The sequence below is a fragment of the Halichoerus grypus genome, chromosome 6 (assembly GCF_964656455.1).
Source record: "Halichoerus grypus chromosome 6, mHalGry1.hap1.1, whole genome shotgun sequence".
NCBI classification, from domain to species: Eukaryota; Metazoa; Chordata; class Mammalia; order Carnivora; family Phocidae; genus Halichoerus; species Halichoerus grypus.
Window position 1 is genome coordinate 128,490,396 of NC_135717.1, and position 132,002 is coordinate 128,622,397.

General features: G+C 42.2%; 1 protein-coding gene across 3 annotated transcripts; it reads left to right on the forward strand.

Moving 5' to 3' along the window:
• The first annotated feature begins 3,585 nt into the window (after positions 1–3,585).
• Positions 3,586–83,003, forward strand: TBC1D30 (TBC1 domain family member 30). 3 transcript variants are annotated; one of them, XM_036094119.2, is made up of 13 exons: positions 3,586–4,144; positions 8,739–8,903; positions 46,953–47,014; positions 47,519–47,584; positions 49,194–49,319; positions 51,594–51,779; positions 56,456–56,624; positions 58,695–58,863; positions 62,828–62,933; positions 71,485–71,597; positions 73,094–73,233; positions 76,019–76,225; positions 79,384–83,003. In XM_036094119.2, exons 1-13 carry the CDS (start codon positions 3,607–3,609, stop codon positions 80,166–80,168), a joined length of 2,832 nt encoding a protein of 943 aa, XP_035950012.1. In that variant the 5' UTR covers positions 3,586–3,606; the 3' UTR covers positions 80,169–83,003. The 3 variants fall into 3 exon arrangements, with proteins under 3 accessions (XP_035950012.1, XP_035950018.1, XP_077932352.1); XM_036094125.2 differs by lacking the exons at positions 3,586–4,144; positions 8,739–8,903 and adding an exon at positions 42,891–43,276; XM_078076226.1 differs by lacking the exons at positions 3,586–4,144; positions 8,739–8,903 and adding an exon at positions 43,542–43,693.
• Positions 83,004–132,002: the final 48,999 nt, after the last annotated feature.

Genomic DNA, 132,002 nt, shown 5'->3' on the forward strand with positions numbered 1-132,002 from the left:
AATCCCAGGACCCTGGGATCATGACCAGATCGGAAGGCAGACACTTAACGACTGAGCCACCCAGGCGCCCCAAGGTAGTTTTTTTTTTTTTCAAAGATTTTATTTGAGAGAGAGAGAGAGAGAGCACAAGAGGGGGCAGGGTCAGAGGGAGAAGCAGACTCCCCACTGAGCAGGGAGCCCGATCTGGGACTCTATCCCGGGACTCTGGGATCATGACCTGAGCAGAAGGCAGACGCTTAACCGACTGAGCCACCCAGATGCCCAAGGTAGGTTTTTTTTTTTTTTTTTTTTTTTTAACAAGCATTAATTCACTTTATTTTTTGTTAGGTAGTTTTAAATGATGGGTATCAGAAAGTTATTGACAAGACCCTGATACCTGTTTGGAAATAATTTAAATGTTCACAGACTGTAGCTTGTGCACTAGATTCACATAAATTGCATTCTGTAGATTTTAGTAAATTGTACTCAACTTAGAGACAGATGCTTCTTAGCTCCTTGTAAATATAATGCAGCACTAGACCTTGTATTTGGTATAAAATAATTAGTATAATTATTTAAATATTAAAACTAAGGTTCTAAACAAGTTGAAATACTGATTATTATCAGTAGCATAATTAACCATAGTAAATTTAATTTTAGCTATTACCTTTAGTCACGATCAGTTTGAAATCATATTCTTTGAGACCAGTAGTTCTCTCTTATAGCCAATTAATTGGCTTCAGAGCTTCAGGGAACTCACCTGGGGCCTTCCAGTCACCAAGCAGCAGTAATGTAAGGTCCAAAAATGGGCTGCTCTTTGCTAACAGCACTTCTAAGATTCTTTTTAATGAGAATCTCTTTTCATAGGAAAGCAGGTAGTTCGTTGGTCTTTTGTCTAGCTTGATGGGTGTACATCAGTGAACAAAATAGACAAAAATTCCTGCCTTACCGAGCTTACCTTTTACTGGCAGAAGGTAGACAATAAATCAGTAGATGATATAGTATATTGGAAGGTGGAGTATATTATGGAAAAAAGAGAACAAGGAGGGGGAATAAGGGAGGGTAGGGAGCCACAGTTTCAAATAGGGTGGTTAGACCCACTGAGAAGATGATAGAGCAGAGACTTGGCCCTGGTGAGGTAAGAGTCATGTGCATACCTAGGGGATGATCATTCCAACAAGTGCAAGGATCTTGAATCTGTTTTCCTTGTTATCTTTTATTTTGCCAATTTCCTCTCCTCGTGTGATTTGGTACTGATGGGAAATGAGAAATAATATTTGAAGTTCTGATTAATTTAGAAATGTTGACTGCCAATGACCTATTGTGTTTACTGGTCTCTTTCACCATCCTCTTCAGCTCACTTTGAATTTCGTCACCCATAGGTCCTGGTAGAGATACCCAACATGAGGTGCTGAAGACTAGTAATCACATCTCTTACTGGATGGAGTTAGAGAAAGGGCTGGGAAGTCAAATAAGAAAAGAGATCCAGGGGCGCCTGGGTAGCTCAGTCGTTAAGTGTTTGCCTTCGGCTCAGGTCATGGTCCCAGGGTCCTGGGATTGAGCCCCGCATCGGGCTCCCTGCTGGGCGGGAAGCCTGCTTCTCCCTCTCCCACTCCCCCTGCTTGTGTTCCCTCTCTCGCTGTGTCTCTCTGTCAAATGAGTAAATAAAATCTTAAAAAAAAAATCCAATTTCAGTGTTTCCCTTTATGAAAGTCCTGCTTGTTGGAAACTTTGGCATATGAAAGAAGGCTCCCAGGATTCTCTTCAATGTTGGAAACAATAATTAAAAGAAAAAAAAAAGCTCAAAAGACAAAACAAAATAATTTCATTTTTTTCTATTTCATACATTTTAAAATTAAATGGACGTAGTAGTAGTTAATATAGTTATAAAACCTAAAATAATAGTTCTGGAATAATTTCAAATTCTGGATACCTAAGGAAAAAGTTATTAACATTTTGCTTTTCTTATATTAACTCCAATTTCAAAAAGGGTCCTATTGCTCTCTCTCTTTTTACAAGTATTGTGGTGGTAGTGCCAAGAGACATCAGGTTTTTACCTGTAGGGTCAGGCTCTATTATGAAAGTGCCTTGAAAAGTAAAAAGTGTGCTAAACAAACATAGAGCACCACTGTTGTTCACTAGGGGCATTGTGGCTCCTTTTAGAAATATGGCAAATATTTAATAGTGGTAGGAGATAGACAAATATGTATTCATCCATTATGGAATATGTATTTATCCATAATGAAAACCAGACACTTTAAGCTTTAAGAGAAGTTCACTTTATTTTTTGTGATGGGCAGTAATTCAGCCTCTCTGTGCCTGAGCTCCCTCATCCGAAAAGTGAGGATAAAATAGCACTTACCTTTGTAATTATGTATGGCGAGGGATGTTAACTAGACTTACCCTGGTGATCATTTGGAAATATACTCAAATATTGAAGTGTTATGTTGTACACCTGAAATTAACTTTAAAAAAAAAAAAGATTTTTTATTTGTCAGAGAGAGAGAGAGAGGGAGAGTGAGCACAAGCAGAGGGAGGGGCAGGCAGAGGGAGAAGCAGGCTCCCCACTGAGGAATGCGCCCGATACTGGACTCGATCCCAGGACCCTGGGATCATGTCCTGAGCCAAGGCAGACCCTTAACCGACTGAGCCACCCAGGCTCCCCTGAAACTCGCTTAATGTTATGTCAATTATACCTCAATACAAAAAAAAAGTATTTTTTTTTTTTTTACCTGCTTTATAGGGTTAAGAAATAGGATAATTTGTGCAAAGAACGAAGAACAGTTTCTGGCACACAAGGGCTCAAAAACTGAAAATTGTTATTAAATTCACAAAAATACATACAGTGGAGGAGCATCTCAGGGTTCTTCCATTGAGATCTAATGTAAAGATACATCTCTCAGGATATCACGTAAACTTTTGATTTTACTGTCAGAATCAGCCATGCCAATTTATTGGGTTGGTCATCTCATGGACATTTATTAAAACCCTCATTCTCTGTTAGGTCTCATGCCTGGGAATTAGTTGATCTTAATCTAGCACTTTATTTTTCACTGAAGGATAAAACTTCACAGCGTTATTAAATCTCAAGTACATGCCAAGTCTTTGGAAAGGTTACTGTCAGAAACTAAGAGCGCCTTGAAAGGCGCCCAGATCAGGTAGGAAGGTGGGAAGGGCTGGGCACTGCGCCCGGACTATGAAGGGAGCTCCCGGCCTCGGCCTATTGAGTGGCATTTAGAACTCTCCCCGGCATGATTTCTAGCTGGTGGCTGAATAGGATGCAGGAGTTTCTGCCCTCTTTTTGAGTTAAATCACGTGCTTAAAAGTGAAGGTGGCAGCGGCCAGAGCGCCCTCCCCCCTCCGGCTGAAGGCTTCATCCTGATGTATTCTGGCCACATCCTCCTCCTTGACGCGGATCAGATAGCGCTCCCAGGAGAAGTGGGGCCTCACCTGCTGCAGGTGTCCCAAGGTAGTCCGGAGGCGTGGCCGCACCCCCACCCCGCCCCTCCGCTCCTCCCGGCCGGGAGCTGCGGGGCCGCGGTGCGGGTGCCGGCAGCCGGGAGGTCAGCGTCTCGGGGATCTGGGGCCGGCTGGCGAGGCGCCCGGCCAAGGGCACCCCCGGCGCCGATGAGGCCGCGCCTCCTCCCGGAACTGACCCGCGCGGCAGGGCGGGAGGAGCGGCAGGAGCGGGGCTATCGCCCGCCGCGGGCCATGGAGGGCCTTCTCGCAGGCGAGATGGGGCGCCCGGAGCCCGGGGCAGGGCCGGACGACGCGGCGGAGGAAGCGGTTCCCGGAGTGCCCCGAGCCCCGTGCCTGCGAGGGGCGCCCCCGGCGGAGCGGCCTCGGGGCTCCCAGGACTCCTGGGAGGCGGAGGAGGACCCGGAGTCCGGCGAGCCGCGCGACGGCCGGACGAGCCGCACGGCGTCCCTGGTGAGCGGGCTGCTCACCGAGCTGTACAGCTGCGCGGAGGAGGAGGAGGCGGCGGGCGGGGGCCGCGGGCCCGGGGGTCGCCAACGGCGCCGCGACAGCCTCGACAGCTCCACGGAGGCTTCCGGCTCCGACGTGTTCCTGGGCGGCCGCGGCAGCGCCGGCGACTCGCGCGTGCTGCAGGAGCTGCAGGAGCGGCCGAGCCAGCGGCACCAGATGCAGTACCTGCGGCAGAAAGGTGAGCGCCGCGTCCGGGGGACTCGGGGGCTGCGGGAACCCGACCCCGCCGCGTCCGCCCGCGCTCCAGCGCTCACCGGGGCGCCCCTGGCCGAGCCGCCGAGCGCTCAGGTAGTACGTTTGGGGCGTCTCCTCCGACCCGCCGCTAGTGCCCACAGTGTCCCCAGTTCATGACTAAACTTAGTTCTTATTGCCCCCCCACCCCGCCCTCATTCCCTCTCGAGTTGTCCGGTGGAACCTCAGTGGGTGGGGGTGGTAGCGGCAGGTCTCCACTCCTCACCCCTACTTGTGTTTGCGGAGGCCCAAAGGGAGAGGCAGTCCACCTTCTGACTTCACCAAAACAGCTGTTAGGGCAGGTTTGGAGTTTCTGATACGTGTATCAGAAGTTACCTAGGGGGCGCCGGGAGAAGAGAGGCGACTCGTGCGGCGGCTGATTTTTTTTTTTTCCTTTCCCTAATCCGCCCTCCCCTGGCTACAGTACTAGGATAGTGTTTCACTAGTGAGGCAGAATAAGCCGATAATGCAGTTTCTAAGCAGAGCGGATGAATTCCATTTCTGCCGGCCTGTCTGGTTTCGGGAAGCTCACTAGGTGGATGTTCCCCCCGTCGGTGGAGGATTAGTGGAGGGCCCTACTGTGTTGGCACTATCACAGGATTTGACTGCTGGTACCTTGAGTTGGAAAGGTCGATCTGAAAATGGCCTTGCTTTTGGTGGGCAGAGGCTAATTTGGTATTTCTTTTGTTATCAGACTCTGATGCTCACGTCCTAATTGAGATTTCCACCCCGCCCAACGGTTCCTAATAGTTTGCCTTTCAGGCACTAACACGGTTATTACAGTTGCCCTTTTTATAGGTATATCAAGACTTCAATTTACAAAATGAAGTGGGATGTGGAAAACAGATGCTAGGTTCTTGAATTAATGTCCTTGTGCTAAATTACCAGGAGAGGGAGGAAGGAGAGGATACTATAGAATGGTCTCTCGACTCCTAATTGTAATCAGTCTAGCTGGTGCCAGCGAGGGGGAAAAACACACACACCAGAGAAGGAATAAATCTGTCTGCTTTCTCAAATCTATGTAAACAGCTTTCAACTTCCTATTTTGGCTTCCTAGCAAAGGTTTTTTTTTTTTTTTTTTTCCCTCCCAGCTGATTGTTACAAATGGCTTCCACCTTCCTCCCCCTGCCTGGGACTTTGCCTGGAATAGTGCCATTTCATTTTATACAGTTATTTGGTTGTTCTCAGAGTGTCTGTTTATGCCAAGAGTTCCCTAGGGCAATAGTTCTTTCAGAATCCAACAAAGTCAATTTTGAGGAATTATGATTTGGCTTTCTGTTTTTACAAGGCTGTTCACTTTTCATTCCTGAGCAAATTCTGGGGATTGGTAATTTCCTTTTGGAAGAGGAAATTTGGCAAGCTAAATTGTAAAGAAGAGGTAACAGTACAGCTTTGCACGTGGATTTCAAACCAGTGACCGCTCTGTTAATTCATAAGACCTCTAGGAGTCTGTTTTTTCCAAGTCTCAGTCTTCTTGTTATGGTTAGTTGCCTGCTAACCTTTTCTTTCCTTCAAATGAACCCTATTAGAATGAACAAAAGTGCCATATTCTAATAGTCTTACACACAGACACCCCTTTATTGATGAAGATCATTAGAATACTAAGAATAAAGAAACAGGTTGGAAGCACCTGAAAACAGCTGCCTGCATAAATAATTTTATAGTTTATTAGATTACTTGATTTTTTTTCAGGGTCAAAAAATGTCCCTGCTAACATAATGCTTAGTAAGAATTTCATATAATGCAGATAACTGGTGTGTTAATTCACTCTTCCCTCTATTAGGAATTTTGCTGTAGCACCTATTTAAAGATATTTAGCATGTGTAGGTCCTTCACTTACGTGCGGTGTGAAAATGATTTCTCAGGAAATCTTGGCTCTCTTCTCAGCATTTTCATAAAGGAGGTGGACTTTGAGGTCAGAATGCTGGAGCTGAGAGCCTGCCACTCTTCATTCCTAGCTGTGTGACCTTGGATGAGCTTTTTAACCTTTCTGTGTCTCATTTTCCTCACTTACAGATGGGGATAATAATAACATCTAACCTGAGAGAGGGCTGTGGTGATAATTATATAAGTTAATGTCTGTAAAATGCTCAACAAATGTTAGATAGTATTTTTATTATTATCGTATACACCAGAATGCCTTAGAGAGGAGGTTCTCCACTCCTTGTCAGTTGATGGTCTCACTTTTGCTCATTTATTTAACACTCTTTTAACAGCAAAAGTGGCTGATGTGGTGGGGCATACAAAGATAAAGCAGATATTGCTGTAGAAGACATTTCTAAACTCACCTCTGAAGATTTTCCCCATATTGCACAATACATATAATTCAGAGAATCACAGAGCTGTAGGTACCTTAACAGTCACTAAAAATGACTCTTTGTTGGAAGAAATCTATAATGTAAATGCAAGATGTTGATATTCCTACCCTTTTTCTTTCTGGAAGGAAAAATTTTAAACATTCAAAGAAAGGCTCTTTGCTCTATGGAAGGAATCTAGGAATGAAGAGCCCTCTGATCTCCTCTTGCAACTTGTTTCCATATGTAATTGTCCTTAAAGCACAAATATTATCATTTAATGTAAATGTGCTCTTACTTCCCACTATATACCACCATGTTTAAACTCAAGGTAAGAGAAATAACTGGCCTTTGTTCTCTTCCTCATAATAATCCCTTATTCTTATTTTAGTGTTCTTTATATTGATGTTTATAAAGACTATTCACATTTGTTTCTCAGAATAATCTTGTATGCTAAGCAGAATTTGAGACTCAGTACTACCTTGCCTAAAATCACAAAGATAGTTGCTTGATCCAAAGGGAGTTCTTTTTAAGGTCAAATGCATTTTCCATGATGTGGTCAAATACGACTGCTGTTAAAGGACCCCCCTTGCCCTTCTGTTATACAGACCCCTGAAGTTCATTTTCTTTGATCTCTGGAAATTTTTTTTTTTTTTTACTTTTGAACACTTCTTTTGTTCTCTTCTGGTCCCTGCTAGTTTCTCCAAATCCCCTTAAAAATGAATGGATCCAGAGGCTCCTGGGTGGCTCAGCCGTTAAGCATCTGCCTTTGGCTCAGGTCGTGATCCCAGGGTCCTGGGATCGGGCTCCATGTCGGGCTCCATGTCGGGCTCCATGTCGGGCTCCTTGCTCAGCAGGAAGCCTGCTTCTCCCTCTCCCACTCCCCCTGCTTGTGTTCCCTCTCTCGCTGTGTCTCTCTCTGTCAAATAAGTAAATAAAAAAAATCTTCAAAAAAAAAAAATGAATGGATTCAAATCCCACACAGGACATTTAATGAGGGCCTAGCCAATGCCAGGTTGAGTGGAAGCTTCTTGCCTGACTGGCAGGTCACACTGTAGTGACTAGTGATAATATCAAGTGACAAACAGGGGTATTGGATTGCTCAGTTGGTTAAGTGTCTGCCTTTGGCTCAGGTCGTGATCCCAGGGTCCTGGGATGGAGCCCCGTGTTGAGCTCCCTGCTGAACAGGGAGCCTGCTTCTCCCTCCCCCCTGCCCCTACCCCTACTTGTGCTCTGTCTCTCTCTCTATCAAATAAATAATAAGTTCTTTAAAAAAAAAGTGTGACAAACAGAACTCCCAAACTGTAATGATTATTCATATAAAGATTGTCGATAGTTTTGATTCCCAAATCTTTTTTCACTTGTGGAAAAACAGCTGTTGGGAATATTAATTTTATGAATGTAGAATTATCCTTAATTTATCCGTTTAAAGGAAATGTATTTTCTATCATATTTGAAAAATTGCTGTGTTTCTAAAATGAAATATTGTACCTAATAGTCAAGCTATTGGAAGACTGTATATTTAAAACAAAACCAATATTGCTATATTCATCTACATTAGAAAATGTGGTTCTACTATTTACTTTTAACTGATCATGTACAAACATGTGAGTGCTTTTAAAAACATTTGTTATCAGCTATTAGGTTTATCATTGATGTGACAGACTCAAAAGGATTCTTTTCTTATAAGCTTACCATCTGAGCACTTTAATGATACAAAATATACATGCCAATTTTCAGCAATGGAAGGTAAATTTGTAACCAGAGCTAAATATGACAAGAGTCTTTGCTTACATGTTGCAAATAGCTTCAGGGATGAAATTTATCTTACAGTATTTGTTTCAGTGACAGGGCAGGAAATGGGTGAGTGACTTATTTGATCAGAATATCTCAGCTGGGTGCGCCTGTGTGGCTGAGTGGGTTGTGTCTGCTTTTGGCTCAGGTCATGATCTTGGGGGTCATGGGATCGAGACTCCCTCCTAGGGGAGTGGGGGGAGTTTGCTTCTTCCTCTCCTTCTGCCCCTCCCCCCCGCCCCTGCTCCTGCTTTCTCTCTCTCTCAAATAAATAAATAAAATCTTAAAAAAAATAAAAAGAATATCTCAGCTGAATACATACACGTAATCCTGGGTGAGAACCCAGAATTACCTGGTTTAAATGGATGTTCTAGATGTTTATCCTATGGTTAGTATTACATTGGAATTTGTATTCCTCTCTGGGTATTTATTTTAATTTTTCTTTACTGATAGACACGAATGAACTGAAGACAATCCTTCGAGAGTTGAAGTACAGAATTGGCATTCAGTCGGCAAAGTTACTTCGGCAGCTGAAGCAAAAAGACAGGCTTCTGCACAAAGTACAGAGAAACTGCGATATCGTGACTGCATGCTTGCAGGCTGTGTCCCAGAAGCGAAGTAAGTGCGGGAGTGCGGCTTAGCCCTTTTGCCGCATGCGTCTGGAATGTTAGTGGAGCTGAGCCAGTAGTCATGTTTTTGACTATATTGCAAAGTTTTAAATGGAAGCTTATAGGATTGGAACTAAGAACTATGAACAACTCAGTTTCGTAGTTATTCGGTTGCAATGTATAGTACCAGTCTGATGTTACAAACTTAGTTTTCTTATTCTGGATTTGAAGTAGCACTTCATTTTGACAGTGGTTATTTTTACCTGATGCTAAATAATGACTAAAATCCTTATTTTTAGAATTACATCAAAGAGACACAACCTAAAAGACATATCTTTGTTCTCTTATGCTGCGTCACTCTAATAAGTGCATTAAAAATTGACTTAAAAGGACACTTTTGTAACAGGATCTTACAACTTGCTTTGAAATCTAAGAAGGACAAAATATTTTAACAAATTAAATCTGTCTCATGGGTCATCCATTCATAGCTAAGAGCTGCATGGTTTGTTAATTGAGTTAAAAGTGTTAAATCCCTGACCCACGTTAAATTCTAGATACAAAAGCTTGTGAATTAATTTTTAAATTCTCCATGCAGTAGTTTTATGTTTTATTCTGCTAACATGTCCTTATTTTTGTTTTGTATTCTTTATTAACATGCAGCATGGCCGAACAGTATGTTCAGGTATGGCAAATAGAGGCACCAAGGATGTTTTGATAAAATGCCTGTGACAGCTTTTTAGGTGCATGTGAAAGTTAGTTGCCTTACTTTGTTTCTTTACCCTGTCACATTTTATATATAAAGTGATACCTTTTACAGTTTTGTTTTTTTTTTAATTCCAAGTTAAGATGTGTTTGCTTTCATAAAGCAATTTTCAGGGCTTCATTAGTTTCAGATAATAAAAGGAATGGCTTAAATTCCATTCTTCTGTTTGTTATTAAAAGTAAATACCATGTTTTCTTCCTCCTGTTTTATTATACCACTTTTTGTTATCCCCAAATTATTACTCTTGCTGTTTACTAAAGAAGGTTTCAAACTAATGTATATTAAACAGAATGTTGCTTAATTATCGTAATGATATAACGGTCCATACAGAAAGCAGGGGTGTCATTGAATAGACTGGTTTTGAATAGGGTTTTCTCTCGAGCCAGGTACTTGTCTGAAATAGCTAGAGAAGGAGGATACAGATGTAGATACACGTACACATCTATGTATATTTATATATGTCTATCTACAAAAAGTTAGCATGTGTTGTATTTGATATTTTTCCATAGATTCTGATGGATTCCCAAGTGTCTAGTAAAAATGCTGTTATTTTCCCCTTTTATTTTGAAATAACTTGATTTTTCTTTTTTTCAACTGTATTTTCATCTATCCATTATTATCGTTTGTACCAGAAGCACAGAGTGTACCAAAAGCACGAAGTGGTAAATGCATGGAGTTTGGATGTGTGGGGAAGTCTAAGGGGGGATGGAACCAGTGTAAGGGGACAGAGAGGGACGTCTGACTGGCACAGGATCAGGGGTTGATAATTACCAGGGACTCTGATAATCGTTTAGAGTTTGAATTTACTTGACTGATAAAAGGACTGGCATTTGTGTCTTTTTAGAAAAATGTGTTCACAAGCACCTAACTCAATTTGTGAATTTGTGAATGCAGTCTTCCTGTATATTTTAGAGCTTGTCTCTTTAAATCTAGCCACGATTTTGTATTTCAGAGAGTATGGGCTTAATGCCTCTTAACCTCGGGAGTTCAATTATCACCTTGGTAATAAGGCTTAACTAAATGGAACAGAATGTTTTTTGTTGAATTAAGAAAGGACAGTGGATCAGATTTATCATTCTCATCATATGATATTATATTAGGATGGAGACATTGTTCAAAATTTGACTGAATAGTTATTTCTCCAGAGTTTAGATGTTTTGTGACTAAATGTCTGATTCCTGTAGTTGCACATTTTGCCTCTTTCCTCAAAGTCAACTAACAGATACATTTGATTAGAATTCTAAAGAATTTAGATTTCACTATTTTATACTGAATAACTGAGCTTTCATTTTAGTAGTGATTGGCAGTGATGCATTTAAGAACAACATGCGTGTGGATTTGTTTTTAATACGCAAAAGTCCAGATAACCCCCATTACCCCCTCTATATATGGATCCAGTGCTTATAATTCTTTCCATAAGTGATGTTCCCCCTTCCATTATGTGTTATAATATAAAACTATTTTAATCTTTAATTAAAATGGGTCATTTCTTGTTGATACACCAAAGGGGATATAGTGATTTCATAAGTAAGTGTGGATTATGAACCAAAATGACTAGATTGTTTTTATTTTGAACACGTATGATGTAACTGCCTGGATTTTATAGTTTCCTATACCAAGCCTTATGGTAGAATCCCTTTATTTTAAAACAGGGATGGGGTTAAGAAGAGCAGGATCACTATTTGCCTTCTAGAAATGCAGATTTTCTCCCTATATTTAACTAAGGATAACCATGGTATAACCAAGTTAATATTAATAATAAAATTAATGATAAGAATGGTAGCAGTGGTCACTGTTCGTTAGGTACGTGGAGTTGTGCAGGAAAATTCCACCTCCCGGCTTCAAGACAATGAGAAGAATAAGATGAATATTTGGCCAGGGGTTTGATTCTGATGTTAAGATTTCTAAGTGATTTGCTTATCTTATGATTTAACTATTTTTTCCTGAAGACAGAAGGGAGGCCCTTTTAATTATCAGCATTTCCTAATTTTACAATTTTCTGCATTGGTGTAGTAAGTACTTAAGTTATTTATGCTGGTGGAGTTTGTGAAATGGTAGTATAAGTCGAGTGATAAAATTTAGCTGTCAATGGAAAACTGTGGTAAGAGAAAAGGATGGAAAAAATGTGAACATTCATGGAAGTATTGTCTTTATTTTAGCCTTGCCAGTAAGTACAGGAATTTTAAACAGCTTACAGCCTCATTTGATTGATGTGTCTACTCTGGCATCTTGAAAATAATGTAATTAAATCTTGCTATCTATCATAAATGCCTGGCAGACACTGACACTTGTCAAAGAGTCAATGGTCCTTGTTCTTCTTTTCCTATGTTTGTCTTCTCTAAAACAGTACCTTGTTCTCTGCTGCAAGAGAAGGAATTTGTGTGGCTCTGAGTTTGGTGGCGTTGACATTCAACATTTTCCGCTAAGAAACAATTCTCTGTGTTTTTAAAACAAATTATAAAAGTAAATGCATTAAAAAAAAAAAAAGTAAATGCACTCAACCAGCCATTCCACTCCTAGAGAATTGAACGTATGAATGTTCATAGCAGCATTATTCGTAATAGCCCCAAAGTGAAAACAACTCGCATGTCTATCAATGGATGAATGGATTAACAAAAGTGGTATATCCATATAATGGAATAGTATTCAGTCATAAACAGGAATGAAGTACTGATCCATGTTACAACATGGATGACCCTTGAACACATTATACTAAGTGGAAGAAGCAAGACACAAAAGTCCATGTATTGTATGCTTCTATTTGGAATGTCCAGAAGAGGTAAATCCATGGAAATAGAAAGTCGATTAGTGGTTGTCAGGGGCTGGGATAAGGAGAATGAGGACTGATTGCTAATGCTATGGGTTTTTTACTGGGGTGATGAAAATGTTCTGTAATTAGGTAGTGGTGATGGTTATACAATTTTGTGAATATACTAGAAATTGCTACATTATACAGTTTAAAAGGGTGAATTTTATGGTGTGTAAATTATATCTCAATAAAAAGTGTTAAAAAAATAATATACTCCTTATGGGAACTTTGGAAAATACAAAATTATAAAAAGAAGAGGCAAAATCATTTTCTAAAGACAATCTTTTTATAGTTCTAAATATTTATTCAAGTGTTTTTTTAAAGATTTATTTATTTTATTTTGAGAGAGAAAGAGAGGGAGCACGAGCAGGGGGAAGGGTAGAGGGAGAAGGAGACAAGCAGACTTCCCGCTGAGCAGGGAGCCCGAAGCCGGGCTTGATCCCAGGACCCTGAGATCATGACCTGAGCCAAAATCAAGAGTTGGGCGCTTTAACCAACTGAGCCACCCAGGTGCCCCTCAAGTCGTTTTTTATACAAAGTTTTTCCAAAGTCAGTGTACTAAATAACATTTATGTATCCTGCCCTTTTCATGTAATATCACAAGCTAGTGCCATTGACATAAATTATCCATAAATATAACTTTGAATGATTAATGCACTGCTTTTCAGTCTATCATTTTGTGTTGTTATAACAATGTAATAGTGAAAAATCTTTCAGTCATGAGTACAGAAACACAACTTAAACTGATTTAAGTGAAAAAGGAAATTGATTGGCTTATGTAATTAAAACTCCAGGGATGTGGCTTCGGGTGTAACTAAATCAGATACAGCTGCTCAAATAGTATCTTTAAGACTGATTTCATCTCTTAGCTGTGCTTTCCTCTGCACTGAATAACACCAAAATGGCCAATATAGCAGCTCCAATTAAGCGACCTTACCTGAAAGAATGGACCTCTTTTTCCATAGTTCCAGAAAGTTCCATAATTCACTTTCCTTAACCTAGCTGGGTCACCTGCTCACTAAAAATCAATAAATATTTATGTAAGAAGGTGGTAAAGTGATAGTACTATAGGAAATTAAAAAAAAAAAAAAAACAGGTAAAGGCAGATTTGGAGTAGCCAACAATTGGTACTAATGTTGCCAGTCTTAAATTTTAACTATTCTAATGAGTGTTTGTTTAGTAACTGTGTGATTTTTATTTTCATTTTGCTGAATACTCATGTAGTTCAGTACCTCTTCATATGTTTATTGGCTGTTTGTCTCTGAAGAAAAGGATTGCCTACTTTTTCTTATAGATCTGCAGGAGTTTTAAAGTGAAGTTATTTATTTTAGATAGAGAGAGAGAGGAAGTGCAAGCTGGGGGAGGGGTAGGGGGAGAGGGAGAAAATCTCAAGCAGGCTCCCCGCTGAGTGTGGAGCCCAGCACCGGGCTCCACAAGGGGCTCAATCCCATGACCCAGGAGATCATGACCTGAGCCAAGAGTCGGATGCTCAACCGACTGAGCCACCCAGGTGCCCCAAGATCTTTTACCTCTTTGCTTAGGGTTTATTCCTAGGTATCTTACGGTTTTTGGAATATTTACAGTTTTCTATGTAGAGGTCTCACATATCTTTTACTAGATTTATTCTTAGATAGTTGAGGTTTCTTGATGCTATTTTAAATTGGTATGTTTTAAAAAATTCATTTTCTATTTGTTCCTAATACATAGAAATATGGTTGTTCTCTGCATATTGACCTTATATCCATCACTCTTACTTTTTTGTTGTTGATTCTAATTATCTATAAATTCTTTTGTATTTTATATTTTTTGAATTTTTATTTTTTAAAATATTTTATTTATTTATTTGAGAGAGAGAGAGAGAGAGAGAGAGAGAGAGAGAGCACAAGCTGGGGGAGGGGCAGAGGGCGAAGGAGAAGCAGACTTCCCGCTGAGCAGGGAGCCCAATGTGGGGCTCGATCCCAGGACCCTGGGATCAAGATGAGCTGAAGGCAGACGTTTAACCTACTGAGCCACCCAGGCGCCCCTATTTTATTATTTTTAAAAGATTTTTTTAAGAGAGGGGAGGGGCAGAGGGAGAGAGAGAGACAAAATGTTAAGCAGCCTCCATGCCCAGCACAGAGTCTGATGTGGGGCTCGAACCTGAGCCAAAATCAAGAGTCAGGTGCTTAACTGACTGAGCCACCCAGGGGCCCCAAAGATTTTATTTTCTTTTAAGTAATCTCTACACCCAATGTGGGGCTCAAACTTACATCCCTGAGACCAAGAGTCACATGCTCCATTGACTGAGCCAGCCAGGTGCCCCAGTAAATTCTTTTGTATTTTTTAAAGAAGATAACCTTTATCATCTGTGAATACTGTTAGTTTTATGTCAGTTTTCATTACCATTCTTTCATTTCTTGTTCTTGTCTAGTTAGGACAAGGTTAACCTCAAACTGGTTAGGACCTCCAGGATAATGTTGAATAGAAGTAGTGATAATGGGGTGAAATTTTTATCTCAGGTACAATCTCAGAGGGAAAGTTTTTTTTGCCCTATCATTTCATTAAGTACAATGCTTACTGAAAGTTTTATGTAGAAATCCTTTATCAAATTAAGGAAATTCTCTTGTTCAATTTGCTAAGACGTTGAACTTTATCATATATTTTATTGCTGTATTGAGATAATATGTTGAATGTTAAAACAACTTTGCATTCTTGCAAATATCCTGACAGAGTCATGAGATACATGTACATATATATAGACATACATATGTATATATGTGTGTATGTATATATTGCTGGATTTGATTTGTTAATATTTTGTTGATGATTATTATGGCTATGTTCATGAGTGACAAGCCTGTAATTTTACTTTCTTATATTGCTCTTGTCAGGTTTTTGGAGCCTCATAAAAGAAGTTTCAGAATGTGCTCACTTTTTCCATTCTTTGGAAGAGACTGTTTAAGACTGGAATTATTTCTTTCATGTTTGATAGAATTTGCTGGTAAGGAGTGCCTGGGTGGCTCCGTTGGTTAAGCGTCTGCCTTTGACTCAGCTCATGATCTCTGGGTTCTGGGCTCGAGCCCCGTGTTGGGCTCCCTGCTCAGCGGGGAGCCTGCTTCTCTCTCTCCCTCTGCCCCTCCTCCTGCTCTCTCTCAAATAAATAAATAAAATCTTAAAAAAAAAAAAGAATTTGCTTGTAAAATATTTGGGCCTGAAGCTTTGTAGGAAGGTTTTAAATTATGGATTCAATCTAAAAAAATAATTATAGGCTTATTTATATTTTCTATTTCTTCTTGTATCAGCTTTGGTACATTATATAGAATTTGCCCATTTCACATAACTTTTCACATTTATAGGCAGAAAATTTTAATGACTATTTTTGGGGTTTCTTTGGTGTTTCAAGATATTAAAACAATTTCACTGATTTAAACAGGAATTCGATTACTACTTAAATTATCTTTTATTATAGAATGTATCATCATAAGAGCATTCTAACACATATATGTGTTAGAAATAAATTTAAAAAAATAAAGTCCTATGTAAGTGGATATCTACCTACCAAGACTGAGTAATAATTACTAGCACATTAGAAGCTCCTGAGTGCTCCTCCCTGGTTGAAATTTCCTCTCTTCCTCACATCTGTGTTAATCATTCCCTTACTTTTCTTTATAGCTTTTCTAACTCTTGTATACATTCCTAAACAATGTATAGTTTTGAGAAACTGAGTAGCAAGCCCAAGTCTGGTTGTACAGGGAAAGGGTAATTAATGTTGCCTCTGTTAGATAAAGGCTCACCAAAGATAAACCAGTCTCTGGGTCACAGCCTGGTGTTGGGTTCCCCTGAGAATGCACAGGACCCCCTTCTGGGGGAGCCAGGGAGCAAGGTTATAAACGAGTCCTGTGGCATCTTTTGCTGAGTGATCAGCTAAGTTGGGGGAGTGGCCTGCTTTTTATTTTTGATTCAAAGCTGACCGTGGCCTTGCTCTTGCTTGTATAAGTAGGTCAAAGTAGAACACTTTTGTGGGCATGGAGGGGAGGAGAGAGTGAGTGCTTCGTCAGCGCATTGTGAGATAAACAAGTACAGATGAGAATGTGGACCTACTCTCCTAGGCATTCTGTCCTCGAGTTAGAAAGATGGTCCAGTAGCAGGAAGGATCTTGTGTTGACTGCCATCAACACAACCGTCACTTGCTACACTCTGGACTGGTTGTGCTCAGTCTGGTGCACAGCTCTTACCTTGGGATTTCCCTTCCCTCTCTTTGCCTCTCTCCTGTGTTGGATCTTTTGTTCCCTATGTCCTATGTTTTCTTCTTTCCTGATTATTCTTTTTATATCAGTGCCCATATCCCCTTGAGCAAGAGTGCCTGTGAAGTAGAATTTTGGAAATTGTGCAGGAATGAAAATGTCTTTATTAGATCCTCACTTTGACAACTCTATACTTGCTCTGTTGACTTCTTGCTTCCATTCTTGCTCTGGAGAAGTCTGAAGCCTTTCTGATTCCTCATCCTTTGTCCTGGATTGTTTTGTTTTGTTCTTCTTCTTTGAAAGCTTGTGGAATCTTCGCTTTCTCCTTGGTGTCCTGAAATCATCATGTTCATGATTATGTTGCTTGGTGTGGATCTGTTTTCACCCATTGTGCTGGGCGTAGATAGACTCTTTCAGTCGGGCAACTTACATCCTTCAATTCTGGAAAATTTATGTGAATTATTTCTTTGATGCTTTTCCTCCCTCCTTTTCTTTTTCCTCTTTCTGGAATTCTATTTTTTGGCTGTTGGAACTTCTGGACTAGTTCTGTAATATTCTTTATTTTCTTCTTTTCCATCTCTTTGTTTTTGGTGTTTTTTTTGTTTGTTTGTTTTTTTGAAAGATTTACTTATTTATTTTTATAGAGAGAGCATGAGTGTGCATGAGCAGGAGGAGTAGAGGGAGAGGGAGAGAAAACCTCAAGCAGACTCCTTGCTGAGTGTGGAGCCTGACATGGGGCTCGATCTCACCACCATGAGATCGTGACCTGAGCGGAAACCAAGAGCCTGACACTTAACTAACTGTGCCACCCAGGCGCCCTTTTGTTTTTGTTTTTTGTTTTTTGCTTTACTTTCTTGGAGACTGTCTCAACTTTATTTTCCAATCCTGTTGAGACCTCTTTTTTTTTGTGGTTCTTATTTGAATGTTTGTTTTATATACATAGTATCCTATATATATAGAATTCACAGATTCATATATTTTCTTATTGCCTTAAAGATATTAATGATAGAGACTAAAACAGACAAACAGAAAACAATTTGGAGGAAACAGATTATATAGGGAGGAAAGAAACTTTCAAAACTGTTATTATATTTAGAGTCTTTTCTCAGATATCTAGTAGTCCTTGGCTGTCTGCTTATAATTAAGTGTCAGAGTCTAAAGTAATGACTTGGGCTCTGAGCTGTCCAGTAAGGCTTATTGATTTTGAGCTTCACTGAAGGGTCACCTGGATGGGCCCCCAGGTAAGTATCTTCAGGTCTTTCTTTTGGGACTGCTCAGATTCCTCAGGGAAGAGTGCTGACCTCCTGCTTGGATGGTGAAGGTCTGTGTGGATAAGAGTTGGGGTCTCTGCATTCAGCAGTCAGCATGCAGGTGGTCACTGAATCCCTTTGTTTTAGGTAAGGTACTCACACTCAGTTGACGCTCCAGCAACTCCCTACTTTAACCCTCTTTAGAAATGAAACCTTCCAACTCTTGTAGGGATGGGAGAGGAGTAATTGCCCAGCCTCACAAAGTAGAGGAGAGGACCTAGGGAAGCAATTGTTTCTCGACGGCTTTCTCCACGTCTCCTTATTAAGCCTCCTCAAGAGCTGGCTGCCTATCTCTGAGTGTTTTGTGGAATATGTGGTGTAATAAAGCTTTGCCCTGTCAATTTGCGATTTTGCTTTGTAGGATCTGCTAAGTCAATTTCTGCCTGTCCATGTGCTTTTTCAGCTTCAAAATTCTGGTGTTGTCTGTTTCTTTTTTCCCTGGTCCTTGTAGGTTATGATAAAAATCCCCATACTGTGTTTTTAGTGGGGACCAAAATTACATGCAGTTTTTTTTCAGTCTTTCTTCTTAACCCAGATGTGCACATTCCTTTTTTATGAGCTCATTTGTTTTGATAGGTGAAAAGAAATCAGCATTTTTTTTCCCAGTTTTACTGAGATATATTTGACATATAAGGAAGTTAGCATTTAAATTAAGATAGATTTGCCTTACTTATATTTGGAACTTTGTGGCATAATTGTGAATGTTGGCACAATTTTGTTAATACTGATAACAGGTTTAGGTATGTTTTAATATCTAATTTGCAGCTTGGTCTGCCCTGAAGTAACCTAGTAAGGATTTGACTAGATGAAAGAAACGGGATTGTAATTGCTTACAATATTTTTAGCCACAGTTTCCTCTCGTTTTCTTTAAACTCTTTAGTGTCTTGCAGCTAAGGATTATTTTTTTCTGTTTTGTCCTAATTTGCTTGTTCTTATGCATACTGCAAGTTTGTATAATATTTGAAACAGTAATAGCTTTTGAACCTCCAACTTCTGAGAGATTCTTGTGGCTTTGAAAAAAAAAGCAGTAGATGTTTCTTGTGAGCCTTTACAAAGGGAACTGGCTTTTATAAAAAAAGTCTGAATCTCAAAGTTGTAATCATTTAGAGCCAGAAGAGAACTTAAACCTGATTTCTACTTACTTCCAACCTTAAGGTTGAGCAAGGTGAGGTGTGGGGGAGTTGAGAGCTTTGCTAAAATTCACTCAGCTGGTTGGTGACTCGGGAGTTCCCTGGTTGGTATCCTTGCTGTCAATTATGACAAAAGAAAAATATATATACAGCCAGCACGGGGAGTTCTCATTCTCTTTTAAGCTTTCTTAAGAGCAGTATTAAATTTATGTTCTCTGTACAGTAGACCTCTCTTATCCATGAGCGGTAGGTTCCAAGACCCCCAGTAGGTGCCTGAAACCACAGATAGTATTGAACCCTCTATGTTCAGTACTGAACCCATCCATACCTATGATAAAATTTAATTTATAAATTAGGCATAGTAAGAGATTAACAACAACAATAATAAAACAGAACAATTATAACAATATACTATAATAAAGGTTATGTGAATATGGTCTCTATCTCTCCCTAAAAATATCTGATTGTGCTGTACACACTCTTCCTGTGATGATATGAAATAATACAATACCTGTATGATGAGATGAAGTCAGGATATGATACATCAGGAGCATTATTTGCTTCTGGACCATGGTTGACTGTGGGTGATAGAAAGCGAAACCACAGATAAGGGGGAACTTCTGTGTGGTCTGGGCTTGAATCCCACTTCTGCCACTTACTAGATGTGCAATCTCATGCAAGTTTCTTAACACCCCTGTGCTTCAGTTTTCTCATCAATGAACAGGAGATGATGATAATACCTACTTCAGAGGGTTATTATGAGAATTAAGTGAGTTAAAGTATGTAAAATGGTTAGAATAGTGTTGGCTATATTATTTACTATTATGCCCATTATTGTGGGAAGGTTTAGAGACTGCCTTTTCCATCAGCATTTGGATACTCACCTTTTTAAGGCAACTGTGAAGGTTGCTAAAGCTCCTCACATTTAAAAAAACCAATGTGGGGAGGGGGGTGCCTGGGTGGCTCAGTTGGTGATCCTGGAGTCCCAGGACCGAGGCCCCACATTGGCCTCCCTGCTCCTCCCTCTGCCCCTCCCCCCACTCGTGCACATGCGCTCTCTCTTTCTCTCAAATAAATAAAAAATCTTAAAAAAGACCCCAGTGGGATGGGGTTATTGGAGGAGGAGACAGCAAACAGTCATCATTAAGTTTTTTACATTTTTTAGCTTTTTGGGAAAGGAGAGCTTACTCTTCTCCAATAACATGCAAGGGGAGTGTTCCTCTTTTATGTGTTTCGGTTGGTAAGAGGATATGTAAACATGTTTTGGGGACACACATTATATCTGAAAGTAGGCAACTGCCTGTCCTCAATAGGAGCAAAGATGAAAATCACCAAAATCCTCCTTGAAACATCTCAAAGAACTAGGATCAGAAGCATGATAGACATGTGCCATGCGGATGAGCATAGGAGGGTTGGGGAGACATTTCAGGCAGAGATATTGGTGCAGAGACTGTGAGAGCTTCAGGTATTTGGGAGACATTTAGTCCTCTAGTGTTACTGGATGTAAAATTGGAGGCTGGAGGTCAGTGGCAGAGCTTGAGGCTGGAGTTTACATGGTGTCCTATAGCACCACTGCTGAGCACAAGAGTGATGTGGTTGGATTTTTATTTCAAGGGTCACTTGGGCATGAGTGAGGAGCCCAGGCCGGAGAGGGTGAGTGGACACCAGGAGTCTCGGGAGGAGGCTGGTGCAGTAGAGCAGTAGAATTGGGCCCTGAGAGAAGGAGCCCTGGGAATGGAGAAAAGGCAGTGAGATATTTAGGACCGGGAGGGTGGTATGAGAGGAGGAGGAACCGGTAAGGCGTGGGGGGGATCGGTAACTGCCGAGACCCCCGAGGGGCACCACGTGGGGGCTGCTAGGGAGGAGTGTGGAATGGCCAGAGCACAGAAGAGCCCACAGAGGAGAGCCATGGGGGAGAAGCTGGTGGAGGACAGAGACAGTTTCACGGAGATGCAGTTTTAGCTTCTAGAGAACAGTTCTCAAGAACTACAGTAAAGCACCTGTGGTGGTACATATAATTACTATGGAGAAGTCAAATAGGAAAATGATTGAAAAGGGCATTGGATTTTGCCTTTTTAAAATGATGGAGAGGAGTGTCCGTTTCAGTCGAGTGGTGGAGACAGAAGACACATGACACTTGGTTTATACAGCAAGGGTGTTATATTCTTTCCAAAGTTTTTTGGTGATGTGATGAGATGGGTTGAGAACTAGGCTTGTCCTGACTTCCTTGTATGGAGCCTTTTCTGTGTGGTCTTTTGTTATTATTGATTAACCTTTTCCTCCTCTTAACCCCACTATTCCCTATCCTTAGTTCTATCAAAGCACCAATAATATATATATATAAAATATATATGTATATATAATATTTATGGTGGTAATTTGTTTCTTTATACATTTGTTTATTTCCTTCTCCCCACCATTAGACATAGATCCCCTGAGGGAGAGGCCGTATCATTCACCTTTTTATCCTCAGCATCTGTTACAGTGTTTGGCATTACAGCGGAGCTCACTGAAGCTCTGTTGGATGGATGGATAGCTGGGTGGGGGGTTGGATAAATTAAGAGGCTGGATCAGAGTTACCGTGCACATGTGAGGCAGGCGGCTCGGTGATGGAGAGAAACAGGCAGAGTAGGCTCAGAGCTTGTGAACAACAGTGCATATTTGGAATCATCACTTTGATAGATGGGAAGGGGACTGATTAGGAAGGAGCAGTATCAGGATTGCTGAGATTGGAACTTTTTAGTTAGTAAATGTGCAGAAATTTTGTGAAATTATAACATCTTAGAATTTTGGAGCTAGAGGGTTCCTCAGAATTAATCAGTGTCACTGTTGTTGAACACAGGACGCTAGTGAATGTGAACTGCCTTCCTAGCTAGATTGAAAGGTATTTGAGAGTTTGGCTATTTGGCAAGTACGTATTTATTAATTGATAATGTTAATGTAGTCTTAGCCCTATGAGTAGAGAAAAATTAGGTTATATCATACTAGTTAGAAGGAAGGTCTGAAAAAATGTTTGAAAATTTATGTATCAGGCAGCAGGACAATAGCAAATACAGATAATTCAGCTGTATTGTCTTTATCTCCTTAACAGCATTGTGAAAGTTTACTTACCCGATTCTAAATATGACTCTAAATAGAGTCAGCATCTGACTCTATCTCCCTCCTCAGGATGTCGGAAATTTTTTCCTACCTGCTTCTTGGTGTTTTTGTCATGATTTTTACTTTCGATGGGTTATATATCATTGAACAATAATATAACATCATTTTTTTCCCCTGGTAATTGCATGAACCGGTAGGTGTTAGCAATGGACTCTATAGAAATATATACATATATGTATATATATCTTAAATATTTATTTGAGAGAAAGAACATGAGAGAGCACATGAGCAGGGGGAGGGGCACAGGGAGAAGGAGAAGCAGACTCCCAGGGGAGCAGAGAGCCTCATGCAGGGCTCGATCCTAGGACCCTGGCATCATGACCTGAGCTGAAGGCAGCCGCTTAACCAACTAAACCACCCCGCCACCCCAGAAATATATTTTGATATCCTATGTTGGGAAAGAATAGCTTATAATGAATGCATATCATAACCCATGCCTAGCCTTTTAGACGGGGCTTTTTTTTTTTGAAAAGATTTTGGTTATTTATCTTATTTGAGAGAGAGAGAGAGAGAGAGAGAGAGAGAGAGAGAGAGAGCGAGAGCAGGGGAGGGGCAGAGGGAGAGGGAGATCTCAAGAAGACCCGGGCCTGATGCCACCACCCTGAGATCATGACCTGAGCGGAAACCAAGTGTCCGCTGCTCAACCGACTGAGCCACTCAGGCACCCTAGACAGAGCTCTTTTTTTGGTCTCATTCAGCATTGCCTCTCAACACGATTTACAAAAAGGCGTTCCACTAGAGCAACATCAGAGTTTGCCATTTGGCCTGTGATCCCTCCCATAAGGTTTCTGATACGTATGAAACTTGTAGATGGGCGCTTTGGTTTTTTGCCTGTCTGGATCCTTTAGCTGAAAGGGTCTCATTCTCAGATCTTGCTGCCACTATGCAGGCTGGCCAGTAGAGGGCAGGCTTGCTCCTTTCCCTGATCGGGGGCTTGGACCCACCTTCCCGCCCCTCTCCTTCCTGTCTCCGTCTTTCTCATATCCAGCAGTTTTCTGATTTGTCAGATCACACAGTTTCCAGAATCAGTATGTAATATAATTAAAGATGAATGGAAAAAAGGCACAAAAGTCATTTCTTTGTTTTCTCCACACAGCGTGACTCTTGGGGCAGATCTCTTTCAGCCCACGTTGGTGGCCTTCTCTGAGTTTTTTTTTGCCCTAATTCTCCCAAGATCAGCCACAGAAAGTTTAAGGCACTCAATCTTTGACCCTTATGGTTTTCAGGTGTTAGATGATGACTCTTAATAGAACATTAAAGGGGAGCCTGGGTGGCTCAGTTGGTTAAGCGTCTGCCTTCGACTCAGGTCATGATTCCCAGGACCCTGGGATCGAGCCCCACAGTCGGCTCCCTGCCCAGTGGGGAGTCTGCTTCTCCCTCTCCCTTGGCCTCTCCTCCTTGCTCTTGCTCTCTCTCTCAAATAAATTCATAAAATTAAAAAGGCTTCTCATGTTTCATTCCCACACCAAGGTCCTCAATGCTTCAGCACTCCAACAAAAAAATTTTATGGAGCCAGTCTGTACACATCCATAGTAATAGGTTTTGTTGCTGTTGTTCTTGGAAAGATGTGATAATAATAATCCTCCCTTTTAGAGGAGGAGCTAAATTTGTGAACCTTATTGGACTGTGAGTTTGGGAGTCCTGGATTCTGTTTTTGATATTACTATTTTTTTCTGCAGGTCATCCTGCTTGCCTGTTTGTAAGCACAGTGTTCTTCCCAGGGACTTACTGGTGACTCTTCTCCAAGGTGTCTCATTGAGAAAATATGTTTCCTCTTTCGAAGTTTTACTTGGTGTATCTGGGAGTGGGGAGGATTCACCCCATACCAGAAAACATAACAGATTTCTTGGGGGGTAGTGACCTCTTCTCTCTGCCATCCCAGCCTGGCCATTTTTTAATTTAGTTGCAATTCAATCTCTAAGTTCTTTTTTTTTTTAAGATTTTATTTATTTAAATAAATAAAACCTTAACCGACTGAGCCACCCAGGTCCCCCTAAGTTCTATCTATAAGTGAACGTTGAACAATGAGTAGAAGGCATCTCTATTATAGTCACTGTTAACAGTCAGTCCCACCGGTGTGTGTAGGTGAACTGTAAAGTTTGCTCCAGCTGTGTGGACTCCTCAACTTCAGTATCCAGTGGTATCTATGCCCTCTCTGTCGATGGCTGGGACCCGGCTCTCTTAAACTTTCCCTGCACTTGGATTTTAGTCTGTGTTTTACTTGAAACCACATCCACAGTGTGTGTCACTGCTGTGAGTATAGTTAGGGAATGTGAGTTTCAGAGTGATTAAATGACCTGAGTTTTCCCAGGAAATCAACCTAATTCACCCCTCAATTCATAGATTGATGAAATATGAGATCCTTGGGGATCATTTAATACAATGTACTCATTTTACAGATGATGAAATTGAAGGCTCAGAGGAGCTAAACAAGATGTTTACAACCACCTTAACACCTATTAGGAAGGCGCCTATAAAAACAACAACAACAACAACAGAAAATAACAAGTGTTGGCAAGAATGTGGAAAAAATGGAAACCCTTTGTACATTGTTCGTGGGAAAGTAAAATGGTGTTGCTGATATGGAAAACAGTATGACAGTTCCTTAAAAAATTAAAAATGGAGTTATCATATGATCCAGCAATTTTACTTCTGGGTATATACCCACAAGAATTGAAAGCAGGGTCATTTGTATACCCATGTTCATTGCAACATTATTCATCATAGCCAAAAGGTGGAAGCAACTCAAGTGTCCATCAGTGGCAGAACAGATTAACAGAATGTGCTATATACATAAAATGAAACATAATCCAGCCTTTCTGACACAGGCCACAACATGTACAAACCTTGAGGACGTTAGGCAAAACGAAATAATGCAATCACACAAAGGCAAATCCTCTATGATTCCACGTACATGAGGTACCTAGAATAGTCAGAATTATAGAGACATAGAGTGGAATGGTGGTTGCCAGGGACTGGAAAGAGGGAGGAAGAGGGAGTTATTGTTTAATGGGTACAGAGTTTTAGTTTGGGAAGATAAAAAGAGTTCTGGAGACAGTTGTACAACAGTGTGAATGTACTTAACACTACAGAATCGTAGACTTAAAATGGTTAATATGGTAAATTTATGTTCTGTGTATTTTAATGCACACACACATACACACACACACAGATGCTTGTGGCCACGTGGGTAGTTGGTTGCTGTATTTCTTCTCACCTTCTGTTCTGTGCTTGTACTAATATGCCATTCATGGCATTCCCCCCCCCCCCCCGCCAAAATTACTCATGGATCAGAAGCTAAAGCATACTTCCTTCAATTGGTTTATCACTGTCCAGAAGAATAATTTTCGTTGTTGATGTGTGGATGTTCTTTGACTCTCTACCTTCCCTTCCTTCACATCACTTCCCACTCTGTGCTCCATGCAGGATGAGTTACAATGCAGCGCTTAAAACTCACCATATGCTATCCAGCCACAATGACTTCCCCTGCCTGCTACTCTTTTCTCCACCACCTCTGTATAGTAATTTCTTTCCTTCCTTCCTTCTTTCTTTCCTTCTTTCCTTTCTTCCTTTCTTTCTTCCTTCCTTCCTTCCTTCCTTCCTTCCTTCCTTCCTTCCTTCCTTCCTTCCTTCCTTCCTTTCTTTCTTTCTTTCCCTCTTTCTGTCTCTCCTTTTTCTTCCTTTTTTCCTTTTTTCCTTCCTTCCTTCCTTCCTTCCTTCCTTCCTTCCTTCCTTCCTTCCTTCCTTCCTTCCTTCCTTCCTTCCTTTCTTTCTTTCTTTCTTTCTTTCTTTCTTTCTTTCTTTCTTTCTTTCTTTCTTTCTTCTTTCAGATTTTATCTGTTCACTTGACAGAGGGAACACAAGCAGGGGGAGCAGCAGGCAGAGGGAGGAGAAGCAGGCTTCCCGCCGAGCAAGGAGCCCGATGCGGGACTTGATCCCAGCACCCTGGGATCATGACCTGAGCCGAAGGCAGACGCTTAATGACTGAGCCACCCAGGCGCCCCTATATGGTAATTTCTGTTTTTAGAGTCCAGCTGAGCCATCAGCAATCCTGCAAAGTACTTTTGACCACATAGTCTGAATTAGATGTTCACTCATTTCAGGGTCATCCTCTCCACATGGAATTGCCATACTTTGTTTCCTGGTCTGTATCACACTGGACTTGATGTTTCCAGCGTCTAGCACACTGTTGTATAAGGTAGATGCTGGAAAATGTTTGCCAAAGATGAATCGTACCTTGGAATACCTTGCTATAAGGGACACATATTCAAAATTGCCTGACACCAAGTGCCAATCTGCAACTCTCTGGCTTTTTTCTTTTAAGGGCATCTCTCATTTTTTTTTTTTAAAGATTTTATTTATTTATTTGACAGAGAGAGACAGAGAGGGAACACAAGCAGGGGGAGCGGCAGGCAGAGGGAGAAGCAGGCTTCCCACTGAGCAGGGAGCCCGATGTGGGGCTCGATCCCAGGACCCTGAGATCATGACCTGAGCTGAAGGCAGATGCTTAACTGACTGAGCCACCCAGGTATTCTCTCATTTTTTTTTAATTGTGGTAAAATACACGTAACATAAGCTTTACCATCTTAATCACTTTTAAGGGTATAGTTCAGTGGTATTAAGTACCTTTATATTGTTGTACAACCATCACCACCATCTGTCTCCAGATCTCTTTTCATTCTGCAAAACCACACCCACTAAACAAGAACTTCCCATTTGTCCCTCTCCTCAGCCCCTGTCAACCAGCATTCAGTATTTGTCTTTTTGTGAACCAGCTTATTTCACTTAACATAACATCATCAAGGTTCATCTATGCAGTAGCATACGTCAGAATTTCCTTCCTTTTAAAGGCTGAATAATGTTCCACCGTATGCATATGCCACATTTTGTGTATTCATTCATCTGGTAATGGACACTTGGGTTGCTCTCACCCCTTAGCTATTGGGAATAATGCTGCTACAAATTTGCTCTGACTTTATAAACACCGCAAGCCTGTCCTTGTGCCATTCATACAGCACTACATCAGAAACACACTTTTCATACCCTGAATTATTTTTTAATTTTTTTAAAAAAGATTTTATTTATTTATTTATTGGAGAGAGAGAGAGAGCACAGGGGGAGAGGGAGAGGGAATCCCAAGCAGACTCTACGCTGAGCGTGGAGCCCAAGTGGGCTCTATCTCTTGACCCCAAGACCATGACCAGAGCTGAATTAAAGAGTCTGACACTTAACTGACTGAGCTACCCAGGCGCCCCTACCCTGAATTCTTTATAGTCTCATCCCGAACCATTTTTCTCCATCCATCTGCTTTCTGTCCTGTTCCAGTCTCCCCAGCTTTGATCTTGTGACTTGTTTTTCCTCACTTAAAATTGCTTCTATGGCTTCCCTCTGCCTCTGTGACTCATACCCATTGACTTGTTTGAGGTTTCAGGTCAGTCATGCTACAGGTCCAGTCTGAAGACTTGCTACTATACCTCATGGACTATGGGATCTCTTGATAGAATGTCTTCCCCTCCCTCTTCTCCTGTACTTTCTCCTTCCCTCCATGTCTTTTCCCAGCTATTCTCAACAGAGAAAGGAGGGTTCTCTGGCAGTAGCTCTCCCATGAAGCCCCCCTTCCTTACCCTTTATTCCTGCTGCTCTCCTGCCCCACATCTCCCACAATCTCAAAGCCTTGGAGAAATGAAAAGTGACCTCCTGTACTAAAGACAACTGATAGCAAAATACAGCCCCTGCTCCCAGCAGCCCTTACTGGTGGATCTGGGCGGGGGCAGCAGTGTGTTTCCCATCCATTCTGATTCAGCCATCTGACTTCTCCATTTCTATGTGCTCTCTGCCCCCACAGTGCATCTTTCCTCCTCATTCCTTTGCTTCACTCTCAACCTGCTCCTCCTTTGTTATCCCCCAAAGTACCACTGGCATGAGGCTGGTTGTGAGTTACCTGAAGGTTCCAGGGTAACATGGAAGAAAGCTACAACATGCATGGAAGGACACAAGAAATGGCTGGCTATTGAATTAAGTCTGAGATAATATTGTTCTTAAGTATTCTTTGGACTTCTTCCCTGAAAACTTCTCCTTGACAGTCATTTCTGCTAGGCCCTAGTAATCTGTTTTATTTTATTTTAAACATTTTATTTATTTATTTGAGAAAGAGCGAGAGACAGAGCCCAAGTGGAGGGAGAGGGGCAGAGGAAGAGGAAGAAGCAGACTCCCTGCTGAGCAGGGGATGCACGCGGGGCTCCATCCCAGGAACCCAAGATCAGAGATCTCAACCTGAGCCGAAGGCAGACGCTTAATTGACTGAGCCACCCCGCGGGCGCCCCCCCTCCATAATCTATTTTAGAGCTCAATTGTCCTTACTGTTAGGAAGCCAGAAGACTTAGGAGGTGGAGAGTGAACTCACATCACTGGCCTAATCTGATTTTTCCCTCCCAGAAGAGTCAGTCATAGAGGAATTTCCTGCCTATAGCATCCCTTTATGTGGTTCCATCTCACCTGGATGAGGTCAGGTGGGATGGTGGAAGCATCCTAAACATTTCTTTTTGACTAGAGTTCATTTTGAATCAAATTGTACATCAAATTTTGTAATGCAAATGTTGGACATATCACAAGGGAGCATCTGAAGTGTTGACTCATTGCATCAAATCTTCAGCATCGGTAAGTAGTTAATGAGATTTTGCTACCGTGTGTGATATTGTGCAAGAGTTTTCAAACACTTTTTTTTAAAAAAGATTTTATTTTATTTGACAGAGACACAGTGAGAGAGGGAACACAAGCAGGGGGAGCGGGAGAGGAAGAAGCAGGCTTCCCGCAGAGCAGGGAGCCCGACGTGGGGCTCGATCCCAGGACCCTGGGATCATGACCTGAGCCGAAGGCAGACGCTTAACGACTGAGCCACCCAGGCGCCCCTCAAACACATTTTCAAAAGACTGGGCAATTTGTTTTGAATCATCTCAAATGTTATCCTAACTCCGAGATGTAGTAATTACAACAGCTGCTCCTTGCACATGAGGGAACGCAACAATGGCATGAGCATCATTCAAGACTGATTATACCCTGACTCGGCGTCATTTACCATTTGCTCTCTATGGAGAGGGTCTTTGTTGCTTTCTCAGCTAATTAAACCAGCTTCCTGTTTCCTGTTTCACATTTGGCAAATTATTTTTAGAGATAATTCATATCTGCAGTTTTTGGGGGGAACTTCAAGGTGGCCCAGATTTTCCTTGGCTGAATTGTGGGGTGAGTTGATGCAGAAAGACATGCCCCATGGGATCTCCACCAAGCCTACCTCTCTGAGGGCACTAATTAACTCCTGCATGCCCCACCATGTTGTCATAAAAGATGCAGCTGGTTTTCTGTAATCCTAGCCAAAGAACTTCCCTCGTTTGCTCTGGCATCGTGGATTTTTTTTTTTTTTTTTGGTTCACTGCTAAGCTAAACTGACCTTATTGAAGCAGCTCCTTTGTTACCTCTACCCATATTTTGTTTTAGTAGGTTAATAGAATAGGGGGAGTTTGAGGAAATGATGGGTATTTTATTCACTTTTTGGTAACATAAATGGGGCTGTGGACAAGTCTTTAAGAACTTCTAAAATGTTTTTGATCCTGCTCAGATAAAAAATATCTGGTTATATTTTACTGGCTTAGCGGATAGAGTGTGGCTTTAGAGTGAGACAGACCTGTGTTTAAATCCCAGCCTCACCCCTTATTATTTGTATGACCTCTGGAAAGTTATTTTATCTCTTGATTTGTTTGTTTGTTTATTCCTTCTTTCCTTCCTTCCTTGGTTCCTTCTTAGGGAATAAAAAAAAGTCAGAAAAGTACAAGGAAAAATACAGGAAGCTCCCATATTCCCACCACCCAGAATTAATAGTATTGGATTATATTTTTCTTTCAGTCATTTGTTTCCATGCTTAGCAAAAAATTATCCTGATAATGTATGCATACACTTCCTTTTCCTCCCCATATCTTGGAAGATAATATCTACCTTTTTGGGTTAAAATGAGACCATTAAAGCACCTAGCTTAGTGCTGATTCAGAGTAGACAATTGGTACGAGGGGTTGTTGTTATTAGTTGTTCTTCTCCTTTTATCCTTGCTTCTTTCTTTGTGCATCTCCCTTAGAAAATATAGTCCTGGGAAGTTGACAGACTTATAAAAATGATTTTTTGGGGGGCAAGCTATTTCTCCTTCTAGGATGTCTTTGCTACCCTCAACTTGAGGAATTAGTGTTAATACATGTAAGAATGTAGAATACACCGTAAAACTTATTTATATTGCAAATCAGAATTTATTGAAAGACCAGAACTTTCTAATAAATGATGGCCTACATTTGCGAAACCCTTTAAAATAAAATTATTGAGCCAAATTTCAGAAACTTGGCATGCATTATTTAAAAAGTTATAATATTGGTGGAATGGAAAGATTGAGAAGAAAATTGCTTACTTAAACTGTGCTGGGAGAGATTGATTTCCTGCTTGTAGTGATCTCACAGAGCAAGTGGCTGTGGGTAATTAATCCTGGGGCTTTATTAATTTATGAAGAGCAGGGAAGGATTAGCTTGTCTGCATTGAAGTGAATTCTCCTCAACATGTTAAAAAAATCAGGATGATGAAAAATGTGAGCAATTTGTCAATTTAAATGAATGTTCTTTTTTATGGGCTTTCTAGACTAGTTTTGCACTAAAATCTGTATTCCAAAATGGGTAGTGACATAATAAAGAACAAAGAAGCTAGAGTGAGCTGGTGGCATTGTTTGTAATCTATAGCAATATTGATGTATTAGTTTAAAATGTCTTTCCTTTAAAAGATAGTCTTGGGGTGCCTGGGTGGCTCAGTTGGTTGAGCGACTAACTCTTGATTTTGGCTCAGGTTGTGGTTTCAGGGTTGTAGGATCGAGCCCTGCCTTGGGCTCCAGGCTCAATGCAGAGTCTGCTTGTCCCACTCCCTCTGCTCCTCCCCCTACTCTGTGTCTCTCAAATAAATAAATAAATAAATAAATAAATAAAAAATCTTTAAAAAAAAAGATAGTCAAAGTACCTTTTGTACTATATATATTTAAAGATTTATTTATTTATTTATTTTGGAGAGAGCTTCCATCCTTGAACAGGGGGAGGGGCAGAGAAAGAGGTAGAAGGAGAGAACCAGATTCCCCCCTGAGTGGGGAGCACAATGTGGAGCTCAGTCTTGCCACCCTGAGATCATGACCTGAACCAAAATCAAGAGTCTGAGGCTCAACGACTGAGCCACCCAAGTGCCCCCATTGTACTATATATTAATGATATAATAGGTCGTATTTATATAGAGCTTACTGTGGGCCAGACAGTGTAGCAGGTGCTTTACCTGTTTCATTGGATTGTTTGAATAACTCGTATGAAGTAGGTACTTTAATTGTCCCATTTTGTGGATGGGGAAACTGAGACGATGAATTTACCCCAGTTACATAGCTACTGAGTGGTAGAGCCAGGTTTCAAATCCAGGCAGCTGGTTCTAGAGTCTGTGCTTTTTAGCTACTATATTATGCTGACTTCCATTATATATAACATTTCAGGAGCATCTTTCACCTGATAAGTAGAGCAAATATGTGACATTTGAGCATCACATATTTTGGAAACTTGTCAGGGAGACTAAGAATAGCGTTTGTGGATTTTTTGGTACATTGTACAAATGTCAGTCAAAATAACTGTTTATAAACACATCTGCTTATTTCTCTTGTAGTTGAATAAAAAGCTCTTTTTCAATGAGTGGGAAGGTATGGCTCTCTTCTTGGCATGATGAATTTATGATGTTATTTGTTTTTAACATTCATGTACTGAATACCAAATATGTATAGAGTTCCCGGCTTGCTGCACGCAGGGGAGGGGAGAGATACAACAATGAATAAGACTTTGTCCCTACGCTCAAAGGAGTTTATGATCTATTGAGAGGAAAAGATCGGCCTATAAATAATTCAGAGACATACATGAATCAGCTGTGGGGTTGGGAGAAGTGTGTCACATGGAATATAGGTGTTAAGCCAGGTACTGTTTGTAAAAAATTATTTTTATTGAGAAATAATTGACATATAATATTGTATTAGTTTTAGGTATACAACACAATGATTTGATATATGTATATATTGTGAAGTGATTATCACAATATGCAGGTGCCATTTTAATTTTTTTATTTTATCGTTTAAAATTTTTATTTGAGTACAGTTGGCTCACAATATTACATCAGTTCCATGTGTACAACTTAGTGATTCAGCTTCTTGTACATTATGCTATGCTCATCACAAATATAGCCACCATCTGTCACCTCACAACGCTATTACAATATCATTGACTATATGCCCTATGCTGAACCTTTTATTCCCATGCCTTATTCATTCCGTAACTGGAAACCTGTATCTTTCACTCTCCTTCATCCATTTTTTCCCCTTCCTTCTGGTAACCATCAGTTTTCTATTGTTCTGATTTTGCTTTTTGTTAGGTTATTCATGTATTTTGTTTTTTAGATTCTGCAAATGAGTAAAATCATATGGTATTTGTCTTTCTTTGCCTGACTTATTTCATTTAGCATAATATCCTCTAGTTCCATCCATGTTGTCGCAAATGGCAAGATCGCCATGGCTGTGTAATAGACCAGTGTATATTTATACCACATCTTCCTTATTCATTTGTCTATCAGTGGGCCCTCAGATTGCTTCCATATCTTGGCTATTGTAAATAATGGTGCAGTAAACATAGAGATGCCTGTATCTTTTTGAATTAGTGTTTTTGTTTTCTTTGGGTAAATACCCAGTAGTGGAATTATTGGATTGTATGGTATTTCTATTTTTGATTTTTAAAGGAACCTCCATAGTGTTTTCCACAGTGGCAGTATCAATTTACATTCCTACCAACAGTGCATGAGGGTTCCTTTTTCTCCACATCCCCACCAACACTTGTTATTTCTTGTTGTTTTGATTTTAGCCATTCTGCCAGGTGTAAGGTTATATCTCATTGTGGTTTTGATTTGCATTTCCCCGATGATGAGTGATATTGAACATCTTTTCATGTGTCCGTTGGCCATCTGTATGTCTTCTTTGGAAAAATGTCCATTCAGGTGCTCATGCAGGTACCATTTTTAAATGTTTAATCCGGGATCATGATCTGATATTCTTCGTGTGTCATAGGGGCAATTAAAAAAAAAAACAACACAACATTTACTGAGTGCCTACGGTGTATCAAGCCCTGTGCTAGAAAACTATTTAGAATTTTTCTAAAATACATCATGGTACTTTTCCAAGGATCAGGAAGGTTTAAAATTTAGAGAAACCAGAAGTCACTTTCCTTTTTTCTAGACATTATCTATTCCCTCCGTAGGAGCTGGCATATCTGGTTGATTCTGGCATTAGGCCAGTCTGACATACTGCCAAGTGACACTCTGTGGTAAGCTGGGACTAAAGACAATGGTAATTAAAGGCATCAGCACTGCCCTATCAAGTACATGAGTATAATAGGCCACATTTGTATTGCTTCTAGAGGAGAAGGAGCACATAGAAAGTGTATTTATTAAGAGCTGTCTGCCTCTTTAAGAATTTGTCTCTATTACCAAAACTTTTTTTTTTTTTTAAAGATTTTATTTATTTGACAGAGAGACACAGCGAGAGAGGGAACACAAGCAGGGGGAGTGGGAGAGGGAGAAGCAGGCTTCCTGCGGAGCAGGGAGCCCGATGCGGGGCTCGATCCCAGGATCCCGGGATCATGACCTGAGCCGAAGGCAGACGCCTAACGACTGAGCCACCCAGGCGCCCCTCTATTACCAAAACTTTAGGTTGACTTTCAAAAGCTAGAACACATATATGACCATTTCCAAGGATACACTGGTGGATTCCTAAATCTTTATGAAGGTAGAGGTAAAAGTGAATGTAAATCACCAGATAGGCTACACTGAGGACTGTGTTGATTGATATACCATAAAATTCCTCTTACCCCCAAGTATCTGTCACCTATGTAATTCAGGGGATATGCAATTTCCTTTTAATGTAGTTCCTAACATGATTTGGAATTCCTTTCTAATTCCTGTCTTGGACTCATATAAAAAAATAATGATCTAAAGTTAATGTAAGATTCTTAATAAATACAGAAAAATTCAGTTTGTTCTGAATATTCTTTTTAAATGAAGAAAGTATAATATTACATTTTAAAAGTATTCTTAATGAGGACTAAAGCCAAAGGATCTTTTTTTTGCTTAAATTTCAGTTTACCTGAAAATATAACACCCCAAACTGTATTCTCTATGCATCACAGTTGGTAAACATATTGGATCGAGGACTTCTTACAGAGTAATCAAATCTGAATATCAGTTAAATTAAAGCTATTTCACTGGTATTGATTGTTGAACCATACCTCATTTTACATGTCCTTCCAGGGCACTCCTGACCGTTGGGCGTGCAGCCTGGGAGCTGCAAAGGACAGGGCATTTAAGACCTCCTGAGGCTCTGTGTTTTATTACGGTTAGAGTGTTCTTTAATTTTGCTGATATCTGCCTCCCTGTAGCTCCCATGTAGCAGTTCTGATTCAGTCCTTCGGAGTACACATGAATCTAATCTCAATATTCCTATCAAGTGAGTGAGGGCAGTAGGATAAGAAGGCAAAAGAAGAACATCTGGTGAGGACCTCAGTGAGGTGTTCTGGCCACTTAGACTCTCCTGTGGACCCGGCCCTGGGTCCTCTGCAGTCTGGGTAGACTGCACACCGGGCCGTTTTAACATTTATCCTGTAACAACAGTAACAGCAAGTACTAAGAAAAAAAGGACACCAAATGTAAATGTATCGAGTGCCTGCTTTGCACCACTATGTGCTAGACTCTTGACTTGTTACGCCATTGCATTTTCACAAGAACGCAAATCGGTATCATTGATTCTAAAGGTGAGGAAACTGAAACCCAGGAATTAATTAACTTGCTCATGGACATTGAGCTAGTGAGTGTGGGCGTTAGAATTCTAACCTTGTCCCCCTGTCTTCAGGGGCAGCGCTTCTGTGACACAACACACTGCCTCCTGGAGGGCCGCACGAGGTGCAGAGACTGCTTTCACACACTCCCTCATTCGTCTGCACATTCTGCATCTTCTCTCTGAGTGATCTGAGCCTCCCAGGCCAGCCAAGCCAACATTAATGTCCATTCTAATCTCTCCTTCCCATACTCTCTGTTCTCACCACCAAAATTCAGTATATTCTTTTCCAAGGCATGACCCTTCTCTTCTCTATGAACATATATTTCTAAGCCACACTAATTGGCATCAATAGGCATCAGAAACCCTCTCCTTTCATATCCCTTGACTGGGTCAAAGGAATCTTAGAATGGTTTGGTGCAAAAGGTTGGGAAGGCTAAGCTAAGTAGTTAATCATAATGGGGTCGAACAATGATTTCATCTTCTAAAGTAATGGTGTAAATCTTCAGTTCCATTCTTGATATGGAAGCAAAGAGCCAAATACCATAATTATAAGAGCAGAGATGAGCTTTGTCCTTGGCTTGTTTTGAGTTAAAATATAATAGCTCAATGAAATAAGGCCCTGGGAAAACATTGGAATATGCAGTCCTTAGGAGGAGGTAAAGATAATGCCGTCCCTTTAAGGACTCACATAGTATTTTATTTTATTTTTTATTTTTTGCGAGAGAGAAAGGGAGAGGGAGAGAGCAAGCGAGTGCAGGGGAGGGGCAGAGGGAGAGGGAGAGAGAATCCCAAGCAGACTCCATGCCTAGTGTGGAGCCCAAGCTGGACTTGATCTCAAGACCCTGAGATCATGACCTGAGCTGAAATCAAGAGTCGGAGGCTTAACTGACTGAGCCCCCCAGGTGCCCCTCACATAGTAGTATTTTAAACCTTTCACACTGTCTTATCACTACCCACTTTGTCTCTCCTTCAGTAAACTGTAAGTTCTTTGAGGGTAGAGAATGTACTAAATTCATACTTTTATTTCTCACAGACCATAGCATAATGCCTTTCGAACAGCAACTGACAAATAAACGTTTATTTCATGAATGAATAAGTAAACAAAAGAAATAGAAAGATGTCTTTATATGGTCAACATAAACCTACCTTAAGTAGTATTAAATCAGCTTCAGTTATTTTGAGGCAAGAAAATACTTCACGGAAAATAACCAGCCTAGAGGAATAATATGATGGCTTCTAAAATTTTGGGTTAGCTGTGTATCTGAGGTTATGTGGACCTACCTTGCTGCAGGATTTTAAATACCTTTCTAGTAGGGTACTCTGAAATGGAACTTCCACTCCCCTTGTGAATTAAATTATTATATCTGTTTTTAATTTAAAAATTTCTGGTCTGTAGATAAAACTCATTATTCTTAAAATACTTCATCCAAAATATTTCGGTGTGTTTGGGGGGAATGTGAGGAGTGGTTTTGTTCTTGAAAATATCTGATTAAAGGGAATGGTCCTGGGAAAGCATCAGCAGGGACTCTCAGGAGGCAGAAGGCGGTGCTGAGTTGATTTGGTATTGGAATTTAAAAGCTTCTCTGTTTCATGCTTGATAGAATCCTTTCTCTGAAGTAAACCAAATACAAAAGCCACACCTGATGCTCTTCAAGGATGCATGTATTTACATAGAGAAATCGGTTTTTATGACCGAGGGGAGAAAATCGTACAAAAAGAAAAGAAAATGTTCCCATGTATGTAAAAAGGTGATGTGTCAGATAATTGTAAGGTTTTTCTTCCCCCGCCCAGTTTCTTCCTGCTTCTTCCTCTGTGCCTCTTTCTTGAGGGGAAAATGGTTACGGAGCTCGTCTCCATGAGCTCATAGTGTGTGGGCTTCGTCCTAGATAATGGGTTGAGGGAGCTGCTTATTTCGGCCTTCCTTTTAGGTAGCCCTGAGGAGAGGGCCAACTTCCTACAGTTCTGGCCACAGTTACCATCCCTTTAGGGGAGATGATATTTTTGCTATTCAGGAGTTGCTCACAAACCTTCAAAAGTTGTGGGGAGAGCAGAGAGGAGCCTAGTGGCTTTGTGCCACCAGACCCCCGCCGTTTTTATTAGCAGGAGTGCAAAGACGTGGCAGCCACTGTCCGCCCAGTGGGAGACACCCTAGAGCTGCCCTCTGCTGAGACCTCTTCTGACCCTCAGAGGCTCACGCAGTCCTGAACACCTGCCAGGGGCCTCTGCTGCTGGAAGGAGGAGCTCCAGGCCCATTTCCCCAGAGCAAGCCAGCTCCCCGTGGGTTTTCTCTCTCCTCAAAGCAGGCTTCCTGGGCTTTTTCTCTTGGCAGTTGTCACCACTTGTTCTGTGCAGTCCCTGAAGATAAGCACGTAGGCCCTTTTTATTTTAAGATTTTACTGTGAGGGCGCCTGGGTGGCTCAGTTGGTTAAGCGACTGCCTTCGGCTCAGGTCATGATCCTGGAGTCCCTGGATCGAGTCCTGCATCGGGCTCCCTGCTCGGCAGGGAGTCTGCTTCTCCCTCTGACCCTCCCCCCTCTCATGTGCTCTCTCTCTCAAATAAATAAAATCTTAAAAAAAAAAAAAAGATTATACTGTGAAACAGCATTAGGAAATCACAAGAGTCCAAGACCTGATTTCCATTTGGAAGCCCCTTGGGACAGAGCTTTTATTCCTTAAGTTGGGCTCTCTGTTCCTTCTGGCTTCTTCCCCCTTCTCCCACTGAAGGGAGAGTTTGCTCTCAAGGAAGCTTCACTCCCAGCTCATGGGCCTGAAGGGGCAGGGGGTAGCCCAGCGGTCCCTGCTTCTTGGGTCAGCCTGGCAACTTCCCTCTCTGGGGATGTCCCACGGGGCCTGAGACATGCAGGATGTTCCCTCAGCAATCCAAGGAAGAGCCTCAGCCAGTGTGAAGTGTTCACCAAGCCTGCCTTTCCCCAAATTCAGTTTCAATTGTAAGTGCCCTGGACTGGGCCAAGGTACGATCTGCCCAACTGTGAATTCACTAATGTTATTTGATTAGCAAAGATCACCTGATCAGTAAAGAGGGAGGTGAAGTTGGCCTTGGCTGGAAATCTCACCACCCGAAAGCTTCAAACAAAGTTCGTGCTGGCATTGTTTCTGCTGCAAGTTGACTTCAGGTGACATCTTTTGCTTCTAGAAAACAATATTCCAGACATGAATAAGAAACTATGAGTCATACAACAAGTATAATACTAGGCTTGTGCCATGATTGCTTTTAGACCATTGTATTTTAGTGCTTGTTTAATTATCTGTTTGCTATAAAAGTTGGCAATCTTGGCTTTCCTCTCCAATGTAAACAAAATAATATTACTTAATTCCCTCACTGCTTATTGGTATAATAGTAGAAACTTTTCAATTTTTTTTTTTTTTTTTTTTTTTTGCTGTTTTCCATTTCTACGTAGTTTAGAATGGGAATGGGAAGTTTTCAAGGAAACTTTTTTTTTAAGTCGGCTCCACACCCAGCATGGAGCCCAGTGCAGGGCTTTAACTCACAACCCTGAGATCAAGATCTAAGCTGAGATCAAGAGTCATAACTGACTGAGCCACCCAGACTTTTTTTTTTTTAAAGAGTCAGTTTTTCCTTGTGATAAATCTGAGGTTTTTTATCAACAAGCCTCTGTTACTAATGGCAAAAAAAGTACCTGAAGAAGAGTTTCAAGGAGAGGGCTTTTTGTCAGCCATGACACATCTAGGTGGCTTGGCAATCTAGGGTCTAGATTCTGCTTTGGCAGTCCAGAAATTCGGTTTTCTCAGCTCCCTGAGAGTTGAGCGAATTCAGGGGTATTGACTGTGCTGTTAACCGGTCTGTACATTCTCTCCTTTGCAGCAAAATCTATGGGAAGTCAGATGATGTTCAATGTTTGCTTGGTGAGCATGGAGTCAGAGCCAAGGGGTGGGGGGGGCGGTTCTGAGTGGCATATGTCAGCCAGCTGTGGGAGCTGGATGTCCTTTCCCCTTCAGAGGCATTATTGTAGAGCATTGCTCCTCCTCTTGGCTGCTGAGGCTGTCTTTCCTGCTGGCCCAGTGCTGGAAACGGAGTGTGAATAGCTTCTCTTGTTAAAAGAGAACACAAAACCCTCTAAGGTTTGAGCAGACGAGAGCTCTGGAAGACGAGACTGTGCATGCAGACACCAGCTTGTCTTCTTGGATTTTCCCTCTCTTTGCAGTTCTCTTCCTTTGATTCTGGCCGTTAATCACCATCTTCACCCCCAGGGCCTCTGGTGCCCTCTAAAAAATTGGCCAAAGCCAAACATCAGTTCTCTTTCTGTTATTGTTCTCAGCACAGCTGAGATAAGCTGGAATAGTCAATGGACATCTTATTAAAATTAAGAGAAAGCTAAAGAAATGAACATGTACTGAAACTGAAATCATCAGGCTGATGAAGGATAGATTTTTGTACCTGAGCTTAGTGTAAAATGTTGGGAAATCTAAGCCAAGCTGTAAATCATGACCAGGTTAAACAATGAGTTCATCTTCTCAAGTGACGAGGCAGAGTATAGCCTTTTCAAAGCACTTTTCCTCTGGTGGGGCAGGCGTGACTGAGTAGCTTATATATCCCGTCTGAGCCAGGTTTACTTTTGCAGATTAATAATCTCATTGTAACAGATTCTTATATATGAAATGTATATTTCATGCTTAGAGTTGTGTCAATTCTGACATTGTCCTCAAATTCTGGGCTACTTCACAAAGCCCAGAAGTTACTGATTACCAAATAAGTATGCCAGAGTCATAGGAATGACTTCTTTTCTAGCTCTTTCAGAGTCTCATTAGGAATGCAATTAAAAAATATTCAATGCTTTTCAATCAATAGCAGCCATTGTTTTTGATGCTCAAAATTTTCCATCTTTGGCCAATAGTAGCCTATTCATGTGGCTCTTATGTCCTTTTGACATGACCCCATTAGTCTTGGAGCACTTCCTTATTTCCTTAGCTCATCAAAATGGTTCAGGCTCATCTTACACTTTTTTCTGGCTCAGACCTAGAATCAGTCACACTTCGAAGGAGCCCTGGTTCTTTTTAGCAGGGAATGGTTTTTGGAGACCACAACCTGGGTGCTGCAGGTATTCATTGCTGTTGGGTTATCCTTAGTTCTAAACCTACTTAGTGGGTATACAGTTGACCCTTGAACAACATGGGTTTGAACTGCATGGGTCCATTTATAAGTGGATTTTTTTTTGAGAAGTACGTAAATACATTTTCTCTTCTGTATGATTAAGATTTTTTCTCTAGCTTTATTGTAAGAATACATATATAATACATATAACATACCAAAGTGTTTTTTTATTTTTTTATTTTTAAGTACCATCTACATCCAGTGTGGGGCTCAGACTCACTACACTGAGATCAAGAGTCACATGCTCTACCAACTGAGCCAGCCAGGTGCCCCAAAAGTTTGCATAGCAATTAATTTTTTTAAAGATTTTATTTATTTATTTATTTTAGAGAGCGTATGGGCTGGGGGAGGAGTAGAGGGGGAGAAGGAGAGAGAATCTGAAGCAGACTCTGGGCTGAGCATGGACCCCAACACTGCCTAGCAGATCCCAAGACCTCAAGATCATACCTGAGCCAAAACCAAGAGTCCCCGCTCAACCGACTGAGCCACCCAAGCACTTCAGGAATTAATTTTTTTTTAAAGTAAGCTCTATACTCAACATGGAACTCAGGACCAAGAGTCGCATACTCTACGAACTGAGCCAGCCAGGTGCCCCATCCAAATATGAGTTAATTGACTATGTTACTGGTAAGGGTTCTGGTGAATAGTAGGCTATTAGTAAGGTTTTTGGAAGGTCAAAATTTATTTGCAAATTTTCCACTGTGGGAGGGGAGGGGGGAAGGTTTACACCCCTAACTCCCCTTTGTTCCTTGTTCAAGGATCAACTGTGTATGTATTTTTGAAAAAAAAAAAAAAAGAGGGCACCTGGGTGGCTCAGTCCATTAAGCGGCTGCATTTGGCTCAGGTCATGATCTCAGGGTCCTGGGATCAAGCCTCTCCACTCCCCCCTCACCCAGGGCTCCCTGCTCAGCAGGGAGTCTTCTTCTCCCTCTCCTCCGCCTTCTCCTAGATAGTGCCCCTATCCCCACTTGTGCTCTCTTTCTCTCAAATAAATAAATAAAATCTTAAAAAAAAAGAAAATAAAAGACATTTGACAATGTCTGGAGACATGAAAAAAAAGAAAAAAGAGATGAGTTCATACCAGTATTTCCAATTTAAATATAATATTGCAGGATTTAAAAAACCTTAACTTCTTTGTTACACTTGTATTTTTGTCACACTGAAAAGATCTTGGTTCCTTTTGACGTTAACATAATTATTTGCTTCATCCTGTAGTGTACGTAAGAATTAAAAAAATCAGTATCATAACAATAATGCTACTTATTGACATTTAAGATTTCTTTGCAGCTCTATTTGCCCTTAGGATATAATCACCATTGATGTACAGTCATAATACTGTAATTTAAAGCAACTTCTTAATTTTTTTCTGTATTTTTGTGTTATCAACAAGATACTCAGGTTCATTTGTTTTTCATTTTTCTTTTTATTAATATGTTATTCCAGAGTCAAAACTATATAAGGCACATCCAGAAGACCTCTCAGTTTTCCATTCCTCTTTCTTCCACACTGTTCCCTCCCATATACTTTTTAGTTTTGATTTATCCCTGTAGTGTGCCTTTTCTTTTCTTTTTTTTTTTTTTTAAAGATTTTATTTATTTATTTGACAGAGAGAGACACAGTGAGAGCAGGATCACAAGCAGGGGGAGAGGGAGAGGGAGAAACAGGCCTCCCACGGAGCAGGGAGCCCGATGCGGGGCTCGATCCCAGGACCCTGGGATCATGACCTGAGCCGAAGGCAGACGCTTAACGACTGAGCCACCCAGGCGCCCCGAGTGCCTTTTCTAAATATTAGCAAATACAAATGTCTGTTTCCTTCCACATCCTTTCCTTCCTTATTCCTCATTCATTTTTATGATTAATATTCGATTGGTTAATGTCATAGTTTAAGAATGACTTTTTTTTTTTTTTTAAACAGTAATGATAGTTAATGGTTCTAAACTACTTAAGTCTCCGGCTGGAGAGATGAGGAAGCACTTTAAAAAAACACTGCTTTTAAATGTGAACACTTTTTTTCTTGAAGTCTTATTCTTCCAAGAGAAACAACCAGTATTATTATTTTTTTCGTGTTTTCCATGCCTCTCTGAGCTGCTACGAAAGAGTTTAACTCAATTTGGGATGAAGCTTGTGCTTCACCATCTGCCAGCTTCTCTGCCACGCTTCAGATTCGTCCTTCGGTCTGCTAACTGTCCCTTCTGACGCTGTTTGGTTAGGTGGGCACTTGCATCTCTCTGATGTTCTGCACGTGAGACTCCCCCCCCCCCCCCCGCCTCCCCAGCCCCTCCCAGATCTTGGGAAAAGCACAGAAATCTCCCGCTGCTTCTGGTCCCCGGGCGCAGTTGTTCACCCGGCCGCTCTCCAGTTCCCAGGCTCCGGGGGTTCCAGGCTCCGCCGCTCTGCCACGCCGGGGCGCAGGTGGCAGGAGCCCGCCGGGCGCTGGGGAGCTAGGGCCGCCCCGCCTGCGCACAGTGATGCCGGGATTGGGGGCGGGAGTACCGCCTTCGTCTCCCGCGCGCTCGCTCGCTCCCGCCCTCTTCCCCGCCCCAAGCCCACTCCTGCCTCAGCCGTGCAGGCTCCGCAGTGCAGATGCCTGCCGACCGCCCCGCGCTCGGCGGCTCCAGCGGTACCCCCGACCGCCGGCCGCACATTCGCTGCTCCGGAGGGGCCCTCGACTAAGTGGACTCGCCAAGTCCGGCACGAGAAGCGGCTACGCCGGCGGGGCAGCGGGGACCCAGGCGGACGGTGGCCGCGCCGGAGCCCGGGGCGCTCTCGAATGCGGCAGGACAAGCTGACCGGCTCCCTGAGGCGCGGAGGGAGATGCCTGAAGCGGCAGGGTGGCGGCGGCGGCGGCGGCGGAGGCGTGGGCACCATCCTGAGCAATGTGCTCAAAAAGCGCAGCTGCATTTCTCGGACCGCGCCCCGGCTGCTCTGCACCCTGGAGCCGGGTGAGGACCCGGGGCTGCAGATGGGGCACTGGAAAGTAGCGTGGCGCCCGGAGCTGGTGTCTCTGCCTCAGCTGGACTCCGCCTAGGCCGGGGAGCGCTCGCGGGCCGCTCGGTGCGGGGTACCGCGGCTCCGCGCAGGCGGGGCTGAGTCGGTCTGGGAGGGAAGAGAGCGGACGAAGGCCTGGGCGCGGGCAGCGGCCTCCCAAGGCTGGGAGGACCCGCTGCCGCCGGCTCCTGCCGGAGGGTCCCGACCCCGCGGCCTGTGCGTGGTCTAGCCCTGTTTGTGCCAGGAGCCACTGACGAGCGGTGCGCTCGGCCTTGTGCGCGTGGTGTGGCAGTGCGGGCGGCTACCCAGGCCACCAGAGGCCGCGCAACCAATTGTGCTGCGGGCTCACAGGAAGCCAGATCTTGAAAGAGGTGTGTGAGGTGGAGAAAGGCACAGGTTTGATACTTGGGGACGGAGGGGAAGGCAGCGGCTGCGAAGGAAAAATCGGGTGCATTTTCCTGAGGGTCTGTGCGGCGTGCCAGGGTCAGCTCGCCTGGAGCCTCTTAATTTGTGTGTCCGTGTGGGGAGCGGGTAGGAAACACTCTTGCAAGTAGAGGTTCTTTCTTAGAGCCAAAGTCCTTGCGTGCTAGGCTAGGCCCTTTATGCCGCTAGCTTGTGTTTACACATCCCTTCTTCTCTAGGCTGCATAACTCCGCGTCTGCTCCACCACCCAGCATCCGTCCCTGGGGTTTTATGGGCCCGGCTCTGGCGCGGGCGCCTGGGCAGAGAGCTTTCTGGCAAGGGGTGGCCGCAGAGGGAGCCGGCTGCACTCTCATCGGTGCTTAGCGCCGCTCGCTTGTCCCCAGCGTGGCACCAGCGGGGTTCCAGGCGAGTTTGTCCTTCTCCAGCCCCTGCCTCCCAGCGCCATCGGGGACCTGCTATCCTGAGGCTGCTGGAGAGAATCTGACAAGGCGCGGAACCGTAAAGGGTGGAACGCGTGACTGCCTTTACGAACCTTGTGGTTTCTTTGTTTTTCTCCCCAAGGAAGTGTCTAATTGCAGAGACTGTAGTATTTATTCACCATCTTCCTTTACCCTTAAAAAAGTCTCCTTCCCACGTTAAAAGTGTTTTGTATTTCTGAATCCGGAACAGCCGTGACTAGCAGATGAAACATAAACCTTCTCCCCTCCCTTAGTTAGAAGAAAAGAGGAGAAAATGACCTGATTTCAGCAATCGCATGCAGGTGGTGAATGATCAATTCCAGTTAAATCCTGTGACTCATTTTAGATCATGAGAAAATAGTTTAGACTAACCCCAGCCGGTTTTCAGCACCGGATGCCCAGCAGGTGCTCTGAAAAGGCCAAGGGAGCATATTCGGTCATACAGACAGGGAATCCAGAGCTTTTAGGTCAGTTGAAATAAGTCAGCGCGGGACCGAATTCTCTTGCCTTTGTTACAATAAAGCAAAAGTCATGACGATATGCTCCTCCGTTCAGCACCCCGCATCTGGACAGCAGCCTTACAACAAAGTGTTTCTCATAGTGCCTTAAATCATTCGCTCCAGCTGGAGGCAATCATGTGGCCATTGTGTCATTGCTCTGCACTGAGGCAGGACTTCATTTAAACCATCTCAGATGAGAATTTGCAGGGGTGCTTGATATACCCTTGGGGAAGGAAATCTAATCTATTTAGGCAGAATATGCTTGTGGCCCTGAAGCCTTGAAAAGACATATCAGGGCATTGATTGGATGCCTGGGATTCTGTACCACAGCTTGACTTTAGAAATCTAGGACCCAACTCTTGTATTCATAGTACTCTTCCAGGACTCCCAAGAAGGGCATCTGCATACTGTCATGGGCTTGGGCAAATCATACACATCTCTTTCCAGCTTCTTGACTCCATATATATATGTTTTTAAAAAGGACAAGTCTACTTTATTATTGTAATTTTAAATTCTGAAGATCGTTTCTATCTACATACCAACTCCCAAGCAGTGGAAGTTGTGGGGAGGGTTTCAGTATGCCTACTCTGCAATCAACATCTTAGAAGCAAACATATTGTCATAATTAACAATCATAAATTGTAAAACTGAAATGCTATTAATAATGTTTGGTATATCTTGATCCTTGAACTTTTAAGCAATAAGTCTTTAAAAAAGTGACCTGAAATATGATTTAATTGATTTTGAGATTATAGAAAAAGAACATATAACATTTTCAGATTTGATTATATTATTTTAATAAAATTTACATGGGAATAAAAATTGTCATGTAATTTCACTTCAGGAACAACGGCACATACTTCTAACATGGGATTCTGAATAAAAGCCCAATATGAATATAGCATATAGTCTTTATATTATAAACACATTGTCTTGATATATTCTCCTATTTCTTTTCTTTTCTTTTTTTTTTTTTTTTAAGATTTTATTTATTTGACAAAGAAAGAGACAGCCAGAGAGGGAACACAAGCAGGGTGGAGCAGGAGAGGGAGAAGCAGGCTTCCCGCTGAGCAGGGAGCCCGATGCGGGGCTCGATGCGGGGCTCGATCCCAGGACCCTGGGATCATGACCTGAGCTGAAGGCAGATGCTTAACAACTGAGCCACCCAGGCGCCCCTCTCTATTTATTTTCTTCTCTTCCTTAGATTTGGGATTGGAATCAAAGAAGTTTATTTAAAGTTGTAGACAACTTGGAATTAGAGCTCAGTTATATTTTTAGCTTGTAGTCTATGATTAAACACACCAACTGTTTTATCTTCAATGAGCAAGTGTATCATGACAGAATTTTAAGATAACATGAAAATCTCCAAATAAGATAGTTAACGTGGATTATTCCACAAGTGAGAAGACAGTGATATTATTTTTTTCCTTTTTTTCTTCATTTCTTTATTATGTTAATCACCATATATCATTAGTTTTTGATGTAGTGTGACAGTGATATTATTTTTATAACTTTTAATATTTCACTGAAGTTTCCTTCATAGACTTAGTCCATGCAAATGTCTTAGAAAACAAATTCTGTAAGTAGAGAATTCTCTTCCTAAGTTTCATAAATATTAATTATACTCTGCTGGGTCATTAATAGTTAAACATCACAACAATCTACTGAGATACATATTATCTTCATTTTAAAGATAAAGAATTGAGGGGCACCTGGGTGGCTCAGTCGGTTAAGCCACCGACTCTTGGTCTCGGCTCAGGTCATGATCTTAGGGTCCTGAGATCCAGCCCCGCCTGGGCTCTGCTCTGGGCATGGAGCCTATGTAAGAGTCTCTCCCTCTCCCTCTGCCCCCTGCCCCCCCATGTCCTCTCTGTCTCTCAAAAAAGAAAAAAAAGAATTGAGACTGAGACAAGTTAAATAATTTGTTTGACACTAGGAACCAAAGTTGAGTGGGGGATCTGAGTGACTCCAAGTCTGTGGTGTCATGTTTTTGGCTTTTTTACACTACTCCAGACCACTGTGGAAGCCACCATTCTATGTGATAAGCTCTATTCTAGTGGCCCCGGGATATTTTTCTATTTTAGAAATCAGTATTATTACCTTTTATTTTAGCAAAATTGACTAAAATTTAGTAAAAATATGTTTTAAAATTTTATGATGATTCAGTAGAATCACGCTAATTTTTACTTTTATTTTTGATCTAACTTGTTATTTTCTTCCAAAATAACAGTTATATATTTTTCTTTTAGGAGTTGACACAAAGTTGAAGTTCACTCTTGAGCCATCTTTAGGTCAAAATGGTTTTCAGCAGGTAACTATTTTTGGTTTTTGAAAATACTCTTATTTGGGGGTATCTACAAGGTACACTAAGATATATTCTCAAAGTAGGACAATTAGTGTATACTTTGACACATAAGGTGAGTCCATTTTAAAAATTATAGATAAATTAACTTACGAGCCTACAAGTGGCCTGGGTTTATACCTGCAACAAAAAATTTTGTACTTGCTATTAATGGTGCAAGTGTGAAAAAAAATTTAAAAAACCGAATATCTATTATTTTGAATCTGTAATACATGTTTTTGTTTCTGAACTAGAGCTTCCCAGCCATTGTGTGTGCACATGGGTCCCAGGTGTATTGAGTGCCTAAGGCTGGAGTTGGGCAGCCCTTGGAGCCTGGCTGAAAGAAGCTCTGTTTACCTCAGTGTGCTGTACAAATTTTATCATACTCTCTGGATGTCAAAATAGGAAAAAGGTTGAAAAGTGCTTATCCAGGTCAATATTATCACTTTGCCAATGTTTCTTCTGTGTTCCTAGTGGTATGATGCTCTCAAGGCAGTTGCCAGACTATCAACAGGAATACCAAAGGAATGGAGGAGAAAGGTAAGGAGGATTCAGAGGGCTAAAATACAAAAGGATCAGCACTCTGTTCCTCTTTAAAATGTCTGAAATGTCCAAAAGAATATTCTAGATTTAGTAATTTGGAAGCTGTCTCTCTTCATTATTAATTCATTTAATAAGCATTTATTGATTATCGATTCTGTGCCAGGTACTGTTCCAGGTACTGAGGATACAGGAGTGGGAGGATAAAAAAACAGACCAAGGTTTTTGTCCTCATGGAGTTTACAATGAGTACAGTATAAAGTATGTCAGATGGTGATAAGTGCCATGCATAAAAATAAAGCAGAGAAAGAAATGAGGAGAGCCGGGTGGGGGTGGGGGAATGGAGGTAAGGAGGTGGAATTTTAAATAGCAAGGTGACATTTGAATGGGGCCCTGATGAAGGTGAGCAGCTGGAGAGGCAGCTACCTGGGGGAAGAGCACTCCAAACAGAGGAAACACCCTCTAGTGAGAGCATCTCAGGAGTGTGCAAGCAAAAGCAAGAGGCCGGGGTGACTGAAGCACAGTGAACAAAAGGGAAAGCAATTGGAGAGAGGGTCATAGAGGTAAAGGTGATGGGAGTAAGGGGATGGCAGATCATGTAGACCTTATAGGCCATAGTAGGACCTTTGCCCAGTCTGAGATGGGAAGCATTGGGAAGTTTTGAGCTGGGGAGTAACATGATAAAACTTATGTTTTAAATGGGCCTCTCTGGCTTGATAATATGATGGACAAGGGCAGAAGCAGGGAGATCAATGGAAGACTTGGGATAATTCAGGTAAGAGGGGAATCAGGGTTGCAGTAGTGGAGATGGAGAAAAGGGGTCATAGTCTAGATATATTTTGAAGGCTGAGTTGACATGGATTCCTGTTAGATTGAATATAAGGTATGCGATTCTGATGCTTGGGGGAAAAATCTGGCTGGGGATATTGATCAGTGTTATTCCTGCTAAAGTATGTTCAAATGCTAAATCTCGAAATGCTTTCTTAGTATATTAATTTATAAACCTAGTCTTAATACCCCTAGAATTTGAACATTGGGCATTCCTAAAAATATACATTAAAAATCTTACAGAAATAGCTTTTCAGGATAAAGTAATCAAAGGAATAAAAATATCCAGTGACTCTTCTAAAAAAGTTATTCATTATGGGACCCCATCTGTCAGTTTTGTGTGTGTGATAGAGATTGAAGGATGATTTAAAGGCAGAGTCTGCTTCATGGTGAAAAAAGACCCATTCTCCATGAATTTCCAAGTAGAGAGAGCAATTCTGAGCCAAATATAACAAGCTCAGAAGATAATATAGCTAATCCAGTGAACTGAAATGAGAGTTGAAAATTTTTTTTGTCTTAACAATATCCCTAATGGCTGAATCATTGCTTGGTGCATAGTAGGAACTCAACAAATATTAATGGAAAGAATAAATGAAAGACCCTAATTGGTGCAATTCAGTATAGCAGACATTTCAATGAAAAGTTGATTTCTACTTGTGGACTCTATTTGGTCTAGGATCAGTTCCCATTTTCTTGTTAGATGCAATAACTATTTTTTAACAAAGAAAGGTGAAATTATATATTTTACGTTAGCATTCTCCTTTATCTCTTAATATTTTAGGTTTGGTTGACCTTGGCAGATCATTATTTGCACAGTATAGCTATTGACTGGGACAAAACCATGCGCTTCACTTTCAATGAAAGGAGTAATCCTGATGATGACTCGATGGGAATTCAGATAGTCAAGGTAAGGCCCCTGAGTTTGGCCTGTTGTCCTGACTTAAAAGGAGGTTTCTAGGAGCCAGATGTTCCCTGGACAGAGGATCAAACCTTATGGTCTGAATGTCCGTATATTTTCTACTTTCTTATTCCATTAGTTCACAGCCTTTTAATGAGAACTTTGACTATGTCTTGTTTTCATAAATTTGCATGTTGGCAGTAAGAAGAAAATGTTCCTATTCATATTCTATTTATTTATCTTGCTCACTTGATAGGAGATTGATTCTTTAGCATGGGTCAGTGCTGTTAGCTGGATTTTTACATAAAAGTTACAGGTTGGGAAATTTAAAGTTAAGTATATTTCATATTAGAATAATTGGGTTCTTATTAGGGTCTTTGATAATTTCTTAACTGCCAATTTATGAAGATAGATTGATGGGTCTACTTAAAACCAGATGGTCAAGGGTTCAAGCCAGCTGTCGCGGCAGCTGTGATTTGCCTACTGGGATTATTACAATTGATGAGGGCCTGTTGCCAAAAGCCAAGGTTGCTGATTCAATTTGATCCCACTCTTGTTCTCTTACATAAGCCTCTAGCACATGGCTTTTGATTTTATATGAGTTCATTACACTGTAACGCTAGGCTGGGGTTTTAAAACGGAAGTTGTCTCTCATAAATTTTGGCCACCAAAATTTGGTTAAGGTTTTGACAGATTTGAAGATACTTTTTCCATGAAGAAGTACTAACTGAAAGGAGATACTTTGTGACCTAACTTGGTCCGTTTCAGACAAATATTAAAAACAATGATGAAATTCTATTTTGTATGTTTTAAAAGCCTGGGCACTGTCCATATTTCAGCTGTTTATTTGGGATTTCAGAATATTTCTCAGAGATGAAGTATTCCATATTTGAAATATTTTCTCTCTGTTTAAGTTGTGAGTTAAAGCGGTATACATTTTATAACAATCATGTTAAGAGCATCTTTCATTTTTCTCATTGAAGTGAATGCTGTGTCAGTAAAATGACATTAGCTCCTGAAAATCATAGTCTCTGCTTAGTTATTAAATTATATATATTGCCCTCATTAAATATTAAAGTGCAAGAGATGTTTCTGTATTTTTTACACAAATTTATAAAACAATTTGGATAGATTTTTCTGTCTTGGACAGAATGATTTTCCTGTCTCTCTACAGTACAGATTGCATTTTTGCTTTTTTTTTTTTTTTTTTTTTTTTACATATTGCCGGTTTATTTCTTTGATCCAGTTTGACACCATCAACATTAACTGATTCCTGAACTGATATGATATGTACTCAATGGCAATTTTTCTTTCAATTCTTCTGGTCCGCACAGAGGAGGCTCTTTGTAGGTGCCTTCCTAACAACAGCTCATAGCTGGAATTTACATTTTTACCATACCATTTAGATGCAGTGCTAAGGATTTAAAATAAATGCTGGCAACTGGAGACCTTTTTTTCCCCTTCCCTCTGTCATTCACCTGCATGTACCTCGGGATACCTAACTGATCCAGGGTGAGTGTTGCTAGTAAGGTAACACAGCACAAAGAAGCCTATCGTTCTTTCCAAGATGATGAAAGTATTTAGGGAGATTTGCAGTTAATAACCTCTCGTTTGAAAGATAATTAGTGCTGTCTCTTTAAAAATGTCTTTTCAGTAGCTCACTGGAAATGATGGGTTCTTATTGTCACTGTTTGCCTTGACATCACATCACCTTCAGACCCGTGATATGAATCCTAGGCCCAGACTGGCTGGAATCTGGATGGTTTCTCCTTAATATTATTTAGAGTTTTGATAGCTGGATATTACATTGTGTTTCAGAGAAAGGAATAATGTTAGTATCTACCCTACATGTGTTGAAATGACTCTTGTTTTATCTGAGACATAGTATTAAACTGTCAATTTATATAGAACTATAATGTAATTTTTGTTAATTCTGAGTCATTTTTGTATTAATTCTGGAAACACTTTAAATTTTAACAGAAAATTATAAAGAAGTTCAGAAAATTTGCCTGACTGAAATTCCCCTTGACAATGTTCAAGTCTACTAATCTCAATAAAACTGGAAAAAAAAAATGTATCTTAGCATATTAGAAAACATTAGGAAAAAGAAAATTCAAAAAATTGTTTTTGCCCATGTGTATAGGGTACATAAACATTTTTAAAAACTAAAATCCATGCTGATAATCTGATTCTGTTTAATGCTGAGGCAGAGTTATAATTAAAGTCATTTTTTGGAGAGAATATAAGGAGCCATTTAAAAAAAATATTGTTTGCCTTCTTCAGGACCTTCACCGCACAGGCTGCAGTTCTTACTGTGGCCAGGAGGCTGAGCAGGACAGGGTTGTGTTAAAACGGGTCCTGTTGGCCTATGCCCGATGGAACAAGAGTGTTGGGTACTGCCAAGGCTTTAACATCCTGGCCGCTCTAATTCTGGAAGTAGTGGAAGGCAATGAAGGGGATGCACTGAAAGTGAGTATGAGGCTCTGAAGAGAGCAGTTGAAATTCTTCTGAGAGTGAAATACTGGAACTGTAATTCCTCTTTCTTGATGTCCCACCCCCTTCCAAGGTGTTTGCTGTACCTTTGTAATGACCCACGTTACAGCATTTCCCCCACGTTAAAGCCAGGTCAAGTGACGGACTCATGTAGCTGCCAGATGTGAGGAGAATGATTATGTTTTTGGCCCCATTTATAAAGCATCACATTTTTAAAGCAAGTTGAATACTAATTGTGTTAATTATGCATGGCTTGTAACGAATTAGCTACTTAAAATAGCAAACATGGTTTACCTCACAGTTTCTTTGAGTCAGGAATCTGGGTGCACCTTAGCTGGCTCAAAGTCCTATCGTTGTGGCACCCAAACTGTTGGCTGGGTCTGCAGCCTCATCTGAAGGCTCAGTTGGGGACAGCATTTACTTCCAAGTTCATGTGGTTGTTGGCAAGACTTAATTCCTCACACGTGGCTGGACCAAGGTCCTAAGTTCCTGGCTGGCTGTTGGCTGGAGACCTTTTTTAGTTCTTTGCCATGTCTCCATCTTACAACAAGGTGGCTGGCATCCCTCAGAGTGAGTAAGAGAGTAAAAGAGAGTGAGCAAGGTAGGAGAGATTAAGTTGCAGATTTGTGACCTAATCAGAAGTTACATTCCATCATTTTTGCCATATTCTGTTCATTAGAAGCCAGTCACTAGGTCCAGCTCTTACTCAAGGGGAAGGGCTTGTATAAGGATGTGACTACCAAGAGGCGGAAGTCACAGGGTGTCATGTTAGAAGCTGCCTACTCCACAAGTTATGTTTAATTCTGGTTGGATCTTCTTATTGGGTTGCTTTACTATTTCATAGACAGGGGGAGGTATGGAGGAGGTAAGCTGAGAGTGCATGTATATGATGGAAGGTATTTGCATGGAGAAAGGTTATGGAAGTGGATTATATTTTATTATCTTTTAATCTTTGATGCCTGGAAGCTTTATTAGTAAAAACATTCTGGAAACACTTTGAGATGGGTTACAAGCAATTTAAGCTTATAAATTGGAATGTGAGTCCGTGAGTCACCAGAAATAATCTTTATGAGAAATGAAGCATTTCACATGCACAGGATGGCTACTTCCTTATGAGTTTGGGGCAATATGGGGTTGCTAATTCATATTTGAACCCTCAAACTGCTGTTGGTTGCAATGCTTTGTGATGGGTGGGATGGTATTGATTGGTATTCAAGAGCCTCCCCCAACCCCAGCCTTATGTTTGATTGTGGTAAATACCTTAGTGATAGTCCCAGTCACTGACTAATGTCATACGGAAAAACAAATGTTCCTCCTGGTTTCATGTGCATCATGGTGGAATTAATTATAAACCCAGCCTGACCTAGTCTAAATCTGTATTCACCCTTTCCTTTTTTCCATTCCTGTACTTAAGGAAAACAGCCCTGAAACTACTTGTTCATCAAATAAAGTGGGGGAGGGGGAGCCAGTGACAAATCAAATACATGAGTTTAAAACATTTTTTATTAAGCCTTTTTTTTACTCAGTCTATCAGCTTTAGTCGATTTTTTCTTTTCAGATGTAATTTCTGTGACTATAAAATGAGAACTGTTGAAAAGTTGGAATAAGCAATTCGGGTTAGGAGTGAGGTGGAGAGATCTGGGGGAGGGGACATACATGCCAATCAAATCATGAAAGAAACCCCTGAGAAACTAAAAATTCACATAAAAAAGATAGATGAGATAAAGCTGAGGAACTGAATATTTATATTCTACTTCTAAGAAAATGAACTCTGTGAAATGAAATGACATCATCGTCATTTCGGAATCTTGTGGTTAGACATTGAATATGCAGAGGAAGATTGGATTCATGAAGAATCACTTCAGATGCAAAGGAAAATATCGGGGGTCAATGTTTTTCAGCAGCTGTTTTTCCCCCTGCAAGTTTTAAATATTAGGCAAATATATAATTTATTTGAGAAGTAGGTAAACCATTTTGTGTGCTTTTTAGCACTTATTGTTTTTTTCTTAGTAACTGTTTTAAACTATTTGTTAAAACATTGAGGCTCCATTATTTACTTTTAGAAAAAATACATAATTTTTTTTAGAGCAGTTTCAGGTTCACAGCAAAATTGAGAGGAAGGTACAGAGATTTTCCATATGCCTCCTGCCCGCACACATGTACAGCTTCCCCCACTATCAACATCCCCCACCAAAGGTACATTTGTTACATTCCATGAACCTATATCAACATGTCGTAATCACCTAAAGTGCATAGTTTACATTAGGATTCACCCTTGGTGTTGTACATTCTGTGGGTTAGACAAATGTTTAGTGACATGTCTTTATCGTTATAATATTCATACAGAGTGTGTTTACTACCCTAACAATCCTCTGTGCTCTGCCTGGTCATCCCCCCTGCCCTTCCACCCTGGCAAACACTGATCTTTTTGCCATCTCTACAGTCTTGCCCTATCCAGAATGTCACATAATGGTTGGAATCATATAGTATGTAGCCTTTTCAGATTGGCTTCTTTCACTTTGTAGTATGCATTTAAGGTTCCTTCCTGTCTTTTCATGGCTTGGTGGCTCATTTATTTTTAGTGCTGAATAATACTCCATTGTCTGGATGTGCATAGTTTGTTTATCCATTCACCTACCGAGGGACATCTCTGTTGCTTCCAAGTTTTGGCAAATATGAATAAAGCTGCTATGAACATCTGTGCACAGGTTTTTGTGTGGACGTGAGTTATCAGCTTCTTTGGGTAAATACCAATGAGTGTGATCGCTGGTTGATATGGTAAGAGTATATTTAGTTTTGTAAGAAACCACCAAACTGTCTCCCATAGTGGCTGTACAGTTTTGCATTCCCCCCAGCAATGTGTAAGAGTTCCTGTTGCTCCACATCCTTGTCAGCTTTTGGGGTTGTGAACATTCCAGATTTTGGCCATTCTAATAGTTGTGTGCTGTGGTATCTCATTTTAATTTGAATTTCCCTGATGACATATGATGTGAAGGATCTTTTCATATACTTATATCCCATCTGAATACATCTTTGGCCAAGTACCTGTTAAAGTGGCCCATTTTTAGTCACATTATTTTACCTTGAGTTTTAAGAATTCTTTGTGTATTTTGGATAACAGTCTTTTATCAGCTATGTCTTTCACAAATATTTTCTCCCAGTCTGTGGCTTGCCCTCTCATTCCCTTGACATTGTCTTTAACAAAACCGAAGTTTTTAATTTTGAAGTCTAGCTTACCAGTGATTTCTTTCATGGATCGTATCCTTGCTGTTGCATCTAAGAAGTCATCACCATTCCCAGGGTCATCTAGGCTTTGTTACCTTCTGAGAGATTTACAGTTTTGCACTTTACATTTAGGTCTGCGATCTCTTTTGAGTGAATTTTTTTTTGTGTGAAAGGTGTAAGGTTTGTGTCTAGATTTATTTTTTGGCATGTGGATGTCCAATTGTTCCAGCACCATTTGTTGAAGAGACTATTTTTGCCCTATTGCCATTATTTATCCTCTTTTTTTTTTTTAAGATCTAATGTGTGGTCTTCAAAATATATTAGTGGGTGGAGTGACATACCTAACATTACACTCAGGACCTCCTTTCTCTACACAGATGGAATATACTGTACTCCTTTTATTGCTAAGCTCCACCTGCCAAGTCTTGTAATAAAGGTCTCAGAGGGACCCTCTCAAGAGTACGGCCCAGCCCTTATTGACTTAGTCAAAACAATGGCCCTAAAAAGTAGAAATTACAAGCCAGAGATGAGGGAAAGATGGGCCCTTGTCAGGTCTGGGAGATAATTTTCTTGGAAAATAGAGTTTTGTGTTAGACTGAAAATTAAAATGTGAGACCATCATATAGGGCCAGCTATGATTTTATTCTTAATTTTGTTTTTCCTGTGCTCTGGGGAGGGAGTGGTCTTCTAGGGAGGGAGGAACACAGCAGAGGATATGAGCTGACAGGGGAAGGACCAGAGATTGACATATAGAATTCTTGTGTTTTGCTGGGTCATTCTTGTGGTTCTTGACCTCTTAACAAAGGTAACACAAATTAAAAAAGTAAGAATGAAAGTAGTAATTTGAAGAACTTGTGAGACAATCTTACGAAAGAAATCCAGATTTTGAAAGTACCGTGTGTTCAAACAAAACCCTTATTGCATTCACCTGGGAGAGGAAAGTGGATCAAAAGCCGCTCCCAGTTCTATTAACTGGGTTATTCTAAGTGCATCTCGAGACTTGCTTTCGTTGGGGGGGTTTATGATGGTTCAGCTCTTGGTTTTCATAAGAAGGTTGTGAAACTGCTGACGTCAGGGAGCCAGTGTTGGGATTCCCGCTGGCTGCTGATGGGGCATGTGCTTCATCACTTCTGAGTGAGGCTGAGGGTTTGCTAGCACAGCTCCTTAGGGGCTGAACTCAGATCTAGTGGCTCATCTAGAAACTTTAGACAGCAGTGGACTATGGGTCTGAGTTACTTTAATAATTATGCCACTCACTCCTTACCTGGCATGGAGATGAGCCTTGAAAGTCCAGAACATTCGGTATTGACACATTGGAAGGATGGTGTGCTTTGGCTAACTGCATTTTTGAATATGTTCCTTCTATTTAGTACATGTGGGGATCCCAGTTTTTAGGAAGCAATCTTACTCTTTATCTTTTTCTTCAGATTATGATTTACCTTATTGATAAGGTACTCCCTGAAAGCTATTTTGTCAATAATCTCCGGGCTTTGTCTGTGGATATGGCTGTCTTCAGAGATCTCTTGAGACTGAAGCTCCCCGAATTATCTCAGCACCTGGATACTCTTCAGAGAACTGCAAACAAGGAAAGTGGAGGTAGTGATGATTCAGTGCTGTTACACCTTTGAAAATATTTTACTTCCCTGATTCCACAGTACACCTGAGCCTAAACCTTGAGCGGAAATACTTGTTTTCAGGTATTTCTGTTAATGAGCATTTGGTGCAATGAAATAGGTGGCTAGAGAACAAAAACACAACTGAAAAACATCATAGGGCCACATGTTGAACCTCCGAGTGGTCCTGGTTGGGAAGTCCATCAAGAACCGAATACTTTACCAGTACCGGATTGACACCTAAAATGATATAGTGCACTCTGGATGAAGAGTGGAATCCATGTCTTACCATCTAGTTAAACTGCTCTCAGCTGGTACCAACCCACAGGAGTTCTTTAAAGCTGAGCAACAGTACAGTTTCGCACAGACTGTGGTTTTCCCTGAACCATGGAGCCTGTGGAGAGAGGAATACACATCTTCCTTAAGTTCTAGGAGATAAACCAACAGTCTTTCGGATTAAAATGTTCAGTGCTCCTTTTATCTATCCATGGTAAGGGTATTTAGATTTACTGGAGATGGATGGCTTAGCTCTTTCTGGAGAAGGGCTCCCCGGGACCTCCAGGTAGCTTCGGAGCCCTGGGTTGAGGCAGGGATGGAGACTCTGCTCTGCAAGCGACCCCAAGTCGCTGCTTTCTGGTGGGCATCGCCCAGCCTGCTGAAGCGCCCGAGCTCACAGCTGTGGTTGTACCCACTGCCTGCACTTGCCTGGCTAGGTGCAGGGTACCAGGAAGAATAATGAAGTCTGTTGTGTTTCCTGTAAATGCTTGCCAGTTCCCCACCCGTGCATTTAAATCTGGGAAAATATGAAAGGATGTGAGGACCTAATCGGTAATTATAGGACCCTGGAAATTTTAGTGACGCTTGGGTGTCTGTCAGCATTTCCTTCTCAGCCATTTGAATCTCCTTTACTTTGGTTGCGCAGTGTCATTGTGCACCTGTGGGGATTTCATAATGCGTCCAGATACACTGCCTGTCCCATGTCAGACATGCTTTCCTGGGCTCCACTTTTTCCTCCAAATGTCCTGCACTTGCCCATAAGCACTGCCCTCAGATTCTAAGTCTCTGAACAACAATGCTCCTTTGTTCTTGAGGAAGAGGAGAGAAAATGAGTGCAGGAGAATAGAGCTCTTTTGGCTTATCCTTGGGTAAATGCGTAGTCTAATTCAGAGGGAGGATCAGTTTAAATATCTACATTTTTATGTTTCATAAAATACATAGCTAATGCCATCAGGGGAAGTAGGAGGGAGCTCTGTGTTTTTGGCGAACTCAGAAACTTCAGTGTGAGCTGTGTGTATAGTTTAGTTCACAATATTTTAAAATTTCGTGTTGTTTAATCTCCAAATACTTTAGGCTTTTCCAGCTCTCTTTCTGTTATGATTTCTAGTTTAATTCCACTGTGGTCTGAGAGCTGGGCATAATTTAAGAAGTAGACAAGTAATGAGCAATGTTTTATCATCAGCATTTGAGTAAAAGTGGACTTTATGAGGTTTTGAAAATTGGATTCTGCTTTTAAGAGGCTAAAATCCTTTCTTTTTATCCTGTTTTTGGTGAGGAGAACATTCTCCTTAATTTTCAGCACCCCACAATAGGTAGAGACAAATTAAGTTTTAGGTTAAGATATATGCAATATCAGGGCGCCTGGGTGGCTCAGTGAGTTAAACATCTGCCTTTGGCTCAGGTCATGATCTCAGGGTCCTGGGATCGAGCCCCAGGCTGGGCTCCCTGCTTCTCCCTCTCCCTCTGCCTGCTGCTCCCCTTGGTTGTGCATGCGCGCTCTCTCTCTCTCTGTCAAATAAGATCTTAAAAAAAAAGATTTCTGAACTATCATAAAGAATTTGTGAAAATCCCTTATTGAGATTTTTTTTTAATCAAACACACTTATGTTCTTCCAAAAAGAGGAAAGAGAAAAAGGAGGAAAGAACCAGAATTTAGAGATCTAAAGAAATCAGCCAGGAAATGTAACATATTTGGTGGACATGGATGATTGAACAAAGCTATTTTATATCTTGCAAAGCATCTATTCTGAAGAAACACAGTGTTTGTTTTATTTCAGGTGGATACGAGCCCCCACTTACGAATGTCTTCACGATGCAGTGGTTTCTGACTCTCTTTGCTACATGCCTCCCTAACCATACAGTCTTAAAGATCTGGGATTCAGTCTTCTTTGAAGGTTCAGAAATCATCTTGAGAGTGTCGCTGGCCATCTGGGCAAAATTGGGAGAGTAAGTGATTTCCCCATTTTGTTCTGTTCCGTGGTGTGGAGGCCCTTAAGCAATTTTGTGCTCTAATGTGAAAAGCATCTATATTTAAGTAGGAGCAATAGAGAAAGTTGGGAACTTAGTTGAATTGCTTTAGCCTTCTGAAATCTTAGTTGGCTGATTCTTGATTGTTGGGGGGCAAATAGAATCTATGTTGGGGAAGGGGGCAGGCTTTTCCAGGTCTGTAGATCTCCTCCTCCTCAGTGCTAGTGTTCTGGCTGGTTTACTCTGCAGCCTCTCCCCAGTCTCTAGTTGGGAAGATGGAGAGGGCGAGGAACGAGATAGAAGAGGAAGATCGGAGAGGAGTAGCTGGGTTTGTTGATTAACATTCACAATTTGGATGATTTTTGAATCCTTAGTATTTATTTAGTTCTGTCCTTCAGGGTCATGATAAAATTAAATGAGATAATATGTATAAGGTATCTCTGTGGTGCTTAGTACATAGTCAAGAGTAGAACACACAGAGGGCACCTGGTTGGCTCAGTTGGTAGAGCATGCGACTCTTGATCTCAGGGTCGTGAGTTCAAGCCCCACTTCGGGTGTGGATCCTACTTAAAAAAAATAGTAGAACACATGGAACTTCTTTCCTTTCATCAAGCATTAATTCTGTGATGAAATCTGTTACTACCAAACATATTACCACATAGATGTTACTTACATTTGTTACCAGTAGCAGGACTGTAAAAAGGAGGATATTTTCACCCATCTCTAATATATTATGACTATTATGTTAAAATTCTACCTTCTGGGTAATGGAAGGGACATTAGGATGAAATTTTTATAGTTAAGAGGCAGAGAAGTTTTTAATGTTTCTTTCCTAGAGCTATAAATGACTTGAGTGGATACTCATAGACAACATGTCAGAAAACTAATAAATCACTGCCAGTATTTTGTTTCAAAAACCTTTTAACTAGCCTTTTTATTTATGATTTGTTTCCTGGGAGACTTGCAGTATTTCATACTTTCTTGCAAGAAAGATCCACCAACTATCAATTCAGGGATTTAGAAAATCATTATTGTGTATAAATATTTTGAAACATCACATAGCTATCTCCTTTGCTTTTGTTTTATGGTACACTGCTTTTGAGCTGGGCAAATAAATGAGTCTACTGGGGATTTGGCACGCTGTTTACTTATCTTTTCATTCCCCCCAATAACGAGATCTTTCTGCAGTTCTACATTTCCAACCTACTCTATGCCTGAAGCTCTTTGAACTTTGATAGTGTCTGTGGGTGGGATAGGCTAGTTACCGGGTAACTAGTTTATGGGATTAAAATAGTGTAGCACTTTACTTTGTGCTGAGTCCATTTCAGTCACCTTTGTGCTAGTTCTTAGTTATGGGGCAGGAGGAAAAGAAGAGATTCTGGTTTTACTCCCCCCTATCCATTATGTGTAGGATCAGAATTTATTTGTCTGGTCCTCCCAGGGATGTCACACTGTGGACCAGCATTGCTCTAAGCACTCTAGATGTGAAACTAGCTCATTTAGTCCTCGCCATCATTTTATGAGGTAGGTACTGTTCTCACCCCCATTTTACAGATGTGGGAACTGAGCCACAGAGAAGTTAAGTGAATTGTCCAAGGTCACCCAGTAAGTGGAAGGGCCTGATTTTGAATCCAGATATCCTGGCTCTAGGATCTGCACTTTTTTTTCTTATTTAAGATTTTATTTTTAAGTAGTCTTTACAACTAACATGGGGCTCAAACCCACAACCCCAAGATCCAGAGTCATGCGCTCTACCACTGACTGAGCCAGCCAGGTGCCCCTAGAATCTGCACTTTTAGTAATGTGAATCTACTGTTACTAAACAGGTATTGTTTATGAAGTTCAGGGGATATAGGAATCACACTGGTGGGACTTTAAATGTTTCAGCGTCTTTGCTCACTACACTTCTACGTGTTTTGAGCATGCCACTTGTTACGCGAAAGAAAGGGCAGCCAGCACAGGTCACCCAAGAGCCTACAGTGCCATCGTTATGTCAGGCAGCTTAAACACATGATCTCATTCGGTTCTCCGCATAACCCTGGGAAGTAGGCAGGATTCTTCTCCTGCCTTTCCCAGTGCGAAAGCTACCCCAGGAGGGTGAATTGACTAGCTCATGGTCACATAGCTCATTAGTCGCAGAGCTTGGGACTTAATCCTAGCTCTTTCTGACTCCAGTGTCTGCATCCCTCCCCCACAAACTTCCCACTGGAAAAATCATGAACAACAGATCCGTGGGACCTCTCTGTTCCCCTTACTCCTGCAACTTGGCATTTCTTCTTCTCACACCACGGGTGCTTTGGGAATATGTAAGCTGGGGCCTCTCGGCGCACCTTCCCTGGCGTCTCTCCTGTATCCTTTCTCCTCTGATGCTCTGCGTTGCCTTGCTCCCTCACATGACATCCTGGCCCAGCGAGCTGTTTCCTCCCTGGTCTCCCCGTCATACCCTACACTTGCCACGGGACCTCCAGCCAACCTTGCCGAGGGCACATCTGTTCCCACACTCCCTGGGAAGTGCCTTTCAGTGACTCTTGCCTCGAAGAGGCTCAGCAGGCACGTGCCCTCTGCTGTCTGCAGCTCTGTACCCTCCCTCTTGCCGTCGCCCTCTGGCCATGCGGGCCTCCTGGCCACCTTTGTTTGCACGGAGCTCCATGCAGGACCTGGAAAGGGCCTGCCGTCTCCTGCATCCACGTCTTTGGAAAGTTTTTTCTTCCTTTGTCAGCCTGGAGAATATTTTTCAGAACTCATCTGAAGCATTATTTCCCTTCCTCACCCTTCAGGGTAAACTTAACCACTTTTTCAATTATGCCCACATGCCACTCTGTAGTTTTGTAATAACACTTCAACAGTCTATTTCATTTAATGGCAGTGGGGTTGAAGAGCACTCCAGAAACTGAAGTTTTTCCATCATCATGTTTCTTTTGGATGGCCCCATGGAAATTCCCTGACATTACTGTATGTCAAAGTGTATGTCTTATGGTTGGTGGGTGTAATTATCCTACTGTACAAAGAACTTTGTAATAGAGAATACAAACACACAGTACTTTTGCTTTATTTTCAAATACATATTTATTTACTTATTTGTTTGTTTTTCTGTGTCAGAAGGGTTGTTTTATTAAAGCACGGGGACAGGACCCGTGGGTGGGAAGAGCTGCCCACGGTGCTCTTTGCTTTAGACTATTCCTTTTTTTCCCCTTCTAGACGAAGGATGAAAGTCTAACCTGCCTTATAGGTTGCCAGGTGACAGATTTCTTTATTTACATGTAGAACCAAATGCAAGAAGCAGGGTGTAATTTCCAGCTGGCTTCGGTGCCCGGAGAAGAACTGAAACATTTCTGTTTGTGAAAGCATCCTGTGAATGATGAAATAGGCAGAAAAGTTCTTGTTCTTGTATTTCTCATCTTTCACCTCTATGGTTTGGTTTCAGTCTATCAATGATATCACCATTTTGCAGATGAAGAGCCCCAGATTCCCTACAGGGGGTAATTGTTCTTCAGTACCCAATTTTGTTAATTGTTAGTTCTGATCGGTGGTGGGCATTCTGAGATGTAGACTGTGTCACAGGAAAATAATAAAGATGCCACAGGTGGGGCTGTGAGGCTGGTGAGCAGATAGGAAAGATAGGAACTCACCCTATAATAAGTACCTCTAAGCTGCCTTTGGTGTTTTTTTGCAGACTGTGTACCAGGATTGTGATTTTTAAAAAAAATCAGCAAAAATGGGTTTATTTGGGAATAGCAGAGAATTGCAAGCCAGGACATGCAAACTATGACCAAGCCATAGGCAAGTGCCTAGGATTGTGATTTTTGTTGATTGCTAACTTGATTTTTGTTGATTGCTAACTTTGATGGCAAGAGGCGACACATCCTTTTGCACCTGCAATATATACCTGATAAACAGCATGGGGGTCCTAAACATTTTCTTCTTCTGTCCTTTCTTTACCTAGGCAGATAGAATGCTGTGAGACAGCAGATGAATTCTATAGCACCATGGGGCGCCTTACCCAGGAGATGCTAGAGAATGACCTTCTGGAAAGCCACGAACTCATGCAGGTGAGTGGGCAGCATGGCCCCACCTCAGGGAACCTGGGGAAATATGTTTGGCCAGCCCTCAGATTTAGTTTTTCACTTGACCACGAGTCTATATATAATTTGATCAGAATCTATCTATGTCACAAGAGGAAGGAAGAAATGAATAATGGATATTTGTTATGCTTCCATTCAAGCTGTGTTGCTTAAAAGTCTAACCTCCAAAAAAATCCCCAAAACTTCCGAATCTGATTTTTTTTAGATTTATTTATTTCTTTGAGAGAAAGAGAGAGAGTGTGTGTGAGCAGGGGGAGGGGCAGAGGGAGAGAATCCTCAAACAGACTCCCCACTGAGCAGAGAGCCTGCCATGATGGGGGACTTGATCGCAGGACCCTGAGGTCATGACCTGAGCTGAAATCAAGAGTCAGATGCTCAGCTGACTGAGCAACTCAGGCACCCCTGAATCTGATTTTTAACCTTTTAAAGGGAGACTTGTGGGGCAACATAAATATTTTGGGGGAGAAATTGAGGATAAAAAGGAGCTTATTCTTTTAATTTAATTTATTTATTTGTGAGAGAGAGTAAGAGAGAGAGGGGAGGGTCAGAGGGAGAAGCAGACTCCCTGCCGAGCAGGGAGCCCGATGTGGGGACTCGATCCTGGGACTTCAGGATCATGACCTGAACCGAAGGCAGTCGCTTAACCAACTGAGCCACCCAGGCGCCCAAAAGGAGATTATTCTAATCAGCATTTTGGTTTGTTTTACCCATACTTTCTACTCCTGTTATTGTGTATTTTTTTTAAAGATTTTATTTATTTATTTGAGAGGTGGAGAGAGCGAGCGCGGTGGGGTGAGGGTGTGGTGTAGAGGGAGCGGGGAGCAGGGAGCAGGGAGCCCGGCGTAGGGCTCGATCCCAGGACACTGGGATCTATGTACTAGTAATAAGTTTTAATGTGAAAGAGTTGAAGGGTTTTGTTATTTTCTGACATGTTATTATATCTCAGTATCGCATTCACGAAGGCATTAAAATTGATAGTATAGAAAAGACAGCAAATTTGTTAACATTGTCTCTTCTGTTAGGTTCTGTAATATAATTTTACCCTTATTTTCCTCTGATGCTCCTGACTCCTTTGCTGGTTGTTCCCCTTGCCCACTGTGGGTCTTGTCCAACACTGTCCTTGGGCCTTGTTTCCTTCTTTCTCTGTGGTTTCTCTCTCCTTTATATGGGTTTCAGTTTTTACCCTGATGTTGGGTTCCATGCGTGAGATCATGTTTGGGTGCCGGGCCCAGTCAACAGATTGGAAAACAAAGACTCAGACCCACCCTGACTTAGGGCGTGAGAAGCGGGGAGTTTCTATTCCTCTGTTCGTTTCCTGGCATCTCCAGCTTCTTGTCGGAATCCCTGATTTTTAGCAGACAGCTACCTGACTCATTGAGAATGTTGACCACCCGATAGAACTTCCCTAAGCATTTGTGTTTTTTATTTCAACTTTTCTTTGCATTCTCATCTCTTCTTCCTTCTTTCCTGTCTCAGAGGAGGAAGGGGTCTGTGTGACGCTGACGTCGATGCTCTGATCCCGACTCTTCTCACATATCCCGGGGCCATTGCTGCATCATCGCTCATTCTCTCTCAGAGTGAGGTACCTTTTATTGAACAGGGCTCTGGGTGCGAGGTCCATGCTTGGCATTTTCCACGTATGGGGTCTTCTATGTCCTGCAGAACTGCCTGAATCGTATGCCCAAGGCAGGACTTTGGGATACCGTCCCTTCTTCCTCACTCATGAAACTTCAGTGGCTACCTCCACATACTGCCTACAAAATGAAGCATGGATTTCTCAGCTTAGCATCCAGTGCTCTTGACTGTCTGGCGTTAACCTATCTTTTCAGCCATGGCTGCTCCGTTTTGTACCCTTGACTTATTCTAGTCAGGTCAAGCTGTCTTCCGTGCTCCCAGAAATCCCTGGGAATATGCCTCCTCTGTCCCTGTGACCCCTCTCCTCAGTCTTTCCCTTCTACCTCCACATGTTCAAGGCCTGCCTCCTCCTGAAGAGTTCCAGTTCAGATGCCATCTCCTTTGTGGAACATTCTCTGAGAGTCTCAACGAAAATCATCTCCCATTTCTCTGAAGCACCATGGCATTTTCCTTATACCTCTCTCATGAGCATTTATCACATTCTACCTTTTTTTTTTTTTTTTTAAAGATTTTATTTATTTATTTGACAGAGAGAGACAAAGCGAGAGAGGGAACACAAGCAGGGGGAGAGGGAGAAGAAGCAGGCTTCCGGCTGAGCAGGGAGCCCGATGCGGGGCTCGATCCCAGGACCCCGGGATTATGACCTGAGCCGAAGGCAGACGCTTAACGACTGAGCCACCCAGGTGCCCCCATCACATTCTACCTTAATCGAAGACCATCTTATTTCCTTAGTGATATTTTTAAGCTCCTTGAGGACAGGGACTATGGTTTGCTTATAAACACTTAGCACTTTGCCTTTTACCAGAGCTGCTCAATAAATTTATTACTTTTCATTAAGCAAATACCTGTTGAGAGTCTACGATTAGTTTCCTGCCTTCTCTCTTTCAATAAATGTTTGCTGAATTAAATAACACTCACAGATGGTGGCCCTCCTTCTAGATTCTCTCTGCTCTAATACAATTGGCATTTTGCTGCCAGAGTGATCGTCCACACTGCTTGGGTCATTTCGTGGTTCTTCGTAACGCCTTCAATGATTTCTTGTTATTAACTGCAGTAAATAAAATGCTTCAGCCTAGTTTTCTAGGCCCTATATTAACTTCTCCAAATATTTTTGAGCATTTCTATCTGTCAGAAGACTTCCTTGAGGAAGATAATGATTGGTTTTACCTTCAAGGATGGCGTTGGTCAGGCTCTGTGTGTATGTGTGTATGTGTGTGGGGGTGCCTGCACACGTGAGATCGTGTGTGTGTGTGTGTGGTGCCTGCACACGTTAGATCGTGTGTGTGTGTGTGTGTGGTGCCTGCACACGTGAGATTGTGTGTGGGTGTGTGTGTGGTGCCTGCACACGTTAGATCGTGTGTGTGTGTGTGTGTGTGGTGCCTGCACATGTTAGATCGTGTGTGTGTGTGTGTGTGGTGCCTGCACACGTGAGATTGTGTGTGTGTGTGTGTGTGGTGCCTGCACACGTGAGATCGTGTGTGTGTGTGTGTGTGGTGCCTGCACACGTGAGATCATGTGTGTGTGTGTGTGTGGTACCTGCACACGTGAGGTCGTGTGTGTGTGTGGGGGGGGACTGCCTGCACACGTGAGGTCGTGTGTGTGTGTGTGGTGCCTGCACACGTGAGATTGTGTGTGGGTGTGTGTGTGGTGCCTGCACACGTGAGATCGTGTGTGTGTGTGTGTGTGGGGACTGCCTGCACACGTGAGGTCGTGTGTGTGTGTGTGGGGGGACTGCCTGCACACGTGAGGTCGTGTGTGTGTGTGTGTGTGTGGTGCCTGCACACGTGAGGTCGTGTGTGTGTGTGTGTGTGGTGCCTGCACACGTGAGGTCGTGTGTGTGTGTGTGTGTGGTGCCTGCACACGTGAGGTCGTGTGTGTGTGGGGACTGCCTGCACACGTGAGGTCGTGTGTGTGTGTGTGTGTGTGTGTGGTGCCTGCACACGTGAGGTCGTGTGTGTGTGTGTGTGTGTGGTGCCTGCACACGTGAGGTCGTGTGTGTGTGTGAGAGGCAGTGGCGCAGAGCAGGAAGGGGATTCACGGTTGAGGGAGTGGCACGAGCAAAGGCACAGCCAGTGGAAAACTTTGCGGTGTGTGAAGGAAACTACAAGGAGCTTGGTATTCGGGGTGCGTATGGAAGACCACAACCCGTGGTAAGGATTGGACTTGCCCTTTTAGGTCAGTGGTTGTGAAATCGTGCTTGCTGGAATTCTAGGGATTCTGTGGAGCCCTTGGAAAGGGAAAAAAGAAGACCTGAACGGTCCTAAGGAGAGAAGGAAAGTGGTCCGAGTTGTGGCTTCTGTCAGATGCAGGCAGGGGCAGCTCTGTGAAGGGTGGACCTGAAGGGGTCAAGTCTGATAGCAGGAGCCCGTGAGAGGCAGTGATGGGTAGAAACAAGCATGGAGCAGAGATGATACTTAGATGGCGAAGTCGATAGGTCTTGGCCATGGAAAATGGATACAGGGTGAGGGAGAAAGAAATGGGGAGACAAAGGCAACCGACAAGCCTCTGGCTTAGGAAGGCGAGCAGAAGGGTATGGGGGGAGGAAGACTCCATTCTGGCTGCCCTGTGCCTTACCTATGCAAGGTGTTCCCACTACTTCGGGCCGGAACCTTCTGCGCTGGTCAGAGCTCTCTTCCCACCCGGCCATCTGTGCTCGTGCCTGGGCTTGTGGGCCCCTCTGACACTCTCTCTGTGCAAAGCTATGTGCCCACCTGGGCCCCGCTCACTCCCTTCTCTCCCCCACCCCCACCCCCACACAGCGTCTCTTGTCTCTCCTCTCAGCCCTCACCAACGAGGCCGCCTGGGTGTTCCTTCAGCACGTAAGAGTTTCAACAACTGACTCGATGCTAATTAGAGATGATTTTACATTTGTTGGTATTTTTTAAAATATGTTAATCTTATTTCTCTAATGAAGTGGTAAGTTCCTTAATGATAGGGGCCTCATTTTACTCTGTATCCTCGTAACACCTACAGTACTGTTAAGAATACACCTGGTTGCTTAGTGAATACACAGATTCATAGAACACTGGAACTCGAGGCAGTGGTTCTCAAACTTGACTGTGTATGAGAAACCTCTCAGGAGTATGTTAGAATGCAGACATTTAGCCCATGGGTGATTCTGATGCAGATGGTTTTTAAACAACACTTAGGGAAACAGTGGTTTATTTTTTTTACTTTTAAATTTTTAAAAAGATTTTATTTATTTATTAGAGAGAGAGAGAGATCACGAGCAGGGGGGAGGGGTAGAGGGAGAAGCAGACTCCCTACTGAGCAGGGACCAGGCTGTGGGACTCGATCCCAGGACCCTGGGATCATGACCTGAGCCGAAGGCAGATGCTTAACCGACTGAGCCACCCAGGCACCTGGAAGCAGTGGTTTAAAAGAGGCTTAAAGGGGCACCTGGCTGGCTCAGTCGGTTAAGCATCTGCCTTCGGCTCAGGTCATGATCTCCGGGTCCTGGGATGGAGCCCTGCATCGTGGTGGGCTCCCTGCTCAGTGGGGAGCCTGCTTCTCCCTCTGCCCCCCCCCCCAGCTCTTGCTCTCTCTCTCTCTCAAATAAATAAATAAAATCTTTAAAGAAAAATAAAAGGAGCTTAAAGATCAACTAACCTGATCCTCTCACTTGACAGAGAGTGAGCGTGTGGCCAGTTCCTTAGGTTGTCTGGCAGTGGACCCAGGACCGGGAGCCAAGTCCTCCACTCCCGGCCTGCTACTTTTTCCCTACCACCCAGCATACCGCTTCCACCTTATTCAAAACATGTCTTTCTCAAGGCTGAAGTCCCCTTTAGAAAAATAAAGCAACATTTTATTTCACTTAAAAGTTGCCAGAACAAAGGAGAGATATGTTGACATACTCCATCTTTGTCCTATAAAAATGTCTAATCTTAGGAATTAGGAGAAAAGAGAACGACCTCATTCCCCTGCTTTAGGAGAATCCTAGAGGGAAGAATGCAGGCTGTGGTTTGATTGATTAGATGCCGTTTTAGTGGCTTTTCTTCTGCTGAGGAAAACATCTGGGTGGAGATGAACTGAGCCTAATTTTGTACAACTTATGTTTTCATGTTTTTTTCTAATGCATGTCAGTCATGAAAAAAGAAATAGAATTTTTTTCCAGCAGTATCTAAATATAAGTGTCTATTTAAATGTACCTTGGTAGTTGGGATCGTAAATTGACTTGTTAGTTTTCCTTGGCATCATAGGGTGTTACAGAGAGAAATGGTGAATGTCATTTCAAGGCACCCTCTTTCCTGTATTCACTCTTTTAAAAAAAATGAATTCAGTGGCTGGGATCCAATTCTGGTGGACCATAAATCCGTCAGCAAACCTGAAATGGCTCCAGATGAAAAATGTGGACTGCGTGTAAGGTCTTTATTTTCGACCTGAAGATGTGGAAGGAGTCTCCCTGGTGGTCTTCCCCAGTTCTTTCAGTTCTCAGTGCCACACACAAAATAATCTGCTGGGTTTTTTTCCTTCTGTAAATCACATCGCTTTTAAAAAAAAATTTTTTTTTTATTAGCAATGGCTGGTTTTTAAAAATTGATAGTGTCTGGAAAAGAGATTGGGAGGATGCCGGTGAAATCGTGTATATGGATTTCCGTAAGACGTTTGACAAAGTCTCTCATGACTTCCTTGAGGGCAACAGAGAGAAAAATTAGGTGCTGTTGTTAGACGGGTCTGTGGGTGCTTGGGAAAACCTACGCCAAAGTGCTTGTCAGTAATGATTGTTACCTGGGGGGGGGGGGAGTGCTCTGGTGCCATGATGTAGGATCTGCCCTTGGACTGTTCACTTTTTTTCTTTTTTTTAAAGATTTATTTATTTATTTGAGAGAGAGAAAGTGAGAAAGCACGAGAGTGAGAGAGAGGTGGGGGGAGGGGCAGAAAGAGAGGGAGAGAGAGAATTCCAAACAAACTCCCTGTGAGCACGGAGTCTGACACAGGGCTTGATCCCAGGACCTTGCGATCATGACCTGAGCTGAAACCAAGAGTCGGACACTCAACCAACTGAGCCACCCAGGCGCCCCTGGACTGTTCACTTTTTTCCATCAGTGATGGCGTGGAAATTACAAGGATGTGGATGCTTGTCCAATAGAAGGATCATGTTTGATTAATTAGTGCTGTCAAAAATTGTAACCGTCTGCTCTGCAAAATAATGTGTGCCCGTAACTGGAAGTGTTTAAGTGGTGCCTTTGTGACCATCTGTTGGAGATGCTCTAGAGGGAATTTCTGCTGCAGAAGGAGGTAGAACTAAATTATGTTTACATTCCTTTCTAGACCTAGGATTCTATTAGTGTACCATATTTGGCTCTAAGGTGATTCGTAACATATCTTCCTTGGAATCTGTTGTAAATCTCTGATTTATGAAGGTGGGAACCTACAGCTTCTCGGGTACTCTGAGGACTGTGGTGATGTGTGATGTACATTCTTGGCATAAACTTGCCTTCAGATGTGAGACCTTCAAATAAGTGAGTGAATATATGCGAAGAAGTACTATAAACACATTTATTTCAGGAGCACTGATTTCTTCTCTGAATGAGTAACTGAAAGTAAAGGATAGAGGAAAAAAGACCAAAAATAGAGAATGAAAGCACCAGTGGGGCCAGTTTTCTTTTTGGTCAGGTGTCTGAAGCTTGAAGGAGCTTTCTAGGAGCCCGGGCCAGTTACCCTGGGGCAGCATGGGATGAAGTAGGGGCAGGATGGACTTCTCATTCCTTTCTTGTCAGCTTCCTTCATGAGGCTGGACAAGGGAATATTTTGATAACTTTTTATAAAACTGGCAAAAATAAAACACAAGTGAGTCTTTCAGCTGGTTACCCTACTGTCTTCAGTGAGACATCTTACTTCATCTATAAGGAGTTTTGAAATTCCTAGCATTGATAATTTCATCTTTTAAATTTGAATCCAAATGGTATGGGTTTCTTTTTTTAAATTATTGAGGTATAGTTGACATATAACATTGTTAGTTTTAGGTTAATGGCTTCCTGGGAGAAATGAAACTGATTAATATACATTTTCTGGTGAATAAGTACTTGAAGGATTGAAGAAATATGTTTGGAGAAATTAAATTTTAATAAAATTAAGAGAGCAAACAGGATTACTTTCCTCTTGCTGATAGAGTGATATATAATTTTGAAATTCTGGAGGAAGCACAGGTGCTTTTCCCATTTTTATTTATAGATTTTTAACAGCCTATGCTTTACATCCTGTCACTTTTTTCTTGTTTTTTTTTTCTTTAAAAATAACAGCTAACAATTTTCACCTAGAACTCATTCACAGACATTTGAAAAGGTGGTATCTTTGGAGAAAGCATGCAGCTGATCACAAAGCCATCCACTAGACTTAATTTTGTCCAGAAAGTTGACATTAAATGTCTATAAAAATCATCAAACAAAGCTTTGAAAAATAAGCACTGCATATGAAGATCATTGATGGGTACTTTGTTAAAGAAGTAATAGGGGGCACCTGGGTGGCTCAGTTGGTTAAGCATCGGACTCTTGATCTCAGCTCGGGTCTTGATCTCAGGGTCGTGAGTTCAGGCCCTCATGAAAAAAAAAAGAAGTAATAGGAGCTTGTGAAGTTCTAAATTAACCCATCTGTCACTTGGGCCCAGAGGAAGTCAGACTGCCCCATCTGCCACCCATGTGCACCACTTGGAATGCCCAGTCACAGCTGGATTGATTTGAGAACTCAGCATTGCGTTTATCAGTACTCTTTTGTCTTTCTCTAAAGCAGGTGAAAAGCATTGAGGTAGAATCTCTCCACCTGCTGTGTAAGGAGCAGAATCTACCTCTTCACATCCAAATCATAAAACTTTGTTTTTCCAGGATTGATAAGAGTTGTTTAAGGCCACCGTTTCAGACTTGGCATTTTTGGTTTTGTTTTTCAGACTGTTTATTCTATGGCTCCATTCCCTTTCCCACAATTGGCAGAGTTGAGGGAAAAATATACCTACAACATTACACCATTCCCAGCCACAGTTAAACCCACCTCAGTTTCTGGGTAAGGTCTTTTTCCCCCCTGCCCTTTTCTTGTTTTCATGATGGAAGACTTAGTACTTTAATGTGTTATTGTAACTTCCTATTTGTTAAACCCCAGATATATATTTTCAAAGTATTTTGGTACTTAAAATCTGAATGTCTCTTTCCCAAAGGTTTTGCTTGAAATTCAAGAGAGAGACTTTTAAAACTGTACTTTCCAAAAAAGATTGGAACATAAACTAAAGGAATATTTAGAAACTTATTTAAAAATATCAAACATTAAACATTTTAATAATTAAAATAGTGTAGAACTATTAAAGAGCTACTTTAAAATGTAAAGACTGAAATTGACAAATATATAGAAATTTAGTGTTTGAAAACTTAGCATATCAAATCAAAAGTGAAAAGTATATTTAAATGGAAAAAAAATGAAATAATAAAATTAGCAGAAGAAAATGTGAAAGAATATCTTTAGTTCTTTGGAACTGGGAAGGCCTTAACTGATTTAAAAACACTAGGGAAAAAGTTAAGTACTTTAAAAATAATTTTCTGCATGACTGAAAACAACAAAACAAAACCTCCATAAGCAGGCACAAAAACATTTGTGAAAAAATATTTGTAATCGATATCTCTCATATATAAAGTTCCTAGATAGCAATTAGAAAATGACCACCCCATTGAAAAATGATGAGAGAATGGGAATAGGTAGTTTACAAAGGAGGCAACATCACTTGTATTAAGAGAAATGTAGCTTAAAACTAGATTGAGACTTTGTGTTTTTATCTGTCAGATTGATAAGAATTGAAAAGGTTGATGTGCACTCTGTTGATCAGGCTATAGGGAAACACTTGCACATTGCTGGTTGGAGGTTAATTATTACAAGATTTGTGGCAGGCAGTTTGGCAGTGTTTCCCCATATTACTAGTACATATATCCTTTGACCCAGCAATTCTACCTTTATGACTTATCCCACAAATATATTTGTACACCTGCAAAACACAGTACGTATGAGGTTATTTATGGCAGCATTGCTTATGATAGTAAGCATGGGAGTGGAAACCACTCAGGTGTGCATTGTTAGTGGCCTGGTTCCATAATGTGGGCTACATGCATACAATATAGTGCAGTGATAAAAACAAGATGAGGAAGCTCTGTGTGTGAATATGGAGAGATTTTTAGGTAAATAGATGTGAGGTGCAAAAGAGTGTATGTAGTATGCTAATATTTATTCGAAAAGAGGAGAAAAATAAGATGGTATAGTTATATTTGCTTACTTAATGCATGATGAAACTGAAGAATACATCAGAAATTAGTAACAAGGGTCACCTTTGGGAATTAGGTGGCGGGGGCCGAAGTTGGACAGGGAGAGGAGGGAGACTTTTTATATGTAAGTTATATGTATACTTATATATAAAAGTTATGTATATGTCATTTAAACCATGCGACTGTATCATTTATTTTTGAAAAACACCACTATTTTCTTTGCATACTTTCTTTTCTTCTTTTATGTTTTCCAAGACGACATGGTAAGGTCAGAGACAGTGATGAGGAGAACGACCCAGACGATGAAGATGCTATCGCTAATGCAGTGGGGTGCCTTGGGCCTTTCAGTGGGCTCCTGGCACCTGAACTGCAGAAGTACCAAAAGCAAATTAAAGGTAAAGAGGCGGCTTTCTGTGTCGGTGATCCTAATGTACTGGTTCATTGTAGCAAAGGTGTTATTATTGTGTCTGATAAATGCCTGCTGTTTCCTGGCCTGATTACCAGTACTAAAGGTCTTTATTAAAGTGTCTTCTGTGTTACGTTATCTTTTCTTTTAGAAGATTGATTGATTTATTTATTTTTGAGAGAGTGCGCACACGTGCGCATGCCCCACGCACGTGGGGGAGGGGCGGAAAGAGAATCCTCAAGCTGACTCCCTGCTGAGCATGGAGCCTGAGGCAGGGCTCGATCTCGTGACCCTGAGATCACCCACTGAGCCCAAGCCCAGAGTTGGTCCCTTAACTGTCTGAGCCACCCAGGCGCCTCTACTTTATCATTTAGTAGGATCTCTCTGTTCGGTGTTGCATACATCATACCTATTCCTTTTTCTTTCTGATATGTCTTGCCCCCACTTTATCTGATTTCACTTTGTTTGCTCTGTTCCTTAGCTCAGAACCTGGCATATAATATATGCTTATTACCACATGCTGTTTAATTGATATAGATTGGCTTCTTTTCCACTATAGAAATGTCCTCTGAAACATTAGGATAGCCTCTACTTGAATTTGAGTGGTTAGAAACTCATTATCTCTTTATTTATTTATTTTATTTATTTATTTATTTATTTTTAAAGATTTTATTTATTTATTCATGAGAGACAGAGAGAGAGAGAGAGGCAGAGGGAGAAGCAGGCTCCCAAGGAGCAGGGAGCCCGATGTGGGACTCGATCCCAGGACCCCGGGATCATGACCTGAGCCGAAGGCAGATGCTTAACCATCTGAGCCACCCAGGCGCCCATAGAAACTCATTATCTCTTATATAAGACATTTTGCTGGATCCCTCTGCTTAGCCCATGGTATCTAGTGGTGAAGAGATAAGCTCCACGTATCAGTTCTTTTAATAGTTCTTTTGAACAAAACAGAACAAGTCTACTCCCTCTTCTATTGGATGTCTCATCAAATCTTTGAGAACAGCCATACATCCCACAAATCCTTCCCTATGGTCCAAGTTCAGAGTTTTTCAAAAGATATGACTTCCAGAACTTTTAATATTCTGTATATTCACCTTTTAATGCCCTGCAGTTTGGTGGTGTCCCTCTTTGAATTGGATGCTATGCTACATTTGTTTTTTTTTTCTTGTGGAGAATGGACTTCCTGTGGTCTGGACACCATCGATGGAACAAACTCTTTGGAAGCAGTTCATGGTCCTCCCACTATGTTCTTTCCTCTCTTGGGTGGTGGTTCCTCCTTTAGGACATTTGTTCTACCTCTTCTAGTTTGAAGACCGTTCTCCTTGTGAAAGAGGATCGAGACAGGAGCTATCCGGCCCCTCTGCCTTCTCTTTGCCCTCTGCTAGCTTCCTACTACCTTCCCAGATTTGTGGGGCTATTTTCTCATTTTTGTTCTTCGTGTGTAGAAGGTTTATTTTTGTTTGGCTGTTTTCTTCTGCTTGTGGTAGTTTTGTGGTAGTCTGTTCTTCAGGCCTTCGCTCGTTTTGAGTTTTAGCCTGCTGTGTAGTTTTGGTTCACGTGCTTTTGTGTGTATGTCCTTGCTATGTACTCTCCTCTCATCTCTTTGAATGGCTTTTAAAAAACCCAAACTCAGCAAGAGTCCTATTGATTTTGTCATGCCCTCCACCCTTTCTCTCTGTGACCTGAATTTCAGCTTTTGGTGTTTAGCCACGAAATCAATATGTATTTTAACTCTAAAATTTTTGCATCTGCATTTCTGTAGTCTGGGTATGTGTCCCCCCGCCCCCCCTTTTTTTTTTCCTTCTGTTTTTCTTTCTATGTAGCTGTTATGTGCTTCAGGATGATAGGATCACTTTCTCCTAAGTTTTATCATGAGCCTTTCTTGTCAGTTTTAAGTAAGTTCAGGTTAGCTGGTCCCCTTTAATTTTTTTCTCCTTAAAAAAGTGTTTTCAGTGAAAAAGGAAGTAAATTTATCTGATGTTTAGGTTTTATCCGAATAACACTTTTAGTAGATGTTAACATAGTTGAAATCCCCCATTAATTATTTTTTAAAAGCTGGTTCCCAGGCCACTTTTCCATATTGTGCTAGAAAAGCCTGTGGTGTATGTGTATACGCTCTCACACAGTGCCTAGTTCTGCTTTTTAGATGTAATCTCAATTTTACTTAAGGGCCGAATCTACTAGTTGTAGATGTCACAGGAGTAGAAACCACATTGGGCAAAACACACATAGTAGACAGCAGGAAATGTTTGTTAAATGAAAACAAACATTCATTGCTAGAGATGCAGTGATCTGAAGTTTTGATGATTTTATAGAATGTGTTGCTATTTTTAACCTAAGAAAAACTCACTTCTAATGACTGACTGAACTCTATAATCAGTCTATATATCACAGTTATATGCAAATCTCTAAATGGACTTTAGACACCTGGGGTTCTCTCTTCCTAAGGAATTTTAGAGAACGGCAGTGACTTTTATGTGGAAACAGTTGATCTTAGGTCTACATAATGACCAAAGTGGTAATAAAAAATCCAACAGTGAACCCACACAGCTCATTTCAGATCCACAGTTAGGCTAATAAGAAAATGCAGAAATCTCTTCAGGGTCAAAGAAAAACACATACCAGACCAAACTGTAGTGAACTTTTTTTTTGTGGTTCGAATTCTCTGGAAATTAAGATACTACCCCGGGGCATAGTGTCATCGGCGCTCAGTTAGACCCTTTCTAAACCTCCGTGACACCGTGTCCTTATGTCTCTCCCCTGGAGCGCAGAACTGAATGAAGAGCAGAGCCTGCGGTCTAATAACATTGCCGAGCTGAGTCCAGGAGCAATCAATTCCTGTCGAAGTGAATACCATGCAGCTTTCAACAGTATGATGATGGAACGCATGACCACAGATATCAACGCGCTGAAGCGGCAGTATTCTCGGATTAAGAAGAAGCAGCAGCAGCAGGTGCATCAGGTGTATATCAGGGCAGGTAATGTGATTCTTTGTTTGAATCGATTTCACCTCTGTGTCCAGTTGTGAAAGAAAGAACAAGTATTCCCAGGGGATAGCCTCCGAATTGCAACTCTCTGTAGCTCAGTATCCACAAACACAGCTGGCTTGAGCTGATCCCACATTTAGCATCTCATTTTTTATTTTATCAGGCTCTGCAGAAGAAAAAGACCATGGGTTCCTTTTAGGTACCAAGAACCAGACAATTGATGGTATTAAACACATCTTTATTATGTGTGCTTGTGGAGAGGGGTTGACGGATGATTAAAATGTTGCAAAAGCCATGCAGTCCTTGGACTTGAGACATTTTGGAGCTATTGCCTCCAGAACGTATTCATCTGTGCACTAGTAAATTGAGCTATCCACCAGTCATTTAGGTAGTCATATAATAGTTGTGGTCAGAGAAAAAGGGAAAAAACATTCCTGTGCCTCACTGATGGGTTAGCAGTGTCTTGGGGGTCTGCTGAGAAGAACATAATTGGAATGCAGTTGGAAATGCTCTTTTCCAAGGACTGTCAAACTGCCTTTTTCTTTTTAAATTCCAAAAATCCCAGTGAACAGTCTGCTTTATTATGTGATACATGCTGATTTGGGAAATGGTTTATCTTGTTCTAAGTGAAATCCTAATGATTATGATGCCTGTCCAGTATGAATCAAAATATGAGTTGACAGGTTTTTAAGAGCCTCGTGAGCATGTGACTGATCTTGCACAAAAACTGAACTTACCTTCCACTTGTAAGGGAGGAGTGGGCAACTTCCTGAAGATTCTTACTTCAACTGGAATCCTTAAGAAAGAAAGAAAGTGGTTTCAAAGTATTGGCTCATACATATCCTCATTTTGTCCTTAAAGCAAATCTGTGAGGAATGTAAGGATAGATATTCTTACATCCTTTTAAAAGATGAGGAAATGGTGACTCAGGAAGGCTTAGCAGGGTTACGTAGCTGTGGTGGGTGGTCAGGCCAGGGCTAGGCCCCTGTGTTCTGATTCTTTGCATAGTCCCTTTTCAACCACGCCATACACATCTATGGGTGGGATGGTGAGCTGTGGGTATTGCCAGTGGGTATTAAGTCGGCCCAGTGCCTTGTACTGTAGTCAGGGGTCAGTAAACTATGCTCCCCAGGCCAAATCCTGCTAGCTGTCTGTTTTTTATAAATAAAGTTTTATTGGAACATAGGTATGCCCATTTATTTACATATTGTCTATCACTGCTTTTGCACTATAATGTCTAAGATATTTACAGTCAGGTCCTTTGCAGGAAAAGTTCACTGACTCTATGTAGTTTTTTTTTTAGGGAGAGATTATTGCTTAAAGGCAAAGTTCTAGAGCATTGCTTCTGAAACTTCAGTGTGCATATAAATCACTTGGGGATCTGTTAAAATGAAGAATCTGTTTCAGCAGGTTTGGGGTAGGGCTGAGATTATGCATTTCCAGCAAGCTCCTAGGAGATGCCTGTGCTGCTGGGTGGGGATCCCAGTTTGAGTAGCAAGCTTTTAGAGGCGATGGTATAAGGTGGGATTAGCAGCATAGGTGGAAAAGGTTGCACCTGACCTCAGCTTCTGAGATGTAAGGAAGATGGTGAGGATAGTGGTTGAGGTACCAACTTCCCAGGTTAGGGAGGACAGGAAGTTAGGGCCTTTTGGATCTGATAGCTTTTGTTTTTGTGGAGCAATTGGAGGAAATGTCCTTTGCTTGGGAGTAAGTTGGAGGACTACAGTGGGAGAGTAGAAGTAAGGAAGATTTGGATGGGTCATGGAATGGAATGGAAGAAGGAAAGAAAAGGATTGTTCTGTGCCTTTGAGGACCCAACAAAATAGGAAGTTAATGAATCTGAAGGGCTTCAGTCTACATGTCTGTGTGATTCTCCCCCACCCCCTTTTTGGAAAAGATAATGTGATTTGTGGGTCCGGTTTGGGATTTTGCCAAGTATAAAGGCATGGGGATGTTGAGAATGTGTGGTTATCGGTGAGGCAGCAATCCCAGTGATCAGCCAGGCATCTAGCCTGGTAGGGGTGTAAGAGACCCAGAGACAGACGAGGGGTTATGGGAAGTTTGAAAGATCGAAGAACCAAAGTCTCTTTGGTTCAGTACCATAGATGGCTATATTGAGAACCTGAGAGCTAAAAGAGTCAAAGAGAAGAATAGGAGAGTTAAAATATTTTTCAGGGAAGGTAGATCTGAGTGATGAGGTTTAGGATGGAATTGGGGTGGTAGAAGAAGCATGAGGATGGATCAGTCAGAGAAACAGTAAAGTAACTGAGGGGGATAATAGGATATGAGGTGAAGAGGAGACAGTTGTCAGCATTTTCAGGAAGGACTGGAGTGTAACCAGAGGTAGATGACAATAGTCGAGAAGTGTAGAAGTGAGTTCAGCTGATGACATGGACGTCAGGAAGAAGGTTGTTCACATGAAGATGGTGGGGCCTTCTCCCTGGGGCCATGTGTGTTTGAACCGTGTGTGTGTGTTTGAGCATCATCTGAAATAGGGGCTTGGTCGTAGCCACGGGAGGAGGAGGATAATAATACTATCAACAGTGCCCTCCAGGAGCACACAGCTTTTGGTGCTTTCCAGTTTTCAGTTTGCTTTCAAAGTCCATTGAGGACACAGGAATGGATTTTCGTACTTAAGACCAGGCATCGGGGAGCAGTGACTTCACTGCGTTTTTACCACCTTCTTATCACTTCTCTCATCCTGCTGTCTCTCACTTCATAATACGCGGTGTGTTCTTTTCCTACCTCTCAGAAGCTAACAGCTGATAATCCATATGGTCATAGTGTTTGACTTATTTTTAAAAAAGTCTTCTAAGATTTTCTAGATACAAGACCTCTGAGGTTGTTTCTCAGAGACAAAAACTGTTGGGAAGAAACAGTAGGGCATCTGCACTTGAATTAGTAACGAGGGGCCAGAGTCTGCTTCTTTTGTATCCTCAGCCTCGTGTCTCCTCCTCTCTGAAGAGGAGGGAATAGGCACCCCGGGCTCTAGGATTGAGTTCAGTTTTTGTTACCTTCAGTCACATGGCTCTGCCAAAACCTGGGAAATACACGGCCAGGATTGGGGGACAAGCTCTATGTGATTCCTGTGCCACAACAGATGGTTTCTCTGTGGTCCGTTTCATCCAGCCTTTCACCATTTCTTTCAGACAAAGGGCCAGTGACCAGCATTCTCCCATCTCAGGTAAACAACTCTCCAGTTATCAACCACCTTCTTTTAGGAAAGAAGATGAAAATGTCAAACAGACCTGCCAAGAATGCTGTCATCCACGTCCCTGGTCACACAGGAGGCAAGATATCTCCTGTCCCCTATGAAGACCTGAAGACGAAGCTCAATTCCCCGTGGCGAACGCACATCCGCGTCCACAAAAAGAACATGACGAGGACCAAGAATCAGCTGGGCTGTGGGGACACCGTGGGGCTGATAGAGGAGCAGAACGAGGGCTGCAGGGCTAACAGCCTGGGGGCAGCGGAGGCTTCTTCCAGGTGTGCAGCAACAGCTGGGAGCGAGGGTCGCTGCTCCGAAGGCAGCACTGGGAGGACGATCGAAGGGCAGTCTCCAGAGCCCGTGTTCCGGGATGCCGATGCCGATGTGTCTGCAGTCCAGGTGAAGTTAGAAGCCTTGGAACTGAATCCGAGGGATGCTGCTGCCGACCCTGAGCCCAAGGCACACCCGCCCTGCCCGCAGCACTTCCCAGAGCTGCCTGATGCCCCTGGTGAAACCAGAGCCCCTAGCAAACCTCCCCAGGGCAGCCACCCGAAAGCGCCCATCTTTAGCCCTTTCCCCAGCGTCAAACCACTGCGGAAGTCAGCCACCGCCAGGAATTTGGGACTGTATGGTCCTACGGAAAGAACCCCAACCGTGCACTTTCCTCACATGAGCAGGAGCTTCAGCAAATCAGGTGGTGGGAACAGTAGCACTAAGAAACGATGATGGCCCTCAGAAACTGAATCTAGATTCACCTTCTCATGGCAGTCTAAGGGTTCCAGCTGAATGGCTCCAAAAGAGTTTTGACTGTCCAGTGAAAACGAATAGATAGGTTCAGAGATGAACACCAGTCCGTGAAAATGGGAACTGGAAGTTTTATACTGGGAGCTAGAATGGGTATGTTTTCCCCCACCCACCGATAACGGATCCAGTGAATTCTTGTGGCAGAATAAATATTGTAGTTTTAAAGTGTGAAGTTTTCCCAGTTTTTCATTGTGAATTGTTTAGACAAGACTGTGCATCTAGACTGTTAACCCCCTCTTCCTTCCTGTTCTGAGGACCTTCAGGGTCCCTGTGACCGCACTCCCCCCAGACCTTCTCTGGTTCTCTGGGTGTTACTGATCCTCAAGCATGCACACATTAGCTTGCTAGAACAGAAACTGTAAAAAGGAAGTAAGTTTCTTAGTTGCAAAAAACTTCACAATTTCCCTCTTCCTGCCCCACTGAGGGAATGTTTGTGTATGTGAGTTTTTCTTCAGTAGTTTCTTTCAGCCAGGCTCAAGATCGTTTTTTTTTATTCTTATGCTAAAGTGCAGGAGAAAAATGTAGATAGCCTTTCTTTCTCTTTGTACCTGCAAAATGAAGAAAACCTCTATCTGTTGAAATTTAGGTTGGTCCACCAACTTGAAGATCTTATGCAGAGAACACACATGGGATATGCATTAAACAATCGCCCTGAACAGCTTGCTGATTCCACGAAGCTTTTCCCAAGGTTCATTTTCTCCTCTGACGAAGAGTTACAGTCCTCAGTGGTGGGAGGACTTGATAGGCTCCATATGGAGCTTGTCCTGCATCTTCTGCCACGTAGCTCATTTACCTACCAGCTCTTCTTGGCAGATGCCGCGAGGCCTCTGCTGTTCAAAAGCCAGAACATAGCACCTGCAATTCTGTTACTTGAATTTTGTGCTTTTTTGATTGGAGTACTTTGTTGAGTACTTTGTTACTTGAACACTGCCTTTCTTTGGAGAAGGCGCTAGTGCTTTCTAGCTCTCTCTTACCCACCTCTCCCCCGGTCGCAGCGGGTCAGAGAGCACCTGTTATTTCCACTATGCAGATGGGAACTCTGAGCCACAATAGAGGTGAAGTGCACTCAGACACTCAAGGTAAATACTCCTGGTATTCAGTGTGACTCAGTCACATCTCCTCCAGCACCGTAGGCGGATTTGATGCTCTTTGTACGCAGATGCATTGGCTACATGAGTTCTAAACACCAGGACCGGGAAGCCATTCACTATGCTCCCTCCTGATTCAGAGGACCTTTCTCCAGACGTTACAGAGTCCTGTGATGGCATTTCACAAAACCAGCTCTAACCTTTTTACCCAAAAAGGTAGCTCATTTTAAAAATGCTTCATGCAGCTGTCATTTGTCTGAACAAAGGCTCACTCCTCAGCCCCCATCTCTTACTGTCATTAGAAGAATAGACTCAGCATCTTTATCCTCATCTCTGAAAGACCTTGGCCGTGCTTGCTGGCATATTGTTGATGCATTCGATGTTAATTTGAGCTAATTGGGTTGCCAGTTCTGAAACCAAAGCTATAATTTTAGAGAGGGCTTTTACTATGAGAGGTATTAATTTTTATAATAGAGAATGTGGTTGTGTGGGCTCTTTTGAACAGAAAACACAAGAATGACATACAGTGAGAAAAGCCATTTTATCCCTTCTGTGGTATTTTTACCCCCGAAGGAGCTGAAGGTGGAAAATATGACTAATAAGTCATTGCGGTTTTGGTCTTGAATTCTGTGCCATCTGAAGTTAGCACGCAGCTTCTTAAAAAGCAGCGATGCCCACCACCTCTGTCTTGGGAAGAGTGTAGGTGGAATGTTGGGCTTACTTTGCATTCCACCCCCAGGGGATGGGACCCACTGCATTTTCCAAAGTTAAGCAAATGACATGATTTTCTTCCATCTGCTAAAACTTTACAGATAAGAATGATTCCACCTTAGATTCTTTTCTCCTCCCCCGACCCACATGAGTCAGAATAGACTCATTCCTTTGAGGGATGTCTGACTCGAAGAGAGAATTGTTCTTTCTTCTCTTGAGGCCGCTCCCAGCTCCCTGAGGATCTGGGTTCAGGGAGGTGGGGCATGGGGTGGAGGCCACTTGCCACCATCCTTAGGATGGCGCTGTTGCTATCTACCAAGCATCTTGGCCTCAGCAGCACCTGCCCAGCCCATTTCCCCCGTGTTGGTCTTTCTGAGAAAGGGATGGATGAGATGGCACATGCTTTGGAATAAGTACTGATCCCAAATGAAAGAACGAAGAAATGAAAGTGTAATAATCCTTTGAGGTAAAAATGACCTTGTCAGGATTTTAAAAACCGACGGATTTCTGTCGAAGCACTCTCTGTACCAATAACGTGCATGCATTGTACCATGTACTCACGATGTGAATCGGTCAATTTTGGAGCCTTGCCTACCTTAGAAAATGAAGACAAGTGCAGTAGCCTCTACCACACCGCATGGGCAAAGACCAGTATGGACTTGTTATCATCCGTGTGTATTGGACACCGTATGCAAGCACCAGAAGTACTTACCTAGTAGCGGTTTCTTTGTTTCTAGCTAGGTCTGTCCCCTGTCAGCACTTGTGCGGGGAGTCCACTCCTTCCGATGCTTCTGCACCCTAGTCCTCTTACAAAAGCCTCCAGATGATTTAAACCTACTTTGTAATGTTGACCTCTGTAATGTTTGAAACATTGTATTCCTTTTTTGGGTCTCTGTTGTTGTTCTAAAGAATTGTAGGGATTACAGAGATATGTGCATAAAGATTCTCATTGTTGTAACTGTTGTGGTGTTTTTCTCTCCGAGCTCACGCATAGAATACTGTTGTGCCATTGACATGGCACTGTTGACCTCTTCAGCCCCCCCCCGGTCACGTGATCCGGGGAAACCACCCAGTAAGCTCCATCTCCTCCAGTCTAATCACTGGGTTGCAAGGTGGCCTGTGACCTTTGGAGAACTTGGCAGAATAGCGGGTTCCTGAGTATGAGTAAACGGAGAGTTTATTTAAGAATGTGTGTGTGAATGTACGTGCGTGTATAAAATTAACCTTTAGGTTTGTCATTTTCCTTTGTTTTAATAAAATAGAACAATAAGAATGCAATTGAGCTTCCTGGTCTTACGGATTCTAGAGGAGTGGGGAGTTGTGATCGCGGGTAATGTTGCAGCTGCACTCCTCCTAAAGTCTCCCTTTACTCTTCCTGAGCCACTTTCTCTGCTGCCTACAGCAGTCATTTGAGGCAGTATTTAAAATACAGTACTTTTGCTAATTAAAAAAGTAGCATGCATTTTAAGAAAATTTGCAAAACAGAGCATAAGGAATCATCAGTATTCTGGTACGGGCTTTTCCAGTATGTTCTTGTTTGTGTGTGTGTGTGTGTGTAGACACACACAAAAAGGTAGATTAAAGCTATCTCTCCAGTAAATTCTCTTTACAGCAGTACTTCCAGTGACTAGTAGGCCATCACGTGCTCATGTCAGAATTCACATAACCAGTACCTTGTCAGACAGGCGGTTCCTGTTCAAGGTAGTTCTTGAGAGAGCGCACCTTAATACTCACCATCTTTGTGTACAGCCTTAAGTGTTTCCTCCGGGTGTGTTCACCGTGGTGGTGGTGCTGGGTCGGTGCTGGGTCAGAAAGTATGAACATCTCTAAGTCCTATATATTGTCAAATTGCCACCCTTAAAGGTCGAACTTCTCATACAAGCCGTGAATGAGAATATGCCTGTTTCTCTACACCCTTGGATGAGGCAGCAGTCTCTTTTTTTTCTTTTATCTTTTTTTCTAGGACCTCCAGTATTGATAGAAGCAGTGATAACGGGCATTCATATCTCATTCCTGACTTTTAAGGGAACCATTAAGTAAGATGTTTGCTGAGATTTCCGGTAGGTATCTTTTATCAGGTTAAGGAAATTACCTTTTATTTTTTGCTCGCTAAGAGGTTTTCAAAAAATCCTTAACAGGTACAGTTGACCCTTGAACCACAGGAGTTTGAGCTCCTCCGGTCCACTTATATGTGGACTTATTTGATAAATACAGTACTGTAAATACATTTTTTCTTACCATTTTCCTAACATTTTCTTTTCTCTAGCTTACTTTATTGTAAGAATACAGTATATAATGCATATAACATACAAAATGTGTGTTAATTAACTTTATGTTATTGGTAAAGCTGCCGGTCAACAGTAGGCTATTAGTAGTTAAGTTTTGGGGGAGTCAGAAGTTACATGTGGATTCGTGACTGTGCCCCTAACCCTCGCGTTGCTCAATGGTTAACTGTATTGAACTTTATCAAATGATCTCCAAGTGCATCCTTTGAGAAGAAAGTAGTGTTTGAGATTTGAACTCGAACTTGAGAAAATAACCATTAGCAGGTTTCATCGAAGAGTATTAGATACTTTAGAGTTGGAAGTGATGGCAGTAAAAGTTTTATGTGCAAATTTTCATCGCGGTAAATTTACTAGTAGAAATTTGGAAAGAATGTAAACATCTGAGACTGGGGGAAATGGTTGGTTGGGTGAATTATGGCTCATCCATAAGATGGAAATGCAGTGGCCCACGAGTGTTTGGCCCATTGAAATGACTATTATCTGTTACCCACATAAAGCAGTTCAAAGTCAGCAAAGTCTGGAGTCATAGAGCTGCTGGGATAGAGTTGTGGATGGGAAGCCCTTACTGGATGGTGGCGAAAAGTAGGCAGGAACAACCAGGCCGTGGTTCTTTCACACAGGCAGCTTGTGCTCAATCAGATGGGGACTGAATGGGGACCGGGAGACTGTTGGGTTGGATCAGCTCCCAAGAGGCTCCGGGCTGGCCATCTCCTGAAGCTGAATCTACATCTTTGCTGGAGCTCAGCTCTGTCAGACCCACTGACGTCCTGAAAAGTCATGCTCCATCCCATCCTCTTCACCTCTTCTGGCACCCCCAATCCTTATCTGATTGCCCCACTCTGTACCCAAGGGGCCTCAAGAATCTTGGAGTTAAGAAAACCAGAGAGTTGACTATTCCTTAGTATTTGCATTCCTGCTACAATCCTAGTTTTCCTTTAGGCAATGCTGATTCTTGGGAAGGAGGCAGATCAATTCCCTTAAGGGACAACAGGGCTGGGTGGAAACTAGCTGATAGCTCAACCCAGATGTTTCCCTACTGCTGAGGAGTCCAGAAATCTGTATTAAAACAAACAAAAATCCTAGTAATTTTGACACTGAGCTAGATTTGGCAACCGCTGGTCAATCTAACTATTTTGATGGTCTCTTTACTAGACCCCCACTCCACCCCCCACCGCTGTAATTACATATTGCTACCAGAGTGATCCAAAATGAAAAACTAATTAGGCCACCCCTCTGGTCAAAATCCTTCCATTATTCCCCATTTTCTGGAGGATAAAATCTAAAATCCTTATCTTAGCATGATCTGACCTATTGTTATTTTTTGAGTTTATTTTCCTACCATCTTTCCCGTTCATCACCTTCTGCAACTTATCATCAGCACAGTATTATCTACCATTTGTTGAGTTTCTATGTGCTAGGTGCTGTCCTAGTTCCTTTATTATGTTATCTTGCTTATTCCTCCCAACAACTCCATGAAGCATATTATCCCTGTATTACAGATGATGATGTGAGCTGAGCAGTTATGTCCTTGTCCACGGTCACCCCCTGGCAAATAAGAGTCCTAATCCCTCTGACACCAGAATGAGCTCTTTTCTTTGCTGCATTGCCTGACAACGTTGCAAACAACTTGAAATTCCCTGAAAGCTCCTTGCCCTCCCAACGTCCTTGTAACTGTGTATTCACAGACCTCTGCCCAGAGCAGCCTCCTTGCTCCAGTCTGCCTGGGAAACACCCCCTCATCCTTTTTTAGTCTTAGCCCACTCAATATTCAGGTCAAATCCAATCCGTGCCACTTTCCAGTTCTATGATTTTTGTGCAAATCATCTAACAGCTGGGACCTTTGATTTCTCCATCTGTACGGTGAGAATAGTATTTTCAACCTCACAAGTTTTGTCGTGGACTCTGCTATTTTTGCTGCTCACAATTAAGTATCTTCCTTTAGGCAGCAATGCCCTGATTTTGCTAGGCGAGCTGGTCCTCCTCCCCTTCCACCTGAGTACTCCGGGTGAGGTTGGTGCCCTTGCAGCACAGGGCCTGAGCTAAGCCACTCAGCATTCTCCTTCCTCCCGGCTGTGCTAACTGATGGACAAGCCGTGGGCACAGAAACTCAGTTGCTGGGTCTGTTTTGAAGTCTTGGGGAAGCTGACTTGCTCATTTCTAACGGATTTGCACCTGGAAGGAAAAGCTCACGAGTTGCTGCTGGGAACGGTCTTGTAATCACGAGGGCAAGGCTTGCCGGAGAAGACTCAACACTGAGCAAGCAGAGCTGAGAAACAGAAACCAGCCCCTTTTCCTCTCAAGTGATCCCTGGATCAGGTCATACCTGAAACTAAATCTGTCTCTCTCCAGCATTTTATTACATCAGCAAACATTCCAGTGTTTGCTTTTAGCTCAGTTTGGTCAGGCTATGGTCCATATTAAACATCTCTTACTTGGAACAGGGATGTTATGAAGATTACAGATTATAAAGGCAAACCAGTGGATGCATTATCAGTGAAAAATAATATTTTTTTACTGTATAGTGCTTCAAGCCTCTCCTGAGCTGCTATCTGTTATTTTTGGCTTTGTCCTCCCTAGCATAATAATAGTGTAAAGAGGGGCGCCTGGGTGGCTCAGTCGGTTAAGCGTCTGCCTTCGGCTCAGGTCATGATCCCAGGATCCTGGAAGCCTGCTTCTCCCTCTCCCTCTGCCCCTCCCCCTGCTGTGTGTTCTTTCTCTGTCAAATAAATACAATCTAAAAAAATAATAGTGTAAAGAGGTGAAGAGTCAGGGAGCATGATTCTTGTTTTATGAAGAGGGTTCTTACCTCAAACCCTGGAGTCTTCTTTAGTCTTGTATCTCCTTGTCACAGAAGGAGAGGTGATTCTGAGTATGAAACTGTCTTTGGCTAATTTTGCCTACTATTCTAGCCCCATCTACATTTATGGCTGAGTCCTGTGGAGAGCAGAGGGACTCTAAGCAAAACACAAAAGAGATATTTTCACCAAATTCCACAAAATTTGGGAGCCTAAGCAGCATACTTGTGGAACTCCCCTCACAGAGTGTAACAGAGATAGAAGGCGGGTTCCCTCCGCCTCCATTAGGTGGCCATGCAGCTCTCTCACAGAGAAGGCTCCAGCATGTCTCAGGTGGTGTCTGCTGGGAACCTGCAGGGCTGGATGTGGGCATGGTCCTCATGGGGACCTGTAGCGTTTTTTTTTTTTAATTTTTAAAGATTTTATTTATTTATTTGACAGAGAGAGACACAGCGAGAGAGGGAACACAAGCAGGGGGAGTGGGAGAGGGAGAAGCAGGCTTCCCGCCGAGCAGGGAGCCTGATGCGGGGCTCGATCCCAGGACCCTGGGATCATGACCCGAGCCGAAGGCAGATGCTTATGAGCCACCCAGGTGCCCCGGGACCTGTAGCGTTTAGCAGAGCCATGGGGCATGTGGTGGGACCACACCTATTTGGGAACACCTAAGAGCACCCCCTGAGGATTTCAAGAAAGCCTTGCCCGGTGTTAAGAGGACGGGAAGACTTTATAGACACTGTTTCAAAATATATCTGTGAGAAGAGTGATTTGCGTCATTGCTGTTATAGGGACCCCATCTGGACTAAAAAGGTGCTGAGGTCTGGGAAAAATCAGGTTATATATAACTGTTACATGATAAATTCCACAAATGTATGTGCAACAGAACCTAACAAATGGTGAAAAGCTTAAAGATTTTCTTTGCATGTGGAGCTATGGACGACAATTTCTAGTGCATTTTTCAAGTGGGAAACAAATCGCGGAGTATGGAATTATTAAAAGTGTATTGGAATAATGAAATCATTCAATGTCAGATTGAGAGATGATGTAGCTCAGTAATTTTCAATGTTTTTTAAGCAACAGAATTACAAAATGATTAAATGTTTAAACAGGTAGTGTTTGCACATGGTGAAAATTCAAAATATACTAAAAAGCATGTAGTAAAAACTAGGTCTCTCTCTGTACCTCGACCTTGAGCCATCCAATTTCCTTACCTACAGGAAAGCACTGTTAGCACTTTCATTCAGATCCTTCCAGAAGTACTTTGTGCATATTCAAGCATGTTTGTGCGCGCATGCATGCACACACACCCACCCACACACGTTTTCATAAATAGTAACATGATAATATTCTGACTCTTTTTTTTCACTTAATGTATCAGGGAGACTTTCCTAACAGTGCAGGTAGACTGACCTCATTCCTTTTACTGCTTCATCCGTTTCCATTCTAGGTCCGTGCACAGTGAATTCATCCTCTTGTCCATTGTCAGATAATTTTTTGGCTTCTGATTCCATACATATAGAATATGCATGTCCTTGTATATATGTTGTTATATTGCAAATGGGCAAGTTTAGCTACAGGATAAATTCTTAGATATGGGATTACTTGTCAACAATGTATATTCTAGATTTTAAAAAAAAATTTTATTTGACAGAGAGCACAAGCAGGGGGAGTGCAGAGGAAGAGGGAGAAGTAGGCTCCCCGCTGAGCAGGGAGCCCCGTGTGAGGCTTGGTCCCAGGACCCCAGGATCGTGACCTAAGCCAAAGGCAGACGCTTAACCGACTGAGCCACCCAGGTGCCCCTAAATGTTAGATTTTGATAAATTTTGCTAAATTACTCTCCACAGATGTTCTGTAAATTCCTCACGACTCAATATCTTATCAAACTTTCTGATCTTTCCTGATTAGACAGGTATTGATGTCCTTTTAAAAAATATGCATGAGATTAACGTATATTTAAAAATCATTTATAGGTCCTTTGTTCATAGCCTATGTTCCTTTTTGGTCTTTTTTTCTTATTGATACAAGTTCTCTATGCATTAAGAAAAATGTCTTTGTAATATTGCAATATTCTCATTTTTTCTGGTTATCTTCAGACATTATGCTAATGTATTGACCTGTATGCAGATTTAAAAACATTTATTCAAATTCAGTCTTTTATGGCTTCTAGGTCTCATATGATATTTAGAAAGGCCTTCCCCACATCTTTGGAATTATTTGAAAATTCTCTTTTTTTCTTTTTATGGTTTTCATTTTCCATGCTTAAATCTTTGATCCATCTGGAATTTACTTTTGTGTAAGATGTGCACTAAAGTTCCATCTTAACATTTTCCCAAATGGTTACTCAGTGGTCTCAACACCATTTATTAAGTAAACCATCTTCTCTTTTTTTATTTATCCTGTACTTAATACCTGTGTGTTTTAGGGTTTATTTCTGGACTTTCAGATTCACAGCAGAACCCTGTCTTCAAACCAAATTTGAGCAATATCAGAGCTTCTGTAGTTGAGCTTGGGGCAGAGGGGCCAAATCCCTCCCCACTTATTCCCCTCTTGTTGCCTGAGGTCACCCCCAAGCTGCTCTGTGCAGGCCTTGGGGTTCTGGGGAGTAAAGTTTGCAAACTACTGATCTGGCCCTCTCTCTCGTCATTGATCACAACTGTAGTTCAGAGCAATTACGTGCCATAAAATGATGTTCTGGTGGTGTGTGTGTGTGTGTGTGTGTGTGTCCGTCCCTTTCCTCCCTGTGTGCATGGAGTGTGTACTGTGGGTGTAGGAGGTGCAAGGTGAGGGGGGAGGGGCACAGGAAACAGGCCAGAGGGCGGAGTCAGGGATCACTACTGTGTCACAGGTCCTCCTGCAGGTGTTTGGGGAGAGACGTTCTAGGCAGAGGGAAGAGCAAGCGCAAAGTTACTGGGCTACATATGTACACATAGAGACATAGGGAAGGATAGAAATAGGACAGGCACAATATAGCTAATGTAGAGAGGCAGAGATGTAGGTAGATCTAGAGATTAGACTATACTTCACCTAAGTGCAGGAAAACTTTCACCCAGCATGCCGTTCATATGAATAAGAACGGGTTCCTATGTTATAATATTCCTAGCCCACAATCTACGCATCATATTTCTATTTTCGTGGCGCTCCTGGATTGAGTGGACTCATCTCAAAGTGTTTCCAAGAAGCAAGCATTTCCCTCCAAATCCTGCTCTACTACAGCGGTTTCAATTGGGGTTTCGGTGCCAACAGCTCAGAGTTTTGGCTAATACAGTAACTTCTCAAGTTTCTAGAGCAAGTGTGGTGAGGGCAGGGGATGCCCTGTGTTCTAGAGCCTTGTGGAGAGAAAAATATAGGCTCTTCCCCCAAAGCAGGCAGCTCCAGGGAGCCCTGGCACTACCCTCCTTTTGAAAACTGTCTTAGAGATCATCTCTGGAGCCTACCCATCTCCACCGGATGCAGAGAATGAACCACTGCATGAGTTTTGAGTGTCATAGAGGGACATAGTGACTGTGATGTCACCTCATAGATTACACTTAAGGAGCTCAAAAGGTGGATAAAGAATAAAACACTATTGAAAGGGTCTCACTCAGGGGCGCCTGGTGGCTCAGTTGGTTAAGCGTCTGCCTTCAGCTCAGGTCATGATTCCAGGGTCTTTTGGTTGATGGGATACAATTGGGAACACAGATTTGAAACGTATGCCTGTTCTGACTTCATCCTAATTGCTAAAACATGACTGCATGTGCTTATTTGTTCTACAGGAACTTTGAAAGATTCTGACTAATTTTTGCGGCATCTGATTCCACAAGGAACATGAATGAAACTTCTCTTGGGTTTGGCACTGTATTGATCATTGTGTTATAAAAATGGTGTTTTAAAAAATTTTGAAATGGTTACTTAATTCAACATTTTTTTTGGTAAAATTTAGTACATATAGGATTGAGCCCCGCATAGGGCTACCTCCTCAGCGGGGAGCCTGCTTCTCTCTCTGCCTGCCACTCCCCCTGCTTGTGCTCTCTCTCTATCTCACTGTCACTCTCAAATAAATAAAATCTAAAAAAAAGAGGGTCTCACTCAGCAATATTTGTATAAAAGCTTGCCAAAACTACCACCATCAATCAATCCAACCTATAATGATGTAGAAATAACAAGTAATGATTAAGTCACGTGCAATTATTGGATTTCCAGAATTAAAAAAAAAAAACAGGGAGACAAACCATAAGAGACTCTTAACTATAGAGAACAAACTGAGGGTTGCTGGAGGGGAGGTGGGTGGGGGGATGGGTTAAATGGGTGAGGGGGATTAAGGAGGGCACTTTCTGGGATGAGCAGTCCATGTTATATGTAAGTGACGAGTCACTAAATTCTCAAACTATTTTTACACTATATGTTCACTAACTGGAATTAAAAAATTTTTAAAGATTTTATTTTTTAATTTATTTTAGAGAGAGTGAGGGGCAGAGAGGGAGGGAGAGGGAGAGAATCTCAAGCAAACTCCAAGCTGAGCACAGAACCCACACAGGGCTTGATCTCATGACCCTGAGATCATGCCACGAGCAGAAACTAGGAGTCCGAAGCTTAACCAACTGAGCCACCCAGGTGCCCCCCAACAAAAAAAATTTCTGAGAAAGGAATTATGTTAGGCAAATGTTTGAGTTTCCTTGAATTGGCTCTCTTCCAAAACAAAAAAAACTAAAACAAGAAAAACAGTAACAGAAAATAATTGTATCCCATCAACCAAATGGATGGATTCCAGGAATGATATTATTAGTCAACAAACAAGCTTGGTCCATGCAGTAGAGTAGTGGGGCTCTGGCCTTCATGTGGCCTGCGTCTGAGTTTCTGAACCAGAGGGTGTGTGGTAGGCTCGGGGTAAAGGGTTTGCCTGCCCCTTCCATCAGCAGCTGTGTGTTTAGGTCCAGTTTCATTGACCTTCTAGTCTGTGCAAATCCTCCCAGTTTTGCCAGCGAGCTGACTTGGGGCCTGCTGCTCTGTTGGTACTAACACCGGGAAACCTGGACAGTGCTATGGGCCACAGCTGCTACCTGCCAGGTGTGGTCTGGGCACCCCACTGCGTCCCTGGGGTCCTTTCGTGGAGGCCAGGAAGCCAAGACTCTTTTCATGACCACACTGAGACGTGACTTGCCTTTTCCACCCTCCTTTTCCCATGAGCGTATGAGGAGTTTTCCAGAGGCTACGTGATGTGTGACATTAGAACAGATTGAATGCAGGAGGAGGTGGGAGAAACAAACTATCTTCTTAATAACCTGACACGAAAGAGATTTGCCAAAGCGTAAAGCAGTGCGCCTCTCTTACCAAGTATTCTTGTTACGGAGAATGAAGTTATTTTTCGTAAAATGTTATTTATGTTCATGGATTTATTGTCATTTAAAAAAAATTCAAGTACTTTATTTGGTGTATAAAATGGTAAATGTCAAAAGATATAACACATATAAACTTAAGAACTTAGGGTCCTTTTAATTTTAAAGAATTTATGTAAAGGGGTCCTAAGACGAAGAAGTTTGAGAATTGCAGGTTCTATGGGATAAACACAGAATACCAATAATTAATTATTGGTTGAATGCTTCCTGTTTGGAGGCCCTGTGCCAGGGCCATACATGGGTTACCTCATGTAATTCTCATAACCACCCCAAGAGTAGGGGCCAATGTTCTTTCTTACGTTCCAGATAAGGAACCTGGGCTTAGACAGGATAAGGAACTTTCTCAAGACCGTAGAGTTGGCAGAGGTCCAAGTGGCAGAGGCTAGAATCGAAGCCAGGGAGTGTGGCTCCAGGTCTCACACCCTAAACCATCTATTGGCAATGCTTCTAGAAGCTGGTACCTCCACCTGCCCTCATGCAGCCCCCTCCTCCCAGTAAAAAAAACTGATACAATGAGAGGCAGACCCGGGAGGCAGCTGGAGAAGTGTGCTGGGATGCTTACAAGATCCTGTCTCTACGTCAGGGATGGATTAGAACAGCTGCTGGCCTCCTGTGGCGTGGTGGATGCCACATGGGGAACTAGATCCCCCAATACTGAAACCCACACTGCTGTCTTTCCCCTTTTAAGTTAGACTTGGAGCAGAAGGGCCATGGTTATTAAAAAGCAGTAAGAGACAACTATAAGAAAAAAAACCCTATAGAAACCAGTGGAGGAGATCTTGTTTCACAGGTGTCTTAAGGTTCTCGTGTATTTAAAGAAACAGAAACTGGATACTGTAGATGATATATAATGTTTGGTTTCTGCAGCATAGACTAGCACCAGCTCAGTGGGTCAGCCTTCGGGAGAGGAATTTTGGCTGTACATCAGTGGTTGAATGCATAGTGAGATATATTAAGTATTTAGTAACTCTGCATGTGTCATTTTAATGATTCCCTGTTTTACTGACTTTTCCTATCCCCCAGCCAACTTGTCATCAGGTCTGCTTGGGTAAGAGGAAGAAAGGGAGATTGGGGAGAAGGATTAGGTTTTTATCAGTTTTTCTCACACGAACAGAGGAAGCATGTGGTTACCTTATGTCACCACTAGGTGCCACTGTTGCTTTGTGCAAACATCACCAGACAGCCGGCTACTGACAATATGTGGGCGGTCTTACTCCAGTGTGTTCAGGATGCTTGTGTGAAGAAGGGAGCAGGAAGTTGCATCTCCCCTCCCAGGACTCTCATCTCATCAAGTTTTTAAAAAGCATGTAGAATTGGTTCTTGGATAGGGAGCACTTAGTTAAAAAGTTCCCAGCCAAAGATCTTTTTGTCTTGAAGAATGACTTCAAAAACTGCTTCCTTTTCCAAACAAGTAGAGTGGGAAGCATGGTAAGGGATAACAAGTGCTACGGCTGGTTTAGGGCATAAGGCGCTACCCAGTGTCCAGTGTAGGTCACCCTGTGACAACAAAGTGCCCCTCGGGACTGCTGTCCGTGGCTGTGCAAATGGTAAAGTTGCAGCCCGGAGCCCAAAAGCATCACCCTTTGAAGACTAGGATGCAGGCAGGGGCTTGCTGGGGAGGGGAGCAGCCCTAGCTGGACTGCGTTCAAAGCGAGCTATGGACATACCCTCTGTCGGCCCTGGCACCTGTCCAGGCTGCTCAGACTAAAAGAGCTTTTGGAGGCCATCTATTTCAATCTTCCATTTAGTATAAGTGATTCTTCGGTAACATCCATGGTAGATGAACATTCACCTGATGGAACACTCTCTGTACTAAGATTCCTGCCTCGTTGGGCATCTCATTTCATCATGCGGCAGCTCTGCTAGAAAGTGCATTCTGTGTTAAGCTAAAATCCACCTCCTTTCACCTTCCCATAATCATTGCTCATATGATTTCCAGACTCTTCCATATCAGTTTAGGGTAATTCAGTACTTACTTATTGAACAGCTTTAGGTCCAAGGCCCTGTGCTAAGCAGTCTGGGGGCATGCTCTGGAGAAAACTGGGATTGCTAATGGCCTTCTTATGTCTTTCCTGGAACAGAACATAACATTCCAGGTGAGGTCTAATTCATGCCAAGTATAGGGACAATTACTGCACTTGATCTGGAAGCTTCCATGCAATAAGATTGTATTATCTTTTTATATATTATAACGATGCTGGTTCATTTGAGTTTGAGTTGAATTTCAATTCCCAGGGCTCTTTTCTCAGGATCTGTGTCAAGCCAGTTTTTTCCATCCTGGACTCTTTTCACAGAAATTTCACTATCAACCCCGGTCTTTATCTTTATGCTCCATTCGTTCAATTAGTGGGTATTGAGCACTCACAGTCCTACATGTCACTTAGGTAAGAGCTATGACAATTATTCCACCTTTTCTTTCATCTAGTGAAACAGACCCTCCCAGGGCTGCATCATTCACAGATTTGAAACGTATGCCTGTTCTGACTTCATCCTAATTGCTAAAACATGACTGCATGTGCTTATTTGTTCTACAGGAACTTTGAAAGATTCTGACTAATTTTTGCGGCATCTGATTCCACAAGGAACATGAATGAAACTTCTCTTGGGTTTGGCACTGTATTGATCATTGTGTTATAAAAATGGTGTTTTAAAAAATTTTGAAATGGTTACTTAACTTTTTTTGGGTAAAATTTAGTACATATAGATACGTGATTATGTTCAAGGAGTTCACAGAATAATAGTGCATATGAGGAAAATCATATGGAGGAAGACACCCTCTTACATTGCTGATATTTAGTTTCAGGACTCAATTATTGTTTGGAGGAAATATGACCTTGAAGGCCTTACTTACTTATTTTTTTTTGTACACCTGCTCTGAGCTGCTGATTTAGAAGGATGATCAGAAGCAAAGATTAGGCAGCCTCAGCTTCATGGGGGAGGAAATGTTTCTAAGAAGCCATCTAGAGGGGCGCCTGGGTGGCTCAGTTGGTTAAGCGACTGCCTTCGGCTCAGGTCATGATCCCAGGGTCCTGGGATCAAGCCCCGCATCGGGATCCCTGCTCAGCGGAGAGCCTGCTTCTCCCTCTCCCACTCCCCCTGCTTGTGTTACCTCTCTTGCCGTCTCTCTCTCTCTGCCAAGTAAATAAATAAAATCTTAAAAAAAAAAAAAAAAAGAAGCCATCTAGAAACACATTAGGCATCTTTTTTCTTACAAAGACAGTGACCCGAGTTCCAATTCTGGTTTTGTTTGTACCTTGCTTGCTATGATAACTCATGAATGTCATACTCACCAGATCAATACTCATCTGTATCACTGGAAGAAATAGCCAAGTGAAGTGGTTCCAAATGCTAAGTAAGTGTTGGGCTAAACCCTCGAAATTAATTAATATATTGTCTGAATAATATCAGATTGATGATTAAATATTAGCCATTTTGTGTTTAGGGGGTTTTGTTATGAGGAAGTTTAGAGATAAGAACAACTCTTTCCCCAGCTGTGGTTTTTAGTTACTCATTTTGGTAAATGACAAGATTAATAATTAGATAATGTCACAATACACCTAAGATACTAATCATACCTGTTGATTTGGTCTTTCTCCCTCCATAGCCCTATTTGTGTAACACCTTAGCTTTCGGTTTAATTCAACTGTGGTAGCATCATAAATAGGAAACAGATGGACATTAAATGGAGACAAGACCCTGAATTGCATGAACCGCATGAACTATACGTGATAAATTAGTGGATAATTAAGCATAGTAATGAAAGAAATATTTACAATGTGCTCTGCATTTTCCTACGCAAGTAGATTGTACATTTCCTAGAGAAGTCCCTAAGATGAATCTAGGTTTAGTGAGAAACCTTTGATTCACAGACTTTAGTTCACTGATGGATTGTTTTCACACTTAGCCTGTAGGACATGACACTCTCTTGGCTTCCCCTCTACTTCACTGATTGCTGCTTTTCAATCTCCTTTGCTAGTTGGTTCCTCCTTTCCTTTCCACTCACTTAATATTAGGATGCCCTGAGGCTCAGCCCTTGGTTCTCTTTGTCTTTATCTATTCCCTTGGTGACCTGCTCCAGGCTTATGTCTTTAAATACCATCTCTGTATTTAAACAACTCCCAACATTATACCAACAACTCCTAAATTATACCTGCAGTCCAAAATCCCTCTGAGTTCCACACTTAAAGATCGGGAAGGAGAGTGAGAATCTTAAGCAGGCTCCACACCCAGCATGGAGCCCAACATGGGGCTCAATCTCACGACCCTAAGATCATGACCCCTGAGCCAAATCAAGAGGCACACACTCAACTGACTGAGCCACCCAGGCAGCCCTTAATAGTTATTCATTTAAGTAATCTCTACACCCAGTGTATGGCTCCAACTTATGACCCCAAGATCAAGAGACACACACTCCACTGAGTCAACAGTGATACAATATCTCCACTAGATATATAAGAACATCCAAACATGAGCTCCTGGTTGTACCTTCCAATCCTGCTCCCCTCAGCTTTCTCATCTCAAATGATAACAGAAAGGAGCTTTATAAGGTCAGAGAGGTAACAAGGGGTTAGATTATGTAAGGACTAGTAAGGACTTTGACTTTCCTCTGAGTAAGATGTGAAGACATTGGAGGGGTTTCAGCAAGGAATGAAATGATCAGGCTTATATTTTAAAAGTCTCATCTGGGGCACCTGGGTGGCTCAGTCAGTGGAGTATGCGACTTTTGATTTTGTCTCGGCTCATGATCTCAGGGTCGTGAGATTGAGCCCCTGTTGGGCTCTGAGCTGGGTGTGGAGCTTGCTTAAGATTCTCACTCTCCTTCTCCCTCCACCCCGCCCCCCCCCCCCCGCAAAGGCTCATCTAACTGCTTTGCTGAGAATAGATAGTAGGGGCACAAGGATATAACCAGGTGTGAGATCATAATGACTTGGATCAGGTGGTAAATAGAGATGGAGTGAAGTGCTTAGATTCTGGATGTATTTTAAAGGTAGAGTTAATAAGATTTTTTGTCAGGATGTGAAAAAGAGAAGTCAAGGATGATGCCAATACTTTTACTTTGAGCAACTGGAATGATGGAGTTAACTTCAACTGAGATGGGGAAGACTGCATTTTGAGTTTGGGATATCTGTTAGATACTGAGGTGAAATATTCGAATGGGAAATCGGCCATTCTAGTTTAGAGTTGATGAGTGAGGTCTAGACTGAATATATAAATTTGGGAGTCATTGGCATATAGATAGTATTTAAAACCTAAAGCGTAGGAGAGATCACTGAAGTCTAAAATATTTAAAGGAGCATTTCCTGTAGACCTAGAACAGTGGTTCCCAACCAGAGGTGATTCTCTATTCCACCCAGGGGATATTTGGCAATGTCTAGAAACATTTTTGATTGTCACAACTAAGGGGAAGGATTGCTACTGGCATCTAGTGAGTAGAGGCCAGAGATGCTTCTATATATCCTATAATGTATAGGATAGCCCCCTCCTGTCAAACAGAATTATGTGGCCCCAAATGTTAATAGTGCCAAAGTTGAGAAACCATTGTATAGATGAGAAGAGAAGGTCAAGGACCCAGCCTGGGCTACCCGTGACACGTAAGCAGAACCAGCAAAGGAGACAGAAAAAGGGCAATCAGGCAAGTAGGACAAACCCAAAAGTTGTGGGTCCTAGAAGCCAAGTGAAGAAAGTTTATCAAGAAGAAGATGTGTCAGATGGTTCTAATTAGTCACATAAGATGAGAACTGAATATTTATCATTGTATTTAGGAACAGGCACGTTTTTTGGTGATCTTGACAAAAATAGTTTCAGTGTATGTGGTGGGTGGGTTTGAGATAGAATAGAAGGCGGGGTATTAATGGAGACAATTAGTACTGAAAAGTCTTTGGAGAGGTTTTGCTGTAAAGACAGCAAAGAAACAGGGCATGGGCCCCAGAACCAAGAACAAGGCAGATTCAGATTGTAATGATTCACGACACAGCTCAAGGATGAGGCAAAGGTCTAGGGATCATTTTTGGTGTTGGCTTTATGGGTCAGAGGCAGGCCTGATGGCTGGGACCAAGCTGGACTAGACTGTTCTAAGACATTCTATTCTTTATATCCTTTTACATAAAGGACTGGAGTTGGCTACATGAATTGTTCACAATTACCGTATACAAGATTTCCTCTCATCTCTAACTTCTCCCTACAAGTTCTTCTTTTGTGTTGCTTTGAATGTGCAGGTAAATTATGGGGCAATGAATGTTTGGACTATATCAGAAGCCATTTATCCGACTCCAGCTTGTTCTCCTTCACTGCCTTTTCTACTCCCAGGGTGATCTTTCTACATGTGAATCCGACTGTATCATTCCCCTGCCTGAAAACCTTATAGCTTCCCATTATAGTCAAGATAAGAATTTAGCTCCCTTGTGTGGCATCCAGTGTTATTCTGGACTTAGTTCCTACCTATGCATATCCTGCCTTGTTCTGCCTTGCAGTGTGTACTGGACTTCCTTATATCCACTGCACCACACACACACACACACACACACACACACACACACTCAGAATTTAGTTTCACACCTCCATACCTGTGCTCATGCTGTTTATCTTTCTAAACATCCTATCTACTTTTCCGTGCTTGGCCAACCCCTGCTCATTGTTCAAGACTTACTTCTTTTGGGAAGCTGTATAAATTAGAATTACATTTGGCAAGAGACTAAAAATAACAGTGGCTTTGGTGCTGTTCTGGAGTGGGAACATGAGGGAGACAGGGCTATTTAGAGGTCCCGTGGAGAGGAATATCCGATGCTCCCCCAATCCGTTCTTAGAGTAACTATGGCCTAACTGGGCCCGGCAAGTTCTCGCCTGGTCTTTCTTAGATGCTGAGACTATGGTATTGTTGCTGTCTGTTATCTGCCTTCAGTTTTAGGGGATCAAATAATCATACATTTTTGTTTAGTTTCAAAGTTTGTCTTGAGCCTTGTTTTAGATGGATTCATTAGTTCATTAATTCATCAATGGCTGATTCACATGCTAGTTCACTGTAACTTATATATGAGAAGTCTATTTCTTCTGGCTTAATCATCAGGGTTGGTGTGGAGGTGTAAAATAGTAGGCCACTTATCCCTCTGGAAACTCTCATGTTCTTGAGATGAATTACCCATATCCTTAATTCTTCTCTGCTCACTCACTATTTGTTAAAGAGTAATTATTGAACACATGGCACTTGCCAGACACAGTGCTTGGTGCTCAGGATACAGAATGAAAGAGATTCCTCGTGCTGGTGGAATTGTAGTCCAGTGTTGGGTGGGCAAGGAAAGAGACAGAATGGAGTGTAGGAAGTGCTTATACCAAAGCATAGCTGAAATGTTATGAGAGTCCAGAAGAGCATGTGATCAAGACTAGGATGTCCGGGCAGAATCTTGAGAAAGTGATGCTTGAACTGAGTGATGAGAGAGACCTAGGAGTTAGCAGGAAGCTAAAGTGGCGGTAAACCAGAAATAAAGTGGGGGTAAACCAGGGGTAGCTTGAAGAGAATACAACTCCCCAAATTTCCATCCACCCTAACTCACACCACCCCAAGAGAATAAACAAAGTAAAGACAACATGTTGGTAGGCAAACACTGCTTTATTACAACTCCCTTCATCTCCATTACCCCCATCTCAAGTTACCCCCAACTAATATACAACACAACCTCTGCAATTTCAGGTAGATTCCAACCTGAATCCCCTCCTAAAGACACTTATGAAGGTGTCACTACTTTCCCTCACCGCATCCCTCACCGCATCCCTCCCCACAACCACCCCTCAAACTCATTCTCATCCCTGATACTGACAAATCAGATCATCCTGGGCTCAACTAAAGAGCGGGAAGAGGGGTAGGTGGAGTTGAAGCACAAGGCAAGACTCAAGGTTGGGATGAGGCTTTGGGATGAGTAAGGACCAGGAATGGGGTGGGGTATTATGTGGTATTATGTGGTATGTGTCCTCTGTTTCATACTTCTGAAGAACTCTTTCTCTGTCTGGTGGTGGTGTGGAGGAGAAAGTGGAGAGGGTCTCATTTACTAGTCAAGAGTTAAGGAAATAGTCTCTGTGAAACATGATTTCGCGGGTCTTGCTAAAGGCTATGGTGAAGAAGGGACATATTTAAGAAGTATTATGTATATATTTTACAGCATCTTTCTGTTTGCAAAAGAAATACATACTCATTATTATAAAATTCGGAAAATATTTGGAAATCATTAAAAAATTACCAGAAATTTCTTAAAAAAAAAAAAAAAGTGGCACCTGGATGGCTCAGTCATTAAGTGTCTGCCTTCGGCTCAGGTCATGATCCCAGGGTCCTGGGATCGAGCCCCGCATCGGGATCCCTGCTCAGCAGGGAGCCTGCTTCTCCCTGTCCCGCTCCGCCTGCTTGTTTTCCTTCTCTCACTGTCTCTCTCTCTGTCAAATAAATAAATAAAAATCTTTAAAAAAAATTACCAGAAATTTCAACATCTGTGATAAGACTTATTCATATTGTAAAATATTTTCCAGTGTATTTTCTATGCATATTCAGATGAATTATATATATTAACTGTTCTATATAATCAGGATCTAACTTTATGTAGTTTTTCTTGGTGCTTTTTTTTAATTGTAGTAAAATATACATAACAAAATTTATAATTTTAACCATTTAAAAATATATAGTTCTGTGACATTAAGTGCATTCACACTGTTTTCCTGGTACTTCTTGAGCTCTTTCTACCTGTAGACATTGGTCCTCCTTTAATTCAAGAGAATTCTTTTCTAGCATAGGTTGATTATTTCTTTGGTTCCTTTGTGTGTGTGTGTGTGTGTGTGTGTGTGTGTGTGTGTGTGTGTGTGTGTGTATGTTTTAACCAAACTTGCATGTCCAATTTGGAGGAGAGTGTAACAGTTTGGGTTCTAGTGGTTTCTCCACTTTTACCTTCTTGGGCTGCTTCAGAATTTAGATGTTTTCTTTGATCAGGGTGTGAAGACCTTTATTTTGGAGACAGGTCAGCAAAATGCTCTGCAGGTAAACCAGAGCCATAGTATGCAAAGGACTTTTGGTAGCTTGCCCGAAGAACCCCATGTGGTGTGAGTGAATGCCCACATGCAAGAATATCCTTGGTTTCCCAGGTCATCTACATAAGGAGAGATATCATCTCTCAACAGGAAATCATTCCTCTGTTGGATGATGCGTGCATCTTGGCATCTGGAATTCAATGGACTGTTTTCTCTCTTAGAGCCAAGAATCTGGACAGTGGGTGGGAACATCAGCTGTGATTCAGTCTTTCACAATGGCACTGAAGAGAACTTATCAACACTCAGTTAACCGGCAGCAGCTTACTGAGGGTGATGATGAAGGCTGGACACATGTGAGGATGTGAGGGAGGAAGACGCTGGGGTTGGGAATTGCAGGAGGTGATTTCAGTGCCTAGCTCAGTGCTGGGCACCACTTCTTGCTTAACTCTAATTTGGACATTTCCTTACCGAGAGTCTGATTGAACCCGAGTTTAAATGAACTGTGTGTCTTGGTTTTCTAATTCTTTTAGTTTTAATAGGTTGTTAGTGAAATCAACTGAATGCTGGTCAGATACATCAGCTAACCACTTAATTGATAATAAAAGCCCAAACATTAAATACTTGTGTGTTCTGGAGATAATCAGATAAATATTGCTACAATATTTATACTAAAGGGATAGTTCAAGCCCAACAAAATGTTGGGAAGGAAGTATTTGTCTTAACTGAAGAGTAAATTTGATACTCTGGAGGCAGCATGTTTTGAGGAGACAGATAAAGTTCTGGATTTAGACATTTTGAAATCATAAATGTGGGTTGAACTAGGTTAACTTAAAAGAGTCCTTCTTTCTCAAATTCTGGAAAGCCTCCTTTTATTTTTCTTGTTTGGGTCAGTGACATCACCATCCACCTAGGTCCCTAACTAGAAAGCGTGGAGCTTTCTCTGAGTTGTCTCCTTTCCTCACTTCCAGGGAGTCTGAGCAGGTAAAGAGGAAAGAACCAGATTTGGACTCCACACAGCCTGGGGAAGGTCCCACCATCTTGTTGATGTGGAGAGCCCTGTGGCCTTGGTCACATCACATACATCGCCAAGTCTGTTTCCTCATCTGTTAGAGAAAACAGGTTTTTATGTTTTTTTTTAAATTATTATTATTATTTATTTATTTATTTTTATTTATTTATTTTTTAAATTTTATTAGGTTATGTTAGTCACCATACAATACATCATTAGTTTTTGATGTAGTGATCCACGATCCATTGTTTTCGTATAACACCCAGTGCTCCATGCAGTACGTGCCCTCCTTAATACACATCACCGGGCTAACCAATCCCCCCTCCCCGCTCCCCTCTAAAACCCTGTTTGTTTCTTAGGTCCATAGTCTCTCATGGTTCAACTCTCCCTCCAATTCCTCCCCCCATTTTTCCCTTCCTTCTCCTAATGTCCTCCATGTTATTCCTTATGTTCCACAAATAAGTGAAACCATATGATAATTGACTTTCTCTGCTTGACTTATTTCACTTAGCATAATCTCCTCCAGTCCCATCCCTGTTGATGTAAAAGTTGGGTATTCATCTTTTCTGATGACTGAGTAATATTCCATTGTATATATGGACCACATCTTCTTTATCCATTCATCTGTTGAAGGGCATCTCGGCTCTTTCCACAGTTTGGCTATTGCGGACATTGCTGCTGTGAACATTGGGGTGCATATGGCCCTTCTTTTCACTACATCTGTGTCTTTGGGGTAAATACCCAGTAGTGCAATTGCTGGGTCATAGGGTAGCTCTATTTTTAAATTTTTGAGGAACCTCCACACTGTTTTCCAAAGTGGCTGTACCAACTTGCATTCCCACCAACAGTGTAAGAGGGTACCCCTTTCTCCACAACCTCTCCAACATTTGTTGTTTCTTTCCCTGTCCATTTTTGCCATTCTAACTGGTGTAAGGTGGTATCTCAGCATGGTTTTGATTTGGACTTCCCTGATGGCTAATGATGATGAACATTTTTTCATGTGTCTGTTAGCCATTTGTATGTCTTCTTCAGAGAAGTGTCTTTTCATATCTCCTGCCCACTTTTTGACTTGATTATTTGTTTTTTGGGGGTTGAGTTTGAGAAGTTCTTTATAGATCTTGGATACCAGCCCTTTATCTGTAGTGTCATTTGCAAATATCTTCTCCCATTCTGTGGGTTGCCTCTTTGTTTTGTTGACTGTTTCCTTTCCTGTGCAGAAGCTTTTTATCTTGATGAAGTCCCAAAGTTCATTTTTGCTTTTGTCTCACTAGCTTTTGGAGATGTATCTTGAAAGAAATTGCTGTGGGCGATGTCGAAGAGGTTACTGCCTATGTTCTCCTCTAGGATTTTGATGGATTCCTGTCTCACATTGAGGTCTTTCATCCACTTTGAGTTTATCTTTGTGAATCATGTTAGAGAATGGTCGAGTTTCATTCTTCTGCATGTGGCTGTCCAATTTTCCCAGCACCATTTATTGAAGAGACTGTCTTTTTTCCATTGCATGTTTTTTCCTGCTTTGTCAAAGATTATTTGACCATAGAGTTGAGGGTCCATATCTGGGTTAGAAAAAACAGGGTTAAAATCACTTGCCGCTGAGGGTAGAGAGAATGTATGTGAAGTGCGGAGCTCAGCACCAGGCACAGAATAGGTCCTTGATATATGTTAGCTATTATTGAATCAGGCTAAAGCTGAAAGATTTATTTATTTATTTTGGGGGGGGAGGGGGAGAGGGAGAGGGAGAGAGAGAGAATCCTCAAGCAGACTCTGTGCTGAGCACAGAGCCCGAGGCAGGGCTCAATCCCAGGTACCTGAGATCATGATCTGAGCTGAAATCAAGAGTCGGATGCTTAACCAACTGAGCCACCTAGGCACTCCAGGGCTAAAGCTTAATAAGCCATGGACTCTTCTTAGGTACTAGGCACGATTCTATAAGCACTGCAATATATTTAGTAGTTTAATTTTTACAACAGTCTTTTAAGGTGGATACTATTATTACCCATATATCCTTTTCAGATGAAGAAACTTGCCCAAGTTTGTAACAGCCAGTTAAGAGGTTCAGTACCTTGCCCAAGATCGTAACAGCCAGTAAGTGATAGAATCAGGATATTGGAACCTTAGACAGTCAGGCTTCATAGTCTGTGTTCAGCAACCAAGTTAATTCTGGTTCTGGAAAAAATGTCTTTTTTTTTTTTAAGATTTTATCTATTTATTTGAGAGAGAGAGAGAGAGAGGGTGTGCAAGTGGGGGGAGGGGCAGAAGGGGAGGGAGAGGGAGGAGGAAAGAATCTCAAGCAGACTCCATGCTGAGTGTGGAGCCCGATGCAGAGCTTGATCCCACGACCCTGAGATCATGACCTGAGCCAAAACCAAGAGTCACTCAACCAACTGAGCCACCCAGGTGCCCCTGAACCATCGTCTTTTAACCAACCACCCTACATTGGATTTTTAGGTTATTTCCAATTTCCCCCACTGCAATAAATAATACTGAGCTAAATATCCTGTGTATACATCTTTGTACCCCTTTTCAGATATATTTACCCTAACACTCTTCTAAGAAAATTTTAGGTTATTTCCAATATTTTCCTATTACTATAGATAATACTTGGACAGACATCTTTGTACATACATCTTTGTCCTCTTTCCATTTATTTTTTTTCAGGATAGCTTCCTAGAAGTAACCTCTTTGGTTACCCATTGGTCAAAAGGCATGTATGTTGTAAGGATTTTGGATATATATTGCCAGATTATCCTACGGAAAGACTGTGTCAATTTGCACAACCACTACTGCTGTATGAGGTTCCCTTTCACTCCTCTCTTGCCCATGCTGGGGTTTACGAATATTTGAAAGCTTGATTAGGTGTATTTTGTGGACTGGTGTCAGGCTTTAAACAGCATAGTTTCTCTAGGGAAGTGTATCTTACCTAAGTGGCCAATTTAGAAATAGCCTTCCTCCATAAGTGGCAGATCACCTGTGAAAAATACCCTGGAATTTTTCTTTAACATCATTCATTAGAAAGTGTACCAGAGGGCGCCTGGGTGGCTCAGTCGGTTAAGTGTCTTCCTTCAGCTCAGGTCATGATCTCCGGGTCCCTGGATCGAGTCCCGCGTTGGGCTCCCTGCTCAGTAGGGAGTCTGTTTCTCCCTTTCCCTCTACCCCTCCACTTGTTCTCTCTCTCTCTCTCTCTCAAATGAATAAATAAAATTTAAAAAAAAATAGAAAGTGTACCAGCGTATGAGCTGGGTCCCTCCATGTTGGCTTAGTTGCTGTGTACTAAAAGACCCCAAAGAAAAATAGCCTCTCCTTTAAGGAAATCTTGTGACGTGCAGCCTTACAACATTATCATGTTGTTCTAGAGGATATTTATTATGCATTAATGGGATAAAAGGGCCAGTGGTATTTAGAACTGTACCCAAGTCCCCTTGAAAGGATGCAGGGCAGGAGATTAATTGGTGAGGTCCCCCCAAATTTGGCTTGTAGTCCAGCAAATTATATGTAGACACCTGGTATGAGAAATATGTAGACAAATTGAAGTGAGTTCAGAGAAAAGCAGTAAAAATGATGAAGGAAATGGAGGGACTGATTTATGAGGAGAGATTAAAGAAACCAAACACATGGAGCGGGGACCCAGAGGTGACTTCGGGGAACAGGATAACAGACAACAAATATTTGAAAGGTGTAAACCACCAAAGCGAGGATGTATTGAGCCTGGTCCCCCAAACATAAGTGATGAATTTGAGGTGAAATGAAAGAGAAGAGGACTCACTGATTTATTCAGGATTGTCTCTAGAGAGAGGTTAAAAGGTCTCTGACTGGAAACATTTAGCACAAGACAACACTCAGCCCCCCCAAGGAGAGGATTCTAGACCGGAAAGCAAGAAAATAGACTCGCAGTTTAGATCATGCCAAACCTTGGAGCCTTTCCACGTCATTACCTCATGGTGACCATATAAACATACTATCTGGGGTCCCGAAGGTAAAGTAATACGGCTCATCTCTTTTTCATTTCCTGCCTTTAATGCCTCTTTAAGTTAGCAAGTTTAATCGTGTCTGAACACATGCTTCTTCAATCAAGTCTCTCCACATCCGTCTGAGTGATGGGGGGGTTGCTGAAGCCATTGTTCTGGGAGACAATGGACATATCCCCGGTGTCCTTCAGTCCCTGTTTGAAATGGTGAAGGAGGATGGAGGAAAGAGCCAGTCAGGCACAGAGCCCACCCTCCCCAGGCCCCAGAGGAGGTCTCTCAGCAGTTAGGCCTCATCATTTTTGTCCAAAAGCTCACCCCCGTCCAGACGTGTAGGGGCCTTGTGTCCTCAAGAATTCACACACACCAGCCGCAGGTCCCAGGGGAGGTGGAGAAGGCATGTGAGAAAGCCTATTTAGGGGATATGGTCCTGATTTTGGTCTCCCTGTTCTGCTGTCAATAATAGAAAGTTAATTTGCTTGGATGTGCTCCAGGCAGCACTCAATTATCATAAAACAGGGAACAGAACAATAAGGATCTCATTGAAATGAACCGCCACACGTGAGCGCGCGCGCGCACACACGCTGTTTAAAGCGGTCTGTCCCTTCGTGACAAGCCAACAAGTATTAATAAGCAGTCATCATCAGCTCGATGCTGGCGTTGGCGCTGTGAACAACGCTGAAGCAGGCTTTTTGGGTCACGTCCGGAATCAGCGCGGAGGCAACTCGAGGTGACAACAGAAAGTGGGAAGGACAAAGCAGATGCTGCTGCCATCTCTCATTAGGTGTGTGTATGTGTGTGTGCGCGCGCGTGCACAAGAGGGAGCCAGTCTTTGTAGCGTTAGCCATAGACCAGGGCGGCTGTGTTTGCTCACCGTGTGACCGTGGTCACATGATTTCACCTGAGTGGCGATCGCTGCGTCAGTGAAAGCAGAGCTAAGAACAGTACCAAGCTCGGAGGGGCTTGGGGAGGGTTAAGTAAATAAAACATACAACACGCTTAACCCGTCTTGTACAGTGTAAACACTCAATAAATGTTACGGTATCCCCTCCCTCTTCCTGCACGCACACACAGCAACTCCTAATTCACAGTCCGCGGGGGTCCACGTGCACCCACTTGTGAGAAAGAGAAAGTGATCTTCACCTCTAAAGATATATATATTTTCAAAGATTTCATTTTTAAGTAATCTCTCCACCGAACCTGGGGCTTGAACTTACAATCCTGTGATCAAGAGTCACTCGCTCTCTTGACTGAGCCAGCCAGGTGCCCCTCTAGAGGTATTTCTTAAGCTGCCAGCTACGAATTCCCGGGAGATCCATGAGGTCAGTGAGTAGTACACATTTTTATTTTTTTTTAATTTTTGATTTTTATTTATTTATTTAAGATTAATTTATTTAAGTAATCTCTGCACCCCATATGGGACTCGAACTCACCACCCTGAGATCAAGAGTCATGTGCTCTTCCAAATGAGCCTGCCAGGTGCCATTAAATTTTTATTTTTTATGTCAGTATTTTAATATTGAATATATTTAATTTTTCAATATTAAAAAAACAATTTAATCTGATTTTGGATCATATCATGATCACCTTAGAACGAAGCACTGTCATTTATTTTTAGTGCCCGCGTTTGCATCTAGGTTTATAACCAGTGGTCACAGAAAGGGACAGCTTTAAATTTTCTCCTAAAGTGGGGAATGGGTCGGTCTCCCCTTCCCCCATTTTTTTCTGTATGTTTCTCAAGTTTGAGAGACTGAGCTATAGTGCACACCATGAAGGTAGGGGTGGGAGAGATGGGAGGGCGTATGTGTATGGGAGAGTCACAGGAATTCCTGAAGAAAGGAGAAACAGGAAACAGCATCAGGTGTCATCAGCATCAGAAAATCAGAAACCCAGGTGGTTTCTGATTTTCTTGAAGGTCTTGGAGCTGACCACCATGTTCTTAGGAAGGTAGGTTTGGGAGAATCTGTTCTGTGAACCCTCACAGGGAACAAGTATTAATTTGAGGATCATCTCTGCCTTTAAATTCACCTTTTTCTCTTCTACTCTCTGCCTTGGTATCTACTCTATGTTGGTATTTCCATGATACAACGGGAATAAGAGGAGGTGAGCACCCTGTCTCTGGTGGTAAGGAAAATCTTTGCTGCCTTTGGGTAAATCATAGTTACAGTGAATGATGAATTTGCCCGAATTTAAGCCTGCGTAGGAATGTTCTGAGAAGGGACTACGGTGGCCTGTAGAAGCAGTAAGGCGATAGAGGACACGGGACTAAGGAATTCCTCTTTACAAAGCTGCCTCTCCAGACCAAGGCTCAAGGGCCTTGGAGTGATCTTACATGCCTGGGGAAGAATGGAAACACCTTCACAGGGGCCCTCCCCAGCACTGCAGACCTCTAGGTATTGCTGTGACTGTCGCCAGGATGGCCACCTCTGAGCACCAGCCCTCCTCTTCTCTTCCTCAATCCCACTCAGTCAGACTCAAGAGAGGGAAGAAGCAGTTTGTGATGAAATCAAGAGTCCCAAGAGGGATACTGAAGTGTTCTCCTATAATAATGCCACCTTAGGTCCTAGAAGCTTGGAAGGAATTTTATCTGGACATAGCTGGTTCTAGAGTCTGAGACAGAGAAGCAGGAACTAGATTTTCTGTAGCCTGAGTTCTTCTAACTTTTAAGTTTGAAGGATCAGAAAACATGAAGTTAATGCACTCAGTGCTCTTACTGGCTCCCGTATGTAAGCAGGCAGGCACATTTCCAGGAAGGACCAACAGTAGAGGGACCGGGGAGGGGAGCGAGTATGTGGGAACTCTGTACTTCCTGATCAATTTATCTGTCAACCTAAATCTGCCCTAAAAAAAAAATCTATTACTTAAAGAAAATGAAAAACTACAGTTGGTACTGATTAGTTCACTTTAATCACTTATCTGTATTTGCTCCCTTTTTCATTGTTACTGAGTCAAAACTCACTTCATAATATTAATAAAAAAATAACTTGTATAAAAAAAAAAGAATAGAAAGATGGGTCATTGCTGGCCTGGGTCCTACCGGGGTCATCAAGAGCACAGAGGAGCCTGAAACATGACACACAATAGATATTCAATATGCGTAAAATGCATGAATAGGTCGGTGAATAACTGAGGTGACTAGCTTTTGTCGGGAACGGGGGTCTTTCTAATGTTATGCCCTGGGGCAACACTTGGGTGCAGGCTGCCTTTGGGGACCAGACTTTTCCCCTCCCCCAGGCACAGAAGCTGCCATTATCCACTCCATTCCTAGACTCCTTAAAACACAATACCACCAGCTTGCCTCTTTCTCATCATCACTGAAGGCAAATGATCAGACTTCTTTTTGACTTAAGAGTTTTTGCTGTCAGTTGTAGGGGAATAGAAGCAAATGAAAATGTATTTCTATAATTCATAGAATATTACAGATGACTGTTTGGTTTCCAGTGATTGGCTTTCATTTGCTGTCACGTCACCCTCCTTACTAGTTAACATTATTTGTCTTCTTGATTATGATCTGCCTCATTTTCTCTGGATGTAAATTCCTTGAGAGAAGGATGCTTGCCTGTCTTATTCACCACTCTATCTCCAGGGCTTAGAAGAGGGTCTCTGCCAGAGTGGATGCTCTGGTTGGAGAATGAATAAGTGGAACCCGAGAGTTGAAGCCAGTTTGGAGGAGAAATTTGAACCCGAGTGGGGACATTAGCATAACTCAGACACTTTTGGCAGGCAATTGGAAGTAGGGATATCCAGCTTGTTGATTCATTCAAAAGTTATTACCCGAGCACCTACTATGTGCCAGCTACCACATGTGTGCTTTAAATATAGGTTTGGCTTTCAGCCTTTGATATCCAAGCCTGGGAATAGAACCTCCAGACCAAGTTCTCAACTTCTGCTGCTAATTTGCTGTGTGGTCAGAATCAGTCACTTAACGTCTCTGTTTACTGAGTAGGCTGGCTGATAGTCTGTCACCTTGCAGGGCAGTTGCAAGGGTTAACTGGCATTTACAGAGTGCTTTGAGATCCGAGATGAAAGGACTATGGCTTGTGCCAAATCACATGATTGCAGTAGCGTGTTAAGGACGAATGACATGTGATGAACTTTGAAGACGAAGAGAGATTAAGTCTTATGACTTCTTTTAGCTCCTGGCCAGTAGTGACCTGGAGGTGGGTGTGCCCCTGAGCCTTCCCGGCACCACTGGGATTCTGTCTCAGGAAGTTCCATTGGCACTCAACATTTTTAATTTGCATTGTTTTCAAAAGAAAAACTAAAGGTAGCATGCTGCATTGTAGGAGCTCAACTTTTGTGAGCCTGTAGCTAAGAGAGGAGGAGGAAGGCAGAGAATAGATTTTTCTCTGACATTCTCCCGCCTGGATTTATATTCAGTTGTTCACTGACTGCAGGCAGTCTATTGAAGGGTAGAGCGGCTCCCTCAAGAAGATAAAGCTGAGTAGTAACTAACCCAAAGGGTGGTTTGAAGCATCACTTTGTTGGATGTTAGATTTAGAAATATTTTCTAAATCTCAATCTAAATCTAAATCTAACTCTAAATCTAAATCAAATCTCTGAGAACATATTAAAATTGCTTCACATGAAAGACAGAATACCAATATTCTGTGCCTTTCTGGACTTTCCCTCCATCTTGAGGACCCACAGGACCCATTCCTGGAAGTGCAAAGATTCCACCTGGTACTGCAGAGCCTCCCACAGTGTCCTTCCAGGTTCCCAGGACTTTGGAGAAGGCCACCACTGGAATGTGGACCGGAGCAGGGTCCTATCTTGGAGGAGGGTTCTGGGCCCAAGGTAACAAAACCGATGCGGGGTCCAACCTAGATAATCTCCCTTGAAAGAAGTCTGCTCTGTCAGAGTTTATCAAAGCCTACTTGGGACTGAAAATTTGAAATGGGTATTAATGGTTCTGGAAGAGAAAACGGTGCTTCCTGCCTACTCACACCTTAAATGTGGGGTCTAGAGTCATTGTCCAACTTGTCCTAACCCAGGGACGGGCTGACACAGGAGGATGCAGCATTCAGGCGGCGGGTGCCCTCTGATTGCCACCTGCTTGGGAGGTTTTGCTGCAGACATTTAGGTGCGGTTCCTGATTTAGAAGCCCGGAATCCTAGAGGCAGTACACCCAGATGGGAACTGGATCGCGGCTACATGCATAACTCTGTTCAAAAGAAACCCACAAGACCAAAGAGAGTTTTCAATTTCTTAATTCCAGAAGGGAGGTGAAAATAGTCTTTTGTCTGCTCTTTTCTGACTGGGGGGACAGAGATTCTTGGTCCTTCCTTGCACCCCTGTATCTCCTACCACTTCATTTGCTCAGTCCGAGCGTCTCTCTTTATGGGATTCTTTCAGAGCATGCACTAGTTAGCATCATCCAGGAGGTGGGGCATGATTTTGCTGGTATGGCACCCCACATCTAGTATAGAAACAGGTGAACGAGGCTTTGGCTTTTGAAAAACACAAAGCGTGTGCAATTTAAGTCAACAACAACAAAAATATGAAGTCTCGCTGAGACCCATTTCTGGGAATTCTTATCACTGTACAAAAATCACTAGTGTGCTGAGCTTAACGTAAAAGCTGTAATTCTGGGCCTTGCCAAGAGGCACAGACATTTCTGAACAGCACAGTTTGCATCTGAAGGATGCGGATCTGTGTGCCAAGTGGACAGAGCCCCATCCGACTGTGAGTGAGGCCGCGAGGAAAAGTGTTCATCTATTCTTTCAAAACATTGCAGTTATTCACAAATAGGCAGTGGCATAATTGGGTTTCCCATTTCTAAATAGTGATATAATAAGTACCATAGTAGTTTGATCCAAAATTCTGTCCCAGAATGTCCCAGTTCTCGGCAGTGATTTTTTTCAGTGGCGCAATGGAGCTTTACTGGATTTGGGGAATATTTCCCGTTTTCTATGCAGGGCTTTCTGAAGTCGTGTGATTCCTTGATGAAAGGTGCTTTGTGAAAACTGCCTTGTTTTAAGAAAATAATATTATTCAACTTTTATGCTATGCATTTCTCCATTCTTTGCATTAATATTGCCATAGGTATATCTAGAATTGCATGGTTTTTAAGCATGGTTTCCATATACATTTACTATTATATATATTTTTTTTATTGTCTCTGAAGATTGTCCCCAGTAGTCTTCTATATATCTTGTTTTTGTTATGTCTGATTCTAAATTTATCCAGAGACGACTGTGGTTTGATGAGTTTAAATCATAGGAAGGACAAGTGCCAAATTAAAGGCTTGATGGTAATTTTTTTTTTTTTTTGATGCTGGGTATTTTTAACCCTCCCCTCTTCCTGAGGGGAATAGATTTTTATAAGAATGTGTATTTAAAAATATTTTTTGATGCATGACTTCTGCAGTCAGAGAGTGCTACAGTGTAAGATGGGGTTGGGGAATCATTTGTAAGAGAAACATAAAAATGAAAGATGAATGTGTTTGGGTGCTAGCTTCAAGGCATTTGTTCTCTAGAAAATAAAAACTGCCACATTTCATTTCCTTAGGCCCGTTGTCTCACATAGTTGATACGTCTGTCTTTGTTATTTAATTATAGGCCCAAGGAGTCACAGGAGAGAGAGGGCATTTGGTCTTGCCGTTGCTTTTATTTATTGGTTGTGGTCAGGTTGGAGACCTCTGGGAAAGAGGAAGTTTCCAAGAACAGCACATTTTAGATGTTACTTCGTTGCCCTGTTCAAAGGACTGGGTACTTACCCAGAGCTCAGAAGCTGCCTGACTGTCCGCAAGTGTAGCATACTGAGTGTCATTATCCCTTATGGGGAGTTTATCACGAAACTAACTAGGCACTCCTGGAAAAATCTCCCAAGATGGAGTTGGGGTAGGAAGTGTGGTTTGTCTAGCCAGCTGGATTGACATCATTAGAGTCAGAGTCTTAATTTTGAGAAGAATGATAAGATACAGGGGTCCTATATCTATTAAAATTATAAGCAATGTATGGCTGTGCATTTTTCTGGAGAGAGAGTGAATAGGTTTTATGCGATTTCCCCCAAAGAGCCACAACCCTGAAAAGCTGAGGACTCTTCACTGATGGCTCGCTCAGTCTCCTACTCTGTGGACTGGCCCCTACAGCCTCCCACATATGGTCCCTGCTGTGGGGGGTGCCAGCCCCTATGAGGACTGCTCTGATTTATTGAGAGCTGGAGTGGGAAGGAGAGCAGGAGTTACACTCGGGTCTCTCAAGGCGGGTGGAAGTGAGTAAAGCGGGACCTGGGCTGGGGGTGCCGGGAGGGCATGGTGCTGACCAGGGAGGCACACCCCCTTTTGAGAGGGGGTCATTTCCCTGTCTCCAGGGTGAGCTTTTGTTGAGCAACATGCAGCTCAGTGCTGCTGGATGTGTGTGTGTGTGTGTGTTTTAAGTAAGCTCTCTGCCTAACATGGGGCTTGAACTCATGACCTCAAGATCAAGAAGTCACATGCTCTACTGACTGAGCCAGCCAGGCCCCCCTGGATGCTTATATATTGAAATGTCAGCAACTAATTCAAAATTTTGAAGGATATCGAAGAAACCCAATAAAAATGCTCGCAAGGGCAGATTTGGCCACCTCCTTTGGTTTGTCATCTTTCTGGCAGAGTAGTGTTTGACATCAAGAGCAAACTCAATGCTCCATTTTCATAACATATATTTGACATCCACTTCTTTCCTATTAAAAAATGAAATCTGCAGATATTATAACTAACAAGCATGATTTTTTTTTAAAAAAGTGAATATTTTGCCTTAACTATAATACATAGGAGACAAAACAGGAAGGAAACTTATAATAAAAATGTGTATTTTAGCATGCAAATGCTCAGCTGTGACTGTATTAGAAGTCGAAAAAGCCGCTATACGTTTCCAAAATGTTCCCTAGGGGGCAGGATCATCACCATTGAAAGCCCCATTGCCAGAAGCTTCTGATTCATATGAATCCTATGTTGCTTCCTGCAAATTTTTACTCATCTGTCTTGGTCCTGCCCTGTAGTGCCGCACATCAGATTCAATGTTGCATTTGTGGGACAACTTTTAAACCATAGGAGGAGTTTCTTTGTTTCCCCTCACACTGTATACTTTTCTCATGAGCAGGTCTTCTCTGGCCAAGTATTTCCAGCTCCTTCAGCCATTCTTGACACAACAACCTCCTTCATGAGCCCTGCCTCTGTCCTTCTCATTTTCCTGGGTCTGGACCCCACCCTGGTCTTGCAGCCGTCCTCCAGAGTAGGACGTGTCTGCCCTGCTCTGCCCTTTCTCGCCTCACCCCCAACCAGGGGCATTCGCAGCCACCCATGCGGAATGACTTGGACCACTGTGTTCTGTGGGGCATCCAAGGCCAGCTTGACGTCACAGTGACTTAGGAAATAAGACCTGCTTGTGAGTGTGGGGCCAACCCCCTGGGCATCACAGCACATCGAAGCATCTGAATGGCCAGATTTAACTGTATTTGACCTAGAATATAAGCCATAAACCTAATAGTTTTACTAGTGGTTTGAGTGCAGCTACATCCCCTTTGTGGGTTCGTTTCTGTGGTCTCCCCGTTGCTTAAATCACCTTCTGGGTGTTGGTGTCATCCGTGCCACAAGCCAGCGCTTTGTTCAGTGCCCTGCTGGCAGAAGAGGCCTTCCAGGAGGCCTGGGAGCTGATGAAACCACTGGTCTTTGCTCTTTTGTCCTAATGGGCCACCTCCATCTCACTACACGTCAACTCCAATGTGAAACTCAGTCTTGTATTTAAATCTACAGAATGTTAAAACCACTTACGTTAAGAATTGGTGAGTTTTGAAAGTTTCAAGTGTTGGTAGGAATGACCACATTGCATAGTATGGAGACTTTCGTCATGTCACTGACTTATTTCTCTCTTATCTATTCCTTATTCCTTTCTCCTGGGTTGCCTGTGAAACCTCAAAACTGCATTCTTCTTTGATACAGAATAATTTTTCACTTCTGAAACTTTGGTCCTGGCCAATGTAGGGGACCTAACCAGCTGTCTTGAGCCGCTGTAACAAAATATCATAGACCGGGTGGCTTATAAACAACCAATATTTAGGGGCACCTGGGTGGTTCATTCGGTTAAGTGTCTGACTTCAGCTCAGGTCGGGATCTCGGGGTCCTGGGATCAAGCTCCAGGTCGGGCTCCCTGCTCAGCAGAGAGCCTGCTTCACCCTCTGCCCCTCCCCCCACTTGTGCGCTCTCTCTCTCTCTCTCTTTCTCAAATAAATAAAATCTTAAAAAAAACAAACAAACAGGAGCGCCTGGGTGGCTCAGTCGTTAAGCGTCTGCTTTCGGCTCAGGTCATGATCCCAGGGTCCTGGGATCGAGCCCCGCATCGGGCTCCCTGCTCGGTGGGAAGCCTGCTTCTCCCTCTCCCACTCCCCCTGCTTGTGTTCCCTCTCTCTCTGTGTCTTTCTCTGTCAAATGGATAGATAAAATCTTAAAAAAAAAAAAAAAAGAAATGTATGCTATTATGTAATGACTTTAAAAAACAAACAAACAAACATTTATTTCTCACAATCCTGGAGGCTGGGGAATCCAAGGTCAAGTGTCAGCAGATTCAGTGTCTGAGAACCCGCTTCCTGGTTCACAGAGAGCCGTCTTTTTGCTATAACCTCACACTACAGAAGGGTTGAGGGACCTCTCGTGGGTCTCTTTTATAAGGACTCTAATCCTGGTCACAATGGTTCCACTCTCACTGCCTAATGTCCCACCTCCAAATACCATCACATTGAGGGGTGGGCTTCAACATATGAATTTGGAGGGGGGACATAAACATTCTGTCCATTGCACCTGGGGAGAGGGGTAAAACGGGGAGAGAGGACAGGGTCTCACTGCACACTCTAGTCTCTGTTAAAATTATTTTTCAGACCAAATTATTTCCTTTTCTAAGAGAGTCTCATGCCACCTGTGACCATTATAACATTATTTTCTCTGTTCTAATGCATTTGTATGCTTTATTCCATCTACTGATGTGGAAGGAGTACACATTTATCAGGTACTTGCGTACTGAGCGCCTGCCCTGTGCTGGGGATGGATGAGCACTGGAACACACAGGCCTTACCTCAAGGAACTGGCATTTTGGGGACAGGAAGAAGGGGGACACGTCAACCTCATGTGCTTTGATACCGTGTCACTGGATGTTATGGATACACAAAAGAGGCCTGTGTAATCTGGTCTTCGGAGATCAGACGGGCCCAGATAGACTGAATGATGAACAAATCTCAAAAGATGAGCAGGAGTTAGCCAGGCCAAGGACGAGGCGAAGGGGGTCCCAAGTAGATTGAGGAGCAAGTGTGAACAGATGGAGTGAGACCCGAAGCACATTTCAAAGAAAATCAGCCCTGGGTGTGCACCAGTGGCCTGCCGGGGTGTGTGCAAGTGTTCTTCCTTGCGTGCTCTGTGCCTCTCATTGGCCTTTTATCCTAAAAGTAAAGGCCCAGGTGACTTGCTTGCGGCATTGGTTCAGTGAAGCCTTTCCCCCTGGTATCCAGAGCCTTATTTTTCTCCTCTTCCCCTTGAATCGCTCCTCTTCCGCTTCCTGCTATCTCGGCAGCACCTGAGGACATGGAGATCCATGAATAGGCTCTTCTGAGAGCTGATCCCAAAGTTAATAAAAATCAGGATCCCGGGTTGTGGGTGTACTCAAGGGAGAGCTCCTCTTTATCATTGTCTTTTCTGGTGGTTTGAAGCTGGGGAGGGCCAGGTCCATGTTCCAGTCCCACCATGTCCAGCTGCTTGACATTGGGCGTGTTACGGAACCCCTTTGAGCCTCGGCTTCCTTCTCTGTAAAATGGGACTGGAAGAATATCTACCTCAGAGAGTTGTGGCGATGTGAGGTAATGCCTGGTGTAGCAAAGGCATTCAACAAATGGTTGCCTTTGTCTTAATTCACATTAAAACCTAAAATCCCACTCACTGAATAGGGAGATGGTGGCCGTAGAACTTTGTGCCTATCTGGAAGAAAAATGGTTAAGAACTGAGTTAATATGAGAAGGGATGAAGGAAATCTCCTAAGAAAGGCCGGTCTCACCGTCTCTGTGTCACCAAAATAAGAAAAAAAAAAAATGAAGCTGTTACAAGGAAGTGGCCACCTCAGTGTCCCCCTCTGCAAAATAAGGTCAGATGAGATGATGTTTTAAATTCCTTTCAAACCATAACACTTCATTTCAGTTTCCAGAATAATAATAATTATATATGATAATAATTGCATAATTATAAAGGTTCAGGTGTTCTTTTTTTTTAAATATTTTATTTATTTATTTGGCAGAGAGAGACACAGCGAGAGAGGGAACACAAGCGAGGGGAGTGGGAGAGGGAGAAGCAGGCTCCCCACTGAGTAGGGAGCCCGATGTGGGGCTTGATCCCAGGACCCTGGGATCATGACCTGAGCTGAAGGCAGACGCCTGACGACTGAGCCACCCAGGCGCCCCAAGGTTCAGGTGTTCTAAATGATGGTTGCATATTGAAGACCCTAGGAAACTTTGAACAACTCCTGATGTCCAGTCCCAAGCAGACATATACAATCAGAGTCACTGGCAGGGCGGTGGTGTTATGGGCAGTCAGGACTGAGGGCCCAGTAAGAGTCTTGTCTGTAATTTCCAGCTTATAGCATCCTTTATAGTCAGTCACCTCCATAGGAGAATTAGATGTCACAAATTAATATCACAGATAGCTTTTGTTGTTGTTTGTTTTAAAATTTTTGTTTCTCTCCTCAAAGTGAATAATTAGGCTTCTTAGAGATGTAGGTAATTGCTAGTCCTTGAGTCTCCTTTACGAAAATATTTCTAGCATAAAGATGTATGTTACCAATTATGTTTTTAATTAGAATGGAAATGTGTGTAAAGCTCTTTCATAGAAATGCATACTAAATCTGTTTCAGAGAAACTTACTTGTAAGATTTTTTTTTTCTTTTCACTCCGTTCCAATTCAGGCTTTGGCCTTCATTCAAAAGAAGCCACTACAATGAAATATTTTCTGACACTATGTGGAAATAGCTGTCCTTGATGTGTGTGTCTTTATTTACGTCAGGGTTCCTAACAAATCCCACAAATAAAACCTGTTTTTTCAATGAAAAACACTTCAGAATGGAAGAAGGATGTATGTCATGCTGACCCAAAATAGCATGAGCATAATGAGCCCAACATGGAAGAGGCTTTAAAGGCTCAAATCTTCATGGGAAATACTTGTTGATTTTACTTCACTATAATTGGAGGAAAAAATATAATGGCATTTTAGCATGATAATTTCTTAATGTGTACTTATTGAACTTCAGTATGTGTGGTCTGTTAAAAACAATTTCATAGAAAAAATGTTATAAATCATATGTATATGTATAATTTTAGGGAGATAACAACTATACACATTATTTTGTAATTCACTTTTTTTACTTAATATAAGTAGACATTCGGGTGCCTGGGTGGCTCAGTCGGTTAAGCGTCTGCCTTTAGCTCAGGTCATGGTCCCAGGGTCCTGGGATCGAGCCCCATATCGGGCTCCCTGCTCAGCAGGGAGTCTGCTTCTCCCTCACCCTCTGCCTCTCCACCCCGGTCATGCTCTCTCTCTCACTCTCTCTGTCTCTAAATAAATAAATAAATAAAATCTTTAAAAAATATAAGTAGACATTTTTCCCTGTCAGAACCTTTGCTTTCCATCATTGTTTGAAGGACTGTATAATATTCCTAATTATTAATATATCAGAATCTACTTAACCAATCTCACTTGGACATTTAGGGTCGTTTTCAGTTTTTCCTGTGCTGTAATGAACATCCTTGTTCGTATATCTTCTTGTCTTTGTACAATTATTTCCTTAGATAAATTCATAGAAGTGAAATTATTGGGTCACAAAGTCTTCATAATTTTAAGGATTTTGCTGTGTATTGCCAGATTGTATGGAAGCCTATATCAATTTGTACTCCCGGTCCAGTTGTTTCTTGTTCAGCAAATTCTTTTCAACAACAGAGTAATATGAAATCCAAAGTGAAACTCTTCCTTCCTATCTCAGCAAATAACTTCTGAACTCCCCAAGCTCATCCTGCAAAAAGGTAAAATGCTGGGACAGGTGCACACTTATTGAGGCAGCAAGAATGGAGACCAGGGGAATGCAGAGGAGAAAGAGGTTGTCAGCCGGGGACTTCGAAAAAAGGAATATTTTTTTCACTTGCCAGGGTCTGAGCCAACCTCTGGGACAAGGAGCTTTCTCCCAAAGAAGAGGTGAGATTCGAAAGAAAGAAAAACTAGAAATTCCACTGGGTCTCGAATTTGAGATTGGCAGCACTGAGGCATTCCAGATGGCTTTGTTTATTCTTTTGAACCTACCTTTTGATCTTATTTAAATTTCCTCCTCGTTTCACCTGTTCTGGGTTTATTGCCTGGAAAACAAGCAGGTGAACATATTAGGTCCTCCTTAAGGCACCGCTAGATCACAGGAAACTTATGTTCAGGTCAGGAATTGTAGAACATGACTCCATGCTCCACATTTATGGGCAAGTTAAACAACAGGGAATTTTATACTGGGATTTATGACACAAACTTGTAGCAGGCACACTGTGAGGTGGGAGGGAAATTTAAACAAGGAAAATCTCTGTCTATAATATTGATTCAAGATCTCCAATTGATGGAAAAAACATGTCAGGATTTTATTCTGGAAATTGCCAGTGAGTTAGACAAGGGGCAGGAAAACATAAATATTATAAACACGTCACCCCTCCTTCTCCCATATACTGGTTCTCCTCTTTCAGATGAGGTCATTTCTAGTTTTCTAGTCAGTCTGTATACAGGGCAAACTTATCTGAAAGCATGTAATTAGCTGCTTTAGCAAACTTTATCCCTATTAATTTGGGGTGGGGGAAGAAAAGAGGAGCATGTGTCAGATTGAGGGGACAAGACTTCTACATTCTCTAAAAAATTGACCTACACCTTATGTATCCGTCCTTACAGCCCATAAAAGCCAGCACAAAGGAGAGCACCAGCTGGAATCATTCAGGGAAGGCAATGCCTTTCAAAGACCTGGCTAGCAGCAGGTGCAATATGCATTAGGGGCCCGTTTATTCTTCAAATAGTACTTACTTTCAATGGGAAACAATATGGTTCTTATATAGTCAATAAAGAGCAAATTCAGAGTGTTTACCGTTTAGCCAGAGTGGCTGATGATTTGTCATGACTCCAGCATCACACCATCACCCATGGAGCTCAGGAAACATTGGACTAAAATACTGAAAGGCATGGGTCCTGGCTTGGCAGGCCTGATTCTTCAGATCCACACAGCTCCATAGGCACACAGCCTAATGACCAGAATAATTCCAAAGTCTTGGGTTGCTGGTACACTGGTTGTTTGGAAAACGACTTCACTGGACTTGAGTGGCTTTCTTTGATCCTTGTTCATTTGTTTAGCTACATTCCCTTGCTTATGGTCCAGGAGGGTTTGAGTACATTGTCTTGTTTCTCCCAGTAACATTTTTGCTTTGGAGTTATAGTTATTTCCATTCTAAATACAGGTGGGTGCTGGTGGTGGGTAGATGGAGGAGAAGCAGGGAACCCCTAACTTGTCCATTTACCTTGGGAGTTCAAGGACTCTAGAAAAGTTCAACGGTGTCCAATGCTGGGAGAAATCAGACTGTATGCTCCTTGAGGGGATGCTTTGCTGGTTCTGTTCTCCACTGTTCTCTCAGTGTCTGGCACACAGTAGGATCTTAATAAGTATACCATGTTGCCTGAGACCAAGCGGCATAGTGGGGAGTGAAACCACTGGTTTTGACAACAGCAAGAAGGAAAGCATTAGTTTTCTCCGAGGAGAGATGCTCAGGGACTTAAGAATATGAAAAATGGTTCCCACCATTAATTTCTACTTTCTTAACTATATGCACTGCAGGCTGGAAGGGGGCAAGAGGTAGCTTGTTACTTGAGTTACATGGCTCATCATTGCTGAGGAGTTGGTGTAAACTCAATTTCAGAGCCCAAGGGCTTTCTTCTATGCTCTTTGTTAAATACAGAATAGGGAGTAGGATCTTAACTGAAGAGGAGATGCATGGCTTAGAGAGCAGGGGTTCTTGAACTTGAGCATGCATCAGAGTCACCTGGAGGACTTGTTGAAACACAGATGGCTGGGCCCTGCTTCTGGAGTTTTCTGACTCAGTGGGTTTGGGGAAGGGCTGAGAATGTGCATTTCTGACAAGTTCCCAGGTGATGCTGATACCCCTCCCCCGAGACCAAACTTTGAGAGCCAATGGCTTAGAGGAAAAAGCACTCACATTGAAGTCAGATAAAGCTAGACTACTGTCTTGGTCATTGACATTGGTCATTGACTACTGACCTTGGTCATGTCAACTTTGCTCAGCCTCAGTTTCCTTATTTGCAAAATGGTGACAATATCCACTGCACAGGTCTATAGTGAGGACAAAATAAAACAAAGGGAGTAAGATGGCTGGCCCACTCCAACCATCAAGACCTTCTGCCCTAACTCCTTTTGTGGGATCCTCATACAGAGTGGTGTCTGTGGGTTTATGTCTGTGTGAGCTGGGTTTCGGCTGCATTGATTTCACATTACCACTTATTTCTATATCCCAAGAATTTCACTATTACTAAACATTTACGATGTGAATGGCCTAGTGTGAGATGATTTTTACATTATACATAACACTGAAAATATTTCTCTTTAACAAATGAGGATAAGTAACTTGCATACGAACCCACAGCAAGGAAGTGGCAGAGCTGTGTTCAGACAAGGGCCTCCTCCACACCAGCCTCTTGACTTCTGTGTTAGAGTGGTTCCCACGATTCTCTAAGGGCAGAAGATGCCAGGATGATTAAGTCCTTTTCTCTAATTCCTCACTCACATGGTGCATCTATCTATATAGGTAGCATATCTGAGAGAACTGAGTAATTATTCTGAGAATGTGAATGAAAGGGGTAGGATTTTTTGTGTATCTTTTAAGCCAGGCACTGTCTTAGTCATCTCACCACAGTGCATAGAGGAGCTCAGCAAATGTTTGTGGAATTAGCAAATTAATTAAAGGCTCAGATCGAATGGCAATCTCACCTGCCTTGATAATTACTGGGCTTCCTCATTAAATGATCAATGTGGCTTGCCTCATTATCGTTCATACACATCCAATGGATACTGATACCCAAACAATTGAATATTCTTTTAGGTCTTGGATCTGGAACCTTTGATGAAAATGATAAGCTGATAAGCTGTTGTTATTAACTTCCCTTCCCTGGATAATTTGCACTCATGGTTTGATTTACGAGAATAATTTGAAAAAAGCAAATCAGGGACCCCTGCCATGACAGGACCCAGTTTGAATACTCACAGGTAAAGTTTCAGTTCCACTCTGCTAAGATTACCTGAATCCTTTGATACTTAAATCTTGTGCCCTAGTGAGGTAGTTCTCAAACTTTTTTTTTTTTTAATTAGTCACTTACTCCACGATCCCTGGCTTCTCCATAAAAACCTCCAGCAAATCAGAATAGAAAATTGCTCTGAACAAGGAAGGCCACAGGGATGGACTATCAGGGTGGCAAGGCTGTGAACAGAAGGCTCAGGGCAGGGATGCGGAATGGCAGTCATCCAAAGATGCGTAGCAAATTGTTGACTCCTGCTAGTTGGCATTCCTGAGGGCAGTGGTGACTTCCCCATGGAGACGTCTGCAAATAGCAGTCAGGGACGTAGTGGGGGCATGTGGATAGTGGTCTGAAAAGGTGGTGGTCCTTAGGTTATTTTTATCATATGCACTGTAGGTCACTGCTTCCTTCCTTTGAGCAGACTCAATCTCATTATTTTGTCAACACCAAGTGTTCTAAGGATAAGTTTTAGTTGTGCCACAGGTATCTGGGAAAATAATGAAATTTTTTTTCTAAAAAATAACAATTTCCCGTATGCGACACTAAGCCAGTGTGTATCAGTTAATTACTGCAGGTGTCTGTTCTAAATGGTCAGCACCTGTAGCTTACCTGTTGTTAAATATTTTGAGTATCACATAACTGTAACATACAGTTACTACAGATAACTGTAATAGAAACCACTAAAGCAATTTTTATTTCTACATTTTGCAAGACCAGTGGGGTGATGACATGGCACGATTTCCTAACATCATGCCAACACTGTGCTTTTGTTTGATACTGGGCTGGTGACAACAGGTTACATGGTGATTGTACTTCAGCTACTGGACTCAGAAAATGTCCAGTAGGGTGACACAGGCCAGGAGAGGCACAAAAGGAAAAACCGGCTTTAGCTCAGAGTCCAGTCAGAAAACTCTCCTGCTGTGCAAGCTTCCCCTATTCTTTTCCTCCACTTCCAGGTCATAGGCAGCAAAGCAAAGAAGGCAGACCCAGGGTACTCAATAGAGAGAAAATCCTTTCCCTGGCTAACACATCAGGCAGCCAGCCAGCATTTTATGGGAGATATTAGAGAAGAATCATTTTCTATAGAAATCAGTTGGCCAAGATGACTCTTAAATTGAACTTCCATCAGTTGCATGGCATATGAAGAGACTAAGAATATTTGAAAATAATTGAAAGAGCCTTGATTCAAGGTAAGATTCAGCACAGACTGGCATAGGATGAACACACTGTGTGGCACAGTGTCAGATCAACAGGACCTGGGAGGAGAGGAATCCAGTCCAGGCCCACCCAAGCACTTGCTTGTTGTGTCCATAAACTATTTCTTGACCATCGATCGCTACCAAGCTGGTTCCATGCCCCGTGCACTTTGCCAGCCTGGCAGCAATGACCATAGAGACAATTTCTTGAACAAGGTATTTACGCTAACTGAAACAAGTAAAGTAAGACGCCTTTTCTCTTTTTAATAGAACTGAATGAAAAATGGAAATCAGAACCATGTAAACCCAAAGTAAATCATTCATTTCTCCAAGGATACAAGAGGAGAAAATGGCAGTACCAACGTATACATTTATATCTAAGTTTTGGACTACCATATACGAGGCAATTAATTTCTTGTGAATTTTTTACTTGGAGGATCTGTCAAATTGTACCATGGCTTTAATTCCTAAGAGATATTTGGAAGCAAAACACAAAATCATGGCATGTCAAATAATTTTTTATTAAGAAAAGTGAATAGATTGAAAGTTCTCTGCTTTGTCATTTTTTTTTCTGGTAACTTTTACACAGGTGGAATATTTTTCCAGTTTAATTCAATAGACATTTATTGGACTTTGTTATATACTTGGAATCATGTTAGCTGCTGGAGTATAAAGACGGCTGATAGAAGCCACATAACAGAACCCTTTGCATTACCAAGATAACTTATTAAGTGTGTGTGTGTGTGTGTGTGTGTGTATGTGTATACATTAGTTCTTGTATTAGGTTTGTGTGTGTGTGTGGGAACAGGGGTGGAGAAAAACTTTTTTTTTTCTTTTAAGAAAGTATCATTGAAGTTCTCTGATTTCAAAAAGGTTAAGAAAAAAACTTCTGAGTGACATTGGTGGAATTTTCACAAAGGACCTCCCAAACCCATCCCACTCCTGTGCTGTCCCTTCTCATGCACCCCAGGACACAACAGTTTCCTTGAGGGTACATTCTTCCCTCTGGTCTAACACAGGTGCTTTCCATCTTTGTAGTCACCCAGCCAGTCTGAGTAGGGATCCCCTTGGCCCCAGGGAGACTGGGTGGTGTGTCTTCAGAGAGTTAATGTTCTCTTTCTCTCTTCCTTCCTATTACCTACCAGTCAAAGTGAAGTCCAAAGCAATTTTTTTTGTTGTTTTTTAAGTTTTTATTTAAATTCATATTAGTTGACGTACAGTGTAATATCAGTATGATGTGTACAATGTAGTGATTCAATATTTCCATCCAACACCCACTGCTCATCACAACAAGTCCAAAGCAATCTTAAAGGGAAAGAGAATGAAATTTATCACATTCTAGAAAGGAAAGGATTTAAAAAGGAAAGAAAAGAAGGCAACTTTGAAAACTGTATCTGACAAAGTACAAACTAAACTGTAAATAGATGGGAAAACTGGGGCATTCCCCTGATTTGGTGAGGAATTCAACTGTGATGGCCAAGATGAGACTATCAGCCTATAGTATGTACAGTAGTTTTCTCAGTGTTGATTCAACCCTGTAGTTATAAAAAAAATCTGAGTACTTTGGGGGTAAACTGAATCAATAGAAGACAACTTTTCAGTCTGACAGTTTCTTTACAGCCCAGTCCCTGTGGGCCACCTGGGGGCAGCATGTGACTCCTAGGCCTTAAAATTCAGTATCACCTGGCTTCCTTGTCTCCACAAGATCTGAGAGACCACCCAGTCCTGAGGGAGTGTGTGTATGTATGCACGTGTGGGATCTTTCTTTTCTGCCACCACCACTGAATACAAATTCCACAAGATTTCTCTGTGAGCATTTGGGTGTTCATCTCATGCATATTTACCAACAGCCCTTGTCTCCTCTCTCCTGGTTCGATTTGTGCATCAAGACACAATCTCATTTACAACGGTTGGTGGTCTGATTATGAAATCATAACTCCTCAAAGGAAGTCTTTGGGGTCAGAGTTATAGAGTCCATTGAAAATTACTGAGAACTATTAGGAGTGCTGAGTTCTGTTCCTAATTGTTCCACAGGCCCGCCCTGTGACTAGACTAAGAGGTTTCAGTGTTCCCTGGTGAACATTTTGTGGGCTTGGAGACTTAAAAATTCCTGTGGGGTGAAAAAGAGTGGCTGCACACATATCACCACCACCACTCTGGGCCCTGGGCCCAATGGCAACCTCATCTGATCTAAACCCCATCAGACGATGTCTGGGAACCCGGGTATCCTAATTGTTCCCATTTACTCAACATGCATTACCGAATGCCTACTGGATGCTAGTCCCTTTGTGGGTGCCAAGGTGGGCGGGAGTAGGGATAAAAAAGTAAAATGTGTTCCCTGTTTTCCTATAGGAAGGAGCAACATAAACCCCGAAAAGCTTTAGATGTACAGATGTTCTCAGCACGTAGAGCAGGGCTGGTCCACAGTGGTGATCAATAATGTTAAACTGAATAAGGATCTGACTCTCAGGGTACACCTAAGTTTGACAACTTTCTTTAAACATCACCAATTCTCTCTAGTGTATATAGATTTTTAAAAAATCTTGGAATTCTTAGAATTCCCAGAATTCTGGGGAACAAAGAGAACATTGTTAGGCTGGAGAGATTCTGGTCCTTGGCTTTGTAGACCATTTATGAAGTGGATGGCTTCTGTGGTTGACCAAACCGCAGATGAGTTCCTTAGGGACCAACGTGGAATGCATATGTAAGGCTTGCTGGTGATTAGGCATGTTCCAAAATGATTCACGGGTAAAGCACTGTGCTAAAAACATAATGTCCTAGAAGTCCATCTTAGAGCCTAGAGTTACTCCAGAAAAAAAGCCTCTCTTCATATAATGGACTCTATCTAAACTGATTTGCAGTGAGGAAGTTCTTAATAAGGAACATTCTTTTTTTTTTTTTTTAAAGATTTTATTTATTTGACACAGAGAGAGGCAGCCAGAAAGAGAACACAAGCAGGGGGAGCGGGAGAGGGAAAAGCAGGCTTCCTGCAGAGCAGGGAGCCCAACGTGGGGCTCAATCCCAGGACCACAGGATCATGACCTGAGCTGAAGGCAGACGCTTAACCATCTGAGCCACCCAGGCGCCCCAATAAGGAACATTCTTAATAAGGAATCCATGTGAGTAAGGGATGACCTTGGAATAATTCTCAGAGAGGCCAGGAATGACCCCCAAGCTCTTGGGTGCCTTGTTGCCTCCTCTTAGGGTTCATGTTCCTTTCCTCCAGAGCACAGGCCATGGTGGTAAGTAACATTTATCCATGTGATTGATTACTGTCTACCATCCTCCCCTAGGCTCCATCAATACAAGGATTGGGTATGTCCTTAGTCACTACTGAGTCCCTGGAACCTAGTATAATACCTGGCACAAAGTTAACACTAAGCAAATAAACCAGAACTTCTGTGACTGAACTTATACTCTATTTAAGAGCCATAATGTCACTGGGTCAGTAAGCACACCTGCTACTACTAGTTCTGTCAACTTGCAATTCTGCCCACTCCTGACACTATTGAAGAAAAAATAAGACATATACACATATGTATATATATTATACACGCATGTATTCATATATATACACATATTATACATACACACATATGTGTATATACAGACATACCTGTATGTGTGTATGTTTGTGTCTCTGGCAAAATCATAAAGACAAACAGCAAACTGAGACAAACCTATGCCATACATATGATAACATATTAATACCCTTATTGTACAGTGGGGACTATCAGTTAAATAAAATTAAAAGAGAGAATCTGGCTATTTCAAGGTTGCCAGTAGCCTCCTTGTGTCTAATATGGCTGCACACAGGGATTATCTTCAGAGCTTGAGCAAACCCTGAGGCCTGGGTCTCACCTCCAGACATTCTGACTTCATTGGTGGAGTGTGGCCTGGGCATTAGGAAGTTCCAAGAACAAGCCAAGTGATGCCAATATGGAGCTACGGTTGTAAGGCACTGATCAAAATGCCGACAGCAAGTCCTTCTGGAGTCGATTCTGTTACTTTGGGAGGAATCACTCTAAAGCTAAGGCAGTTGTTACCCTTCCTCCAGGGGATGTGCTTCAGGAAAGAGGACCTTTCCTTGTGGCTTGACAAAGAGGACAGGTTGGACAAAGAGGTACCTAGGATCCTTTCAGGAGAGAAGCAATCAAGATTTTGACCCTTACTTTTTGGAGATTCAACCTTCTAGTGGATCAAGATGGTTTCAATGAAGCTCCACCAAGGAGGGAAAGATCCCAAAGTATCCCAAGAAGAGCTTTTCATGAGGGAAGGGGGAGTCTGACAATCAGTGTCAATATGAGGCCACATTTATAGCAGTGATGATCAAAACAGTGACAGATTATTTCAGTACTCTTTTACCCAACATGATTTTGTTGACCTGGTTCAGTTGTGTGGCCTAAAGTAGGTGGCATGCAGCAACTGACAGTCCTACCTGGGTGGCATGGGCTGGGAGAGTGTCAGTTCTCTCATGGAAAGATGGATAGTAGGTTGGCAAAAAAACAGCAGATGTGCATTCCTTTTCCAGCTAGTTTGTGAACTCCTTGAGGACAACAACTCTGCTGGGCTCCACAGTTTCAACCTTCTATTTAGAAGATATTTAGAGTATGGTTAATTATCCCAGCTTGCTCTCCCCCCGTTTATTTTCCAGCTGAGGCTTAGCCTCAGATGCTCAGTTTCTTTGCCTCTAAATAATTTTCTTGGACTTGTGAGTGATACCTCATTGGAATGAGGAAAAGTCTCTCCCCACAGGTACCTTCTATGTGCTAAATGAGAAAGGTTAGAAGTACCTCAGCCATGGCGTTCAGCCTCTGGGACTCTGAACAATGGGGACAGAGGCTGCTGGCACCACCAATGGAAGACAGAATTCAATCCAAGTCTCAACAAACCTTGGAGTCCTTTGCATGTTCTTAGTGAGTCTGAATGAGTGTCACTTCAGATGTGGTGAGAAGCCGAAATGGAAACTATTACATCAAAACATTTCATTTGGTGGGGGGGACTGTTTGGAAAATTTTTAATTTTTTTAAGGAACAAAGAGAAGTTGATGAAAGGATTTGAGGTTATAATGACCAAAGTCTCCACTGCCTCCCTTCCCTCCCCCACCCTTCTTCCAAAATGGAGAAAAGAAACGAAGCCAGAGAAATGTCTTAAATATTATAAGTCTGGCAGACCTAGCTTTTAGCTAGGAGAGTGTGTAGTGGTAATACCTTTTAATTACAGTTGTATAATTATAAATAGGAAAGAAATTAAAAGATGAAGATGCGGTTTGTAATGAAATTACCATAAATACCATGGCAAGCTTTAAAGTCGTCATGAAAATTCATAACACAAAAACATGAATGTAGAGGTTAACTTCTACCAAGACTAGAATTAAAATTTTGTGGATTCGTGGTCTTCCTTGTTAGCTTGGTATTTCCTCCTAAGTACACATAGGCACCATTACTCATGCAGACACAAACAGACCTTTAAAAAGTCAGAGTCCTTGCTGGCAACTCTTATGTTCCCTAAGCTACTTGGGCAAGCTGACATAGAAATGACTGGGTTCCAAAGACAAATGGTGGAGCCATCAAAAGAAATCTCATTCAACTGCTGGGCATTTTTGATTATTTCTCCTGTTGGAATCAGGCATGTATTTTGTTTATGATGCATGAGTTTATCTTGCAGTCTTTATTTAAAGACCCATTTTACTTCCCACTGAACTGACAAGTTTTTATGATTGAGGGGAGGGGATCATAATTGCAAACTGCTGCATTGGTCCTGGGGCCAATAATATAAGCTATTAGATCAGAGCATTTGGACAGGTTACATCATCTTTTGGTGCCTTTGCTTTCCTTACAGGTTAGCTCCTGTTTGTTAAAATACTGCTAATGAGATCGACATCATGAGGTCAATTTCCATAAGCCTGTTCCATAGCTGCAAACTACTCAGACATCTTGAAAACATGAAACCTTGATCAGAAGAGAGATCAGATAAGTGAGTTTGGCTCACCCTTTTGCAAACCTTTCTCCAACATTGTGAAAATGTTTAACACATGTCCTAGTGATGGTAGATTGTGTCCTCTCTTTGCACCCAACAAGGGGGGGTTTTTCTTTTTCTAAACCAAGAACAATTATTTTGTCACTTCTTTACTACCATTAGCTTACCAGCTCGCACAATCAATTAAGACATATATTTTTATGTCTCTGCTATGGATAAGAAATTATGCTGTGATGGCTATGTAAGATTAAAGAAAGGACAGCAGAGTTAGTTTGAAGATGCCAGAGGAAAGTATTGAGAAAAAAGCAGATTAGAGGAGGCCTTGTATGCTGGAATTTTTTTTCAATCCAATGGATAATGGAGAGCCATTGGAGGTGTTTAAGTGTGAAAGTGACATAATGAAAGTAGTATTTTGGGATAAATTGAAAGTGGGATAAATAGGGAGCTGGTCACTGCCTGCCCTAAAGACACTGTGAGGCAAGAATAAAGAGACATTTTTCCTTAGCTTGAAGCTGTGGGAAAGCTAGAACCTAGCTATTAATACCAAGGGTGGGTGGAAGGTCTAGCTCCTGAGGATTCTCTCTTCCTTCCTCCCACCATCCCCATCCAGTGGGCTAGGTGATTGCAAGTGAGAGACGCCACTCTCTAAGCATTGCAGCACCCCAGATGGAAGGAGAAGGCGGTGCTTGGAGAGCAGGGCTACCTGATTGGGAGTGTGGGTAGTTGTGTGTGGTAGTGGTGGTGGAGTTTGAAATGGCCAAGAAGAAGTGGTCTCATTCCTCCATACCCCTTTCTAAACTCTCAGGAAAGGATCAACACATAAGACCTGGGTGACTTTGGTTAGCCCCTCCATCTGGTGCCACATCCTAGCCAGTTGCTATGCTGAACTCATGGGGGGAAATAAGGAGAGACTGGAGGAGTTTGATTGTTATAAAAGACAGACAACAAACTAAACAATCTATAATAAAGTAAGTTGGAATTAATGGCTTAGAGAGCACAAGAATATAAAATAAATATAATATATATCCTCAAAGGAAAAATATCAGAAATAGAAACAGAAATGAACAGTCTAAAGAAGATCCAACCAGAGAAATTAAGTAAGAGGAAGGCAATAGATGAAATGAGAATCCTAGTAGATGGATTGAGCAGCAGAATGGAAACCTTGGATAAAGTAATGAATGGGCTGGAAGACTAAGCCCTTAGTTATCAGAAAGATAACAAAGAGTATGACTATATAAAAGAAAAGTTAAGAGATATAGAATATAAAAAGAGAAGTGCCAATATAATAAGGATCCTAAATGGGAGAAAGTAGGTGAAGAAATATTTCAAGAATTATGACTATTTATATAAAAATGTGAATAAAAGGCTTTAGATCAAAAAGGCTTTTAGAGTGTCACACAGTAGAGATAAAAAAACAAAAACAAAAAACACCAGCCATATTATAGAGATATTTAAGAACTTAGAAGACAAAGAAAAGAATTCTAGATGATTTTTTTAAAATGCTAGATAATTCTTGGGGCACCTGGGTGGCTCAGTTGTTAAGCGTCTGCCTTCGGCTCAGGTCATGATCCCAGAGTCCTGGGATCGAGCCCCACATTGGGCTCCCTGCTTGGCAGGAAGCCTGCTTCTCCCTCTCCCGCTCCCCCTGCTTGTGTTCCCTCTCTCGCTGTGCCTCTCTCTGTCAAATAAATAAATAAAATCTTAAAAAAAATAAAATAAAATGCTAGGTAAGTCTTGACAGAAAGAGCAGATGACCTCAAAAGGAACAAGAATAAGCTGTCGTCACACTTCTCAATGGCAACACTGGAGGCAAGAAGACAGTGGAGTAATACACGCAAAGCACAGGAATGTTGCTCCTGGGATTTTATACTCTGATGAACTATCATTGAAATGCAAGATGTGAAATGAAGATATTCTTATATATACAACGTTTGAGAATGTTTACCTCCCAAAGACATGCTTCAAAATGCTGGTGGAGGACAAAAGAATCATTCCAGGAGGACGCTAAGAATATAGAAAGTGTATTAGTCAG

Coding starts and splice junctions, on each gene's coding strand:
- TBC1D30 (XM_036094119.2), top strand. CDS start 3,607: ATGAGGCCGCGCCTCCTCCCGGAACTGACCCGCGCGGCAGGGCGGGAG. Junction 51,780..56,455: donor ATGAAGGGGATGCACTGAAA/GTGAGTATGAGG, acceptor CTTTTTCTTCAG/ATTATGATTTACCTTATTGA. Junction 62,934..71,484: donor AAAGCCACGAACTCATGCAG/GTGAGTGGGCAG, acceptor TTTGTTTTTCAG/ACTGTTTATTCTATGGCTCC.